The sequence below is a fragment of the Myripristis murdjan genome, chromosome 16, assembly GCF_902150065.1.
Source record: "Myripristis murdjan chromosome 16, fMyrMur1.1, whole genome shotgun sequence".
Taxonomy (NCBI): Eukaryota; Metazoa; Chordata; class Actinopteri; order Holocentriformes; family Holocentridae; genus Myripristis; species Myripristis murdjan.
In genome coordinates, this window is record NC_043995.1 from 21560684 (window position 1) to 21700583 (window position 139900).

Sequence of the window (139900 nt, forward strand, 5' to 3'; positions counted from 1 at the left end):
ACTGAATGAAAGGCCAAACATGTAATTGGTAAAGACAATGGGTGGAGGGGCAGACACAAAGTAAATCAGGGCACATCCGATGGTGGTTATGTTGAGTAATTCCCAAAGCGCTATTGTTAGCAGCGTGGAGAGAGGAGAGGAGAAGAAAGGAGGGCCATTTTCATTCACAGGGGCTGGCCAGGACAGGTGAGGAGAGGGAGGGAGGAAAAAGGAAGAGAAATCCTAGAGGGGCTAGAGTGACAGTTTGAGCAGGGAGCGACAGTTGTACAAGAGCCTCCCAAATGCCAGAGCAAAGGCGGTTGTCTGCTGCACTGTGACACGGACGGGTTTGTGTGCATTTGATAAATTGTGTGTGTGTGTGCACATGTGCGTATGTACGTGTGTGTGCATGCGTACAGATGAATAGCAGGGGATTTCTGAGTGGGGGGAGAAACCTGACACCCAAAAAGAGTCTACACTCCTCTCAGCTCCCCCCTTCCCTGAGGAAGAGGAGACACAAGTGCGCTGCTACAGCTGAGAGGATCTCCAGGGACCTCCTGACTGTGTGAGGGGTCATCTGGAGCGCCCGCCTAGACCCCCCACCCCCCAACACCCCGCCCACCCCCCAGACTCCCCCACTCTCCACATTCCCCTGACAACACTGTGCTCATCAAACAAACCCAAGAGCTCTTCACACACACACACACACACACACACACACACACACACACACACACACACACACACACATCCAAACATACGATCACTTGCACAGACACTCGAGGCATGATAGAATTCATCCAGCATCTAGTTAAACATTTATGAGACTGGTGCTGCCCACCAAAATTAATCTGCTCACTGTGAATGTGCACGTCCCTGCCGTACACTTCAAAATTTTCCAAAACAAGATTTCCACTGCTTGAAAACAAGTGAAAGACACTCTTACAAAATAACTGATAGCACGAAATTAAAACCAATTAAGGACAGCAGGCAACATAGGTTCTTTACAAAATGAAAACACTTAAACAGGCAGGGTGCTCTATAATTAGAGACCTTAAATCATGACTATGAGGTAATGTTTTTTTCTTAAAATTGGTGTACAGTTTCTTCAGCTCCACCACTCATCAGACAGACAGGCATGTCCTGGCAAATTAAACAGGGAACACAGAAGAAGGGCTCTGTTACAGAGAGCACTGTGAAAAGTGAGAGGAGCTGACACAACCTTTTTCCATGCCGAACACCTAAAAAGAGAGCAACGGGGCTGTGACGCCCACCGTGACCCCCACCCAGGAACCTCCCCCTGGGGCAGACGCTAACCCGGCGACCCCTGACACCTCCACTGCTCCCTGAGGCTCCCCAGGGGCCAATCAAATACAACCTACCCCGGGCCTGTGACACCGATACTGACAAAGCACAGACAAGCCTCAGTAAACAGACATAGGAGGAACACAGTGCTACATGTAGAGCTGCGCATGCACTCACATGGATACACACGCAAGCACACACTCACACACACATGCACACACATATACATATACACATACTGTCTCACATACACCAAGCTTCAATTCAACAAAACATTGTATGTACAGATGTACATTAGCTGTGTGAATGGTATAATTTACATGAAGCCATGATACTTAAAAGGTAATAATTAATTGATTATAATATAAAATCAGAATATGCAGTATTTATAATGAAATGTCTGATATGAGTCCTTTGTTTCATGAAATATGTGCATTATGCTGTGTTAATGTCAGGGTATTTAGCAATGACAACTGTGATGCCATGTAAACACAGCTGATACAGAATGAAAGCCCTAAGCTCTCTCTCTAAGTGGTTGTTTTTTTTTTTTTTCTTTTTTTTTTTTTTGCTATGAGTAATTTATTGCATTTATTTTTCCATGTGTCTGTTTGTCATGTTTTGTGATCGCTGAGCATTACCATGGCAAAGTGAACAAAAGGCAAATGCAAAAAAACAAAACACATGCAGAAAAAAAAAAGAAATTAAACAGAATGCTTCATTCATGGCAAATGGAGCTGTGGAAGTCTCCGGGGATTTCCAACAGCCATTGCAAATTTGAGACATTTACTGGTTTCAGACATTCCCAGTGAAAAAGACACTTGGGGAGATGTTTCAGAGGGTAGCATGCTCGGTATGTGGGTTTGCATCAGTTCCCAACATACTGCAAGCTTCGCATACTGGAACTGATCTGTGTTGTCTGAATCCTGCAGCCCACCACAGCTGTCAGACCACGACAGGGGGGCACAGGGTGTGTGTGTGTGTGTGTGTGTGTGTATGTGTGTGTGTGTGTGTGTGTGTGTGTGTTTGTGTTTGTGTTTGTGTGTGTGTATGCGGAACACTTTGATTTCTAATTCAAATTTCTTTTTTGACTTTAAAGTGAAGCTGAAGAGGTGATAAATTCATGCTACATATTCAAAATGACAGGCAATAGATCATCTGTTATCCCTCAAAAAGCAATAGGTGTTCTGAATTTAAAAAGGAAAAAAAGCTACTGAACCCAATACCTTTCTTGAAAATATAAAGACTTTTTTTTTATCCTGCTGAAAACCTTTTTCCTCATACATGAAAGGCCATTGATGTTTCAGGCAACTCCTCTTCCTTTTTCTTTATCTCTCCTTACCTATCACACAAACTGCTCTCTCTTCCTTGCTGACTCATCAGCACTATACAACTTGAACTCCTCTCTCTCTCTCTCTCTCTCTCTCTCTCTCTCTCTCTCTCTCTCTCTCTCTCTCTCTGTTCATCTCTCTCCAAGTGAATTCCTCACAGGATCAGACCTGCTTTTTATGCCCCGCCGGTTTTCACTCAGTAAAGCGAGAACAAGTAGAGAGGGAGGAGGAGGGAGGGGGGAATAGTGACAACAACAGCTAAAACGCTATGGAGAAAGTGAGCGTATTTAGCAAGCATGAAAATATGTAAGAAGGAGTGGGGCAAAGAGAAAGTGAAGTGGCAAAGAAAGGGAAAGGAAGAAAGGGGAATAAAGAAAGGAAATAATACTGAAAAGGTCATAATTTCTGCCAGAGGATTTGCAGTTGCCAGGACAACCAACAAAGCAGAGCCAGTTGGACGATGTGCACAAACAAAAGGGTGAAAAGAAAGGGAACAAAAGACGGAGAATTACTTGGGGATAACTTTTTTGGGGGGGACCTGTTAGTATTCTGCCGCTGCACTTCATGGATAATAATTCTCAAATACCCTTCAACTATTCAACTCTGTATTATCTTTTTTTTTTTTTCCTATCTTGACCCGCAAAGTTGTCTCCCTCTTGGACAACATAACTCTATATGTACAACGACTGTGAAAAACAAAGTTACAAAGAAAACCAAACCTCATCTAATAGACACTATGATGATAGCATCGTGGCTAAAGCCATTACAAGAACAGAGAGACAACTCCGGCTCATGAGGCAGTTATGAAGTGGTTTATATGAAGCCCTAGGACTTGAGGGTAGGAAAGTTTAACCATTAAACAGAGGAGAGAGGGGAGAGAAAATGCCAGGGAGAGAGAGAGCGAGTATGTTTGGGTTTTAACCATGAATTGAAAATGGGAGATAGAATGTTAATGATATGCAGGGAGAGCGAGGCAAGGCGAGATGAAAGTCCAGCTGAAGTCTTTATAGATGCAAAGGGACATGGAGAGAGCAAGGAGGGAGGAAGAGGATGGAGGAGGGGAGGAGAAGGGGCAGTAGAGATGTGAGGGGGGGTTGAGTAGGTGATGGTGGCCTGGGTGGAGCAGAAACAGGCAAAAGGCCGGGGCGGGTTAGACGTTCACAGGGGATTTCGAGAACTGGTGAACTAATAGAGCACATTTATGTAACTGTGTGTACGTGTGTGTGTGTGTGAGTGTGTGTGTTTGTGTATATGTAAATACATGTGGTCCATATGGCATTTTGGTTTTACATACTTTTCTATGAATTCACACAAAGAATGCATGCGGTCCATATCGCATTCTTACATATTTCTCCATGAATATATGGCAGAAATTCAGATCCACTAATGCACAACACACAAGCAGAACTACAGACAACCTCTCTCCTCCACAGACACACACACACACACACACACACACACACATACACACGCACACAGACATACACAAACACACATCTGTTAGTTCTTGAGGGATGACAGATGATCCATTGCCTGTCATCTTGAATACATGACATGAATTCATCTTTTTTCTATACTTGGTTAAAAACAAAAAAGGCATTCATGAGACAATATGTACATACTGTTGACATACATACACAGACACACAAACATACCCACTAGCAGTCTGTCTGGCAGAGTGTGTGTGTGTGTGTTCCTCGTGCCCTGTTTATCCAAGGTGGAGCTCAGAGTTTGCTAATGACCTTTATTGTCCCTCGCTGCTGATTGAGTGCCAGCTAAAGTTTCCCTCTCCTCAGTCAGATGGGCAAGTACTGACACATACTCTGTGTGCTGCACAGCCTCTCTCTGTCTGTGTCTAACCGATACTCATGCATTCTGTTGTTATTCAGTACGCACATATCCCCTACGCAGCCCATACATGTAAGTCCTTTCAGCATTACCTCCTATCTCACTTCTGCCTTTTCCTCGAGGATCCCATTTCCACAGTTCTTAGGTTCCTGGTGCATTGCTGTGTTTTACTGTGAAGCCTTCAATTTCAGTCATTATAGCCTAGGGCAGTAATAGTATACTGTTATCCTGGCAATACTCTGTAATAAAGTTGCCTTTAGAGATAAATAGAAAGGTAGAAGCCTGTAGGTCTACATTAAATGGTCCTGGCCAAGTGCTGAGTGGATCAACAGGAGACAGGTTATGAGCTGCATCTAAAAACTACAAGTTTATATTTTGTCAAATTATGAAGAGGAAATAAATCTGTTAAAAAACAGGAGAGAAACATGTGTTACATGCAAAGGGTTAACAAGGTGAAATAACTGTGCCTCGGCATTATGTATCATGTTCCCCAAATCCCACCGTCCCTGTAACAATGAAACTCCCATTCTCCCTAAAGGCTCTCATTGGATTTCATTGTACAGTGTCGTTCGGGTCACAGGTCCCGCCCACGGAGGGCTCTGATTGGGTGGGCCGCCTGGTAGAATATTCAATCAAGCACCTTGCTCGGAGCTGTGATTGGACACAGCCGGTGCAGTTATGTAAATGAGCACCTGGTGGCGCCTGCTGGCCTGGCTGTAGGCTGAGGTTGGAGCAGCGCAGCCGGGGCTCAGATTCAGAGAGCAGCTGAGGCGCAGGGACCCCCGACGGTCTCTCACCCCTTTTTATTATTTTTCAGTCCCCTCGCTGCTGTGGACAAGTTTTTATTCCGAGGTTGTCAAGTTTACATTGTGCGGTTTGTATATTCTGGCTCGTCGTGCCAAGCAGTTGCGGTGTAATTTGTTTTGCGAGTTTTGTCAGAGGTCGCGCTGAGCGCAACAACTGCTGTGGCACCGTTGGATTGCGGACACTTCACTGGCCGAGCATTTTGAAGGACAGCCGCGGAGCCAAAAGACAGCTATACTTGTGTAACGCAGACTTCTCCTAAAAGTTTTGGTCTGGTGTCAAAGCGCACTTCTCCGTGCCTTTTAGGTAAGTAGCCCACTGACACACATCTTGTATGCTGCCCAGTACACCCACGCGCATTTCTTCTCTAACGCCACGCATTTTACTCCGCAAAAACCACGCGCCGTTACAACATTAGCATTATTACAATGGCTATTTCAGACTGTCTCTGTGTGTACATACATGTCCATGGTGGGTGAATGTCTGTGCCTGCCTGCCTCTCACTCCGGCTTGGCGTCTGTAAGTCTCCGTGTGGCGGTGTTTTGGACGCCGGCCACGGGCTGTTGAGGTGTAACATTGCGTTGATTTGCGCGTTTGTGCTGCTGCTGCTGCTGCTGCTACATCATGGTTGAATTATTGTAACGGTGTAACTTTTCCATCACGGTCTGGACTCACTGCAAACTCTGTGTATAAAATTTAGCGACTCCCTTTACAATAGAGAAAACATCATTCAGAGTCTAGGTGCTGAGAGCAGTGCAGTTTGGTTTGTAACCTACATCCACACAGCTACTGCTAGAGCTTAGGTGCCCATCATATTTTACACATTGGTTGTCACATCGCACAGGTGTTTCTACTGCTTTCTTCCAGCCGTCCCTCCATCGTCCCAAGCTTCATTCAGCCCACGCTGATGCACAGGAAGACCCGTTGTAATATGGAGTCGGTCACGATGTAACAAGTTACCCCTTGAATGCCTTTTAGTGTAGCTTTTCACTTACTTTACTCTGAGGCTGCTCAAGAAAACAAACACAAAAGCCCATTAGGTTAAACACAATAAATTCTTCGAGGGATGCCAAGCCCTAAAACTGTAGCGTCCCAGTGGAGCTTGGAGAGTTAGATGAATGGCTCAGTGAAATGTCCAGTGTCTGGGATGACCTCATGCGCCCAGGTGGCCGCTGTCGCTATTAACCCCGTGACCTCACCGCACGGCAGGTGACTTCGAATACGGTAAAACCAGCCGCTCCAGTTTCATACACCCCTGGTCTTAAATGAGGGGGCTTTTTTTCCTTTGGGAAGCAATCAATCCCCAGAAACAACCCTGAAAGCAGCACAGCAGTGTAGCATGGCACTTGAGAAAAGAACTGTGTGGGTACAGAAAACAGTCTGTCCCTGGGGACTTGCTCACTACAGCTCTGGACTATGAAAAGCAACAAGTAGAGGAAACACACGCTGTGTTTTCTTAAAGGCAGCACAGACCAGAAGGGGGTGGTGATAATGAATCCATCATGCTTTATAATAAATGACTGTCATCCTTTCTGGCGACACGGTGGTGATAAAGTGAAATGTATGCAATGAAACTTTCACAGTGACATTGAACCTGTCAAGCTCTGTGTGTCTGTGTGTGGGAGATAGAGAGAAAGGGACAGAGTGGAGAAAATTTGGGCGTGATTGCGTTTTTTTTTTTTTTTTTAATTATTTGCTTGTGTGGAGGTGCCCTGATGGAGGAGCTCACAGTGGACTTCAGTGAGTGGGTGCACAGGGCAGGGAGGCAGGCACTCTAGCCACTTGATGAAAATGCTGGATGTTGATAGCTGGTGGTAGTAATGACCAGGAGCAGAGAATGCAGTCCAGGGGAGTTGTTGCATTGTTCAAGCATTGGGAGGGGGTTGGCTGGGCTGCCTGTGGTATTTGCCAATAGATAGAGAGGCAATAAAAGGCCATTCTTTCTCCGCATCCCTCCCTCTCTGCCTCTGTAGCAAAAGCAGCCATAAAGTGAGGAGGAGCCCTGTGTGTTGCTAAAAACTCCCTCTCAGGCAGCACAGGTCTGCTGGAGCCCTGTCTAATGGGCAGTTGGATGGTAATTCTCCCACAGTGTCCCGCGAGGACCATTGGCCCTGCCTAACTGTCTTTTTGTCAGCTGTGCACAACAGCCGAGGAGAAGCAGAACATTCATTATAGTTGGATGTAACAGCTAGTATGTGAGTATACTGTGCATGCACACACGCTTGGAGAGCGTTTCTTCTATTGATCAGCCTTTGTCTTGGCAGGCATAGGCAAAATGATATTGATTGTTAGTGATTTGTGTAGCCTTATGCACATAGCGCTATAGATTATCACCTGCCTGATCGTGTCTGAAATTGCCATTTTTTTTAAATTTGTTACACTGCAGCCCCTAAATATCCCAAAAGTCAGCACTAAAGGACTGTATAGCTATTTTATTGATGACTAAAAGGGGGAAAATGAATTGAGGTTTTACTGAATTGTGTTACTGCTGCTGTTCTGTTACGGCAAACACACACACACACTGTATGCATGCCTGCACGCACACAAGTATGTGCACTGTCCGCACAAACAAATAAAGCAGCATGGCCGGCTGTGTTTGGGCTCTACAGTGGGTTTGACTAGTCTGATTAATCATTGACCTTAGTCTCTTGTCCTCAATCTAGGTCATTGTTTTGGTGGAGTCAGGCTCTGTGACTTTGTCTTTGTGTTTCTTTAGTGGTTGTTGACCATTTTGAAAAGACTTCAGCAGGTGGCTTGGACTTCAGCACATGATTTAAACGGAGATGCTACACAATGACTAAATGGCATGATTTGCGCAATTGTTTGATGTTCATAGATTGTACATTCTTGTGGCCATTGTGGTTGGTTGACTGCATGAAACAGCAGCAGTAATGGAGATGGTTTCCCTCTAAACAAAAGCACTGTCTTTGATGTGAGATTTCAGCATCCAAAGAAGCCTTCTCAGGGCATCCATATAGGAGACAATAACTTCACTAGCTTCTTTGTACAGGAGTAATTGGCTCCCAGCAGATGTAACAGGAACCGCCCGGACAGTGGAAGTATCCAGTTAAGTCCAAAGAGACGACACGGTTACTCACTTCCACTCTCAACAAACTTAATTGTCTAGCTTCTCTTACTAAACCAGTTTACCCCAAAGTCTAGACAGCTGGATTTTGAAATTACATTTCCCTCTTGTTTGGCCAGATGCACCGCCGCCCTGTGAGACTGTCAGAGAGGAACAGATAAACGAGTGCATTGTGTAATGGGTGGTGACACTTCAAAGCTGCATCTGGAGAACTCGTGGGCTTTACTTGTTGGGAAGTTCTTAAATCTGAGAAGATTTTTTAACTCTGTTTGATTTCCTTTCTCTCAGTCTTCATCTGCAACATCCCACCCCCTCCTAGGTCAGGCCTCTCCACCCCTCCAGCCTTCCTCCACCCCCATCCGTCCTTCCATCCTTCACTGTTATCTAACATACCTTTGATGCCTTAATTGATCATTCTGGCAATCTGTCTCTACATTTTATATGGAGCACGGGTTCTCTTTCTTCATCTTCTATCACTCCATTCCCTTTGAAGCAGCACTAGATGTCTCATTCATTTCCCACCCCCCACCACTCATCCATCTCATCTTCATCCTGCCCTCTCTTAGTCTCCCTGTGAGCCTGCTCATTTATCTGTTTGCTCTACTTGTTGAGGTTGCCCTGGTTAGATAGTACTGCTGGTGGTGGTGGTATAAACAGACTGTTTGCAGGTATATCAGTCTTTTTCAAGAAGGTCTTCTCAGAGGACCACATACCTTTGCTGTATCACACTTGTACAGAACCTGTTTACATCCCTCTGCTTATACCCTGTAATGAAAAACCATCTGTTTTGGTAGAGTTTGACTACCTGTATATAAGCATTACACACTGGAGTGAGATATTATGCATTATAGATCAAGTTGTGGAAGAGTTTTTAAAAAAATCTAATAGCATGCTAAAGTTAGGAGTTGGCAAGTTACATATCCCTACTGTACAACTTGTCAGCTATAATTCATGTTTTGTTACTCTGAAATAATAATAAGATACTTTCCATAAAGTGTGTGATGTTGGGGAAGTAACTGGTCCAGTAAGAGTGGGACAACGCCTCACTCGAAATACTGAATCCTGTGAGCTGAATCCAAATATGAGTCACACTGCGCTCCATCACGTGTCTCAACAACAACTTGCAAGTTATCGCCTCTGGAAAGAGTTGAAGAACCTTATAAAAGATGGAAACTCTCACAAACTTAAAAGCCAAAAGAGCAGTTCTCTCCCGCTCCCTCTCTTTCTCTCTTCTCTTGCCCTCTTTTCATTTTTTTCATCTTTCCTCAAATCCTCACACTTGGTGGTATTTTCATCCGAGTTGCCAGCACACACTGAGCCTCTTGTGGTTTAGTATACCACCAATAATTACTCATGGCTTCCGGCAAATTAAGTAAGCTTTTGAAACCTTGTTGGAAAATGAAAGAAAACTGTGTTCAACATCAAAGCTTGGCTTTTTTATATATGTCATTTCACCTCGATAAATTGTGGTTGTAATGACATCCATGCTGAGTGGGGTGAACCTCTGTCTTTCCCTTCCAGGGGTTTGGAGGGGCCTGTTAGGATCAGGAAACTGTTGTGTGAAGTGTAATTTAGCCCTTTTTAGGAGGCAGTCTGCTGCTGAGAGGAGGAGGGGGGACTGCAAGTGCGATACAGCTATCAGTCCGTGCCTGAAGGTTTTAACAGTGATGAAGTACGTATGTGTTTGTGTGTGTGGAGTCTGGTATAGAGTTTCAACCAGACCCAGACTTCACATTAATCAGGTCACCACAATCTTGGGAGCTTTGTTTTGTTTCTGTGCGAGTATATATCTGTATGTTTATTTTTGTTTGTCTGCTGCAGTAGTCTAACAATATACAGCTCAGGGATATCTTAAGCCTCTCACTGCTCGGCTGTCATTCGTTAGGAATGAGGAGAAGAAGTCTGTGAGAGGGAGGCAGTCTGTTTTTCTCACTTTGACTCAAAATGCTGAGTCTCACTGAACAAATTCCGGTTTGACCTGATCGCGCACTCTTTCTCTCCGCTCCGTTCTGTTTCTCCCTAAGCCATCCCTCCCTCTCTGTCGTCTCACTCTCCCCCTCTCTGTTTCAATAGCTGCTCACTGGATGAATAATTCTCGCTCTCCTGCTGGCACATAGCTGCTTTTGTCCAGCACATACACAGTCTGTCTGAGTCAACCATTTGATTATTGGAGGGCATTTTCCTATCATGTCATCACTCCAGGTTCCCGTTTCCCTCTCCGTGGCAGTAAGGCAGGCCGTTTTCTTTCTGCCCATTGTGAGAGTAACACTGTGCTGTCACATGCCTCTCCTTTCTCCTTTCACCCCGTCATCCCCTCTGCTTCTCACTTCTGCTTCTCTGACAGGTGGCAATGAGACAGTGCAAATTGAATTCCGGGAATTGGATTGTGGTTTGCCATCACACTGCAGCCCTAAAACAGTCCCCAGACAGCCAATTGGTTGTGTCAAACAAGTAACAGAGATCCACATCAGTGTACATTCATACATTGTTATTGTGGTTGCAGTTTTGAGTGTAACACCGAGACTTTAACAAAGGTCAGTGTCAGTACAAATCCATTTTCAGTGTAGCACTGAGCATTAATTTTCATGCAGCTGACACCTCAGGTTCCTTTCTCAGCAGAAGACAGAAGCCTGCATTATTGACTCAACATCTCTGGAAAGTGAAAGGCATTTCTCTCATTGCAAATGGATTGTACAGAGCGAACGAGCCAGAGAGAGGCTAGACCCGAGGCAGGTCTATCTACATGTACTGACACGTATGAACCTCCGAGCCCTTACAGCCAAAACAAGACCACTGTTGCAGTTGATGAGAGTCAAAACCAGTTTGGGGAAAGCACAAGACGATCTCTAACTCCTCTTGCTGTGCGTGCACAGGCAGAGGGCTCCACTCTTTGATGTACTTGATACAGCCAGGTTCAGTAGTTCATACAAATGCCAGTAAATTTCCATGATTGTCGATATTTGACAGCAGAAACAGATATCCCATTCAGCTAGGGCTGGGCAATATATTGATAATATATCAGTGTCGCGATGTGACTAGATATGGTTTCAGATTTTGGATATTGTAATATCATGATGTGACATAAGTGTTGTGTTGTCGTGGTTTTAAGGGATGCAGCACAGTAAAGAGATAACATTTTCTGTACTTACCAGACTGTTTTAGCTGTTTTGTTATTTTCCTCAGCCTGATTGGTCATCATATCCACACACTCACAAATTTTCAATACCAGTACCAATACCTTGTCTTCGATACTGGGTCCTGAACGATACTTTGATACCAATTTTATAAAAGCTCATTATAAAATCATTTCAAATAATGTCTCTGGGTGTAACATAGTGTTTTTCTGGCATGCCTTCACGTTGTAATGTCAGGGAGCCAATCACCAGCATTATTGGATTGTGGTACGAGCATGCTACATGCTTATTGGTTCAGTGATGGGATTTACTCCTTAGGTAGTGAAATTTGGTACCATGCCATCTTTCAATAATTAATAGTATTTAAGCAATTTGGTCGGTGCCATAAAAGTGTCAAAGTTCAGGACCCAGCCCTAATTACTGATGATTGTTAATAAAAATCTCTTGGAGCATGCTGCATGCTTATTGGTTCATCCGTAATAATCATCACAATATTGATAAAGAGGTATTTGGTGAAACAATAGAGTGATATTTGATTTTGTCCACGTCGCCCAGCCCTATATTCAGCACACACTCCTTTATTTAAAAATGTTGTAGAAGCAGTGTTTTAGCATTCAGGCTATGTTATAATAATAACACTGAGTTACAAGTGCAGGATGAAACAACAAATACAATCTGCTCTCATTTTGTTTCCAGTCCTATTAAGCATGGCTGTAACTTAAAGTAAACCCACAGGATAAGGCTCTGTTAGAATAAGAAAACTGAGCTATTAAGCTGCATAGCAAAGGCACTGATACTGAATCTCCAGCATTGGTGTTGTTTTCGAAACTTACTTGGTATCTAAGTATCGATTCTTGTGACATGGCTTGATGCAGTCAATAGACAGCTCAATCAGTATGGTTCATGTTGATTGCAGAAGATGCTCACAGGGCTTTAGCTTGGTTTGGACATTTGTTCGACTCACTTGAATTTGTTATATCAGAATTCAGTGTGCACAACATCAGAGTGGTTGGTACAGCCTGGCGGCCTATTCCCCTCTGTACTGTGAGTTATTGCTGGTCATGCACTGATAAAGATTATTTCCTTTCAACTGTGCATTCGCCACCACACACATGAATGTACCAATGCCTGGCACAAAATTAGTATTTTAGATATGTATTTAAAATCACATACTTTAGTAAATCCCTCTTGGCAATTACCCTGATGGTAGAGCTATAATTAAAAAAAAAAAGGGTCCAGACTAAATAGTATGTTTATACTGCAGTGTCTCTGTGCTGACAGATAGCTTCATATGGCTGGCGTTGATACCTCCTTCATTTGCCAGAGGCAACCTGTGGTAATCAGTCACCATTTGTCTCTGTCTGCCATGCAGATATGCTGAGCAATGCTGAAACCCATATGGAGCGAGGGGCCAAGTGGACCTGCTTCCAAATATGAAGGAGTTGTATGAATAGGAGGCGTGTGGAGATGAAGATTTCATGTTTTGATTGATTTCAGTCCAGCCAGCTGTATGATAATGAAACAAACTTTATTGCAATCATTTTTTTACTCAATTTGCACTACCTTCAAGCCTAGACCCAGGGATCTTGGTGTGAATTTATTGGGTTAGTTGCTTGTGAATTAGATTTGTTAGGAGCTGTGTAGTTGCACGGCGCTGCTTTATGATGCTGCCATGCTGAATCTCTGCTACCAGGCAGGGATGGGTTGTGAATTGTTCTTTTTGGAGCACAGGAATCTGTCCTAATGAGTCATTTGATGCTCACCAAAGCCAAACTATTCCGGGAAACACCTTTTTTTCCCCCCTTCTACAGCTCCCTCAGCACTCTGTGTTCAGTCTTTCATTGTGATTCACCACTGATCAATCATGTTTCACATGCTATTATATACCTTCACCCTTACTTGTTTCACCCCGTTTTACCTCTAAAGAAAGTGCTGTCTACTTTGCTTTATGGAGACTGCCACTATTACTGTTTTTCCTTCGGGTCTCGTAACCCCGTTTCTGTGACTCATCCATCCTCCTCTCCTGCTTCCTCATCTTTTGGTTTAACTCAGAAAATCAGATTCCTCAGTCGTGACTGGCACTTCCTAGTATAGATGTAGTGTGACACACAGCTTTACAATGGGATGACCACAGAATGAACATCATTATGAGCAATAGTAATGCATAACACCATACTTCATCCACGGCTTCCTGACGTGTCATGGAAATGTCATGTCAGCTGTAGTTTCTCAGCTAGCTAAATATTAAAAGTGTAACTGCTTTGTGGTTTTAATTTTTAGACAATAGACCATACCTCATAGGTCTGAGTAAATGTCCTGTTTGAACAAAGCCTCTCTAGACTCTCCACTTTCCATCGTATTATGTAATGGTGACTAATAGATAACAAGGGGAGTAGCTGTGTTGTTTTCTCACTTAGAGTGGAGGAAATAATTGCTTTTTTAATATTTAACTAAAGAGAGCCAAGGGGAAATTCTTTTAAGGTAAAAAAAAAAAAACATGTTTCTTCCTGAACAGTAGTGCAGCCAAACAACTTTACAACTACCTTTGGAGTGGATCTTCTATGAAAACAAGGAAAGAATGGCTCTCCAGGGAGTAGAACTTCACTAACAACATCCCTGCCCTTTTCTCAGGAAAGCCATTAAATGACCCTGTTTTTCTGGCTGACACTATCTCTTCATTCAAAGTCTTGTGAAGATTAGAGGGTGCTTCCTTCTCTCTAGGACTCAGAGGATAGTGGTGCATACTCCCGCCCCAACTTCCTCAAATTGATGGAAATCCAAAAACAAAGAGCACACACCTCTCTCTTTCCAATAAGCATTTGTCAAGTCTGACTGAGGCAGCGTACTTCCCTGTCTGGCCGTAATCGGAGGCTTCACACATTGAGGACTGCACATGAAACAAGTGATTTACAGCGATGAAGCCAGTCTTATGTCAACTGGACTGACAACTGGACTGGCGTCCTTATAGGGCTGGAAAGAAAAACGTAAGCTTACACTTGGCGCCAACACGAAGGGCACTCTAGAAAAGATGCAAGCCAATGCCAAGACAAGTCCTGCCAGCTTTTCACTAAGGCAATCTAATTATAGAGAGCCTGGCAAACTGTCTTTTGTGATGCAATGGTAACTAGCTTCAAAAAGTCCCCCCCTTTTTCTCTCTTTCTCCTCGACTCTTGCTTGCTGTCAGTTGCCTTTATTTTGTGGGGCAGGAACAGCAGCTGTTCATAACTATTCATTAGTCTTGCTCATGGATTATTCCAGACAAATAGCGAGAGTGTAGATTGGGCTCCACACTGTGCCGACTCCTCCAGAACACAGTGGGCCTTTTTCGCTCTCGCCGAGTTTTAACCACAGCTGTTCAGCACCACTTGACTCTTCGAACAACAATGTTCTTGGATGGCTGTGACCAGTTTTGCTTGTGCTCACAGAAACTTAAAATCAGGCTTGTTTTTCTTCTCCAGCCATAACCTCAGACTGTTTTACTCGTATCCTCTCTCCTTGACTTGCTGAATATGTGTATTTTCCCCATTGCCACCTCAGCCAGAAGGCTGTTATGAGATGCTATCAGGGGATTGTGTTCGTTTACAACACACCACGAGTGTTAGGTTGATTGTGTAGGATTTGTTTCCCCAGTCAACAAACCAGCTGAGACTCTGGTTCTGCCCGCTTAGCGTAGCTGTGGTCCAGCGAGCCACATATTTCATCATGGTGTCATTTGGCGTACTCACACATTTCTCCAAAAAAAAAAACCAAAAAAAAAAACCCCAAAACTGTCAACATCTCTCTCATTTTCACTCTTTCTCCTTCTTTTTCTCTCCCTCCCTCTGCTGGAACACTTGCACTGCGAATCTGTTGTGTAGAGCCTGTCTCTCACTCGGGACAGCTGCACTGGCTGGCTATCCCTGAAATCGCCTCTGTGCCTGGCCTGTCACATATACATGCGTGCCTTGTGTACACACACACTACAAGGAAATAATTCAGCCTTCTCTATGCCACCTCCCTCCTCCCAAACACACACACACACACACACACATGTATCATCGTGGCTCTCGTTCCATCTTATCCACCCAGTTCATTCTTTGCGCCTGTGTTAACTCTACTATTCATTCTTTTTCCATACATCCCCCTCCCTCTCTCCCCCTCCTCCTCTCCCCCATCATCTTGTGTCACTACAGCTGTGTGTCAGCTGTCGGCCTGTCCCGGTCTAGTCAGAGATGAAGCCACAACTCAGAGGGTCTACAGTGAAGCTAGGCCTCTCTCTCTCTCTCTCTCTCTCTCTCTCTCTCTCTCTCTCTCTCTCTCTCTCTCTCTCTCTCTCTCTCTCTCTCTCTCTCCCAGCTGTCACTCCCCCTCCAGACCTCTTACCACAAGGCTTCTTTTCCCCTTTTGTGTCATTGGGAGTCTTCCACTGACACCCTCAAAAGAGGAATAGGCACAAGGGATAGAGTTATGAAATCTGCTAGATTAGTTCATTGTGCATGTAATAAATCAATTTGGTAGAATTACAGCGCTGTTGTCAAACAGAAAAACACATCAAAGTAGGTTTTCAAGGAAAGAGAAAGCATTGACAGCTGTGTATTTCTGAAACACGGTGGTGTTTTGATAGGTTTCATAGAAGTCAGTGAGCATACATTTAAATAACATATCAACTTTCAATCAAGATAAGAAAATGAAAAACACCAAAATTACAGTAATTTTGTTTTGTAAGCGATTCGTACTCTTTATTTTAACCAAGCACAGACTCTTTTTGTGTGTCCATTATCCAAAAGCCTTTAACATCTATTTCTGTGTTTCTCTCGTGTGAGTCTCTCTCGCATCTTTGTGTTCCCTCGTCTCTCATTCCATGCATTAGTTTCTCAAATCTTATGGCTCATCAACTTGTTATTTATTCCACGCAACCAACTCCAAGCAGGTGCATTAAATGTGCTTAGGCCCATCAAGGCAGAGTAGCTTTGTAATCAGTGAGCTGGAGCAGATATGATTGACATTTCAAATACAAAAAGAGCAGAATTCAACAGGAGTAAATGTGACTGTCTAAATTATACCATCTTCAATTACCACGCTGTTTGTAACCTTTTTAAAGCCAGCAAAGCATTATTGTACTGCTCCATGGTGGTGTCAGACAGAAAAACAAATTAGCGTGTGAAAGTGGCCTTTGTTATATGGCTTTGTGCTCCTGTGGTTTAGCTCGTTGCTGAGCTCGGCATGTGAAGTGTTGTGAAACAAATTACTTTGTGAGACATCCTGCGTTGGTCTAAGAGGATTTGATTGAGAGAGTTGAGTTATCGACAGAGAAGGTGAGATTTGTAGCCCCAGGCTACAGCTGTGTGTGTGTGTTGATGGTGGTTGATTTCATTTCAACAGCAACAGACAACATGTGAGTCCCGAGGCAGAGGTAGAGGTGCTGTATCCAGACTATGACCTTGTAAATTCCTCTTCCCTCTCCCTCTCTCTGTCACTCTAACAGGTATGCCTGTGGTCACCAGCGTGTCCCCGGACAGGTAACCAGGTGTGCTGCTGCTGTCATGGCCACGCCAGCCCTGCGGTTGCTGTCTGTCACAGTCCTGGTGGCGCTGGTGTCGTCATCAGAGGACCATGAGTGGCACTTTAACCCAGGTGAGAGGTCAAGGGTCAAACAGCACACAGTGAAAACAACTCAGGATAAACAGTTACCACAATTTTGAATGATTGTTTTCTTTGTTTAACCATGGGGACCCTCCTCCCATAAAAACATGCATACATTTCAGAGAACTTGACAGATTTCAGGTTGTTTTTATGGCTGTAAGATATTTTTTTTTCCGCAAGTTGGTTTGTACCTCAGTTTTGGTTTGTATTATGTTCTGACTTGAAAAAATTTAAAATTGACTGAAAGTTCAACGCTGAAAGTTCTTTCTTTTTAATCTATACCAAACATTTAGTTCAAAAACCTGAATGTGGCTTTTGCCAGTGTTCTGTAAAGCTTGTGCAGCATAGCAAGAGAAAGACTTTACATGCAGCAGCTTGTGGAAAAGTCAGTTATTAGGTGTACCATTATTATTCATAAAAATGTTCTGCATTTTGACAGTGTCTGCTGTAATTTTGCTTAAAAAAATACTTCATGTGAATTGAAGTGGAGAAAAAAAATCAGTTTTTAGTTTTGGCAGAAACTCATTACACCTCCTATTGATTTTTTTATTATTATTTGCATGATTAAACCAAACCAGAGGTTATTGCATTTTTCTCTTTCCAAAGCTGCGCCTCCTCTCCTCTCCTCCTGTCGCTGGCCCCTCGATCACGCTGCTCCTGCATTCTCCTCACATTCTCGGATCAGTAAGGCTCATTCTCCATCCGCTATCAACAGGCTATCCTGTGTCCTCTCCCTGTCTGCCACCCAGTCCTGTGTAATAGGAGAGTGAGATAGCTGGGTGGTACCCTTGGCTCGTCAGGACCGCTAATGTACAGGCAGCTCATGAAACTGTCAGTCAAAATGTTGGCGAGGGGGAAATAAATGTGAGCCAGCCAGGTGTAACGAGAGGCGACTGCTTGCTGCACGGTCAGCCATCTGACTTCAACAATGAATATGACTAGAAATACTAGAAGTACTCTACTAGATGGAGAGCTACAGAGATTGATTAAAAAAGACACCGGAGGATGCATGAATGGGCCTTGACACATCAGGCGCACACACACACACTAGTAGGCACACATTTTATCATGCAAAAAGAATGGAATCAGCCTTAACAGTGCTAGCATAAAGGAGTGTAGGGGCGAGAAAAAGTGCGTTTTATGAAAAATGACGAAGAGAAGATGGAGTGAAGGTTTTTTGAGAGTTTTTTTCTTGCCTGCTGAAGATTAAGTCAGGGGATGTCGTCCTATTTGTTATAAATATGTGGCCATATAAAGCCCTTTGAGACTGTAAACAGTGATATTGGGCTCTAAATAAACCTGAACTTGAACTTGAACTCGAAGAAATGAGAGAAACAAAGGCTGAGACAGGAGACCGACAGAAGTGAAAAGATTGCAGTTGGCGGGGGGTGTTTACCGGCAGCGTGACGACGATGATGATGAAGTAATGAAATGGGCACCTGTCCATGGGGCGACGGGCGTGGGGCAGGGATGAACTCTGTGTGTGCATGTGTGTGTTACCACTGCACCCGAGCCGGTGGGGTTTTTAGGGTTTGTCCTCCAGCCCAACATTCCAGTCCCCTGACTCACTGACTGAAACTGAGTTGGACCCCTACCCCTCCAACACACACACACACACACACACACACACACACACACACACACGTCCCGGCACCCTCATATCACTGACAGTAACTACGTTAGCCTTTCCACTTTATTGCTGCCCAAACCCTCCACCCTCTCTCTTGCTCCACAGCGTCTGTCCCCAGTTCCCCCACACTCACTGACAGATAACACTCCCCACCACCACCACCACCACACACACACACACACACACACACACACACACACACACAGCCCTCAAACCATTTCAACCCCCAACACTGCTGACCTCAGGGTGCACACGCCTTACACCAGCCTGGGACTGTGCTATCTGCACTATTTGATAATGCCTGCTTGAATCGTGTCATGGCAGATATGCGAGCCCGTTCTGTGTTCTTTCATTTGCCCTTCGGATCTCTCCCTGCTTTTGTTCTCATCCTGCAAATCCCCAGCCGGTGGTAAATAGCAGAGGGGCTGTGGGAAGATCATTCAGGATCGCTGAAGCCTTGAGGAGGTGGCTTTGTGTGGGATGGAAAGATTGGTTTGAGGGACAGAGGTAGAACAAGGAGACAAAAAAGACGGGAAGTTGTGAGCGAGAGAAGACAGGTCAGGGTGTCTTGCGGGGGCTGTTGGACGTGCCCACACTTTGCAAAGAGATGAATAAAATGACTACATTTTGATGTAATATTTTTTGACAGAGCACCGTGGAATTGCAGGAATAAGTGATGTGAAGCTCTGCGATGAAGTTTTACATGAATTCATTAGTATTGTCTGTGCCCCTCGAGACTCAGAAATGAATAAGACAAAATGGGGACAGTTTTCTGGAGAGCTTGCTGTGTGTATGTGTGTGTGTATCCCTCTTCCCCTCAGCCTGTCTGGGATATGAAGCATGAAGTCCGGAAGTTGTCTTGGAGATGACATAACAGCAAAATGCTCCATGACCAATGATGGGTGCTGACAGTGTAATGGAAATATTACAGTTCCCCTGGACATCTGCTCCAAACAGACAAGAATGTTGCTAATCTCTCTCTTTCTCTCCGTGTATCTCTATCTCTTTCCCTGCAGCTCAGTGTCGTTACGCCCTGGGGATGGAGGATGGCACCATCCCCGACTCTGACATCACCGCCTCCAGCGCCTGGTCAGACTCCACGGAGGCCAAACATGGAAGGTAGGAGATGCATGTGTGTATGTGTATGTGTGTGTGTGTGTGTGTGTGTGTGTGTGTGTGTGTGTGTGTGTGTGTGTGTGTGTGTGTGTGTGTGTGTGTGTCTGGTTCTGGTAAGCGTTCTTGTCTGCATGCCTTGCCTTAGCTCTGTTGGCACCATGCTAAATTGATTTGTTGGAGGTCTATTAGATTATGATACAAAATGATAGTTTGTGCCTTTGAAAAACCCACTAGATAATGACATTACCACCCTGTCTGTCTGCCACCGAGGTCAGACTCATGAGATCCAAGCTAGGCTCACAACATGTTACAGCCATGTGTACGAGCATTTAGCGTATGTGTGTGTGTGTGTGTGTGTCTGTATTTGTGCGTGTTTTCATATGTCTCCCTTGGACTGTTGGGCTGGGTCTCTTGGCTGAATGTCTAACCATGTGGAAATGATTATTAGCTCCAGCTCCTTTAAGAGACATCAGGGAGAGAGAGCGAGCGAGCGAGAGAGAGAGAGAGAGAGAGGAGAGAGAGAGGATACAGAAAGAACTGGGGGCAAAAAAAGAAAACCAGTGAGGTTGTTCACTGGTACAGCACTGTGCTGAAAGCAGGAGACAAATAAATTTTACAAAGGGTTTGAGGGAATGGTGATGAGGGAGAAAGGGGGATGTTGAAAGAGGGGAGGGGTGAGGCGGAGGGTTGCACAGCGCTGGTGTTAGTCTCAAGGCTACATTTGCCATTCTCATTCAGGGGCAGTTAAATATTAGCATGTTTGATTGGGGGAATGAGCAAGAGACAGGGGAATGAAGCAGAGCGAAATGAAGAATTGGATGGTGTGTAGATAGGAAGCAAATGGACAAAGACAGAAAAGAGAGAAATGAGCTTCTTGGCAGGACAGCAGCCTGTAATGTTAATCCTGCTGGCTGGTGCATGGTGGACTCAACCCTGCCCAGCTGCATTCCTTATTTCTCCCTCCTTCTCCCTCCTCACCCTCTCTCCCTCCATCACAGGACGCCGTTTGGAGCCCTAATGTGTTGATATCATCTTGTGGTTTCCGGCTGTATGATCTCACTGAGAGGAGAATGGGACCGATTAAAATACTAGCGCCACTGTCAGTGTTGCTCGACTTGATATAGTGATTTGTTTTGGCGGTGCGAGCAGCAGCTTTAGTTTTTAGAGAAGCCATGCAGTGGTCAGAGTGTGGTTGTGGCATGGCCCGTGTTCTAAGCTCTTCATGTGAATTGATCCAGCAGCCAGCAGCGTCACAGGCCAAATTGTGGTCTTTATGTGGCCGATGTGTGGTGGTAGTATGGACTGGCCTCTCCGCCTGGGAGGAGATCGAATGAGCACATTCACATTGAGGTCAAGTCTTTTAGTAGTGTGTCTGTGTGTGGTCATGGCAGGCTTTCGGAGCTGTGTTATTGCGGCTGCTGCGCGGTCTTGTCATCCTACAGTGGATCTTGTAGTGAGGTTGAAGAATATAGAATAACCAGTAATTTTCCCTCGGCTCTTTTCAGCTCTTTTCCTCTTTTTATGGGCGGCATGTTCGCTGTATTTTCTGTCATTGTGTGCTGTTTATCTCTATTGCCTACTGCGTTTTAGCCAGTTCTCTGTCTTTCTCCATCTTTCTCTCTCTCTCTCAAACAAACAGAATTGTCCTATTGAAGTGTGAATGTTGGGAGACTGTGGAATCCAAAATGGGGGGAGAAAAGCATCAGGATTTTAGTGGGGAAATCACGACTTGTACGTGTGTGTGCTGACAGTGCCGCAGACTTTTATCGTGTATCTTGTCAGTTGCATGTTGAATCTATGTTTGTTTATAAATGTGTGGGTGTGGCAGTTGATACATTTTGAAGTTACGTTTTAAAAAAAAAAATTGCAGCCATTTTAATTACATTTCCTCTGTTTTGTTGTGAGATGATCAGTCTAATCTGTCTGTGTCTCAGGTTGAGTACTGGAGAGGGGGACGGGGCGTGGTGTCCAGCTGGGGCTGTTTTCCCGAGTGGATCAGAGTACCTTCAGGTCAGATACTCAACTGTGCAAATGGATTATATGAAAATAAACTGCCTAGTCTTGGTCCTCCGTTCTGATTGATCTAAATCACTACACATATAGTAAATCATTAACCACTGCTTTTTGGTGGACTAATAACTTTTAAGTGTCATCATTGTTTAATTATTGTTGCTTAAAAATGAAAGCTGTATTGAACAGATGCATTGTCACCACAATGGTGTCTTCCTGCCTAAGAGCATTAAGCCACTTGAGGTTTAGTGCTTAATGCTTAGACACATTTATAAATGTGATTTGTAAATGCAGTTGATGTTGTTTTTCAACAGTTAGACCTATCTGGATCACAACCTCATCTCTTCACCTGTTTCCGAGGAATTATTTATCTGTGAGGTATCTGAGAAGAGTTTTGATGATGCAATGTCTCTCTTGCAGGTGGACTTGCACACACTCCACTTCCTGTCTCTGGTTGGTACCCAGGGTCGTCATGCCGATGGGCACGGCCAAGAGTTTGCCCGCAGTTACCTGCTGCGCTACTCCCGAGACGGAGTCAAATGGATCACCTGGAAGGACCGCTGGGGCCAGGAAGTAAGGCTGGGTCTTTCCTGTTTTTCTTTTTCTAACAGTGAGCTGGAGCCTGCTGTTTTTTCTCTGATATGCACACTCAAGGCGTAGGCGCAGTTTGAAATGCCAGCCTGGGGGTGCAAACAGCATGAGAGACATATACAGTTGAAGCTAACACTCTGTTATTGATAGGCACTGGCTCACTTTCCTTGTGCTTTAAAATATGAACTTATTATAAAGCTCAGAGGCCTAAATTATTCAAAAGTGCATTTCATTTAATAAAACTGAGGGGAAACAGATTGGCACTGTGCCAGCCAAACACTTTCCAATACATTTGCTTTCCAAATTGCCCAGATCAGACATAAGTGACATTCATTGGCTGAGTTTTTTACACTAAATGCAATGAATGGTTCAGCTAGTGCAAAGGAAGAAAGGAACCCTCGTTTCCTGGCTGGTATAATTTCCACTGTATTCAGCCGGTGACACCCCTGAAATATGTTTTGTTTCACATAATTACAAAATGAGAAAATATCCTCCTTCAACCAGTGTTAGAGAAAAAAAAAAAAACATACATTGCTCGTTTCACCATTGCAGATCTTACTACTGTATAGCACAGTGCCAGATATTACATGTTATATAAAAAATGCAACCCTATATTCACCTTATATTCAAGCCTCTAGCAGGCGCAGTGAGCTCCATGTTTCCCCTGTACAGTTCCTGTGGCTGGAGATCTGACATCTATTGATCTTTAATTTTTATTATTGCGTATTAAAGAGAAACTTCTTGTCACCTTGTTTAAGCTTTTCTGAAATTAATTGAATTTGGAGGCAAAAAGCACACGGCTAGTCAGAGCCCTCAGGCAGGATTCACACTCCCCTGCTGCTAAAAGGGGAGACATGCGGTGTACGATTTAAATATTTGTACCTCCATCGCTGTCTTTCCCTCAGGTTGTGTCGGGGAATGAAAACACCTACGACGTGGTTCTGAAGGACCTGGGCCCTCCCATTGTTGCCCGCATGGTGCGCTTCTACCCTCTAGCAGACCGGGTTATGAGTGTTTGCCTCCGGGTGGAACTCTATGGATGTGTGTGGAATGGTAAGGATTTATGCATGTGTGTGTGGGTGTGTGGGTGTGTGTGTTGTAGAGGTGGGTACAAGAGACTGGTAGTTAGAGGTGGGGCAGCTTTAGAAGGTCAAGGCAAGTCTTTTGTGGATTCTTAGATATTTTGTAGATGTATTCTGAGGCGTGCGTTAAAGACCTTGATAAATCAGATAACATGTGATTTAGCGTAGTTCACTGTTATCCAAGGTTTGTCTGCTTAAGCATGTGTGGGTGGGCTGGGAGGCGTAGCTCAATGATAATGATTATGTGTGTGTGTTTTCTACATACAACCCATGCAAAGATTTGAGTAATTACCTGGGATTTACAGCCGCACAGGGGTTTGCTTAGATAAAAGAAGCCACAAAATGATAAATGGTGCTAGTCTCCATGCTTCCCAAAGCAAAACACTAGCAAACTGAGTATTTATGACTGGTTCACCTCCTGTCCTATCCCTCTTCCTCCCTCAGACAGTATCAGGATGCTATTAAATCAGAGCTGTCACAGAGGCTAAGTGCCCCGGTTCCCCGTCTGTGTCTGGGGAGCCCATCTTCCTAGAATATGCTGTAATGTGGATTTTGAGGCGACACAGCTTTAGTTCAACCGCACACCACAACAGAATGTCGAGCATTACACAAAATCCATTTCTCATCTCATCCCATATCGGATCCGATGGCGACACGGCGCTGTTCCTGTGTTTATTGGACAAAGCTCAGTATGAACTTACTTGACCCTCATGCACTCCCACACATGTAATGTTGCACGTCTGTGTTTAACATAATGACGTATATGTGTTAATAGATGCACTTAAATGCATAGGAGATGTACTTACATATGTATTTAAGTAAGTGCATGCACACACATACATGCAAGTAGTGTAGAGTCATTTGTGTGAAACAGCCACATTCACTAAATCCAGTGTGAAGCAGTGTTTATTATGGGTAGCAGAGCGGTGGGCTGTAGTGAGCGTTGCTGACGTCACCCGTGCGCTCAGGGAGCAGGTTGATTAGCTGAATAGTGTAGCAGAGGGGCTTGGGTTTCACTGGCTAATGGTGGCTGGAGCTGCACAGACCTGAACCGTGGACCTCTCCATTTGTTTTACTGCTTTAAAACCAGCTGTAGCCTCTCCCTGCGGCAGTGATTATGGTTGAATGTGGGCTTAGTGAATGTGTAGCTAATGGGTTGCTCATCAGCAAATCAAGTTAAAGTATTTCACATCCGCTTGTGCCTCTCTGTCTCTCAAAGAGGCACATTTTAGGAGAAAATAACAAAAACTTACTGTGTTTCAGCAATCATATAGCCCATAATCACTGGCATATTTCTTTGTCCTCCTCTGTCTGCCTCTCTCAGATGGTTTGAAGGCTTATACAGCTCCAGTGGGTCATGTCATGCACCTGTCTGGCATGCCTGTCTACCTGAATGACTCCACCTATGACGGGAGCATTGAGCAAGGGTAAGGTATTCACCAGCTCCAGGCTTTTTACCATTTTCATTTTTATGTATGAGTAAGCATCTCATTTCCATACTTTCCATAAACTGCTAGTTTTCATGTAAATTTATGGAAGCACCTTTAGTTTGTAAATTGCAATACTGCTTTGGCAAATATGTCCGCAACAAAGAGCCAAGAGCATTGGGGTCAACAACTTGGAGTGAAATCTGGCACGATCAGCAGAATACCAAAAGCACTGGCTCTCCACACCTCACATCATGTCAGTTAATACTGGACTGGGGCCTGTGTTAGCCAACACTTCTCTCCACAGTTTATTTTGGTGTCCACCTAATCGAAAGAGAATGATATTTGGACACAAAAGCACAGGGCTTTTTTATTTGCTAAGGGAGTTGCTCTGTGTGTCCTGGCCATTTTGGGGTAATCCAGGAACAGGGGGGGTTCCACACCCACATGGTCCTGGTTAATGGGCCTGAAATGTTTTGCTAATGGGTGAGCTAACACTTTTGATACAATCCAGACGTATCTGCAGCAGATGTGAGTGTGATGTGAGACTGAGGGGGCTGGAGGTGACCCTGCTGGTGTTACTTTGTCTGTTTGTGTATGTATGTGTGAGAGTGTAAACGTGTGTGTGTGTGTGTGTGTGCACATTTATGTTTATGTATGTGTCTTACTGTTGTCGCTTGCTGATACATGAGTGAATCTGCTCCAGAGCCAAGTGACAGGCTGTCTGCAGCATCAAGCATTATTTGCATGTTTACGCATACACAGTTTCACGCACCAACCTGTCAACAACTGTGTGTGCAGGATGCAGTTTGGAGGCCTGGGCCAGCTGTGTGATGGTGTCCTGGGAGGGGACGACTTCATACAAACAAAGGAACTAAGGGTGTGGCCCGGGTACGACTACCTGGGCTGGAGCCGAGAAGCCCTTGGGCAAGGCAGTGTGGACATCGAGTTCCATTTTGAGAAGACACGGATCTTCCACACTATGCAGGTAGAGAGAGAAGAGCATGTTTATGCATGTGTGTCACTACATATGTTGTATTTATATAGATTTAGATTTAGATTTATTTGCACAAGAAATTAAAGAAAAAGGAGATAAAAAACAAAAACTAGGTCAAGTGCATAAAAGGACAGAAACATTGACAGGCTTATGAGGCTCCTTGCCCAGAAATTTATCAGATTTTTGCATTCAGTTTCAGCAGAAGAGGCCAAATAACAATAATAAATACAGAAGTAAATACAAATAGGTGAAAATGTATTTAAAAAATCTATCAGAGTATACATTTTTGCATTAGTCAAATAGTGTAGTTCAGTAAAATGTGTGTGTAACTATATATTTAATTTTCTGTCACCATGGTACATAGTATGTGGGACGTGATCTTGTCATTGTGGCATCTTACATTGTGTCTATGTGACGCATTTGGTAATGTTTTACTTTACCTGGCCTCATTCCAGTGTATTGACCTGTGCATTAACCTACCAATGCATAATGCATAATGCATGACGTATTTAGTGTTCTTTCATTTTATTTCGTTGTGTTCTACAATGCTTTTACAGAGGTTAGTACACAGGTCAATACACTGGAAGAAGCCTGTTGTGAAGTAAAGGTGAGCACAGTAACAGAAAAAATGTAATAGAAACTGGAGCTACAAATATTTGTAATCGTTATGACTTATAAGAAGAAATTTTCCAGATTCCTCCAACTTCTCAAATATGAATATTTTCTGGTTTCTTTAGTCCTCTATGACAGCAAACTAAATATTTTTGGCTTGTTGACTGTTGGTTGGGACAAAACAAGACATTTGAGGATGTCACCTTGGACTGTGGCAGATGGTGATCAACATTTTTCACCATTTTGTGACATTTTCTGGACCAAACAAGTAATCAATTAATTGAGAAAACAGTTAACAGATTAATTGAAAATAATCAGCTCTAATAGAAACACAGCAGATGATCTAATTAGATTTTGGACCACCGAGCATACATTTGCATACCACCCATGTGTTATTTGAGGACAAGTAAGATGACAGAGAAATATTCGCTGAGTAACTTTTTAATTTGCTCAGTGAATTACCTTATTAGCACAAGTTCAATATATCATGGTGATTATGGTGGGATATTAGGCAGCTCAAGGGCCGCTTGTTTCTTTTGGCATCCACTGAAATTCCTTCCAGAATCTCTTCCTTTAACCAGTGTAGTTGATGTGGGTGACTGACTTTTAAAATGAACTCCAACAACAGATGCAAGTTTGTCACCTTTTTTTCCCCCCTCACAACAATAACAACGATAGCCTCCAATCACACGAGCTAGTAGGCTGTTGTCTGGAATAGCTCTCCAGCCTTTTAATTAGTTTTAATTTGCAGTTGTTTGTCACTGGGATAGTGTGTCTGTGCTCGGATTTTTGGGTGCCAGCGAGTTGCATCACAGTCTGTTTGTGCGTCTGTGTGGTTTTTGGGGTTAGTCTGTGGAGCAACATGGGGAGATATTAATATGAGGCAACCCAATTTGAATTATGCCTGTGTTGTCTTGTTGGACAGGACAGGAATGTTGGTTTGGGTGGGATGCACCCAATGCATGCGCATATTTAATGGTATGCATTCCCAGTCAGTGTTAGAAAATGATGACAAACCTTTTTTAACCCTGGGTTGGTATGTTGGGTTTTGACTACATTTCAAAATGTTATGTTTTCCAGAGACTTATGGGTTGCCGCGTTTGAGTTATCTTACGCTCTCTAAGCTTTCTTTCCGTAGCTCTTTACATATTAATTATTTTCCTAGTATTTCACCGTTACCTCTTAAAATCATTCCCAGTGGTGTTCTTTGTGTTTTCCTCAGCTTATCCTGTTTGTTCTGCCTTTTCCCCAATGATTTTCCCACACTAATCACTGCTGACATATACTGCTATGCTGGCCCGGTGGGACATATACGTCAGACACACAGGTCAAATAAATAAAGTAATGCTGGCTCTTGTCTCTGCAGGTCAGCGTTCTTTAACCTGTGCCTAATTATTCTCCCATGGGGGAAACAGGCTTTGACCTTTGTCAGTCAAACCTGTACTTCCTACAGGTTCTGTAAGATTGTGCGGCCTGCTGGTTCCACAGGGAACAAACTTTGATCTGCCTCAGAAAAGCCTCAGTTACGTCTGTCCTCCAGGCTTGCAGGCAGAACTTTTTCTTTGTGCTCATGCATCAAACTATAGAGAAGGGGACAAATAAAAGTGATCACAGGGAAGCCATTACTGGAGGATAGATTTGTGGGGAAATAAGCTAAACATAATGAAATCACTGCTGCGCTCTCGAGCTGAGCTTTGTGCAGGTCAGTGGTGTGCATTCCCTGAAGGAGTAGTGCATTACACGAGCTCTGCAGCTGTTTCTCCTGTGTCTCAACTGTGTGTGTGTGTGTGTGTGTGTGTGTGTGTGTGTGTGTGTGTGTGTGTGTGTGTGTGTGTTTCATAGTGGTCTTCCACATGTGGATTGGGTTAGAGAGGCTGGCCCTGCAGTAAGTGTAAGGTTGATAACTAACCTGTCATAGCAGTCCTTACAACAGCCCTTCTCCTGCAGAGGGAAAAAAACACTCCCTTTGACGCGCACACACACACACACACACTTAATTCTCTATCTTTCTAAAGTCTCAAGTGTTGACCTCTTTCCTTCCCATTTAAACACCCTCCATCTTCCTCCCTTGTCCCTCCCTCCTCCCTTCTCTTTCCTCTGGTCCTTCCTCCTGATTCCTCACTCTCTTGCCAGCCACGGGGATGCCTCATATATTATATCAGCTTTTATGGATTTGTCTCTCTTTGGCCTTCCCTTGCTTGTAAAAACAGGGAAGATGTATTCTCTCCTCTCCTTCATCATTCTTCTACCATACACCCGCCTCTCTGCACCTTGTCTTCATCCCTCCTGTGTTCTGATTTTGCTCATTTGTAGTCCTGCTCAGCTCCCAGTTCTGCCAAAGCAATTAAGACTGAGCAGGATGAGAGTGTGTCATTAATTTTGTGTGTTAATTGAATCTCCTCCTGGTTCTTCACGCATTATGAATGATTACACCCCAGATTTAAAGTTCCCAGATGTTTGTGAAGGTGCCAAGCTAATTCTGATATGTAGATAGCGAAAGGATTTTCTAGCTGCTTGGCCCCTTTTTTCTCCCTTTTCTGTCTTTGACCACCCATACCCTTCTCTCTCCTCCCGCTAGGTGCACAGTAACAACCGCCACACCCAGGGCGTGCGAGTCTTCAGCAAGGTGGAGTGTCTTTTTAAGCCTAGCATCCTCCAGCCGTGGTCGTCTCCGGCCCTCACCATGCCTGTACCCCTGGAGGACCTGAAAGATCCTTCCTCGCGGCCCATCTCCCTGCCCCTGGGCGGCAGGCCAGCTCAGATTCTCCGCTGCAAGTTCTTCTTCGCTGACCGCTGGCTGCTCATCAGCGAGATCTCCTTCTTCTCTGGTAGGTAGAGGAAACAAAATTGTAATGCTGCCTTTATACCTCTGTGCCAGCAACAGCTGTGGACTGAGGCATTATTTATCCTGGTTATCAGTTCTTGTGAATGCGATATCTCAGGAATGCCTTGAGGGAATTTCTTTTCTTTTTTTCTTTTTTTTAAAGATTAATTTTTTGGCATTTTCTTCATATTTGGCACAAATGTCCACTCAGACTCAAGGATGAACTGGATATGTTTTGGTGGTGAAGCTCACCGTGACCTCACAAAACACGTCTTTGGACATAACAGAAGAACTCAATGCAAAGTATGACACAGTTTCACACGAATGTCTACTAGGACAAAATGATTAAATAATTTCATTTCATATCCAAAATGTCAAAGGCCATCTTCACTGTGACATCGTAACATTCTGCAAAGCCACTTTTCCGGCCATTATTTACCACATAACTCAGGAACACAAGAGGAGATTGTGACCATATTTCACATTTTGCCTGAAGTGGGGCTGAATTGGTGACTCTTATTTTGGGTGCCCACCTTGAAACTGTGGTGATTGCATAGCATGTCTGTGCTGCCAGTTTGAAGATATTTGTGAGGCATCCGCGTTTTAGAATTTGAAGCTTCTTTGTAGCAGCATTCATATCTGAAGCATTGCCTGCTGTCAAGGCTATAACTTTGTGTTAGAATCAGCTTTATTGGTCAAGAATGTGAAGATGTACAAGGATTTGATTCTCTTTTTGTTTCTCTCACTGAACTTACACACAAACCTATACACACAGACATACAGCAGAACAAGAGCAGCAAAGCTGAGGCAAAGGGAAAGACAGTGAATAACAAGCTAGGCAAAAACAAAAGGAATAGTTATCCAAATACATTTGACTAGGGAGGTTTGCTTACCGCTGAGAAAATGATCTTGTGATGAATGGGCAAAGAGCCAGGGCTGAAATACTGGGGAGGTGATGAGCTGATTGAAGGCAGGTGTTGGATGAGCTTAGTCACTTTGTTCATAGAATGGCACCCAAAATCATATTGAATCACTGTAGTAGGAAGTGGTGACTAGTTGGCAGAGGCATACAACTGCAAGGTGGTAATTCTAGTTTTAAACTATGAGGTATGTTTCCTCAGGTTTTCCATACAAATTATGCTATCAGATGCCTTCCAAGCCCCATTGCAGATAAACTTGATGAAAGCCTTTTGCACAATAATTAAATTGATTTGCATCTCGACAGGATTTACAGCAGTTGCACTTAGATAAAGCCGGCACCAATGAATTCACCTGTATCACAAGAGGATTTACAGCACAAGTACTCTCAGAGCCAACGACACAATAACTAATTCACCAGTTCAGGATTTACATGCTTGGTTAAATCCAACAGCAAATTAACAAACCACTTCCTTTAACCATAAATTTGAAATAAGCTTGTCACCTTTTAATATTTACCAAGAGAGCCTGAAAGAAAATTGACTGCAAGCCATGGTGCAAATCAAATAGCAAACACAGGAATACCCTATAAGCCTAAATTAGTCATAAAACAGTCTTACCTTAGATTAACTGAGGACAGCACTCACTTTGATGGTGCCACAGTGGCACCTTCAAAGTTAATGTTTAAGCTATTTGTTAAATTTCACAATAGGAATTTCAGGGCTTTGTTTTTACTTCAATGACAAATCCATTGGACTGAACAGCAGTAAATGTAGTCAGGTAAATATAGTTTGGTAAAGTTCAAGAAAGAGACTATATGCAGAGTCCCCTGGAGCCCTTGAGCCCCTGGACCTGTGCCCAATATGCCCGTTCAGTAATCCAGCCATGGAGGTCATGAAGGGATACTGGAGACTGGATTCACAAAATAACTACTCGATATAACAAACTGATATAACATAACATGTCAAGAAAAAGAGAGATACCTGAAACAGTTTTTTTTTGGTGCTGGTGTAGGTCAAGTCAGTCGTTTTAAAAGTAATGGGGCTGAGGAGCTCCACTATGGCTGCAAGAGAGTTTAATACTGCACCTGAAACCCCATAAGCATGACATTTAAGATTTATATTCATGGGATCCTCCCCCAACCTCTCTTACTTTCTCTCTCCTCATCCAGAGCCATTTGGGGAGGATGCCACAGAGACCGGTTCATTTCCTCCTTATCTCCCTCCTGCACCCCCGCTTCCCCCAGTTACTACATCTCCTCCTGTCCTCCACACCTCCTCAATTTCCACGTCAAGCTACAACTCCTCCAACACCACCACTGGCCCCTCAGGTGAGTCTCAACTCTTCCTCTCTCCCCCTTTGCCTTCCTCCTCTTCACCCTCCTCTTTTAAACATTCTCTTGTATTCCTATCCTTTCATCCACCTCTTTGTTTGTTGTCCCCTTTCATCAGTCTCCCTTCTCCCTCGTCACTTCTCCAGTCTGCACCTCTCTCTCTCCTCTATCTCTCTCTATCTCTCTGTCACTCTCTCTCTCTCCCCAGCTGTGATGAGTGTGAGCATGTCGACAGTGTGTCTAAGCCATGTGTCTAAAGCTGTGCCAAAGGCAGGCAGTGCCAAAGGAGGCCCATGTCTGACTACTCTCCCCTGTATCACGCGCTCAGAAATCCTTTGGCCTTGAGCCAGGATTCGCTCAGCCCAAGTCACTGCAGGATGCTTATCTCAGGGATTTCATTGTACGAAAAGGGCAAGGCAATCTTGGTTTAAAATTAAAGGTCAAAAGTTTCAGCTTATCATTCATAAGAAATAAATTGTATCTGCTTTTTCTGGCTTTGTAATATAGACAGAGAGAGAGTTCTTGCACACTTGTGAAGTGTGGGATTGTCAGCTACATGTATGAAAAGCTACTCAAAGAAGGATCTTGCTGCTCATGCCTCCTTACCTCGTCACGCTCCTCTGAGACTTCATCAATTTTCTTCTTACCCATACTCTCTCCTCCTCCTCCTCTCCTCCCTCTCCATGCCTCATTCCTCCAGAACCCCCCACCACCACCTTCATGATGGACACCACTGCTAACCACACACTGTCAGGTGAGAGAGAAAATAGAGAGGGGGGGAGGATGAGCTGCTCTGGCTTTCCTCCAGCATCTTAAACTGTCCCACTGCTCAGTACAGAGAATGCAGTATGTTGGATGAGGGCGTATAGGGGCAGGCTTTGGCACTGGGCTCTGTCCCATGGGTTTGGAGATATACAGTCATAGGAAAAATACTAACACAGCTAAAGTACATGATATTCATGTACAATAACAACTCGGCTTCTTGTGGTCTCACAAACTGCATGTTTTTCGGGAATCGGCTCTGCTCTACAAAACTAGACAATAATAGGGTTTTAAAAAGCTGGAAATGGTTTTCTGTGGTGTGTATGCTGCTTTGTCTCTGTTATTGGCTGCGGTTGAGTGTCTTTGTTTGGGTTTATTTAGTACCCACATGGTGTTAGAGTGAGAGAAGGGGGAGAGGGGCATTTCCAGTTGTGACAATGTGGTGTGTAAACTGTTGACTGTCATAAAGTGTGTGTGTGTGTACAAGCTCACATCGTACCTGTGTTTGTGTGTGTGAATGCACCTATTATTATGTTTTTTTTTTTTTTTTTGTGAAGCTGTTTGTTCCAAACCATCATGTATTTCATCGTGAGGTTTTATGAGCTATGAGTTTATGAGCAAAGTTTACACTAAACAGTACTGAGAAAAACTCTTCCATCCCCTATTTAAATGAAACACCACATTTGACCTTCAAGAAGGACTGCAGTTGCCATATTAATCAGAATCATCTAAGGTTGTTGAGTAGCAAAACAGTGTTCACATTCTGTTCTCCAAAGCGCCGGCTTTAATGGACCCTGTGGTATGAGCAGGCATACTGCATGCATACTCACACTGACAATCCCTCATCAGACACGCAGTAAGCCTGATGAAACCATGCGGGTGTGACACCAATGAGTTTGTGACTATGCAGACAGCGCTAATACACACAGACTGAACTGTGCATTAACTCATGCCAGCACTGACAGCTATGCACACATAAACACACAGAAAAACAGGCCAAGTGGCACAGCACTTGATTACACATCACATCATACCCAAAAATAACGGTTAGGCAATTGTGCTATTGTGGAAAGCACCCACGCTCATGCCCATGCACACACACACACACAAACACACATAAACAGCCATATATCTCCATATGTTTCATCCTGTACTTGCCTCTCCAGGGCCAGATTTTGCTGCTGTGACTCCAAGGGCGGGGCTGCCAGTAGCCAAGGATGACAGCAGCAACACTGCTATACTGATTGGCTGCCTGGTGGGCATCATCCTGCTGCTACTGGCTGTCATAGCTGTTATTTTGTGGAGGCAGTATTGGAAAAAGATACTGGGCAAGGTGAGTCAAAGAGGAGACCTTTTCTGCTGAACTGTCAAAGCAGCCAGGCCTAGCACCATATTTCATGTTGGCTGTAAGCACACTGTATGTGCAGGCTGGTAGTGCTGAAGTTTGGCAATCTTAATAAAGTGTAAATCATTGTTAGCAACCTGAGGATAGTGCCAGGCAGTTGGCAAGATACCACCTGAGCTCCGTCTGGCTGTGTGGTGGACATCCTGTCATATATATACCCTGAGTTGCTCCAAAATTAGAAATTAATTCATCATTATCTGCTTAACGGATTCAAATGATGCATTTAAAATACATGCATTTACGCCTGTGCCCATGCCCCTGCCCACCCAGGCCCAGGGGAGTCTGTCCAGCGATGAGCTACGTGTCCACCTGTCCGTCCCCTCAGACAACGTGGTCATCAACAACACACACAGCTACTCCAGCCGCTACCAGCGCATACACACCTTCCCAGACGACCGTGACAGGGAGGGAGAGGGAGAGTACCAGGAGCCCAGCGCTCTGCTCCGGCCACGGGACCACCGAGACAGCACTGGTAGGATGTAAACATACACACATGTGCACACACTCGTTAAATGCCCCCACTGAAGATATTTTCTACCCGCTTCATTGTGTTCTTGCAGATGGCTTTAGTCAAACAATTATGCGTGGCTTCGTTGCGTGAGACGCACTGACATACAATACAGCCTTCCCATAAAACTCCCCATATGTTAAGTAGATGGAAACATAGATTGATTTTAGTCAACCACAGACAGAGGCACAGAGTTGGTGGCGAATACGTTATGAGAACAGTGCAATTCTCAAAATGCACAGAACATCGAATTTACAAAGATTATAGTGGTTTTGCCCCAATTGCTCTTTGTGTGCTTGTGTCAGTACTTTTGTAACCTCACTTCGTTGATCATATCAATAAGCAAACCCATTTAGAAGGGAACAAAGCCGGAGAAGAGAAAAAAAACGTGGCATGCATTTTAAGAAATAGCTGGTACGACAGCGTGTTTCATAACACCAAACAAAATAAAATCAAACCAAACAGCCCACAAGGAAGAGCGCCTCCAAGAAGATGCACCGCACGGAGGGGGCACAAAAGACCTATTGTTCTCAAAAAAAGGCAAGAAAGAAAAAAAAAATGAGGGAGGTGAAAAGGAGGGGGGAAGAAGGGTAAAGAAAGTAAAAGCATTCCTGTAGTTACATTGAACCACAGGAGGTCGGCATGCTGTCTTTACTAGGCGCCTGTGTGAGATTGAAATAACACGAGTAACAGAAACATTATTCCATCCATTGGTTCTTGTTATGTTTGGTCCTTGCCTGAGTTTTGTTAACCTTGCCTGTTCTTGCTATGCTGTTCTGTTCTCTGCTCCATGTGTCAGTGCAACCCCACCATTCTCCCCCACCTCCTCCCTTTCTTTTATAATTGATATGCTAACAGTCCTGCTAATGGTTGCATTACTGTGTTGTGTCCTGTGTGTGTATATTGTGTCATGTGCCGCCGTGAATGCTGTGTGTATGAACCACATCATGGGTGTGCCCTGCCTGGTCCTGTATGTGTGTGTGTGTGTGTGTGTTTGTGAATGTGTGTGTATGTGTCATGTATGTGTGTGCCCTCCCAGCCTTGCTGTTAAACAACCCAGCCTATCACCTGCTCCTGTCAGATCAGAGACAAGGCTCGTGGCCCCTAGCCGTCCCCAGCACCACTCAGGCTCAGGAAAAGAGCCTCAATGTGCCCCAGGGTAAGAAATCTGGCTCAGACTGGGCAAACACAGTCAGGAGGGTTACCCGCCTCCTCGTCCAGGGCTGCGGCGATGGTGTTAGCTGTATATCTCCCTGTGCTGCTTTCAAAATAAATAGTCAAGAAATTGATTTGCGAGGTAGCTTAGTAGTATATTGCATGTGTATGACTTTCATTACAACCCTCCTGTCACTCACTCAGTAACTCATCTCTCATTCACTCACCAATCAAGATGACTCACGCTTTGTTTCAAATTTATATGTAAACAGTTTGTCTGAAAGCAATGCAATATCCTTTCACTCACAATGCAAGCCCAGAGAAAAACAAAGCTGCTTTTTTTGTATAGTCTTTCCTCTCTGAAATTAATTTTTCCATTTCACCTACCCTGTCTGTCTCCCCTCCAGCCTGTGGCTTGGACAGGGACCTAGAGAAAGGTTTCCCTCCTACCCAGGAGGAGCCTCCCCCCTATCCTGGTTCCCCTCCCTACCCCTCCCTGTCTCCCCCTGTGTCTCCCCCACTGCCCCCCAGCGTCCCCCACTATGCCGAGGCAGATATTGTCAGCCTGCAGGGCGTGAGCGGTAACAACACGTACGCTGTGCCTGCCTTGACCTCCTCCAGCCCAGGGGCTGATGCCGCCCCGCTGCCGGAGCTGCCGCGCCAGTGTCTCATCTTCAAGGAGAAACTGGGGGAGGGGCAGTTTGGAGAGGTAGGAAATGTGCGGGAATAGTGTTTGGCGTGTGTGTGTGAGTATGTGAGTCAGCAAATGTCCTAACAGTGGTTGTATTTGTGCTGTGAAAGGTGCACCTGTGTGAAATCGAGAACCCTCAAGACCTTCCCAACCTTGAGTTCCCATTCAACGTGAGGAAAGGCCGCCCCCTCCTGGTCGCAGTCAAGATACTGCGCCCTGACGCCTCCAAGAATGCCAGGTGTGTGACAGAGTTGAGTCTGGCCTCCAGCTTTTGAATAGCTCATACGTTTTTATGTTTTTTCTGTCTACAGCTTGTTTCCTCCCCTGTGTTCACTTTCCCTTGTGTTCAGTTATCTGCAAGCTTCCGGCTGGTCATAAAGTTTCTGGAATATCATCGAGTTTTCCAGACAAGGAAGTCAAGGAATTTGATATCTTTTTTTTTTTTCTTTTTTGGGGGGAGTTGGGCTTTAGTCAGGGAATATCAGGGAATTTTTCTGATGCTTCACTTTTCAGGATTATGCCAGAATGTATTTTACAGCTTGTTTTGCACAGCCGTTGCTTTAAAAGATTTTAAGCTGTTTCTCCACTGTTTAAACAACATTGTTTATCCCCATTGCAAGCCAAGTGGTAGTAGAAATCTGTTTGTTTACCCTTTTAGATAAACATTGACAATGCAGGGGGGAATAACTTTGTGATTCATGGATGCACTCTGACTTAACTAATGGAAAGTCGTGGAAAAGATGAGGACGTCGGGGCCACACTGTCCTACAAACCTTAGAGGCATGAGACCAAGGCAGAATGAAACTAGTTCATTTTCATCTTCATTATCTCCCGTCCTGACAAAAGTATCCTTGTTACAGAAGTAGATAATGTTTAATAGCACCCATGGGGCTAATTATTGTTAAAATGAAGTCTAAATTTGAGTCATGATATTTGGCCTTTGAAAAATAATAATCATGGCTGTGTACCTTTGTGGGAACCTTGTATCTGCATTGTTCACTTGGTAGCCCTCCTTTGCTCTATAATCCCCTAAATCTGGTCATCTTAGCTGCCTCCCCTTCTTTCTGACACACGTCTGATTCTTCCTGCCTCCCGTCTCTCCCCATCAGGAACGACTTCCTCAAAGAGGTGAAGATCCTGTCTCGCCTGAAGGATCCGAATATCATCCGGCTGCTTGGTGTGTGCGTGAGCAGCGACCCTCTCTGCATGGTCACCGAGTACATGGAGTGTGGAGACCTCAACCAGTACCTGTCCCACCGAGTGCTTCTGGACAAGACCGGGCCCTCGCACAACACCCCAACCATCAGGTGACACACTCTCGCATAAGTACACACACACTTGGTCAATTGGATTTTGGTTTAATCAGTGTTATTTCATCTGACATCTTCTCCCTCCTCTAGTTACCCAGCACTCATTTCAATGGCCAGTCAGATTGCATCAGGCATGAAGTTTCTGTCCTCCCTCAACTTTGTCCACCGGGATCTGGCCACACGCAACTGCCTGGTAGGAGGGGAGAGGGATGAGAGCGGAGAGGATCGAGGCGGTGAGCGTCCCATCAAGATAGCTGACTTTGGCATGAGCAGGAATCTGTACGCCGGAGACTACTACAGGATCCAGGGCAGGGCTGTCCTGCCCATACGCTGGATGGCCTGGGAGTGTATACTCATGGTGAGAGGGTGGGAGTGTATGTGTGTGTGTGTGTGTGTGTGTGTGTGTGTGTGTGTGTGTGTGTGTGTGTGTGTGTGTGTGTGTGTGTGTGTGTGTGTGTGTGTGTGTGTGTGTGTGTGTGTGTGTGAGTATTTGTTCATGACGGGGTGCTGTTTTATTGCATCTCCATTAAGTGTAGATGGTTGGTATATTGTAATCAGTGACATTTGTTTGTTAAATCAGGCATCTTTTGTCTTATTTGGATCAAACTCGGAGGCCAGAACCTTAGCCACATTTTGTTTTGTTTTGCAGCATTTCTAGTGTTGTTAGTTATATTCTTTTGCAGACACATGATGAAAGAAAACCTGCTATCCCCTTCTGAATTTGAACAGCTTGCCTCATTAGGGATGATGAAGATGCTGAGGGTAATGATGATGAGGATTATGATGACAGAGGTGTTGTGTGTTGGTGCGTTTCCAGGGCAAGTTCACCACGGCCAGTGATGTGTGGGCATTCGGGGTGACTCTTTGGGAGATGCTGAGTGTTTGTCAGGAGCAGCCGTACTCCAACCTCACAGACGAACAGGTCATCGACAACGCTGGGGAGTTCTTCAGGGACCATGGCAGACAGGTGCACACAAATACACACACACTGCTATAGAGATGTGTATAAGCCCCTTTTCACATTTTGAACATTTAACACATGGTCGAAATGAATATTTAGATATTACAGCACATGCTGAAATTGACAACAGCTAAAACAGGTTGTGGACTAATAAAATCGCTTTCTGCTGTAGGGGCAAAGCACAAAACTCTTAAGGTGCTGCACACTAATGGGTCTTTTCACTTGCGTGCTTTTCAGATTCAAACAATCATGAAGTGACTCTCTGAATTCAAAGCCTTTTAAATGACTTGTCATCTTACCTTGACAGATTGTTTCTCTAGCTGCCCCACCGCTGCTTCCCTACGCTGTTCCTATTATTGCTGTAGCTCACTTCCTCCCCAGTGCCACCCACATATATCTGTTTTATATTCTGTTGAGGGACTGCACATATTCCTGTGAGATCTTTGTAAACCAGTGGTTTCTGAAATCACAAGCCTAATTGCTACTAAAAGCAGCAACCTGGAAGATGAGCACACAGAGCAATAAGAGAGAGAGTAGGTTTCTTTGTCCCTGTCCCAATGAAATCTGAGAGTGGGGGACTATAAAGTAGTGTGTGTGTGCCTGGCTGTTCATCACACAGTGGCATTACTTGCAACGGGATGCTTGGATTTCCACCAAATTTGATTGGAAGTGTGGTCATGGGCTAGTGAGTGTGGCATATCACAAAAATGCTGCTAATTTGAACAGATTCACATATTTTCCCAAAATTTAAATAAGGCATGTTATGGACCACAGAAGACCTTATTTACTTTTCAGGCCGTCCCGTCAGAAGGGGGCATGGCACACCACAAAAAGGCACATACAGATTATTGAAACACCAAAATTTTGGTGCAAGGTTTGTCCTTGGCTAAGGAATAATATATTACCCACCCGCTTCATCCCATGCCACTTTTATTTGCGCATCATTACACTCTCTCTCTCATAGTCCACTAATCCCATTCTACCTCTCCCTCCCTCCCCTCCAGGTATACCTGAGCAAGCCAGCTGTGTGTCCGCAGGGTCTCTATGAACTCATGTTGAGCTGCTGGAACAGAGACTGCAAGCTCCGCCCATCCTTTGCCCACATCCACTCCTTCCTCACTGAGGATGCCATGAACATGGTGTAGTGAGGAAAAAACGAGAAAGAATCAGAGGAAAAGAGGAAGAGCGGCTACGTAGAGCGGCAGAAATGTCTTGTACTTTGTCGTGTCCTTGCTACAGTGGGGCAGTGGCTGAAAGAGCATGGTGGAGGTGGAGGTGCACGGCAGAGGCGGAGGGGAGGGGAGAGCAGGTCGCTTGCTTGTATATTTTATATTTCCCGGGTGGATGGGGCTGAGACACCGCTGGTTCGGTTTTCATTTCCATGTCAGATCCCCACCCCAAAGCCAAAACTAACCCCTGCTTTACCCATTAGATAGACAACAGTCCGAGCTACATTTCATAATGAATGTAACATATTGGTTGGTGGTGGGTGCAGTCTGCATAGGAACTCTCTCTTCTCACATAAACTTACTTAACATATAGGAGGGTTTGCGTGACTAATGATAAATGCTGTAGAGTCAGTGTTGCACGGGCAAAATGAAAGCACATAGTGAACATTGAATAGCAATCATAAAGCCGTGTTTGTGCTGTGATCATGAGCAATGAGTAAATTAACTCATCATCAGATTAACATTTATAAAGCCACAACAGTTTCTGACTCAACATCTCAAACACAACACACAGGGGAATGGGAGGTGTACATGCACTGTCATTTCTATGGCCACACCATATTGGCATATACATATTGGCACACACTTTTCTCTGCACAGTTACATTATCCTTGAGAGATTTCACTGCACACACAGGGGTTTCCTGTCTTAGTATTACAGTACACCTTTTGGCCCCAACTTGAAAGATAAAACCAGCAAAAGAGATATGAAAATATTGATCCAGTCAAAGAGTATGGAAAAAAAAGTCTTCACACTCAGATATACCTGTTAGCTAACATAGCTATCTAGAGCCAAAGTGAGAGGATATCTTCCCTATACATGTGCTAGCTCCTCTGGCAGCCCCATGTCTTTATATTTAATGGAGGCTTGCTCTCCACCAGTGACCCACATCCACAGCTCTAAGTGCAGATGTGGACTAATGTGAAAAGGTGTGGACCAGACAACAGCAGCCCCTTTTCTGCGATGAGATTACAAGACGTTTCTTTCTAAGTCAAGGTAGGACTCCGCCTGACAGCCATTTTGAACTAGAGCACTCCCCACACATCGTCGTGGAGCCTCAGCCCCGTTGTAGTCGATGAGTTCAAGAACTTTGTGAACCCCATCTTTGGGCTGCAGAGAGAACTGACTCCCTGATGCCAAACAGGCCGCTGGGACCTGAGGACAGAGGTGAAGAAGAGAGAGGCCTGCCGCTGTCAGTGAGATGTGACCAGCAGACTGGAATGGCTTTTTTCCAGCAGAGAGACAATACTGCCCTCTGGGGCAGTGGGTGCGACATCTTCAGATGTGCCTGCTCAGATGTTTGAGTCTTGGCAGTGTTTTATCTGGCTATGACCCAGACACAGGGATAGATGTAAAATTCCACTACCAGCTGCACTTTAAATCCTCCATGTGTGTCCCTGGCCATGATGAAACTCTTTGCAAGGGGTCTGACATAATTCCTTTGGATGTAGATTCTAATGCCTTTCAGATATTTGCCAAGGGAGAGAGAATTGAATTCTCTCCCAGATAGCACCAACCCAATGGAGTTTAAAAATAAATCAATAAATAAATAAAATGTGGAAAGGCACCATTTCACTCATTCTCATTGTATGAAACCATAAACTTAATTCAGAGCCAACATATGGCCCATGTGTTGAGATGTGTTTACTCTTATCTAGTAATCTGTATTTGCTCATCTAACTGTATTACTGTATTGAAAAAGAACACTTGTGGCATTTCTCAAACAATACATGCTGGGAGTTCTGATGTTGTGTGAATATCAACATAAACCTCTGCATTATCCATATAGTTCATTAAGCTGACCGTGGTCGAATCGATCTACCTTACTGATTGTATAGAACTGTAAATCAATCCAGCCTGATATTAACAAGATTATCAAGTAATTACATGTTTACTGATTGAATGAGTGTGAATGGTTGTGCCATTGGAATACAGTATGTGCTTCTCAATCATTTTTGATACACTGTAGTTTGGCTAAACCCATATTTTTCTATATACTGTATGTACTTAGACACTCCTTGATGTCTGTGATTTCGTCCTTTGTGTCTTCAAAGCTGAACCTAATGGTGTGTACATATTTTAAGGACAGAATAGTAATTTCCTTCACTAATATATGGAAAATTCTTACATTTGGGGTCTTGTATCTCTGTAGAAAGCTTGCTACCTTGATGCCATTGTAATTCACTGTGTTGTCTATTTTTGTAGATGTTTTAATAAAGTTAACCTTTTTAAAATAAACCAAGGCTCTGCATTGTATCAAATGGGAATTCTACCCATTTACAATGAAACAGAATAAAAATCACAGCGATTCCAGTGAGTAAATAATATTTTATTGTCTAAATGATCTTGTGACATCTCTTTCTAGATACATCTTTAACAATTATAAACTAAAATACAACATTCACACTACTCAATATTACAAATTAGGGACCATGGCGTCTTAAAGGATAGATACATGCGATCAGATATTTGCTTACAAAACTGAATGATTAGTTACAAGAACATACAAAAGAGAACAAGATGAAACTGGATTTGGCTTTCATGAACAGAGAGCCTGTGGCTTGTCATCAGTTATATAGGAAGTTAAACTCCCAGGCACATAGCATAGTGTGTTGATATAGGCTTAACTTGAGAGGGTGTCTCTGACTTCGAGGCTGAGTGATGAGTTTAGCTAAAGCTTGACTTTTCCAGGCACTTGGCGGTAACAAAATGCATAGGCTTAGTAGCTGGGAAACTTTGGACTGTTAGTGAAGACAAAAAGAAAGAGGCAGCTCCTGAGGTCCTGAACAATGGAACAAGACTGTCATTCATGTGAGAGCTAAAATTTGCCAAAATCTATCATGTTCAGTATCATTATCACAGAAAATCAAGACAAAAAAAAAAAAACATAAGGAAAAGCCAAAAACTGCATACTACGTCACTACACACGTTATAAAGTTTCATGCATCTCATGGCTTCAAGCACATCAAAGCAGCAAGCTGGTTAGGTGGTTTGTTGGCGACGTTCATTCGTCTTCGTGACCTATAAAGGATGCAACTCCAGAAACACTGCAGCAAAGTCTTTACCACCACAATAAATTCTCATTGCTCTAAACAGGAAAACCTTAGCTTTCTCCCACCACCCACTTCCTTCCCCTTCACATTGACTTACAGAAAAATCCTTCGACTTGCATTTCAACCAGTATAATTAAGGGCCTCAGTAATGTGAAATGACCTGCAAGGCAATGGCTATTCTAAAGATTAGGAAAATGAATTAGCAGCACACAACTTAGGTCTATCAATAATGTAGTAGTGGACAAAGAGCACATTAACATGCGGCTAAGTTGTACTACATAAATCAGGGACACTAATACAGCGATATGCAGAACTCTAGAAATAAAAGCAGTTATGATATGCTCACACTAAAATTTTAACGGGGCAGTGACATCTATAAAACTCCTCAGCTGACCAACTAAAAAAGGCACAGAGAAAAAAAGTCCTCTGTAATCACAGATACACTTCACCTACATAAAGTTTTGATTAAAATCTTGTAAAAGTTGAACATCTGAAACATGGAACGTGGAACCAGTCCCTATGCAGGCGGAAAATGAGGCTGAATGCAGTAGGAAAATAAAAACATTACTTAGTGAAAATACAGTACAAAGACTTCCTGCTTGGACTGATACTGGCCAAAGGCGCCTGAAGCCTTTGTGTTCTCCATCTGATTTTGCAGAACTGAGAAGGTAACAAAGCAGCCTCTTCAATGTTTCTACTGCTCTGCAGCTTCTGCTATTTCAAAAAAGCAGCATTCAGATTAACAGACAAGGGATGTGATTAGGGACAGGAAAAAAAAATTCACAGGAAAAAAGTAGGAAATTGCTCATACCCTCAGGAAAGGGCTGATAGTTGCTTGTCCACTACCACTGGGAAAAAAAAAAACATCCCTGAAAGATACAAAAGGAGACTAGCAAAGAGACACACACAGCAGAAACACATGCACAAAAAGACAATCAGACAGCCCTATGGTGCTGAGGAGTCAGTTCAGTGGTTATAGGCACTATAAGAGGTGTGGAGCTCCAGGTGTGTATTATGTCACCTCTGCCCCTTCTTCTTCTTAGCGCACGAGGGCGGTCTTTCCAGAAACCTGTACAGTCAAAAGAAGAAACTGTAAGACCATGCAAACTAGTTGCTCTTTCTCAAAAATACACACACAATACATCATGAGTGGAACCCACCTGTGTGATGTCGACCCCGGTGAGTTTCTCCACAGTGGACGGCAGCCTGGTCATGATGTCCAGCACCTCTCCAGTCAGTTTGGCCGCTCCAACCTCTGAGCCGCCACTAGACACCATGGTGATCTTCTGGGTGGCCGACAGGGGCTTGGTGATCTCCTCTGCCATCTGCAGGACAGGAGGAACATTAGAGTTACACATTGAACAGCTATAAGAAGAGTAAAGCATTGCACAGATGCATAATGGAAACAATGAACATAACATGCTGACTTCATCTTCCAGGTCTTTGTCTGCCTTTGTCTTCTTCCCACACACACAGCTATGATCATTATCACTCATCTGCTAAGACTGCTGCTAATAATAATTTTGCTCAAATTCATGGTTATGATTATTAACCACGATTAGGACTAGGTACTGGCACAGACTTCACGATTTGATTCAATACCAATTTTGACTCATTCTCATATTGCTTCAGCAAGGGATATTTCAGTAACAATACCACTTTACAGCTTACAGATAGCTTAGCTTTTGTCATACTCTTCTTTAAAAGCATGGTTTTTAAAACCAAAATGCACCAAAAGATCTGCCTTCAGGCTTGATGCTGACTGCTTCAAACAGGGAGCTACAGCCAGGGTTTGTCCAAAACATGTAATTTGGTCAGCTGCGCTTGCTTTGACTAGTAGTTCAACAGACAATATCTGTAAGAGGCACAATACAAATACCATTTATACCAAATACAAATACCATTTATACCAAAATTTGCACAGATCCACTGAAAATGGATTAATTTACAAGATCAATCTCAGAAAATGGCATATTAATGCAGCCCTAATCATGAGAATTGTGGTAGCTGCACACTAGATGGTATTTACTAAACATAACAGCATGCAAATAAGCAGTGATGCTGTGATGAAAAAAACAATCACAATTGCTAAAGCAAAAAGCTTGGGATTGGTGTAGCCTGAGTATTTATCTATAACCACTTAGCCTGCTAAAATACTATGGTAAAGCACAATTTATAGAAAGCCTGTGATTTCTATATTTATGCGTATTGGATTATAAATGGACAAAATAAAATGGGAACACAAAACAAGTTTCTATACATAAGTAATGTTGCGCTAAGCCTTGGCTCATATGGCTGACCTGACAGCAAAACACACTCAATTGAACAAAAGTGGCTATGCTTTGTTTGCATGTACTGTCAGATTTAGTGATTTGCAGAACAAACTTTTTTAAAGGGAGCTCTTACAAATTATATCATCATCATGACTTTTCACCAACAGTAGACAACCAGGTGAAAGTAAATATTTAAACATTGCTGTTGCACTGCTATTTGTAATTAATTGTTGAATTTAAAAGAGCAAATACACTTTTATACATAGCTTAACTTTGTGGCCTAAACATCTGCAAAAGTAAGAGTCACTGCACCTGCATTCACAAACTGAATAAAGTTGCAGTGGAGCATTACGTTGCAGGTCCTACATTTTCTCTTTACTGTCCATGTTTGACGGACCCAGCAACTGAAAAAGGGATGTACGTACACAGTAGTTAATACTTAGAAGCCCTAACAAATGCTATCCATCGCTCCTATTTTTCAGTGAGAGGTAGACTGACCAGTGGCAGTTTCTCCAGCAGCATGTCCACCATGGCTCCCTCTTTGTACTGGTGGAAGGCCTCAGCCTTCTTGGTCATCTGCTCTGCCTCAGCCCGGCCCTTAGCCTCAACGGCAAATGCCTCCGCCTCACCCCTCATCTGCAAGCACACAAACACCATATGTTTATAACACAGAGCACAGGTTGCAGTAAAAATGTACAGAGAACTGCAGGTATTAGGAGCTGAAAAGAGGAAAGCGGAGGAAACAATTTACATTCTAAGCACCCTGCCTCTAACAAATGAGAGAAATGGTCATACGGAATAACAGATTTTATAGGAAACCGGGAAAAGAGACAATCAATAAATGATCACAGGCAGGGTGCTGTGAAAGAGGGAGGCCAACTTTAATCAGTGTTTGAGAGGAGGACAGAAGGGTGAAATGATACTGAGGGGACAGGACACACGTGGAAGGAGAAATCTATTTCTAGAGGGCGAGAGAAAGACAGCAGGAGTGAGAGGAAAAAAGAATGACTAAGGGGTGGAGGGGGAGAAGTGAACAGGAACAGAATGGATGGAGAGGGAAAGGGAGACAGGGTTAGTGTGGCAGGACTCACTTTAATGGACTCGGCCTCAGCCTCAGCCTCCATGATCAGCTGCAGCCTGCCAGCAGAGAGAAGGTATTGAGCTGAATCGTAAACCTGTGCACTATTGACAAAACAGACTGGCACGTCTTATGTGACAGCTCCTCTTTATTTTTATGTTTCTTTTTCAGTCATTGTCTGTCAAGCTGTGTTTTGTTTGCCTTTAGATCCAATTTAGTTGTCTTTGCTCATCATCTTGATTGTTTTGTTTATTTCTTGCTTGCACAAGCCTCTTGGGTTTGTGTAACTTTCCCTGTACAAATTCAACAGTTTTTTTTTTTTTTAAACTTCTGCCTTTTCTTTTCTTCTTTTTTTCTACATGAAATTTCTAAATAGGTAACTTCAATACTATTCTATCTGCAAAACTTTTCAAAGGCAAGTCACGTGCTTCACAGTCAGTAAAGTAAAAACACAATCATGATGTCGACCATAGAAAGCTTCATGTTTTGGTACAACACCTCTACCCCAAAAAAGATGCTGAAATCTCATCAGTTCATCCTGTCATCTGCATTCAGGACTGTGTAAGGCAGCAGCAGTGTGCTGCAGTACCCACCGCTGTGCCTCAGCCAGCCTCTCCAGGCGGTATTTCTCGGCTTCGGCTGGCTTCTTGACTTTGGCCTCCAGCTCCTTCTCCCTGCGGGTGATCTCCTGCTCCTGCAGCATGATCTGCTGCGATCGCTCCACCACCTGAACCTGCATCTTCTCCTCCTCAATGCGCTGCTTGGTCTTGGCCACCTACCATGGGAGGGCACAGGAGAAAACAGTGAACAGCCTAAAATCTCTCAAAATTAATCCAATACTGATTTGAATCTGGATCTCTTGGTACAAACTCAGTAGGAAACAATCAGAAACTGAAGACCAGGATGGGGTTGCAAAAGCTGTTCTTATGTACTGTAATTTGGATGGTAAAATTCCTATTAAATGTTTAGCAGCCACTATTTAGTTTTTGACTAACTATTAACTAATTTGAGGTGCACAATTAGTTATTAAACAAGATCAGATTAGTTATTAAACAAGATTCAACAAGTCTTAGATCTCTCTATATAAAGTAATGTGCAGTTGCTTCATATTACATCTACCTAGGTTAATCCAATCAGCATTGTGCAAATTTGTAAACAGGAAGTAATAGCGAACAGGCCCAAAACTTCTGTATTCCTAAACCTAAATTTTCAAATTTAATTGGTATAATTAATGAGTAGGACAATATAGTGACATGTTCGCCTTTGTCTAATGTATTTGTAAAAGTATTTTCAAAGTCAATCATCATGAAAGCAGTTGTTGACCCAAGTAATATTTTTTAACATAGCATTGATTTTTCTTTTTAAACTGTCATTAATTTGTACATTGATTGCTCATCCTCATTATACTCTCTCCATTAAAGCTGAGACAGGCATAAATGCCCAAGTTATACCAGTCAAAAGGATGTAGGCAAAAACCAGGATGAGGGCCATCATTTTTAAACAGCTTGTTGATAAAATGAGTCTGCCATTGCAAACCACTATTCCTGGTCAAGAGCTTAGATAAATATTTGGTTACACATGGGATTACGTTTTAACGTTGTTCTGTGGTGCAATGCAGTAATATTTAGCTATGCTTAACCTGTACCTTAGTAACTATTTACAGCAACCAGTGCACCGGCTCCAAGACAGGAATTATTTTCACTTGCCACAAAGACTCATGGACTTCAAACCTACTGGTCATTTTTTCACTTTTGTTATTTTACCAGAAACAACCGTGCAACAGATGGGGGGTTGTTACCAGTCAAACAGGCTGGCCAGGCCAAGTTTTCCAACAGGGCAAAAAGCAAACACCTTTGACTCCAGCCTGCCCCAAGAGAACAAGACAGTTGATATAGAAGAGTACAGTACCTGAAGCTGGTAGGCCATCTCGGACTCAGCCTTCTTGGTGTTCACCTCAACATCATAGGCTGCCTTTTTCAGCTCAAAGTCTCTCTGGGCCTTTGCCATCTCAATCTCATTCCTGTACTGAGCTGACACCTTCTCTTGCATTGCATGTGCCTCCTGTAAACAGACAGTGGAGATGTGGAGGCATTTCAGTATTCAAATGGTGGCTTGTCACTCAGAGAAAAAATGCTGTTAGAGCTGACTCTAACAGACAATCTCACAAGTCCATATGGGTAAACAGAAGTGTTATTAGTCAATGAGCATGATCCAACACAAAAAGAATAATGGGAGAAACAATAAAATCAGCTATTTTACCCTGATGACAGCATCCCGTTTATACTGAGCCTCTCCAATCCTGGCATCCTTTTGCACCTGGGCTGTCCTGGCTTTACCCAGGGAGTGGAGGTAGTCCTGGGACGGGAAGAGAGAGGGGAAACAAGATGGGAAGGAGGCATTTCTGAGATAACCCAGATAGAGCTAAAGGAAAAAAATGGATGTATCTGGCTTCCATAGAGCCACTTAGGCCTAATTCATCACTGAGGATATTGACACTAATGTAGAAGATTGGCTGAGTCAGAGCGAGTGAGTCAATAATGACCACGGATGTGCATTACTGTAACAAAAGAGCATCCGAGGCTAAAAGCTTTTATATAGAAAAAAAGAAAAATGCAGGTACACAGTGACACTGCTTTCCTTCTCCAGCCTCCTACTTTTGCAGTCACTCTGATGCTTTGATCAGACTATAAGTATCAGCATAACAGCATTTACAGTTGAAAAATCCGAACATACATACCTGATCATCATGAACGTCTTTGAGCGTGTAGCTGACAACTCCGATACCCATGTTCACCAGGTCAGAGGACGCCACCTTGAACACCTGCTCTGAGAACTTCTTACGGTCCTGGTAGATCTCCTGCACACACACACACACACACACGCACACACGCACAGGAACCTTCATTACACTGCTGTGCAATATTTCAGCATCAGATAATTTAGCCAAGCACAGTACGAATGAAGCCTCTGAGCAGTCCACTTGGGGTAGAACTGTCATAAATATCCACAAGAAGGAATTTTAGCTCTAAAACAGGTCGTCTTGGATTTTTAAAAGGTTTAAGACAGGTAGGTGTGGGTTTTGGCATGTGTTTCTGCGTGTTAGCACACAAACCTCCACAGTCAAATGGGCAATGATGGCTCTCTGGTGTCCCTCCAGTGTCTCAAGTGCAATCTGGGCAATCTCACCCTCAGACTTGCCCATGAACATCTGACAGGCAGTGGCCAACATCTCCTTGTTTTGGCCCTGGATCTTCACCTGGAGGTGAGAAAAGAGAAAAGTGAGAGGTAAAAACAGTTATACCAGGGTTAACCAGTCAATTTCAGATGCCAACATAGAAAAGAGGCCAGTGAGAACAGGCCTATTTAGGACACTCGAGGAATATGAAACCATACAAATATTTTTTCAAGAAGGATGGACCACTTTTACCACCAAAAAATATAAAGTTTAATCAACTAACTGACTAGCGCAAAAATATGCATGAAAATTTAGTCTTTCACTGCAACAATTCAGTATAAGTTAGAGTTTTTATTACACATATGGCATCACCCAGTGATTAACTCATTATTTTTTCATTGATTTGTTCCTATACGTCACTGCCAGGACACATGCTATTAAACTTCCATTACCATAATGGAAGCCATACCATAATATAGACTGGCTTTGACAACAGAGGGCACCACATGTGCATTTGCAGCCTGTTAGTGGCAGTAAGTGTTGTTTCTAAGCACAAACTGACTCCTTGACCTGACTGATTCTTTGATCAAATAATAATAAATTCCATGTCAACAAAATATTTAAGAAATATGAAACTGCATTTGGTGAAAAATATAAGTTACATCAGCCATCCTGTAGTATACCTGTGCAATGCCTGTGACAGAGATAGGGACACCGTGGCGGGTGTAGACTTTGTCACTCTTCACATTTAAAGTCAGGGTGTTCAGGGTGATTCTGAGACAAATGGAAATAAAAGAGTGTAGGAGTGAGTGTAGGAGGAGTGAGGTGCAATACATACAATCAAGAGCAGGAAGGGAAGGTGAAAAACAGAAGGAAATTAGTTAAAGTCATTCCAAAACCACAAAGACAACAAACCCTAATATAAACCAGAGTATATTTATTGTTCGTTTTCACATTCCACTAGCAACATTAGCTCTCCCCTTCTTTGTACACCAATAAGTGAAAGTAGTCAAATTTGTGGCACGTTTATAAAATAATAGAGTGGAAGAGGACAAAAAAATGGAAAATGTGATCACCTCTGGATCTGCTGAATACAGGGGACGACAAACACTCTCCCTCCTGCAATCATCAGAGGAGGAGAGCGGCAAAAGCCTGGAGAAAAAGAGAAGCGGAAGAGCACATCATTAAAAAAGAAAGTGATTACTACCAGAAACGCATCATTAACATTCAATAACATGTGTTGTCATTCCGATAGTAGCTTAAAAAAAAAAAAAAAAAAAAAAAAAAACATTGACATTGCAACCCCAGCTTGCAGTTCCATTAATGTAAGCAATGCAATCAAGTCACATCAACTACTGTGATGAACACTGAAGCTATTTTGATGAGGCCTGCACATCAGACCTGGATGGAAAATTCTTAGTTCACTCCAATCTGATAGCCAGAGCTGCCTGCCACCTTATCACTTGACAGCTGATGATTAAATCACTCACATGACTCTGTAAACTAAACTCCTTACTTCAGGAGGATGACACATTACATGGTGCAGTGAACTTGTAATGATGTTACAAAATACCACATGGAGGTTTGATTGTTTTATTGCCCAACATGGGACAGTCCAATTTTCTAAACTTCCTGTACAGCTGAGGTAAATAACCATATAATCCCTACATATGGGGAAAAAAGGAAGTCAAGTTTGGTTTAAATAATCACGAGTCTTACCAGACACCACCATGGCTTCATTGGGACCACAAGTGTAGAACATCTTGATTTCTGCCTAGAAGCTGAACACAAATGAAAGAGCTTGTCAGACTTGAAACATAACTGCAATTAACCAAAACAGAGAAGTAATGTGCTCTTAAAAGTGTCACTGGGGTACAAATGGGAACTATGCCTCTTTGAGACGGGTATCTGGGTGCCAATGGAAGTGTTTTTTTTCCCCTCCCTAATATAATGATCATTCCCTGACGCCTCTCAAACACAGAAACAAGATACATATGTTTGCCCTGCCCATTATCAGAATAATGTACAGCTGAATGCGCAACGAAATCATAACAATATAAACCTGAATGATGATTTTCTGGACACTTTCTAATGATCTCGAAATGATGACAATATCATTTGAGCTTTTTCATTGCAAATGCATTTGTCCTTAACATGCAGTGAAACGCCACAACCTAAAACATTTTGTTCCAGATCACCGCGGAACGAAATGTATCGTGCTATTAAAGTATTAAATTCAAAGTAAAATGTACTGTCTTGACGTGAGGCAAGGTAACAGAGACATCAGCTGACACACTTCCATGTCAGACGTCCAGGTTAAAAAGCCTCAATTACGTTACTAGGCTGCGTTTCCATATTAACGCAGCCAGAGCTCGGGACTGACCCCTCCTATCCCACACACACACACACACACACACACACACACACACACAAACACAGGGGCTAGTTTTAATCTTGTTTGTCCACTTTGGGTGCCAACACCGTTTCAACATCACATTAACATTTAATGACTGAAGCTAGCAGTGTATCAGACACCACCGTGTTGTAAGAGCGACGTTAGAAACATAAGTAACGGACAGACTCGTTGACATGTTAGCAGGAAAACTACCGCAGCAAGCTAGCGACGTTAGCTAACAGGCGGCGGGGCAGGGGCGACGCTATCAAGTCCTCACACCCGCCCGTACAACTGGGCGAGTCAACCCAACTAGTCCGATTAACTTACCGACCTCCAGCTGATGAGAAACGGCGCCTTTCTCGCAGGATTTTTATAACTGATATTTAGTTTTAAATCGGGTTCTAGATCGTGCGTGCTTCCCGCTGTAAAGACTTGCGCAATAAACGTTTTCTCCCGGAATGAGAAAAATGTTTCATTTGAGGGACTGGAACACACTGACCACGCCCATTCTCAGAACAATGGGGGCGTTGATCTGTCGCCACCTTGTGGTCAATAGTGACAACTACAACTTCGGTGCTGTAGTAAGACAGCATGTAGAACTGTATCATGTAGTAGTGTTGGATAAGATGATTATACTGCCTAGAGCACACCACAATACAAACATAGTAGCTATAACAGAGATTATGTTTATATAGAAGCAACTGATATAAATTGCCCATGTATTATATTGGTTGACTTAATGTGTTGCCTATACCTCAGTGACTCAGTGCGTTTGTATTAACCCTTCCCTATCAATGTTCAAATAGAAAACAAGCCATTTTCTATTTGATCTGCATATGATCATTAATTTAACTCACTTATTAAGTTATTATATACGTTATTATTATTAGTATACTACTACTACTACTACTACTACTACTAGTAGTAGTAGTAGTAGTAGTAGTAGTAGTAGTAGTAGTAGTAGTATAGTATTTATTTGACTGCATATCTAAATTCCTATTTTAATGCAAAATCTTTTTTCTTACGTTAGTCTTTTTTAACAATGAAATGTATGTTTCTCTTACATTAAATCAGTAATTATAGACCTACACTGGGGTTTTCATTTTTGTCTATATCAAAATCAGAAGCGGAGAGCAGCAAGTTAAAATGAGTCCGGTTTCTGCTGTTGGATACACTTGGATATACTATTTTGAAAGCAACAATGTTATTTGTTTTAAAAAATCTGTGCTTTGGTTTTACTTGAATAATTTTGAAAGTAGTCTATATGCACCTACAACCTGAGTTATGTAGACCCTACTGGTGGAGATGAGTAGCCTACAACAAGACCTTTTGTTGACAATCACTGGTGTTTTCCACTTAGCTGAGAAGAAACACATGCTATGCTTAATATTTCCAAAAAAAAAAAAAAAAAAAAAAGGCTTTCACTGAGGTAAAATGTAAATGTAGTGAAAAAAAAAAATTCCACAACCTTGCATGGGTTTAACAGGTTTTGTGGACAGTAATAAAATAATTATTATTGCACAAATAGGGGCGGTAATACATTCAGTGCATTTAATCCATTCATTTCTGAAGGGACATTTCTAGAAATACATTAGGCCACAGTTTAAAGACAAACTTATAGCACTGAGCTACCCTTAATTTCCAGAGGAAGCACATGCTCTCACTCTGATTCTTGCTTTTTATTCTAATTCCATTTCTACCCCAACATAATACATACATTTTTGGACTCCTTGCACCCGGGACTACCTTAATGAAATCATCTCACTTCACTGGGAGCAGCAGAGTTCAGTTGCAGAGCACACTGGTTTCTTCTAGCCTCACCATGACGAAGCTATAATGAGATCCCTTGTCTTTCTCTCGCATCTCATATTAGCTATACAAAAGGGAGAGGCGTGTGAGCTTGCTGCCTCTCTCCTGTCTGGATGGACCTCCTGTCTCCTCTGAGCAGGCATCAGTCACCCACTCAGGCCCAAAAAATTTGATCTTCATGTCAAGAGCCCTTACAGAGACTCATTTGAGACCTAAGACCCTCATGTAAAGGTTTTATCACAGTGAGCTTCTTCTGAGATTGAGGTTTTTGCAATCAGTCTGTATAGATAAATAGACACTCTCCTATGCAGGCAGTTGTTAGTGAAAGAGGTAGCAGTGAAATTCAAGCACCAGGGTGTTTCTACAGCCCAGCTGGGGTGGCCACTGGCCTATTTAACAAGTAATTTCCTCCACACAGACGCTGGATCAGTGGGCCGCAGCCGGACCCCTCCCCTTGGCTCCGGGTCAGCATCTCCTGAGCCAATCCCAATCTACAACAGCTGGGTCTGGTGCTGGCCCCGCCCCCTCCCCTGCCCCAGCCTCGTTCTGGAAGCGCTCCAGAATTATAAATCCATTGTCCACCAGTCAGGAGGCTGCGGACGGCTCCTCGTGCGGTGCAAGTAGCGTTTCTCCTCCTCATCATAAAACTTTTGTGTCCACAATGAGGGAAATCGTGCATATCCAGGCCGGCCAGTGCGGTAACCAGATTGGTGCCAAGGTAAGAGAAGGAAAATGGATATACTGAAAAAAAATTATCATACATTTTTTTTCCTTTTATTCCATCTGCCTAAACTGCTCATTATGCATATTCATTGAAAAGCTTTCTATAGAAATTCACAGAACACAAAAGCCGTTTTTCTCCTTTCATTCCTAACAAGCAAGTATTTTCCCTTTCTGACAAATTCTATATTAGGTTGTTTAAATACATCGCCTTAATCTGAAAATAAATCAGAGAATAGCGGTTCGAGCTTTTACTTGCGTCCTTTTCTGTCTGGATGTTGTGTCAGCCTGTGCACTGCAGTAACTGGTGGGTGGGTGTGGAGTAGCGGACCGTGATTGTGTTAAAATAACAGTATAACGGGGCTCTGTGTCTCGACGGGTTTTGTTCGCACTCCGGGCGTGTCTGCATCTCGGCAGTGGGGATTCAACTGACCTCAAGACATTGTCTCGCCAGGAGAAAAAAAAAATCTGTCTATTCTTCACTTGTCAGGCCCCTTCGGTGTATGCAATGCTCCCTTGGCCCCTTTGTCTTGCACAGGCAGATATGACTGGTATTTCAGACAATGAGTGGGAACTAGAACGTTGGCCTAGTTTTTTTTCCTTTCTTTCTTTCTTTTCTTTTTTTTGTTTTCCTCAAATGGTTGAGGATCAATAGCCCATATCGATCAGATTCATTTCTGCGGGCTGCAGATGTAGACTGTGAGGCACTGAGCAAGCAGGGGGAGCTGTGGCAAGGGTGTGGCATGCATAATTGTCAAAGAAAAGATTTTTTTCTTTTTTTAAAAAATGAGACACTCTAAGTGCCTTTTGTAAGGGAGGTAAGCTCAATTACTTTATTTTGAATAATCCTCAATGCATTTGACATTATATTATACTTAATGGAGCCCTAAGATCTGTCACGAGGGAGATAATACAACAATACACCACCCACCCACCCAGTCTTACAGTAGCAATTACAGTCTGTTTGAGATGCCATCCTTGGCCATTATCCCATCTTTTTTTCAAACAGCCATTCATTTGCAGCAGACAACATATGGTCAAGCCAGACCTCTCAGAAGCAAATAGTAGTCTGCCCTGGTATTCAAACATCATAGTCATTAGGAACCCACATTAACAAGAGCCTGTATATTACAGGATGCATCGTTATCATGATGTTCTGCTGACAGAGATTTTAATGTCCTATAAAGCCATGCCTGTCTTTTTCTAATCAATCATGTCTTTCCTCTCCCCTCCTAACCAAATTAGGGGTAGGGTGGGGGAGGCACAGAGGAAACAGCTGATGCACAGTGGGTGAAGTCACTGGCCTCTCAACTGACTTAATTTGCAATTACTGGAAATGTCTTGGTAGACTAGTAGTCCTAGGAAAAAAGGCCACCTATTATGATTTTATAGCTTTATATATATAGATATATGTAAATTTTTTTCATATTTCAAAGGTGGCTTGACCTGTGAATGCAGATGTAGTCAATAATCTATATCCCATGACCTGTGAAACTTGAGTCAATGTAGCTTATCCATCTCGTAGTTGAAAGATACCCTTGTTGTCTTTGTGAGAGTGAGTCCAGTACGGAGAAGAAGGACATTACTGGTGGTGTGGTGGAGTTGTCAACATTTGTTGCGGCTCCCCTGGGATTCATTGACTCAGATGGCAAGCGGATATGATTGTCAGAGCTGCAGAAGTGCTACCCAGTGGTGAATTAGGGTCAGGGTGTGGCATTGCTTTGCTGCTTATTGTCCCCATTCTTTCACTACGATTTATTTTCAGTCTTCCCTGATGGCTATCCATCCTATTGCTGTTAACCGTCCATAGTCTTTCTCAGTTTTCACCATCGCTCCTTGTGTCCTTATCAGTTGATGTCATTCCCTTTGTCTCTTTTATGCTGTGATCTCTCTCAGATTAAGGTCACTTGGTCATTTTTGCCTTACATGGTTTTATTAAATGTCTACAGCTGACTCCAATCTCTTAACTACTGAGCTGCAATACAGCCTGCTTATCCAGATTACTGTAAATCCTCCCTTAATGCTGCTGTTAGCAGAAAATCAGAGACACTATGGCAAGCAAATGTCTGATTTGAAAGGTCTCAGAAAAATCTGTGCATGCAAATGGCTGCTTGCACATCAATAGTCACGCCCGCCTATAGGATTTAATGCAAATACAGAAACCCATAAAAGATCCAAGTGTGGACCAATAGTGAACAAGACATGAATACAAATCCCGAGACAATCAGCTTCTTCAGTGTAGTGTGACTGCCTGCAAATGGAGTTCATTTTCAGTTTTGCCCGGAGAGTGATCTGTATGTCCTTTGTGCCTAAATGCTTGAAAGAACCATTCGGCTCAGTCAACAGCTGATGGATATGGAAATACTGCAGCTGTATTGTATTAAAGGATAAATATATGTCTTGGTGAGGGGAAAAATCCAGTCATTCTCAGCAAGATCAAAAAATGCAAACCCACTGCTGTTTTCCTCGTTTAAGTCCCCCTGCCTGTAAACCACACTGCTAATGGGCAGATATTTTCATCGTAAGTAACTGCCATGTGATACCTTCCATTTTGTGTCTGCAGTTCTGGGAAGTGATCAGCGATGAGCATGGCATCGACCCCACAGGGACTTACCATGGAGACAGTGACCTGCAGCTGGACCGGATCAGTGTTTACTACAATGAGGCCACAGGTAGCTCACCACTTAACACCCCCAATTTATGAATATAAAAACATGGAAGACATTATGTTACATATTTGCCATTTTGCTGTTAAATTAGAAAGTAGAATATTGGGCTTGACATTAATTTCACATCTCCTGTCATGCATGTAATTTGATTTTTTTTTTTTCCTTAACCCATCACATTATGTACCTTTTCTAACATCCAGTGGTTTCCTGCATTATATCCAGTGGTTTCATGCATTTCAATATTAAGCTGGTGCGTTCTGTCTCTCTCCTCTTCTTATCTTGTTCTCTTTCCTGTGGAGGAGGTAAATATGTGCCCAGGGCCATTCTTGTGGACTTGGAGCCTGGGACCATGGACTCTGTGAGGTCTGGACCCTTTGGACAGATCTTCAGACCTGACAATTTTGTCTTTGGTGGGTGAAATAAAGAAACTTTTTTTTTTCCCCCTTCACATTGCTATTGAAAGTGAAGCTGTGACTAAAACCTTTGGTTGATTTGGAAGAGAATTACACATCATTGTGAATCATACATGGCTGTATCACTCTTCCTCCCCAGGTCAGAGTGGTGCTGGAAACAACTGGGCCAAAGGTCACTACACAGAGGGAGCTGAGTTGGTGGATTCAGTCCTGGATGTGGTCCGTAAAGAGTCTGAGAGCTGTGACTGCCTCCAGGGCTTCCAGCTCACCCACTCTCTGGGTGGTGGCACCGGCTCTGGTATGGGAACCCTGCTCATCAGCAAAATCCGTGAGGAGTACCCTGACCGTATCATGAACACCTTCAGCGTGGTGCCCTCCCCTAAGGTAAGTTACCCTTGTGATAAAGCATGACACTGTTTCTCTTGCCTCAGGTTTTCTGTTCTGAACATGAGACTGATCTGTCTTGTTTCTGTCTCCAGGTGTCAGATACAGTGGTTGAGCCTTACAATGCCACCCTTTCAGTCCACCAACTTGTAGAGAACACAGATGAAACCTACTGTATTGATAACGAGGCCCTCTACGACATCTGCTTCCGCACGCTCAAACTGACCACACCCACTTACGGAGACCTCAACCATCTGGTGTCCGCCACCATGAGTGGAGTGACCACCTGCCTCCGCTTCCCTGGCCAGCTCAATGCTGACCTCCGCAAACTGGCTGTCAACATGGTGCCTTTCCCTCGTTTGCACTTCTTTATGCCAGGCTTTGCACCTCTGACCAGCAGGGGTAGCCAGCAGTACCGCGCCCTCACAGTGCCTGAGCTCACCCAGCAGGTGTTCGACGCCAAGAACATGATGGCCGCCTGTGACCCACGTCACGGCCGCTATCTGACCGTTGCTGCTGTTTTCCGTGGCCGCATGTCCATGAAGGAGGTTGACGAGCAGATGCTGAATGTGCAGAACAAGAACAGCAGTTACTTTGTCGAATGGATCCCCAACAACGTCAAGACCGCTGTCTGCGACATTCCACCCCGTGGCCTCAAGATGGCTGTCACTTTCATCGGCAACAGCACAGCCATCCAGGAGCTGTTCAAGCGCATCTCAGAGCAGTTCACAGCTATGTTCCGTCGCAAGGCCTTCTTGCACTGGTACACCGGCGAAGGTATGGATGAGATGGAGTTCACTGAGGCTGAGAGCAACATGAATGACCTGGTGTCTGAGTACCAGCAGTACCAGGATGCCACTGCTGAGGAAGAGGGTGAATTTGAGGACGATGCTGAAGAGGATGCTTGAAGAATAAGACGTCAGTGCCAAAATGGATAAAAAAAGAATCAGTGAAACAACCACAAAAGTAACAAAGGAACAAAAATAGTGTCAAGAGCAGTGTTAGAATCAACTTTAGAGCACATTAGATACCCCTTGTCAATCAATGCAAATAAAGTTGGCAAATTAAAATTAGTTTCCCTCTCTTTATTGCTCATGAGTCTTAAATGTCCAGTATTACATGAAATACACTACACCCATTTCCTTTTTTTGTGATCACTTTGCAAACCAGTGTAAGCATAAAGGCAAGATATCAGGGGGTTCCCAGAGGTAACAGATTTTGATGAGTCATGTAGACTCTGTTGGAGCCGGCAGTGTCTAAAAAGTCACTTACTCAAGTGGATTTTTTAAAAACATTTGCTTCGTAAAATGCATTTTGAATGGAAAATATTATACTTTTTTATATATAACAAATGGCATATTTATTTAGGCATATTGCTGCTTTTTGCTCAGTTCAATATCGTGCCCCTCCCATGCTGCATTAACAGTGAGCTGATAGGCCTACATGTTATGGTCAGTCTGAAGTACAAGTCAATTAAATGTTCATGGGAAGCACCAGCATGTTAATGGCACTGTAGCTGGCATGATAGAATCTGACCTGGTTTCTACCTCTCTCACACATTCTCAACACACACATTGACACACACACATATATTTCAAGCACATGGATACACTTCCAACCATAGACCATGAAGCTGCCATAAGCATGTACAGCTGATGTACCGAGGCAGCTGCCCTGGCTCTTTTTGTCTTAGGTGCCCATTTCATATCAAAACAGTGCTAACAGTTGCTAACAGTGATAACACTTGTGGAATTACAGGCTAAATGGACAGATAACCAGCCTGAAGGGCATTTATACTGCAGTGCTGCACCTTTCTTCAACAGCTCACATGGGTCTGCAGTGAGCCCCCAAGGCCACATGAATGTTTTTTCAGCCTTTCAGATTTTTAATTCACCTCATCCACAAGAAACCTAGAGCCACTTCTGATGAAAAAAAACTGCCAAAAATGTTTTTAAATTTATTTTTCAAAAATGGAAAGAGAATACATCTTACAAAACAAAGAAACTACTTGGTGGGGTCTCATTTAATATTTAACATTTACTCAATTTGATATTGCAGGCATTTGTTTTTTTATAACTAATTGTAAGACTGGATTATGTTAAGGTAATCAGTGAAAGGAAAGAAAGGCATTTTCTGAATGTGCTCTTACATAAAGCCATGGATTGGAGTGGTGAATTATATAGATTATAATTGTAGTCAGTCAATGCAAGCAGGTCTCTTGGAAACTTCCATATTTACACATACTCATCGAGGCATAACAACCCTCATAATGTTAAATATTTAATCATTTAGATGAAACATTTGATAACTGACAAACGCTTAGCACCTGTTTTATATTTAAATAATAACACGTGGTATCTTGTGAAGGGCTCAGTCCATGTGTGGAATATGGTCTCAATAAAAAATGTAAATTGCAAGTTTCCTCCAAAAAAATCTAAGGCACACTGTTGTGTTTGTGCTAAATTAAAAATTGTGCATTTTAATTTTAGACTTAATTTACATGGCAATATTTATTTAAAATACAAGCTGTCATGTCAAGCAAAGGTATTTTAATTTTGTTGTATTTATTCATGTAAAATGTTGCCAAATGACAAAATGGTGGATATTCTCTTTACTACTGTTTACAAACAATGGAAAAAGCAAACCAGCACACACTTTTACAGAAAAATGATCATGTACAGGCCTTTGACAACAAATAATTCTGGAAAAAAGCTTTCCAAAAGCTGAAAACATGAAGGCAATTCCAGAATAAAATGACTTTAGCATGCAGACAGAGCATTGCATAGACCTGCAATCTGTCAGTGACTTCTTACTCTCTGTAAGAAGGCTATTGTTTTTCAGGATAGAGTCTGGTAATTTGAAGCAAACTGTTTATTTAGTTAATTATTTATTTCTTTTCTAGATTTATTTCTGATTAAATATTTTACTGGTAACGCCTAAGATTAGGCCTTTCTTGCATAAACAGTTAGGTCCATAACCATTTGGACAGTGACACAATTTTCATAATTTTGCCCTTGTACTCAACCACAGCGGATTTGAAATGGAGTAATCAAGACGTGACTGAAGTGCAGACTTTCAGCTTTAAGACATTCAAAAGTAATTGGACACTTGACTAAAAAGCAGTTTCATGGCCGGGTGTGGCCTTTTCCCTCATTATTCCAAATGAGGGAAATTAAGAAATTAAAAGGTCTGGAGTTCATTCCAATTGTTTGCACTTGCATTTGGTTGTTGTTTATCAGAACCCTCAACATGCAGTCCAAAGTGGTGTGTATGCAGGTGAAGGAGGCCATCCTTAGGCTCAAAAAGCAAAGAAAATGTATCAGACAGATAGCAAAAAACTTTAGGAGCAGCCAAATCACCAGTTTGGTATATCCAGAAAAAGAAGGAATTCACTGGTGAGCTCAGCAACACCAAAAGGCCTGGAAGACCACAGAAGACATTTAAAGTGGATGACCAGAGAATTGTTTCCCTGGTGAAGAAAAACCCATTCACAAAGTCTAGGCAAGCCAAAAAGACTCTGGAGGAGGGAGGCGTGTCATTATCCAAATCTACAGTCATGAGATGTTTGTGAGAAACGAAATACAGAGGGTATACAGCAAGGTGCCACACCACTGGTGTCACTCACGCACAGGAAGGCCAGATCAGACTTTGCCCAAAGCAGAGCACATCATGTGTCCAGCATGATGGAGGCAGTGTTATGGCATGGGCATGTATGGCTGCCAGTGGAACTGGGTCACCAGTGTTTATTGATGATGTGACTGCTGGTGGAAGTAGCAGATGAATTCTGATGTTTATAAGGCTATTACTATCTGCTCACATTCAGCCAAATGCAACAAAACTGGTAGGGCGGCGCTTCACAGTGCAGATGGACAAGGACCGAAAACATACTGCGAAAGCAACCCAAGAGTTACTCAAATCAAAAGGTGGAATACTCTTCAAAGACCAAGTCGGTCCCCAGCTCCTTTAAGAGACGGAGTAACATCGCGCGAAATAGTAAAAAAAAAAAAAAAAAAAAAAAAAAAAAAAAAAAAAAGGTTACGCGCCGCTCCCTTTTTGGCCCAATCAGACTCGTTTTAAACTTGATGGAACACGGACTGTCCAATAACAACAGCTCTTAGTGTGACTTCTTAGTGTGTCATTGGCCAATCGTCTGCGGGCATCTTGTAGCGTGTATTACCTCCAGGAAGGGGAAAGTATTGTTTACCATCCTGTGCGAGGCATGCGAGGTAGGTGCTGGAAAAATATAGCAACATATTACATTTTGATGTACGTGAAGACAGATGCACTATGCGCGCGGACTGCAAATGATAAAATACATGCCGTATTGATCAGTTTTGCGGCAGGTGGCTGTACTGTGAACGAAACGCTCGTTTATCGCGTAATAATAACACGTTCTGCAAACGATAGCTATTATCGTTTATTCGACACAGGCTATCATGTTAATCGTTATGGTATTGTCATGTCATAAGAAATTAAAGTTGAGGCTATGATAAACCCCATGAGGAAATTATTTTTGCTGCAAAGGTTAATAATATGATAACAGCAATGGAAAACGGGGTGTATTAGAAAAGACCAGGTGGGAGGAAGACGGTGAGACCAACTAAGAAATGAACGTACAGTGCAACACTAGAAAATATAAAAACACTGACCTGAAAAATATGGAAAGCAGATTGATTTACAATGTGCATTCAAGGTGTGACAGCATAATATTCTTGGAGAGAGAAAATTAGGGGGACATCAGAGGAAAAAGTTATATTTGAAAGCCATCATGTGTACTTATAGCTGTTTGGAGTACATGCTGTATGTTGATGTTTGAACTATGTTTTTTTTTTTATTCTTTCCTGCTGTTATTTTGATTGATAACCGGAAGTGGAACCAATATCTTGACAACGGCGTCCGCTCGAAGTTGCACGTCACAGTTTACTAGTGTTTGGATATGATTGTGCAAAATATATGATTTTTGTCCATGATCAGCGTTAACATCACAACCAAGACATCATTCACAACGTAGGTTACAGGCCAGCTGTGTGAAATTGCGTTCAGCTTGTTTTTTTTGGCTGAGGTTATTTAGGTTAGCTGACGAAGCGGTCAAGCTAACAGTTGTCAGGTTTGATAAAATTGTCTTCACTCAGCCATTGTGGTTTGTCCGTGTTGTTGTAGGTAGAGCAGCCTTCCTGTGTTATTGTGCGTGAGGGATGGATGCCACCCAGCTGATCGATGACTCCATAGTGGAGTCAGAGGAGGAAGAGACTGAGGAGGAGGAGAGTGAAAACAAGAAGAGAGAGCCGCTGGCTAAACTGCAGCTGTTAAAGAATACTTACCTTCCTGAGACAGGTGAGCGGCTCACTGCTGCTGTAACTCTCCCCACCACCTCCACACACCGCCTAAGTCAGTGGTCAAGGACCCCCAATTTAATACACATCAGTCAGTGAACCTGTATTTTCGATAAGGTGTAGTCTCCAGGATCCCCGTCTGATAAAACTGAGTTATTCCATAGCTGTTTAATTGTGAAGATTGTGAAACATATGAACTGAATAGTCATTCTCACACAGTCTCTCACTGGGCTAACTTCTAGTCAATGAAATAGTAATGAAATTAAAATACTACCCATTTTACTGGTCGACCCCCTCAAGGACCCCCGGGGATCTTGGTGTCCCAGGTTGAGAGCCACTGGTCTAAGTAACTGGAAGTGAAAGGCTTTGTCTCTGTTTTACTCATGATTGCTTCTCTCTGTCACCCAGAGCTGCCCCTCTATTTGGGAGATAATGTGCTGGGCCGTGACCCCAACTTGTGCACCCTGCCCCTCTCAGCGCCCTCAGTGTCCAAGCGGCACACTGTTATCAGCATCTCTGTGTATCCCAGAGGTGGGCGCCACGGTGCAGCTGATATGGAGGCGCTGGTGTGGGACCTGGGCAGCATGAATGGCACCCGCAGGGGCCGCTTGAGACTGACTCCGCATGTCCGCTACGCCCTGAGCGAGGGAGACAGGTTAGAGGTGGCGGACATCCCCTGCCAGTATTTCAGCTGTGCTGCGGACAAGAAGTCTGGTCAGGGGGATATGAGGTCTCCTGTGAACAGAAATTCAGGGGAGAGCGCGAGGCGGACTGATCCACTGATGGAAAAGAGATGTGACACAAGCACAGACAGTGCAAAATGTGTCAACGGAGGTCCAGAGGCATCAACTATGGTGTCATCACCGGATCAGCAAAATACAATGAAGACTCCTGCTAGAACAAGGTGCCTGTCCTTTGAACAAACTCCAAATGAGCCACAGTGCACCCTCGTCCCAGAATCAGACTGTGACTCAGATGGAGAAAAAGGGGGAGGCAGAGGCAGACAGGAAAAGGCTGTGGGTATGTGAATTATGTAAATATGAACAGAAATGCAGCACTATTTTGTGTGCATCTCCAAGGCTTTTTAGATCTTTACAAGTTTCTCTTTGCTTTCTATTCTAGTTTCTGATTCTGACTCCTGTATATCCAGCCCCACCTGCTCTACATTCTTGAGTCCCACAAACAAAATAATTCCTGAGAGGTATATTAACAGCATCTCCTGTCCAATCTTCAATTTCTTGTTTTGTTTTCTGATTGTTTATTTATTACACAGGCATAACTAATAAATAGAGTGTTCTTCTTTACATTTAATGCATTACTTTCTCTTCTGATATAACTTGCCATCATGTTTTTTTTATGATTTTACAGTGAGGACGAGAGTCCCATCACACCCTCCTCCACTAAAAATAGACCTAACAAAAGTGTCAGCTTTAGCAAGGAGGAGAAAGACGTGGATGTGGGTCGACAGCTGAAGAAAAAAAAGGCACAGGTGATTGTGTCTGACAGTGATGAGGAGGAAGGAAGGGAGGAAGAAAGAGCAGCAACAGGAGAGAGACAGCCTGAGGAAAGTGGACAAGATGTGCCTGTGAAATGGGAAAACAATGTCAGTCTCTCAGGAGGAGATGGATTGCCTGTGTCTACACCGGCAGTCTCTACGGACGCCATGCCTGTTTTTAACATGGACAGTGACACTGATGTGGAGGGAGAGGAGGAGGAGGCAGTGGCGGTCTCTGCCATTCCTGTGACCTCGAATGCAACATCGAAAGCTGATCATTCCTCAAAACAAGTCCAGTTTCACATGGATAGTGATACGGATGTGGATGAGGAAGATGATGCCTTAGCAAAAGTGTCCAATTCAGTGCCTGCTTCTATGGACAGTACCAAACCTGCTGATTCTGTTCCAGTTGTCCAAGCAATAGGCGTCATGCTAGACAGTGACACTGATGTGGACGATGACGCTGACGCTTCTGTGTCAAATGCTGCCGCCAAAGCAGCACCCACATCACATCAGGTTGCACACACAGCTGACTCTGCCCCTTCAGCAGAACAAAAAGATTTCCACCTGGACAGTGACACAGATGTCGATGAGGAAGAAGAAAATGACTCCAGCAAAGTGGATGAAACTCCCTCCAGATTAGAATTAAAGGACAGCAGAGTTGAGTCTGCCTCTGCTGCTCCACAAATCATGCATCTAGACAGTGACACAGATGATGAAGTGATCCCTGCTCCTGCCACCGGGAAACCCCCGGTGGTGGTTGCTGACACAGAGCCACCCACTATTGCAGACACAGGAGCTGATTTGGATATTTTATCAAACAGTGACACAGATCTGGAGGAGGATGCACCTCTGCTCCCACCAGTTGTCATGGCAAGAAATGCTGTACCATCAACTGCCAAAGACGAGTCAGTCTCCCTGTCAGCTGCTGCTCTTACCACGTCAACAGCTCTTCAGTCAGATTATGATGGGGATACAGATTTAGATGAGCCCAGTGTGCCCCCTACTGGAGAAACGGCTGAAAAATCCGAGTTCAGAATGGACAGTGATACAGATGTGGAGGATAAGGAGGTTGATGGAGAGGTGGGTGAAGGTCAGATGTCAGGCCTGTCCAGAGAAACGCGTTCAAGGTTACCAACACCTTCAGTTCCTCCCCTGCAGAAGTGCTCTACTCCTCTAGAATTGTCAGGTAATTTATTATTACTTATGCATTATTTTGTACTGGGTGGAAGGGTGGCCTAGTCTTTAGGGGGACTGACCAGGGTTTTCATGGGTTGTTTTAATTTCCAGTATGTCCACTGAGTCCCTGCCGGGTGCTGTTGTTGTGTTTCATAGCCTCTTGTGGGGCGAAGCAAGTCATTTCTTTGGTGTTATTTTTATTTCACTAGCTGTCAATTTGAGAATTACTAGAGAATTACTAGAGCTGTTTACAGAAATATTATCAAAGTCTTGAAGGTGAGACAGGGGCACTTAAGAAAATTGTTTTGATGTTGTGTTCACTTTGGGATCGGTTCAGAAGGGGTAATAGAGGAAATAGAGGGAGGGAGATACAGGGAAAATCAAGCCTCCCTCAGTCACACAGTGTTACTCAAGCATAATAATGTTATTGTACATCAGCATTAATACACTTTTATCTTCCTACACAGATACCCAGGAGGACCAGGACTTTGTGATAGCTGAGACCCAGTCCTTTGTCCTGGAAAACAGAGACCATCAGGGCAGCCATTCATATGACCCCACACTGGACTCCACCCAAGCTTTTGGCCTAGAGATCTCCTCTGGTGATGAGAAAGATGGGCAGTCTAGCAGAGGAGGCTCTTTCCAGCTGGGTTTGTCTGATAGCAGCCACCTGCTGCCCCAGGCCCAGGCTTTAGCCATGGAGAACACCCAAGCTTTTATCCCCGTGGCTGGGAATGTGGATATGGAAGACACCCAAAAGTATGAAGCCATCTCATCCCTAGAAAGGACCTCTGTGGGGAAGGATTCAGACTTGGAGGCCACCCAGGCCTATGGAGGGGACGAGGAACCTGCCAGATGTTCAGCAAAGAAGGAAAGTCGGGTAGATTTTGCCCTGGAAGCAACTCAGGCATATATCCCAGAGACCCAGAGTGATACAGAGGCTGGCGCAGAGGAAGAGGACAAAATAAATATTGTAACTGCTGAGACTCAGCCTGTAGACTTTCCTACCACACTTCTTTCCGTGGCTGAAACCCAACCAATGTCTGCTTTTGAGGAAGAGGATAATCAAGTAAAAGACAGACCTTGTTCCTCGGTTTGTCAGGGAAAACGCATAAAACAGAATGAAAGACAAGAAAAGGGGGATGATGAGGAGGCAACTCAACGACAGGAGATGCCAATAGTTTCCACAGCTGAAACTCAGCCCCTGGCTACTGTTGAAAATGAGGAAAGTGAGGATCTCATTCCAGCTCCCCGCAAAAGAAAAGCAAAGGCACTGCAACTTGAAGACGAGGAGACTCAACCCATGACCAGTTCTGAGCTCTCTGCTGCTGAAACTCTGCCCATGGCCACATGTGAAGATGAGGAAAGTGAGGACCTCATTCCAGTCCCACGCAAAAGAAAAGCAAAGGCACTGCAGCTTGAAGAGACTCAACCCATGACCAGTTCTGAGCTCTCTGCTGCTGAAACTCTGCCCATGGCCACATGTGAAGATGAGGAAAGTGAGGACCTCATTCCAGTCCTGCGCAAAAGAAAAGCAAAGGCTCTACAACTTGAAGAGACTCAACCCATGACCAGTTCTGAGCTCTCTTCTTCTGAAACTCAGCCCATGGCCACATGTGAAGATGAGGAAAGTGAGGACCTCATTCCAGTCCCGCGCAAAAGAAAAGCAAAGGCTCTACAACTTGAAGAGACTCAACCCATGACCAGTTCTGAGCTCTCTTCTTCTGAAACTCAGCCCATGGCCACATGTGAAGATGAGGAAAGTGAAGACTTAATTCCAGCTCCACGCAAAAGACGAGCAAAGCCATTGCAACTTGAGGAGACTCAACCCATGAGCAGTTCTGAGCTCTCTGCTGCTGAAACCCAACCCGTGCATGATGGTAATAGTAACAGTGAAGAAGATGAAAAAGTAGCTAAATTGCCACCTCCTACCAATGCCAGATCAGTGCCTAAAAATCAAAAAGTTTTAACCAGCACACTTACAACAAACTCTGAAACTCAGCCTATAGACACCTGTGCCATGGATGAGGAAGAGGACCATGAGGAGGCAGACAAAAAAGTTGAACTACAGAAAACAACAAAACAACCTCAGAGAGGGAAACGACAAGAATCTGAGGCTGGGACCAGTAGCATCAGTAGTGCAAGTAAAAGAGGGGGCAGGGCTGTAATAGCAGAAGAGAAGCTGGAGTATGCAGATCCTCCAAGGAGACAGACAAGAGGGAATGGTAAAGCTCTTTCAACCACCAGAGGAAGAGGACGAAAAGTACCTGAAGAGGACTATGAGAGTGAGGAAACGCAGGCTGTTGAGCAGTCAAAGCTGAGTAGAGGGAGAAGAACCAGGAGGCATCAGAAAGATAACAGCATGGAGGAAGAAAGAAAAGAGGAAGTGGAAAAGGACAGGCTGCTGAAGGAACAAGAGGAGAAGGAAAGGATAGAAAGAGAGCAGAGACAAGAGAAAGAGAGATTGGAGAGGGAAAGGAGGGCAGAGCAAGAAAGGTTAGAGAGGGAAAGAAAAGAAAAGGAACAACAAGAAAGATTAGAGCATGAAAGGGCTGAAAGAGAAGAAAAGGAGAGATTAGAGAAAGAGGAAAATGCCAGACTAGAGAGAGAAGAAAATGCCAGATTAGAGAGGGAACGAAAGGAACAAGAGGAAAAAGAAAGATATCGGATACAGAAGGAAAAAGAAGAACAAGAAAGGTTAGAGATGGAACGAAAGAAGAAGGAAGAACAAGAAAGATTAGAGCGTGAAAGAGCTGAAAGAGAAGAGCAGGACAGATTACAGAGAGAAGAAAAAGCAAGAATAGAGAGAGAAAGAAAGGAACAAGAAGAAAATGAAAGATTAGAGCACGAAAGGGCCAAAACAGAAGAAAAGGAGAGATTAGAGAGAGAACAAAAAGCAAGAATAGACAGAGAAAGAAAGGAACAAGAAGAAAAAGAAAGATTTCAGCATGAAAAGGCAGAAGAAGAGAAAAGGAGATCAGAGAGAGAAAAACAAGGAAGAGAACAGCTAGGAGAGGAGGCCAAAGAAAAACTAATTAAAGAGCAACATGAAAATAAGGATGAAGAAAACAAGCTCAAATCGGCCACAAGGGGTCGAAGAGCGGTCAGAAGAACGATTGCTGACCCATCCACAGCACAAGTGGAACAGGACCAAGGCATCTCAACCAGTGAAGACGGCCCAGCGAGGAGAACCAGGTCTCGCTCCAACTCTTCCGACTCGGTCAGCTCAGTTATGTCTGCCGCCAGTGTTACCACCCAGGAAAGCAAGGGGAGAGGCCGAGGCCGAGGCCGAGGCCGAGGAGCAAAGAAAACTACAAACATCACTAGAGACAGCAGGAGGAGGACAGTGGCTGGAGAGCCATCTGCTGAGAGACAGGCCGCAGAGCAGGCTGGTGATGATACTCCCCCTCTAGGAGTCCTTTCTAGGTCTAACTCCATCAACTCCCTTAACTCAGAGGTATCCAGCTGCAGCGTCAGCTCTCAGAACAGAGGAAGAGGAGGCAGAGGGCGAGGAAGAGGGAGGAAGACACAGCCAGAGACAGATTCCATACCTCCTCTCAACAGCCAGAGTGACCAGAGCTCAGCTCCCAAAGCTACAGCTAGAGGTAGAAAGAGCAGGAAAACAGAGGGCTCCTTCAGTGATGTTTCTGAAATAGATGGTGAAGAGAAGGCAGACTCTATGCAGTCCAGTACCACAAGGGGGCAAAAGCGAGCCAGTGAAAACTCTGAACCTCCAGCTGTACATGGAGATGACCAGTCAAGTCAGGAGGAAGAAAATGTAGGTGAAGAATCTCTTGTGCCTAAAAGGAATGTCAGGGATAAAGGCCAAAAAGAAATTTTAACAACTCTAATAGCTGCTGCTGTCAACGATGGAGATAAAATAAAAGAGAAAGGGAGAGGAAAAGGCAGAAAGAGAGAACTGGAGGAGGAGGCAGAGGAGGATGAAGGCAGTGTGTCCAAAGAGAAGGGGAAAGCCCAAGGAGGGAGAGGAATAGAAGCAGCAAAAGAGGAAAAGGAGGAAACGCATGAGGAGAACCCTGCTCCTATCCCAGCTAAGAAACAGGGCAGAGCTTCCACTGCTCAGGGGAAGAAGAATACACAAGAGTCACTTCCTAAAGTGGAGGTGAAAGAAGAGAGTAAGAAAATAGAGGAGATTGCTGATAAAAAACGCAAAGGCAGGCAGTCTGTGGCCCACAAAAAGAAAGAAGAGAAGCAGGAAGAAGATGGGACATCGGCCCAGAGTTCCATGAATCAGGATGCAAGTGCTGAAACACCAGAGGTAATCATCTGGATAGGAAATGTTTCTTTCTGAGAGGTACTTACAATGAACATTTACTGGATTGTTTTGATATTTCAATGAAACTAAATGAAGCATAAACCTAAACTAAGCTAAACCAAAGGAGAGGCATAGCTCAGTTATCAACTGCACAAGTAAGCAGTGTACAGGAACTTCTCTCCTTGAAAATGACGCTTTTACCTTGGCCAGAGGCCATGGTGCATTTCCCCCTCTGAGTCAGCCTTTCCACGTTCATAATGTGCATCAATTAACATCACTAGCAGTCCAGGTCCCTTTCAGCTATGTGAGTGGTCTGACCCTCTGCATCACCATTACCACATTAATGAATTAAGTGGTTTACCTGTTGTGCGGTCACTCCCTGCTCTTGTGGGTCATGACTCTTGCCTCTCTTCCTTCACTCACCACATCTCTTCCTTGTCTCTTTCACTTTGCTTTCTTTTCATTCTGTCTATTTTGCAACTCTTGTGGTCCCCACCACCACCACCACTTTCTTTTATTTGTCCTAGACACCCACCAGTAGTGCATCCCGGAGGCGAGTGGCTCCCGCGGACTCTTCTCCTATGGCAAAGACTCCTCGCTCCTCCTCTGCCTCCCCAGTGGTTGCTGCTCAATCACGACCTGCCAGCCAGGTCTACAAGGTCTGTGTTTGTCTCTGTTGGTGTTGCTGTTTGTTAGAAATATACGTGCAGGCAACAAAACCACATTGATCAACGTGGTCTAACATTTTGCCCTGCTCAAATTCCCTGACACCACTCCACACCCACTCCAAAAAAAGGAAAAATATTTTCCAGTAGGGTGTGCTCAGACGTGCAGCATGGCACTCATTCACACACTCACCTCTCTGACCATAGAGTCTATGCAGTATTGACCACTGGTAGCTGTCACTATGGCAACACGAGGCGGATTAAAGTATAGATGAGAAACAGAAGCATGTATTACATTCCAAAACATTCCCAGTCTGTAGATCCTCCATTGGCAATCTTCCAACCTTTTGTGTTTTTAATGTCTTTTAACTGCTTTTGTTAACTGCATTGCTGTGTGACAGACAACTGGAGTTTGCTAGCTGAATACGTTTTTCAAATATTAACTGAGTTTACCAAGACTGGTTTCCACATCGAAAGAAATAGCTACACTAGCGTTCACAGGCTTTGAAAATGAAGAGGATTAAACTCTAATTCACCAGATTGGATTAAACTCAACACTGGTGTCATTTGTGGTATGAAAAGCAATTAAATAATGTTACAGTTGGTTATAGTTGAGCACCAATAAACTGATGCACTCCAACAACTGGAGGAGAGGCGCCACCTGAAATGAATATAGGATCCATGGAGAATGAGACACCATACTCTCTCTGTTAAAATGCCACCTTTATTACTAAAACTTTGATGCAACAAAAGTGTCATGTTTTACTAAAATGTCTCAAATGGAGGAGTCTATTGAGGTCTGTTGTTGAGCTCTCTTCTTCTGAAACTCAGCCCATGGCCACATGTGAAGATGAGGAAAGTGAAGACTTAATTCCAGCTCCACGCAAAAGACGAGCAAAGCCATTGCAACTTGAAGAGACTCAACCCATGACCAGTTCTGAGCTCTCTGCTGCTGAAACCCAACCCGCTAACACTAAAAAACATTTTGTGTATATTTGGCATTCACAAGTAAAATATATACATAGGATTATAGACTAAAAAGGTCTTATGATTAGGATGCAGCATTTTTTAATGCACCAAACCAATGCTGATATCACTGGCAACCCCATCAAGTGCTCTGTGGCAGCCATTTTAAAGTGCTATGACCACTGGAGAGTTGTGATTTGATAATGCATGGCCATGCTGTTGATTCCACTTCTGTGGTTGAATGACTTGACTTGGTATCACCCCACCTATCCACTTCCAAATTTAAAGCTTATGGGAAGTCAAAACTCTGTTCGATAAATGATCAGCCTGCGTGTCCATGTGACTTTTGCATACAGGTGCTGGTTCACTTGTAATTAGGCAATGTGTGAGAAAAGATCATGGACATTTTTCTGCCTCTCTTTCAGGTGTTGTTCACAGGGGTGGTGGATGAAGCCGGGGAGAAGGTGGTGGCTCGTCTGGGAGGCGGCTTGGCCAAAGGTGTGGCAGACGTGACCTGCCTGGTGACTGATAAGGTGCGCAGGACTGTCAAGTTTCTCTGTGCCGTGGCTAAAGGGGTCCCCATTGTCACCCCCAGCTGGTTAGAAAAGGTGAGTTGCTGTAGCAGGTAATACTCTCCAGAGTCCTTTTTTCCCCCTCTCTGACACATTCATGTGGATGATTATACGCAAATACGACTACAGCTACTCATCTAAAATGTGCTTGATTAGGAGTAAAGGTTACTATGTGAGAGAACTGCTCAAGAAAGAATAAAAGAGTATTCAGCAAAAAAAAAACAAAACAAAAAAAAACACTTTGAGTTGTGAATACTAGTTGCATTTTTAGTTTGGTCTGTTTTCACACCATGTGATAGTAGTGATGGCAATTTTTACTTTTTTTTTTTATTTGTCTTGTTTTCTTGTTGAGCATCATTAAATTAAGATACTTTAACACAAGATGAAACACATGTCCAAAATTTTGATATGTAACTTGTTTTTGTTCAACATTGCCATCACGCCGGTTTGATTTTCAACGACACCACCATCGGTTCTTATGTTAAGCTCATTCTTCAGCTTCCCTTGATGTGCTTGCGTAGGTTGGATGATGGGTTTTTAAACGCTGACATTTCTGTGGTTTTTGGCCAGGCACAGGCGGCACTTCATAATGTAACTGTTTCCCTTTTTGCAAAACATTTGAAAAGGTGGATCTAAGTGCAGCCAGCAGTTGCTCTCATGCGGCCTCTAATTCAGCCGTTTGACCTTCCATTGCCACTCGCTACCTGACCAGCTTGAGTTGAAATTGAAAGGGTCACTGACTACAGCACTTCTTTAATCACTTGCTCTGTGGCGCTGACGGTGCAGCAGCAGAGCAATGTGTGTCTGTCAGCTCACTGCGTGAAACCAACCAACCAACCAACCAACCAACCAACTCAACCTATTTGGTGAAATGTGACAAAGAAAGGAGTAGATTGCTGCTTTAAAAAATGACTTGATTAAGAGAAATAAGTACAGCCCACAAAATTGTACTCCTTTACTCATTTGTGTTAACACGCTGTGTTTGTGTAACACATTACTACCCACCGCTGATACACATGCACACACACACACACACACACACACAAACACACTCGAATAGATAACTTACTGTTCTTGCTCTCTACTTCCCCTCCCCCCGTTTGCCTCTCCCCCTCCCTCTGTTTCAGAGTGGTAAGGCTGGGAGCTTCCTGTCTCCTAATGCTTTCATTGTGAAGGATGCAGAGCAGGAAAAGAAGTTTAATTTCTGCCTGCAGGAATCTCTGAGGACTGCCTGCAGTCAGCCTCTCTTACAGGTACACTCACTGACTCAGCCATCCCCATATGGCCCCTTCATCTCTGCTTTTGAAGCGTTCTTGTCTTTTCTTTGTATGATAGAGTGGTAGGTGGTGTGTTAGTTGGCTAATTAATGACTAATCAGTGTAATGACATGCACACTGCTAAGAGTTCATTGATGGTAAACAATAGGGTCGTGGGGGAATCCAGAATTTGGTATGTAAGAATCAGCTGCATGCCTCAGTGATGACTTTACGTCTGAGCTGAGACGGACCCAGGACCAGCGTTAATAGATTGGGTCGCTGAACTTCTGTGTCATGGTTCAGTGAAAATTTTAATTGCTTTAAAAAGACATTTTCTCTGCAGTTTTACTTTGTTTAAACTAGTTTTGCGATGCACTTTACTTATGTGGTGACTCACATCTCAGCCTGTCGACAAAGCAGAGTTTTGATTTTTTTTTTCTTACCGCTAAACTGCGGGAAAGCATTTCACGGCAGCTGTAATGTACTGATTATCAATTACAGGCACTTCACTTAGGGAAGCAGGCAATTATCTTTTTAATGCTATCGCACTGTTTTTCGCTTTCTTAATAGCAGCAAAGGGATAGTTGTGGTAATTCACTGATTCACGCATGTCATGCTGATACTAATGTCAGGAATCAAATTTAAAACAATCCTTGTGTAGCATGTCAGTGACCAAAGTACAGCTTCTTGATTTTTAGCCTCCTCCTCAGTTAGATGTATGTCAGAAACCTGATTATTTTATGCTACATCTCAGTGACTTCCAAGTTACAGGTGTAGATTCATGCATACATGTGCAAATCTACATTACTCTATTGTAAACCTGTTCTATACTGCATCTGTTATCTAACCCCCATTTGTCTCTTTCTCTTCGTCTTTCTCTCAGGGATATGAGATCCATGTAACAAAGTCGGTGAAGCCAGAGCCAGTACAGATGAAGGACATCATTTTGTGCTGTGGAGCGAGCTTTCTTCCCAGGATGCCCTCTTCTCACAAGGTACCAGTTCACCACAGGCCCTGTCTTAAGGCTGGAACCTGATTCTCCATCTGCATGTCAGAGAACATGAACGGGTGTCATTTGGAGACGTTCGTGTGGTTGTTTTCTTTTTATACTTTTATGATCATCACTTGTCCACTTCGAGGAAATGTCACTTTTAGTAAACCCCAAAATAGTGATAATACAGAAGACACTGGGAAACAGAAATCAGTTTTCACCTCCAGTGAAAAGAAATTGCACTGTTGAATTGGTAATTTAAAACCAAATATGCAAGGTCCTCTTCTATTTTCTCCATATTAATTCAACTTTTTCTTCCCATTCTGATCCTGCCTCCCGACCAAAAGTAGGACAGTTCAACCAGTCATCTTGTTTGACGTGCAGGGTGCATGACCACCCTTGTGTGTCGCTTCACAGGCATTTACATGTATGTTCACAGTAGTATAATTCGAGCTGTAGTCAGTTCTCGCATAACTTAACATCGAATGGTTGTGGTAAACATGGTGGTAAATTGAAATTACAAATCTCAGTTCTTCTCTATATGTCTCCCCTCACTATCCCCCTCCTCCCTCCCTCTCACCCATCCCCCTCTCAGGCCCAGACCGTAGTGATTTCCTGTGAGGAGGACTGGTCGCTGTGCGGCGCGGCTCTTGCTGCCTCTCTCCCAGTCGTCACCGCTGAGTTCATCCTAACAGGGATTCTTCAGCAGAAAGTCGACTTGGAGGCTCACGCCCTGCCAGCCCCTACACAACCTGCAGGAGGCAGAGGGAGAGGCAGGAAGAAGACATAGCATCAACAGGGTATGCTATTGATCCGCACACAAAGCTCCGACTGCATGGTGGGACATCCGTGTTAGTGGTTTACACGCCCATACAGCACTTCCAGGTGTCCATCCAAACCATAGAGACCGGCAGCATCACTAGTGAGTCAACAGGATCCATCGAGGATCTTGGATCTATCGTGTATACAACTGTATGAAATCCTTGAGAATGTATTTTATCCTCCACATTTGCAATATGCCACGAAATGAATGTCACTTGCATGTATTAAAACCACAGTTTGGGAGAAAGTGTCACTGGAAGCATACATGGCATTCCGATTTGCTATCCATCAAACATTAAAATCTCTTTGTATGTCAAAAGATCAAGAATGAAAATGTGACTTGTGATTCCGCTGGAAAGCAAACAAATGGATGACTTTCACAAGATTGCTGTTTGCAAAGTTGCCAGTAGAATCTTTCTAGGTTTGAAAAGAGTCTGCAACATTTGTTTATGTTGCACAAACCCACTTAAAGACTCATTTCATGATAGTGCATTCTTTTTCTGTGTACTTGTGAGACAAATATAGCTGTTTTAACTTTACTAAAGGTGTGTGTGGTGTTGCTGCTATGCAGGGAGGAAAATAATTACCCATTAGCTGCCCGTGGCCTACATTTCCCTTTCCCCCCTGTACAGATATAACAATCAGCAGAAATACTGTTTTTGGTCAGTTTTCCCATTCTACAGCCTTGCTCGTGGGCAACCAACCGTAATTTAGTCATTTGCTCTGTTTCAAACATCATGTCTAACTGTCATGTTTGACTGGTACAATTGTGAAAATAACAGATGAGTTTTGAAATCAGCTACAGGGGCCAGTTGATGAAAAGGTTTGTTTCCTGTTCCAATAACAAGTACGTAGTGCCTACTGGGCTAATCATGACTTTACCTGTGTGCCTGTTGTCACTGTGTTAACTATTAAGCTGCACCCGCAGCAGTGAGGCTTTACTCCTGTGTGTTACCTCAAGAGATGAGACATGATATAGACACTTGAGTGGAGGTCTGTGCTAGTGCTGCGTGTACCACAAGATCTGATCATGTTTGGCCTATAATCATATTAGTATCTGTGTTCACATGGAAAATAAACCTTTTGTATACAGTCTTTGTTGTGTGATTCATATTCAATAATCCCAGTGTGTGTGTGTGTGTGTAGATAGATAGATAGATAAAACCTCACACACAACACATCCATAAACCTCTTCAGATCTTTCCATGCATATCATGGCATGTCATGACCGCTGTGTTGAAGGAAGACACAAAGACAATAAATGAATATTTTCTAAGGAGTTCAGGTTATCTAAAGACCTGGCAGCTGGTGACTAACTTCCCTATTCTATAACTACAGCAGATTCTTATAACTAAATGTTCTAAATCTACTTACCATAAAATCCTTTTCTGTATCACCAACAAACAGTTTTTTGTTGATATCTTTTTCCCCACCTAAAAGAGTATAGCCTTTGATTCTGTACACTTTACAAGCCAGCTGTGTCAGTATTGTTTTAGTTTCAATTTGATGTTCTGCTTATAATGCTTAACTATTAGGTGGACGTTCAAACCTCCAGTGTTATTTGCATGTAAATTTACACTGTTATGATTACAGAGAGTTTGTCTGTTTCTGTAAGGCTGATCAAACCTGAACAGTCAGCAGTACAAAGGGATTTTTAAAGGCATTACCATTCTCTTGTGTTTTGCATTCCTGACATAACAGTTTTACAGGTACAAATATAATTGAAAGTGTATCTTTGATCTCACTATCAAACGGTCAGTTGTCAGTTTTTCACTATATAACACTTTGTGGAGTCTTAACATTAGCTATGCCCTCAATTTGTCAAATATCTGCAGAGTAAAGAAACATGCATCCACATAGAATAGGATTATTTTAAAAATACTTTTATTGGATCCTGGCTCTCATAATCCTAAAAAAAAGGCCCTTGCAACGTTGTGTCTGTTTTGCACTAAATGTGGCCTTTAACTGTTGATCCCGCTGAACTCGTCCTTAACCCTCTACTGCACAGCGTAAAGTTTTCTTAAGCCCTGTGACCGATGTATGTCGCTTTAAATAATTGCAGCCAGCTAGAATGACAGAAAAAGTATCAAATAATAGTCCAGTAAAGTTTGGAATTCTCTATCAAGCATCATTTGAGGATGGGACTTCCTTTTCTGACTCATGCGCACATGGTGTGCGAAGAAGGTAAGATTATTTGCTTTTTTAATCTTATTTAAAATGACAAAAACTGTAAATAAAAATATGTGTGTGTGTGCATGAAGGTGTAGAGAAGGCTTTTGTCAGGTTTTATGAAGTTTTTTTTATTTAGCTTGTTCAGAATATGAATTTTTCTTAACGATGCCCCAGGGCGAGGTTGTGCGATAAGGGGTAGGCTACTTTTCAATAGATGTCTTTGCTAACTATGTATTTGGATGTAATTACATCCCACTTGCACAGTATGAGATCTAATATGTCTTAAATTTTACTTCTTTTAACACAGGAAGAAAAGAACAGGATCGGCATGTTAGGCAAAAGTAGTTCTTCCAAGACACCTTGATGGAAAACATGTCACACCACTGTTTCTACAGTACAGTCTTAATGGTTACACATCCCTTCTTCTGCCAATGAAATTCTGTCTTCATACCAATATTTCAAAGGTCTTCTCTCTGATGACCTCTTGGAACTTATTGTTGATGAGTCAAACCTGTACAGCATCCAATGCAATGCTGCCAAGCCACTCAACCTTACTGTTCAAGAACCTGAACAGTTCTTTGGCACTGTGCTCCATATGTCATTAGGCTATATGGTCTCCCAGCCATCCGCATGTTTTGGAGCAACAGTAGCCGCATTTCACATGTTGCTGATGTAATGCCTCTTGCACGCTGGGAAGCCATCAAAAAATTTCTTCTGGAGAATTTCATGTGGCACAAAACATACATGAAATGATGATACATGAAACCTACGGCTGTATCAAATGAAATAGGCTATGTCAGTATGTTTCAATTGTTTTTGTTTTTTTTGTTTTGTTTTTTTTAGTTATTTGTTGACATTTCAAAAAGATTTTTTGGTGTTGTATTGTTCTCTAAGCATTGTTTTACAACAAATGAGTTCACAGTTTTCTCTGTGATTTTGTACCATTGTTGCACGAAAAAATATTTTGGAATGAGGGGGTCATAAAAAAAATAAATAGTTTTATCAATAAAGTGTCCCAAAATGAACCAAGAAATAATGTGGAATCATTTTTATCACGTACCATCAAATTGTGTGCAGTAGAGGGTTAAGCTTAAAAACTAAACATTAAGTCATTTCACTGAATGCATGGTTTTGGACATTGCTTATGTGCTAAAGTCAGATTGCCTCTGGGCCTGTGTGGGTTCACAATATCTGCAAAAATAAATCCAGTCTAGCAGGAGCATATTGTTTTTTGTTTTTTGTTTTTTTTTCCTCAGCAACACACCGCACCAGTTGAATCATTTTATTTTGCGGAGATTTCTAAAAGGCTATCAAGGGAAATGATGCTGGCTGTCATGGTGTCCCTGCAGAGAGATGGGACACATTAGCACAGGCGCACATTTGCCCACTTTTTATTTTTTATTCTAATTGTAATAACAGGCTCCTTCATTGGGATGTCATGAAAATACCAGGCCTGTAGCCCCCAGTGGAATTAACCTCGTCTTATTGGTCTGATCTGTGTAAATGCATATTTTGTGCTCTTTGGCCCTGTTGGCTGCATCGCCGCACCGGCTTTAACGAAGATGCGCGGTGTTGCGTAAATCCCCTCACTCCGGGATGAGGAAAGGTGCCTTTGGGGCAAGCGTGGGTGGGTAGGGGGGCGCGGTGTTTCCCGATATGAGTCGAGTGTCTCCGAGAGTGAGCAGAGCCCGACATATTCTGAACATCTTCCAAATGTTTAGCCCTAGTCGTCAAGTGCTGCTCTTGGGGGGGCGAGGTTGAAAGAGAGGAAGACGACGAGAGAGAGACGGGCAGCGTTCACGCAGATTTTCACCTCTGCGTTCATCCCCGCATCTCCACTGAATGAATGCACAAGTCAAACTGGATAATAAGGTGAGTGAAGTGAGAGGGATAATTTGTCCCACGCATGCATGTGCGGACGAACGGATATGTGTGTCTTAAATCTGCCTGGTGTGTGACGGGTTAAATTCTGCAGTTTTTTGGTAGATACGCTGATCGGCTATCCCAGCCCGGAGGTGTCTGATCGGACTAGGCGGCTAGGTGTTTTATGTTTACCTACTGGGCATCACCGGCTTCATCACAAAATCAGAGATGATCGGACATTTCTTGCTTTATTTATTTCTCAGTGTCTCGTAAAGACTGGCCCATAATTGGTTGTGTATTTTCATGCAGATGCAGTTTGCGGTCTAATGCACATAAAGGACACATGTGGAGGATGATGTTTTTTTTTTTTCTTCTTTCAAATATCACATTTAAGTTGCTTAAAATATAGGCTACTTGTAGGTCACTGTAATGGTCAGTTAGTCCAAAAGAATCAGGACAGTCATCTTCACTATTATTATAATTATTGTTATGATTACTATAATTATCCCCCTCTCCAATAGACCATCTACATTATTTGTTGGGGAAGTTAATTTTTACGCGACCAGCAAGGCTGTTACTGAATATAGAGCCAGGTTACTATCATGTAGGCTATAGGCTGCTCCTCTGTACAGTAATATTGTTTATTATCATCGCCTATAGCATCCATGACGTGAGACGATGCGCTCCAGCCTGCCAGTGCAGGCTCTGTCGCCCCCGCCTGCAGTATGCTGATGACAGACTGTGACCAAAGCTGCATGAAGGCCTCAAGACAGGAGAGCAATGTGCTCTGGCCGTCAGCTGATCTGAATCTGTCTGCACAATTATCTCATCTTTAGGATGAACTAATTCCCCATCTTCTGTAGCCTTATTGCCTTGTTCCCTTATTGCCTTAGTCCTGGTTTGTTTGTCAATAGTCCACATAGCTTCAGCTTCAGCTCCGCCACCCCCTTCCCTTCCGCTCCCATCTTCTGCCACGTCCACTGATTTTAATAAATCTGACATGTGCAGGCAATATGGTGAAAACCTGTCTTATCCTTTAGTTCACTGCAGCCTGCTTAGCTCTGAAGGAAAATAGGCTGTGAAATAAAAAAATAAAAATAAAAATCCAAGTCATCTGCTACAGGCTGTGTCTGAGGGATGAACCTTAGCTGATATCCATTTGAACTGTCCAGACTTTCAGGTTGTCTAGATTATCAGATTGGTGGAGCCTGTTGTCCTTGTACGCCTCCCTCTGCTGCACCGATCTGAAACATGAGATGTGTTGAAGTGATGCAAAGGGTACCTGTTTGGACTTTCATGCATCAAGATTTGGACAGCTGGGTAGAGCATGTGGGGTGGATGCTGGTTTTGAATTTTGGAGAGTACACCTTATTTCAAATGGAGAATGTACAATTTTCTCAAAGTAGTTGTGCACCTCATGTAGCCTTAACACTCAGCCAGTCATAGAAGTGTGTCCTGCTCTCCCGATGGAGTGATCCTTTATGTTTTTACTGTTTTTTTTTTTTTTTTACCCTCATGATTTATAAATGCGGTAGCACTGTGAGGAGAGGGTATGCATGGGTGTGCAAGCATGTAAGTGTGTGCCTTGCTTCCAACATCCATCTTTGTTGTGAAGGGGACTTTGCCTGAGGTACAGTCATTTCTCCTCACCACTGTGTTTATCGAAGAAAAGAGGAAAGTGAGAGTGAAAGAGAAATGATGAAGGGTAGGACACAGAGGTAGCTTTGTAGGATCCCCACATCTGCAGTCATTGAAGGCTTTTCCGCCTCTTTAAAGAGCTGGACAAAGACTTGTCTGTCCTCCCAGCAAGCAGGGAGTCTGGAGGTAGAAGGAACACAGGCACAGGCTTTGATTTCAGAGTGGGATGCACTGGCTTGGATTATATAAGATAAGGAGGAGGAGAGGATGAAAGGGACATGATAGAAAGAGAGAGAGAGAAAGAGGGAGAAATGCAATGAAAAAGGGAAAACAGAGAGAGATGCCATGAGAGATTGGGGTCAAGAGGAGTGATATTGGGAACACAGAATATGGGGGAGAGAAAGGAAGTGATGATACAGAGCAAGTGAGGGAAGACTGAGAGAGGACGAGGAGGACAAGTGGACATAAACAGAGGCACGATGGCAGTAGAAATTTGCACTTGAAGACTTGAGAATGGCGACAGAAACGCGAAAATGGAGGAGAGACAGTGAGGGAAGAGGCAGAGTGCAGGATTCAGTAGGGTGGAAAAACAGGCTAAGCGAAGGCAGAAAGAGGGAGAGTGAGTGAAGGATAGCAGATGGCATATTTGTCTGTGTCCGGCAGCCCATGGTTAACAGCCCAAAGGACAGTGGAGATGCGTGTGAATGAGCATGTGCATGTGTGTGTGCGTCTGTGAGTGCACACGCACGGCTACGTGTACGTTTTCATGTACTGGCGTGTGTGTGCTCAGCCAGGCAGGCTGTATTGTGTGTTTTGTTTTTTGTTTTTTTTTTTTTGGCCTCTAATGGTTGAAAATGCTGGAATGAAGGAGAATGTCTTTGAATCATTGCTTCACAGGTCTCGTGCACCAATACCAGATTGGTCATGTTGATTCCATGTGGACTTGCTGCTGAGACAAACAGATGGACATGGTTCACTTATCTGTTTCCTCAGCCAGCTAATTCCGCATCACAGATCACTGTATTAATTAAATGTTGATGACTGCGAAGGTGGACCGTCAGGTTTTGTTTTGTGTGTGTGTGTGTGTGTGTGTGTGTGTAATGGAAGTAATGATCCATGCAAAATGTATTGGTGTCAAACAAGGGTTGAAACAAAGACAAGAAGGCAACAATACCCAAAATAAAGATGTAGATGCTGTTTGGACATTACAGTGTTATTTGAGCCATACAGATGACTACAGCAAAGGACACTGAATTTGTTGACCAAGAGAAAGCTCTGTTCTATATTTTGTTTCAAATTCAATAAAATTAGTGGGCTTTTAGGCTCTCTGCCCAGTGTGTGGTGAGAGGATGAAGCAGGCATAGTGCAGAGGGTTGGCCAAGACCTTCTGGTAAACAACAAGTGTGACTGTCATATTATGACACTGTGAAATATTAATTATTCCCATTAAATGTTGCCAGACAAAGGCCTTCCTGCTGGAGCCTGTGAAGATGGTCTGCATTAACACACAGACACAAACACAGATAGGTGGCAGATACACACAGATAGTGCACACACACACACACACACACACACACAATGCACAAATGTGCAAGGACAGTTAAATGACTTGTTTCAGGCAGAGATAAGATGTGTTATTATGACATCTGCAGTGTTTCAGTGAGACATTTTAATCTTGAGTGCATGTTTAGTAGCTGCTGCAAGTCTGACTGTGAGCACTGCAGGTGTTCCCTCCTTGTCTGCTCCTGGGCTTTGTAAAGGAAAACCACAGCAAAATTTCTATTGCACAAATCCCTTGATGCATTGCCTGTGATGTCTCAGTGCAGCAGAAGGCAGTTCAGATCATCGTAATCCCCTCAGTGTTGCAATTAATCAGGATTCTTCTCAGAGACCTTCACAGGCTCCTGTAGAAATGGTGGCTATCCTGTTCCTCTCCTAAGTTCTGGGCCGTTTTTATTCGAAACACAGCCAAGTAATTCCTCACACCCCCGCAATTCCAATTATCTTGAGATCCATTAATTATTCTGAGCTTTAATTTAGGCATCTCCAGGGGCGCATAATCAATAGACAACCCTTGACACTGATCCAAAGCCAGGTGGCTCTGGTGAACGTGCAGATACTCTACTGTGCTATTTAGAAAGGGTAAGACTTATATAAGACATGCATGGCTCTTGGTATGTCCCCCATGTCTTTAAGCAGCACCTAAAGCATCTGAGGTATAAATCAGCTCATGACCTCGACTTTAAATTAAACCGAGACACGCTATTAGGTCACAATGGCACTCTCATTGGCTTTCTCAACAACAGTTGCTCCACAGGCTATTTTTTGTTTCTAAGTTCAGCAATAACCACAAGGCACTGGGAGATAAATTGAATTTACAGCGACTGCAAGATTTTCTGCAGATAGAATCACTTCTGGGAGGTTTTTAGATCGAGAGATTAGATAGCCTAATTTGATTCTTAGTACAACTTCAAGTACAAAGACCAGAAAGAAAGACAAGAGGAAGGAAAGAAAGAAAGAAAGAAAAGACTAAGAAATAAGTAGTAATTATTTATTAATTCATTTGTTTATTTGGATTAAAATGCTGTTTGCTTCCTGAGTAGATTACTAATGCAATGTATCTGAAGAGGAGTTGGATTTTTAAAAAAAATAAAACCTGGAAAAATCAGAGGGAAGCCTGAAATGTTCAAAAGACAGCGAGCTACATGCAATTAGTGAAGGAGTGAAGTGCACACAGCCCACTTTAATGTAATTATATTCCCATTCAGATGCAAATGCAGTTGTGAAGAAATAAATCTTGACTGTATGTTTATGAGCCGCTGCCAAGTCTGAATGTGCGCACTGCAGGTGTTTCCTCCTGGTCCACTCGTGGGCTTTGTAAATGAAAACCACAGCAAAAATTCTAATGCACAAATCCCTTGATGTGTTGCCTGTGATGTCTCGATGCAGCAGACGGCAGTTCAGATCATCATAGTCGTGTCAGTTTTGCAATTAATCAGGGTCCTGTCACAGGCTGCCGGGGAAATGGTGGCTTGCGCTGTTCCTCTTCTAAGTCCTGAACTTTTGTTGTTTGAAATCCAGCCAAGCAATTATAGTAACACAGCCGGGTCATTCAATGCTGATCCCCAGCGCCCAACTGTAACCTGACCCGTTGTTAAACCAAACACCAACCTTACCCCTAACCCTAAAATGAGCCCTCGCCCAGACACTGAACATTTATATGCTACATTTCACACAATAATCAGGGTCACTTGAAACTCAGTAGACCATTTAGTGAACTGTTAAAGCCACTATCAGTATTGGACTATCCATATAAAGTGGCTGCAGTTACTTATTTTTTATTTATTTATTTATTTATTTTTGACAAGAGTCTGTGTCAAGAAGCCAGCCTTAAACCACCATTTCCTGCTAAGAAGCTCCATTATAGAGATGGATCACCTCAGCACTTTCTCCCAATAAATTCCTGTCTTGAACTTTATGCAAGAACTGCTCGGGAAACATTATGCTAAAGAGATTCATGCCCACCTTGAATCTTCTTGGAAAGAAAATTATTTTACAGCATAGATTCTAGACAGTGATATGGACTCGATGCATAGAATACTGTCTTACATCTGCTTATTGGCTGCTGCCGGCCTTTAATTAACCATTGCTGATTATGCTTGCCAATTTTTGATAACATACTGAACATATGCCCTTTATTTTTTGCTTCTGTCAAGGAGATTGTGGTTTTTGGCTCTTTAAGGTAGTTTGTCTCTCTGTTACCTGCATATCTCGAAATCTTAAGAACAGACCTCCATGCAATTTGCTGGATAGATCAATTGTTCCTAGGCGTTGGGCCAAGGAACAATTGATTCAATTTTGGTGGTGATCCACATCTGAAATTTCTGCTATTAGATGATCATGTTTTTTAAACTAAGTAAGATGTACACTTTATTTAAATTTTTAACAGCAAATTTGCATTTACATATAGTCATTTAATTTTAAAATGAATGGAATTATGTCTTTGGGTGTAACAGCAAGGTAAAGGATTCTTCTGTGAGGTTTGTTCTCTCTGAGTGCCTTGTAATTGTAAAATATGTAAATGTAATCTGCTCCTCCATATCCCTTCAGATTAAAGATGACTGTCTGCACTTGAGGTGTATTATTTAAAATGCAAGAAAGTGAAAGGAATGCACAAAATCTAACGAGGCAACACTAAAGCCTGGTTTCACTGTCCCAGACTGTTTGGAGTTCAGACTACATGTCACAGTGGCGGCATCTTCATCAAAGGGTGATATCACCCAGAGATGATGTCACGCACCACGCTCGCACTGTGAATCAGCAACAGAGTCAAGCAATATCTGTCATCTGCATGTCCTCCAGTAACCTATCCCTACACCTTAAAAAAGTTAAGGGAAAATAAAAAAAGGAGGAGGCTAATACATAAAGAGGACAAGATGGACACTGAGGCTCTAAAATAATTTTCCCTATATGTTTCTTCTCTATCTAGACGCAAGATAATCAGTCAAGATGATTACAGTCAGTGTGATCACGTTCACCTTTCTGCTCAGCACAGGTATGCTATGTTATATAAATGGTGATTATTAGTGATGATGGAAAAGTGATACTGATACTGCTTTCGGTATGGGTGCTGATATAATATCTGACTAATATCTGATTGTGAAAGCCATGAGTAACATGTCAGAAAAAAGGCAAACTTTCTCCATTTTTGGCATATTGAGGCTTGTGTTTCTTAAATGGTAAGAAAAAAAGGATTTTATATCAACTATTATTTTGAATCTAAATTGATGGTCCAAGCAGTTGTATTCAGTGAGAGTTCTGGATTGGATCAGTGATGCTCAGTATAAGTTAATACGTAAAATTTGGTGCTTTATTATACCTGTATCATCATTGAAGAAGAGGTATCAGTGCATCCTTAGAAACTGTGTCTTTTGCCACTTTTGCTAGAGTGTGTTTTTCCTTTGCTAATAAGCTGAAAGCATAGTTTTGTTTATTTGGGCAGCAGTGGTGCTTTTAGTGGTTTGGGGCCAGTTTGTCTGTTTGCAGTCAGCTCTGGAAATCCACAAGGAGGTGTAAGAGACAGCAATATGCACACCTAAATGTTGATTTATGTAGAAAGAGAATAAACAGACAGTGACACACTGCTTTATCTTTTGCTGATGTTAAGAGAGCAACCATTAAGTGGGGCTGATCATTTGGGAATGGGCTGAAACACATTTTTAATTCATGTTTTCTTTCATATTTGTTTTTAGCTCTTTCTGCTCCTGTGAACGGTAAGATTTATCATCTCACTTCACCTGTGCACTATTTCTGCAGTACAATTTGGGGATAACACCTGATAAATACTGAATCATCAACTTTTGCTCTTTTTCTGTCTCCCTTCCTCATTCTTCTCCTTGTACTTTCCTAATCTCCCCAATCAAAGAGACGGTCGTTAAGTTCCATGGGGAGGATTTCCACCTTTTACTGCCCTCTCTGGGGGTGGAGGTCACCTTCCATCCCAGGTATAATCCTGATAAAAGACCTGATGTGGTCCTTATGCGGGGGGGCAAAGTGATCGGCTCCAGGGCCAAGCTCAACCACCTCAGCCACCTCATCTTGGAATCTGTGAAGGAGAAGGACGAGGGCACGTACACGGTGACAAACCCTGAGAAGCCAGACGACATCCGGATCACTACTCTCATCGTCCGAGGTACTGGGTGACCCTAGGAGAACTAATGTGTCTTTATGCTACATGTCACAATCTCATACAGCAGCCTTGGTCCACAATGCAGCATTTTCACCAAGCAGTGAGCCCATTGTTAAGTAGAAGAGCCTCCGAGTCTGAGAGGAAGCAAAAATCTTTACAAGAGAAACTTCATCTGGGGGATTTAACGATTCATTAAATCTACTGAAAGAAAGTAATAGCCTGTATCGCTTTGACTTTGGCTTGAAATGATAAGATAGACTTTTCTTTGAATCATCCACGATTCTTAAAAAAAAGTAAGACTTAACATTGTGTTGATTCACCAGAATAAATGCAACTTTTCCTTGCAACTTGTTTGATTACCTGTTTAAAATCTGAATTTGTAATTGCCCAGAGGACTGAAATTCAGTAAATATATTAGTTCCTGTTTTTGTTGTTGTTGTTGTTGTTGTTGTTGTTGTTGTTGTTGTTTTTAGTTACCTTGCATCCAAAATGCATGATTTTGAATGGTTCTTCCAGGTTCTATAGTGTAGTTTACCCCTTCAATACAATCATCGTTGCATCCAAAATATCACCATCGAAAAGCTTTTTTTTTTTTTTTGATTCAACAATACCTCACACTTGGGTTTTTTTCAGTGAGATCAGTTGATCTGTCCCTTTCCCTGCTTTAATCATGCAGTCACCCCTGTGGGCAGCCTGAAAGCCTCACAGCTACGCATCCTGTTTGTCCTGGGATTGTTACAAGTTTCAACAGTTTTGCCTGTATACTGACTAGTGCTTTGTTGCCTGAAATGGTTCTCAGCATCTGAAAGCAATGAGATGAGACACACACAAACACACACACACACACACATACACACACACACACACACACTATGCTGAGGAAAGAGTGGGCTCAACTCAGCATGGATAAAGATGACTGTAGTGTAGCAATATGCTGAAGCTGTGCCATACGGAGCCAGTAATGTGTAGTGAAGTGACGAGGATGTGTGTGTGTGTGTGTGTGTGTGTGTGCAACCATATGTCTATGTGTTCAGAGTGTGGAGGAGCATGCAAGAGATGCCAGGCAGTAATTATGCAGCTCTTTAACCACCAGCCCACCTCCCCATTCTTCTCTCCCCACTGTTTTCCCATCTTGCCTTTTCTCCCCATTCCTCTATTTTGGTTTTATCCCTACCCCCTTATTGTAGCTACTCTGATATTTGTGGATCAGCCTTCCCTTTCATTCTCTGCAGTGTGTTTCCTCCTCTCTACATCTGTCAAGCCGCTTCTTTTTCTCCCGCTCATTTTCATTCCCCTGCCCCTCTCTCTCCCTCTGAAACTCTATTCTCATCCATAGTAATTACTCTTTTTGCCTTCTTTCAGTGAATAATCTCTCTTTCCATCCCCGTTTCACGCCTTTTTTCTCCTTTACTGTCAGTCGATTCCTATTCAGTGCAATTAATACTTGTATCTTCCCTATCTTTGAGCAAACGCCATACCAACCTTCTATTGTTTTCTAGATTGCACCAACGAGCAGAACATTAAGTATGGCGACAATTTCCACATCCAGCTGTTTGGGGTAATCACTCCCATCACCCTGGAGTTCAGAACCAGTGCTGCGGAGGCCAACGAGACGCATAGGTAGTCAAAAAAATTTTTTTTAAATAATGCTATATAATCATACAAAAATACACACAGTGTTGGGAAGGTTGCTTTAGAAATGTAATAAGTTACAGATTACTTGTTACCCTGTTAAAAATGTACTTAGTAATGTAACTATTTTAATCACGTCATCAAAGTAATCTAACTTTTTACCTTTGATTGTTTTTTGCTTACTTTTCTAACAAATGTTTTGAACTGGACAATGGCGCTAAAAAGTCCTGAAAGTATACAGTAAATTTAAACTAGGCAATGTAAACCTCACAACAGTAACGGTAACACTGACGGTCAAACTTTTATTAAAAGTTCTTCAGTGTAACTTGAATTAAGATCAGAAGATTTAGATTTTTAAGCACAACCACCAAAATAAATCACAAGTATGTAGATCACAAACAGCCAACCACCTTGACGTGGCTGGCTGGTTACAGGCCTGGCAGACTGGCTGCTCAGAGCAATTGCCACTGATTTAATTGCCAGACGAGAGGCGGTGCAAATTAAAACAAGAGAACCAATCAAAAACAACACTCACATTTGAGCACGTACTGCCAAATGAATGGAGCCTGTCTAAATGTAGAGACAGGTCCTTGTAATCAGTCATATCCTTGATGGTGTTGCACTCAAATTTGGCCCAGCAGCTTGGCTGACTCGTGCTGCCTGGAAATATACTGAAGGAAGGTATTCCTGCTTAGCGATAAGATGCAAAGCCACTGAATGAATGATATAGACTTTCCTACATATAAGCTTTTCCCCCCAAAATAATATATTCAGATGAAACCTCTTTGTAATTAGCAACATTTCGATTGGCAACTGTAATTTAATTACATTTTTTTCTCAGTAACTATAACAGATTACAGTAACATTTATTTTGTAATTTAATTACATGTGACCAATAATATGAAACTAGTTACTTCCCAACACTGCAAATACATTAAAACAGAAATTGCTACACCATATCTTATTTCCCAGTGGTGTCCCATCCATTATCTGAAAATATTGTTTACAATTCAATGGTCAGAGTGATATTGATTGCATAACCCAAGGAAATCATTAACTGTACTTTCCACCATAATGTACTGTACTGTACTGTGCAATTAAAAAAAGTTGACATAAATGAAATTCTACCGTAAATGTCCCAGAAAGTTCATCCTCTCCCCCGTCCCTCTGTCCAGGCCTGGTTTGGTGCTGCTAACCAGTGCAGGAGTGCCCACCGGTGGCTACGAGGGCCGGATCAGCATCACAGAGCGCCACGTCACGCTGAGCGCCGTCACCGGTGCTGATGAGGGAAGCTACACTGTCAGTGATACTAAAGGCAAGATCGAAAGAAAAGTGTGTCTCAATGTCAAAGGTAAGGCACAATATATGATTTCTTTTTTTTTTTTTTTTTTTTTTTTTTTTTATCAGTATCTACCCTGTTTAATAGGACCAGCTCATTCCATCAGGATTTTTGTGGTCTCGTTATTCCCATCCTCCTGCCTGCCATAATGGCTTTTTAAAGACCCAAACCTTAATGGGCTCCAACAGACTAATGCATTTTAGACGATCCTGTGGGGCTGTAAACAGAGCCGTGACGTATTTATTCCCCTCCTTCTTCTCTGCCCATGTCCTAGGGCACCAGAACTTTGTGCAGGTGCCTTATGGTGGGAGACTGAAGGTCAACCTGATCCTCAACAGCTCCTTGGTGCAGCTCTACTACTCCCGCAACAATGACAACATACAGCGCCTGCTGATGGATAAAGGAGAACTCATCAGTGTAAGTGCAGCTTCTTACTCCCTTTCAGTCCTACAACAGCTGGGATTATTTTCACTGCATTGCAAACATGAATACAAGGTTTCCACATCTAAACATGTGTTTAATGTAAGCCATGTTATTTTTTTCTCTTACGATTCTAGGCCCAAATTGCTGAGCTTGGATTTGAGGAGCGTCTCTCTGTTGAAGGATCTGTGGTTATTCTGGACCAGGTCAAGAGCGCAGATGCAGGACAGTTCAAAATTACTGACATGCAGGGCTTCACTGTGTCAAATGTCTACCTGGAAGTGCAGCGTAAGGATGGGGGATGGGGATGAGAGAACTGACTAAAAACTGAGCTGAAGGATAACATTGTAGTTGCACTACAGTGACCAATAGTTTGGTCAAAATAATTGCTGAATAGTTCAGTGACGTACAAGTAGAATCCAAAAAAGAAAGAAAAATTCCTGTCTTTTATTCAGTGTGTTCATGCACTGGAATTTCAACAAGACAATTAAAGGTCAGTTGAATATTTTACTCTCCCACTCCTGTTCTTTCTCTCCGTTCTGTCCCTTTTCCCTTCCTGTCTCCACCCAGCCTACAGACTTCCGCCAGTATATGTGGCGGTCATTGCTCTGTTGGGCCTTCTGGTGTTTCTACTGCTGGTGTGCCTCCTGTCCTGCCTGATCAAGGTAAAGAAGAGGGCCAAGAGGGCGGCTGCGTTGGAGAAGCTTGCCCAGAATGCTGGCAAGGAGGATGAGGGAGATGCATTCAGACAGGTTGGTGGGAAAATGTGAAGATGACGTGTACGGTGGATATATGAATGATATTAAATCATTAGGTCATAAGAGAATGTATGTATGTGTGTGTGTGTGCTGACAGGTGGTCAAGAACATCACCAAACTTAATGAGGAGTCAAAGCATTCCCAGGCTGACACTACAGAGAAATCTCAAAGCACTGAGGTGGACATTAAAGTAAGAACAGGGACTGTTTTACATAAGAATTAGCCACTGATCATCATGTTGTTATGGAGAAATGTATCTTCCATCTTCCTGTCCTCTCTGTCTGTCTACAGGGTCTAGAGGTTTCCTCCAAGGAAGTTGGAGTGGGTAACCTTGAGACCAGTGATTCAGGGGTGGGATTTAACACCACTGCCCTCCCACTTGACACTGACACTGATGCCCCTGATCACATCCCAGACTCTGAGGCTGTCAGCATCTCAATTGCCCCTGAAACCCAGCCAAGCCAGCCCGCTGCTGCTGAGGTCAAGCCAAGTGCTCCACCAGCAATAGAGATTAAGCCTAGTCCAGTAACACCTGAGACCAAGAAAACCCCTGATCAGCCCGCTGAAGTAAAGCTGGATGTGCTCATGCCTGCAGAAGATAAACTAAGCCCAGCCCAGAGCCCTGAATCCAAGCTTGTGTCTAAGCCGAGCCCCAGTGATGGTCTAGATACCAAAACGTCTGAACCAAAGCCTGCCCCCAGCCCAAGCCCAGAGCCGAAGACATCCTCTCCTAAAGCCCCAACTCCGCCAGCTGAAAGCAAGAGCGCCCTGACTCCCACACCGGAGCCCCCAAAGCCGACCACACCAGAACCCATCACCAATGGTACACCTGAGCCAGCCCCAGAGTCCAATCTGAGCCCAGACCCCGCTGATCTGATCGGAGGATCTGCTCCGAAAGTAGCTCCCACTAAAACCCCCGAGGTGGAGCTGAACTCTAGTAGTCCGATACTAGAGGCCAGCAAAGATGGCGCCATGGCTGAGGACTCCACCACCACCACCTGAGAACAGCCCCTGCACAAACCCAAGGGAAGCCCCGCAGATATTCTCCATCTACAACCACTGTAGACAATCGAACACCCCCTACCAAATAATGAAGAAAACCACAGTCATTGGGGCGGGGACTTAGATTTAACACTTTTAATGCCTGAACATAATAGTACCTAGATTATGATATCTCATTTGTCTGTAACTAACACTTAACCATCAAGACTTTTTGACCTACAGAAACAGTTCACATTACTAAATAATAGAAGCAGCTCCTTGATTGTGAAATGTTTCCGTTGTTGACCCCTTTCAACTTAAATTTTAGGCTGTACACTCAATTTAGCATTTGGTAACTTCACATAACTGCCAGGCTGCAAATTAAATCCTTTGCAGAGTTTACAGATGAATTGTTAACTCCACATAAGGTCTTTTCTAATGCGTTAAGGCGGACAGAAAGGTTTACAACACTTCATTTAATTCAGTAATGGACTGACAAGTGAACATGGCACCATCTACAGAATCACTGTTACTAAAATTCCTCGTTTGAACTAAAATAACCATCATCAGCCATCTAGATGCTTGCTCTTCTTTCAGCATGTGGATAAAACACATAAAAAGCATGACGTTTTTCAACCCATCTCACAGTCGTACACAGTGAAACTACTGGCTTCTTAAAATTTCTAATGCATGTGATGACACATCATCAAACAGGGATGGAAAGCCCTTTTTAAGCCTTTTTTTTCTTGCCTTTTTTCTTCTATTGTAGCTCCAAGTAAGGAACAGAAGGCATTTTTTCATATAGCATGAAGGTGAAATGTGGACATGTGCACCAGTGCTAATCCTCTGGTCCCATACAGATCGACACCATTCAGTCACATACAAAAAATTGACCATAACAAAAATATTCTTACCATACTAAAACCACCATTTATGGCCTCTGAGGTTGAGATTTTGACTCCCAGTGGATATCCTCCATGATTAAAATATGTTTCACAGACTAATCCCTCAAGTCCGGATCAACCACTTACTGTCTTGGATCTGGATTTCCCTGTGGCTCTATGAAATCCCATTATACTTATAATTCAATAGGAAAGTCATCGGAGCCCGTAGAAACTCCAGGCACTGGGACCAGCATGTGACCCGGTGTGCTGTTTGCTCTGCTGGGCTTTATATTGCTGAAAGATTGAATGAAAGGGTGTGGTGAGTTCAAACGCTCAGAATGTCTTTCTTTCTGTCTTTTTCTTTTTCTTTCTTTCTTTCTTTCTTTCTTTCTTTCTTTCTTTCTTTCTTTCTTTCTTTCACGCTTCCTTCCTACCTTGTGCCTTCACTTCCTCTTTTCTTCTAGCTTTTCCTATATCAAACATTCTTTCTTTCTTTCTTTCTTTCTTTCTTTCTTTCTTTCCAACGTTTGTGGTAACCGTGGGCATTATTTCGAACCTAATGCAGTTGTACATGACTAATGACAGACCTTAGTTCTTATATCGAATCATTCTCTTACGTTTATTTTAAATATATATTTACTCTAATCTATTAAGCTTAATTTACTTTTAAAGTAACTAGTTCCTGTATCATTACTTTCTGTGGCCCTGTAAGTTTAAAAAGCTCAAATGTTGATGCTTGATAATTAGGTCTGAGTGATAACAACTTAAGAGCTATTTGTATCTTTAGCCGTTCCAAAATACTCCTCTGAGGCCTTTATCAAACACATCGTCTCTGCAGAAATGTGTTACATTCATTTGTAAAGTTGGAGGTAGCCTATGTGGAATTTAATCCTTATTAAAACTCCAGGGGAGGTGTGCAAATGCATTTTTGACAAAAGGCATGTCTCTACCTCATATTTTATCTGACCACTGATGAAACAATTAGCATAACAGTTTGGTGCATTAAAATCAACAACAACAAAAGAAAAAAAACATTTTGGATTACTGATAGAAGCACAAAATAATAGCCATGAAATGGCAATCAAATTTATCAGTGAAAATGTAAAAAAGTAAGTAGCTCCATCTTCAACCAACTGAGTCAATGGCCTTTCTTGCTAACTTTTGGGACTTCAAGAGTTTTCTTACAATGAAATAATACAAGATGATGTGACAGCATCTTCAAAAGCCATATGATAACATAGATTTAGATGTCAGATTTGATACTATGATCAATTAATATAGTATAGAGCAAAACCTAACAAAAACAAGTATTAAAAAATCAAGGTGCCTAAATGTTTAACAGAATTACAGTAACAGATGGTCATATGTGCTGAAAAAGGGATGAAGGCATTTTAATGAATATTGGTCTTCGACCTAACGCAAAACATTAGACATGCCTCACTTCTAGCCAGGCTCAAAAACTCATTTTGGCAATACTAAAAGCAGTGTTTACACACACACACACACACACACACACACACACACACACACACACACACATACACAAACACACACACACACACACACACACACACACACACACACACTCACACAGAATAAATCCCTTGTCACCCCGCTGACTTTGTCCAGCCTTGTAAATATTGCATGTCAGCCAGTTTAAAGTCTCCCCGCCAAGGTTGAATGTTTGTAGTGTATAGAATGGTTGTTGTATTATACTGAATAACATAAAAAAACTAATCTAAATTTCTCACAAAGCTTAAATCCAGAATATAGAATATATACACATACTATATACTATATACTATATACACTAATATTCACTAACTTCTTGACCTAATTTATGAACCAAATATTGAAAAATCCATTGAGACTATATTAGATCTCGTCAGATCACTTTATCTTATATTATTGCCATTCCAACCAGATGGTACTCACAGCATAACCCTCACAATATTTACATATTGTATTAGAATGATTAACCTATGTCACTTTAAGATGAAGCATTGACTGCAGCATGCCCGTGAGACGTCCTCGAAAACAGGCTTTTATTGTTCTGTAAAAAGGTTGTGTCTGTGTGTGTGAACAGAGGAGTGATATTCAGTGTTGCCATCATCACGCGTTGAAGAATTGTGTGTGCGTGTGTCTAAGGAAGTGATGTACGGTTGCATGTGTGTGTCTGTCTTCAATCATTTATAGCCATGTGCGTGTGTTTGTGTGCGTGTGTGTGCGTCGGTCCTATGCATAGGCAGTTTGTACAGAATGAAACTCCCGTATCCTACGTGTGCATCTCCATCTATTGTGAGTAAGGTCTTCATGTGCCTGCTTATATTGTCTTGCAATGTGAAGAAAAAAAAAAAGTGCTGTGTTTAGTCATGAGTGTGAATGTGTTAAAAGCCACAAAAAAATGGTCAAAGATATTGTAATTTTGAGGTGCTTTGAGTGATTCTCGTCTTTGTTTTAGTGCCTAAAATATTCATTGGCTGGTTGGCCTGTATTCTATTCTTAGCCGACACTCCTAATGACACCTTTTTCTTACACTTTAGGCAGGGTACTTACAGACTGGTCAAGTGTAGAAGGCTAGTTGAACCCTTGACTGATTATACTGTCGGTTTCCTGTACCACTGACTGATCTATTAAGATGTATTACCGTAATGTGTAGAAAATATGTGATATACAGTATTAAAAAAGATGGGTTAGGAAGCACTTGGAAACACCTTAGCTCTACTTGATAATGAAAGACAAATGTTATGCACTTGATACTGGATGAGTCTGATCGTCTTGCTTTTCAGATGACTGACAAAAGGAATGACACAGTGAGAGTGTTCTGTGTGTAAGTGAGGGTGATTTCCACGTCGCTAGTCTGAGAGGCGCAGCTTGAGTATGTGAGTTCACAAAACAGAGGGATGGCAAAGCTTTGCGTCGGTAACCCTCGAGGGGTTATGGAGTGTACGTTAAAAACTGCATTTGAACGTATGCCACCACTGTGTTGTAACCAGTGACTGTAATACCAAGCCATTTGGAGTGTGTGTGTGTGTGTGTGTGTGGGAGGGCAGATGGTGTGCAGTTGGCAAAAGAGGCCTTTGGTTTGCACATTACCAGCATCTTGAAGAGGAAGGTCAGGCTGGAATCAGTGTAGGGTTGCTGGTTTGATAGCCACCTCAGATAACCCACTAAGGAAACCTCTACTGTTATTACCACTGGCACTCTCCTTGCACTATGTGAGCCGTTTCTGCCCTGATCCTCTGTGTTTACTTCAGCTGTTCTGGCCTGGGTGTGATGTTCGACATGTTCTCTCTGTACTCCCTTTTTGCACAACACTACACACACACAGACGTTTTGTAAAGAAAATAGTTTCTTTCTTTATTTCATGTCTAAAGGGATACTAAGAATAAACGGAAGATTATGACATTTGCTGTCCTGTCATTGTTTCCTGTGTTATAAGTCACAAATCAGGGTAATAAACTTGAACCGGGACAATTTTGTCTTTGAGTGACAAAACTGTCTCTTAGCCTTAGTCACTCGTCTCACTCAGTGTCACCCATCATTTGTGCTCTGAGTGTCACTCTGCACTTTATCAACCAGTCAGGCCCTGGGTCCCTTTAATCCTACTTCCTTCTTGTCTCGTGCACAGCTCCCATAGCCACGCCTGGACGTGTCAAAGCAGAGCAGGCACAAAAGGGGTATTTATAGATAGGCCAAAGGTAACGTAATGGAGTTAACACCTGCTGTGGACCTCTGAAGCAGCAGGCTGTCCACATAGCTGTCCCGTGACACTGTATACTTGAACAGCCTTCTCCATGCGTTGTTTTTCTGCGCTCTTTCACTCATAACACTGCAGACGGATTCATGCGTCAGTTTCAAAATTTGCTCCAATCATCCCATTCTTCTCTCCAAAGTCCAAATTTAATGCAGTATTTTTATTCACATATAAGGCATGCAAATAAACTCACAGTAAAGATTAGACAGAGGATGTACACTAAAAATACAGGTCAAATCAACTGTGGTTACAATAACTGTTGTGTTTTTTTGGCGAGAACACTTACTCTAGAACCTCACTTTCGGCTACAAAATAGTCAGTCAATATAAAATGAACAAGTTAATCAATAATGAATCGGTAATCACTACTGACCAACAATATTCAAGCAGGTGAGAGGAGTTCATCATCATAGCGAGGGGTTAAAAATTTTAATCGGCCCAGCGTTCTTCCCATCATCTGCATCACATGGGTTATAGAAGGGGAACAGAGGAACCAAGACCGTATCCATGCTGAAAGTGAAGAGCGGCGCCATGGTAACAGCATTATAGAAGGACACTTCCTCTTTGTCACAGTCTAAGAAGACTCCAATGCGAACAAGGTTGGTAGACACATTGATCCTGGTGGGCTTTGGGTCAGTGCAGGCCATGATGGCCCCTTTCTTCAGCGCCAGGGTCCAGAGGCCATTAGATGTGCCAGAGGAAGCCATCTCCCCTCTGTGGACGTCGTCTCGTACAACGCCCAGCCTCCATGCTGTCTTTCGGCCCACCTCCACCTCCCAGTAATGTCGCCCTGTGGTGAAGCCCTGGTGCCCCATCACACAGTAATAGTAGTGAAACCTTCGTGGGTTGGGCTGGCACGCCCCTACTTCTTTGTCCTCTTCAAACCAGACCGAGGTGCAGGAGGGCGACAGGGTGAGGTTAGGGTGGGCTGTGTCAGGGTCAAAAGTCACTGATGTTATATCTGTAAATGGACAGTAAGGAGTATAGTGAGGTTTCTTGTTGTGATGCATTTGTTGTATCGGCTGACATATATGAGCATACTTGGGTAGAGGCAGCTTTTCATGTGTTTCCAAATCCTGTACTGGATGGGGCCCACAAACTTGCCAGAGCGCACCTCTGTGTCCACCTCTGCCGGGAGGACGAAGCTGACCTGAGACCTGCGTGGGCAGAGGGGACAGTGCAGATAGGGGAGGAGTGTAATGATGGATAGCAGAAGGATAAGACCTGGTGGATATGCCAGGGGAAGGATTATGGAGATAGATTGATGTGCAGAAATGGGAGGAAATGCCAGACATGCATATTGATGATTGATGAGTTAGGGGGAAAATAGGGAAGACAGCAAAATACAGTTAGTTTGTGAAAAAAAAAAAAAAAAAACTAGAAAAAAAACCTGCCTCTTTATGAGATCTTGAATTTCCTGCAATGAAAGAAGGAATTGGGAAAATAAGTTGCCATTTTGATGGTTAAAAAAAACATTTTACTTTAAAATAAGTTAACATATGCACGCAAAACTAGAAACAAATGTTTATTTCGTTATTTATTTTTAAAATCATAATCATTAAGTTTTAGTTTGGACTTTATCTGCCCAGTCCATTCTTAAGTGTCAACTGTCTCGTGTTGTTGCCTGAGAAAACTGTTTAGGCTCTGAGTGTCTGTAATTGATCAAATCACTGCCAACAGAGAGCAACAGAACAGCTAACAGGATTGCTTTGCAAGCCTGGACTTGTGTCTCTCTGCGATAAAGCTGCAGTGCCACCCTCAGCTGCCAGCAGAACTGAGCCCAAAGGGTCCGAGCAAAAGGACCAATTATAGACAGTTATTTTCACGAGTCACAAGTGAGGCAAGGGAAGTTTTGTCCTGCGCCCAGGGAATACTGACTTTGACCCTGGATAAACCCACATGTTGCTGTTGTGCAAACAAGTGTCCAGTATGTTCTATGGAGAGACTCCAAACCATTCCCTGTCACCTTTTTTTCTTCTCGCTCATCTCAGCTGTCTGAGCTCAGCCTAACTCCACATTTACAGCACCTGAGCTTTAGGATGACTGTATTCAAGCTGAAAGCAATCTGATTTTACATCTGTTGTGTGTTAACATTTCTTTTTCAGCGATTACAACAAAAGCTGGCTCACTTTGAGCAGTTTAGGGCTGTCGTCCTCAGTCAGTTTGCTGTTGAGCACAGAGATGGCTCTCTCCAGGTCTCTGCCCTGCTCTGCAATCTTCTTCTCCCTCTCCTTCAGCAGCTTCACTTGTTTCTGCCTTTCTTTCTTCAGTCGTTCCAGGTCCATACACTCCTCCTCGTCCAGGAAGCGATGGAGGTTCTGGAACTCGGCTCTGATTTCTCGCTCCAGATCCTCAAACCTGCTCTGAAAGATTGGAGATAAACAACATATAAAATTGTCAACTTTGTTTGGTTGTTTGTCAAATTATGTAGTATGTAAATATGTGCACATGTTGCAATTACAGAATTTTTCTAATTGACTTTCAACAGAATACTTATGAATATATACTCAAACATTTATTACCAAAACAAGCCCATATTAAGTTTCTATGGAAAATGAAAATGGTTAATAAAGCAAGTACCTCTACTTCAAGTGACTCTGTGTATGTCTCTCTCTCCGCCTCCCTGCACTCATCTAACTCATGCTTGATTCTTTTAATAGCCTGGATAAGCTTCTCCTGTAATGTACACACACACACACACACACACACAGATATACACACACGCACACATAAAACATACATGACCGATAAGACACAGGAAAAGTGGAAAACGAATACAAAGAAAGAAATTTAACATAGTGCAAACTGAATTTCTTTGCCTGTGACCTATAATCTTGACTGGAATGTCAAATCAAACCGTGAGAGAAAACGTGCTTCACCTCATGGTGTGTCAGCTCCTGTTTTTGCCTCAGGCACGACTCGTACAAGGTGGAAACCATAAAACGTGACGCTTACCTTTTGATCAGCGAGACGGCTTTTATTGCAGTTGTTGTTGTTGGTATCTTGTATGTGATTTTTGTACATTCCACTTTTTCCTAACATGATAAGAAAGAAACAGAGGACTTAGGATGAAGTGCAATAAATAAAGTAAGGAGTTAAAAGGAGGGACGAAGGGTAGGACATTTAAGAGAGAGAGAGAGAGAGAGAGAGAGAGAGGGAGAGAGAGAGAGAGAGAGAGAGAGAGAGAGAGAGAGAGAGAGAGAGTACACACCAGCACACATGCCAGGCCAGCACTATCAAAGCAACAGAGAGACCCAAACGTACATCCAAGCAGAAAATTATCCAGAAAAAAATATGTTGACAAGTGCAGGTCACTGCCCACTGCTTGGCTGGAGAATATATGGATTCATTAGCAGACGGAGAAGAGACGCAGAGAGGTGGAGGGCTGTGGCTGCCAGGGGGGCTGGCTGGCAGCAGCGATTTATGGCAGCAGACACAGAAGAGTCTATTTCTGTCTGCCAGTGTCTTTGGAAACAAAGACGAATCTGGCAGGGGAGAGAAACAGCCAGTCAGTCAGATATTGTGTTTCATATGGGATTGTTCTGCCTGGAAGGAATGCAGAGCTGTTTATTTTTGTAAAAATAGTTTATTAATGTCTCAAGCCTGGGAGGATGCAGGGCAGCGGCTATGAGATATTACAATGCTTTGGTAATTACATTAAAGGATGCTGTTTGGCTGGCTGCATCCCGCTGTGTCTTACATTATCTCCAGAGTGGAGGTCTGGCCTGAAACGTACAGTCAGCATTTTTCCTCTCGCCGTGGCTAAAAGTACATGAAGTCCTACCCCTTGCTACTGTCCAACCACATGAGACTTAATTCTTTCTGTTTTTCTCTTCAGATTTGTTTCTATTCTGTGCCCTGCACACACACACATGCACACGGTCTGGCAAATGGTTGCAGCATTACTCATCTCTGAGAATGTTCCTCATCTATAATTCATGGCGCAGGGTCCTGGCAAGTGACTGCACTCTGCGCAGGTTGGGCTGCAAACTCAGTGCACTACAGAAGGCTCTGCGGTGGGTGGATAGGACACTTAAAGGAGGATGCATAAATCAGCCATACTGATTGAAAACACTGTAGCCTTTTGCCACAGGCAGACATTCCTGCCACCAATAATAATTCATAGCAGTGATTTACAACCCCAGCTCTCTATTTCCCTCTATCAAATGTTGCTTTCGAGTCAAAGATTTCATTCTCAGACCTGAATAACTTCCATGTTCAAAACCCCATTATTTACAGTTTTCGCTGTATTCTCTATGTGCCCCACCCCATGGTCCACTGATCTATTATACACTCATACAGGCGACAATACAAGCACATTTTTATTATAGATCACACACACACACACACACACACACACACACACACACACACACACACACACTTATTCCCCCCTTCCTCCCCCTCCCCAGCTCACGTGCCATCACGATCCACCCACCGCGACGCATGAAAATGACGTCACCGACGTAAACAACATCATGTCGCACAGGCAGACCCAAGCAAGAGGTACATTAATGTTTACTCACTTAATGCAAAGAGTTTTAAAACCATAAATGCCTATTATAATTCACAGCAACTTGTTGAACCCTGACTGGAAAACAGTGCAGCTCCGGCGTGCCCTGCGTCGTTGCTATGCGGATGTGTGTCGCTAACGTCCGGCTAACAGCGTTAGCTAATATTTCAAATGAAATTCAATGAGGTCGACCAACTATAACTCACATAATCAGTTTGCAGTCCGTATCATGGCATATTCAACCTTCGCTGTCAAAATGTATCTCGTCGACTGCTTACACTCTAATTTTAAATAACTTTAGCGTCGTTTATCAGTAAATTTGACGTACAACGGTTTACTTTCTCCTGTGTTGCATTTCAGAAATGAACGGCCAAGCGGACGTAGAGGTCGACTACAAGCGGAAATACAAAAACCTCAAACGAAAATTAAAATTTCTGGTCTACGTAAGTAAAATTCTGTTGTTCGAGTGTTTTACAATAACGACGTGGCTCTTGTTTAATCTATATTGAAGTGAGTGTGTGTCTTTTCGTTCAGGAGCAGGAGTGTTTCCAGGAGGAGCTCAGAAGGGCGCAGAGGAAACTGCTCAAAGTCTCCAGGGACAAAAGGTAGACAAGCTGAGCAGGATCACACAGGCTGCCTCCAACATCATCCACTCCCCCACACCCAGTCTGTCAGACATGAAGGACAGGGCCATCACATGCTCACACACACACACACACACACACACACGCACACATTCTCAATAATAAATGACTCCAATCACCCCCTCAGCCCACATTGTACAATACTGCCACCAGGCCGTAGAGCAGGGTTGCCAGATCTGTGAGACAAAAGCAGCGAAACAGCAACTCAAAACCAGCCCAAAACCCGCCCAAACTGGTATAAAAAGGCCCCAAAAATCAGCCCAATACCAGAACTCAAAATATGCCCATAAAAATCCATATATGTTGCTTTTAAAGTCCAATAGCGTTGCTATAATTGCATAAACATTAAAGGCGAAACAGTTCTTTCACCTCTTTATTTTACAGTATATCAGAACTTAAAATATAATATGGGATACCATACTTCAGCTGACAGGCACTGGGCACGAGTGGTGCTGATGATGTGATTGGACATGTGCTGAGTGGCCTCACACAGCATTGGCATATTATTTGTCTGTGGAGCATGTGACATATGTGGATAGTTTATATGCTGATCTGGCCCGGAGTCAGTTTGACAAGATTTGGGCATAAACATTGCTCATTCAAAATATGAATCTTTATTCATGTCTGCCCAAGCCCAACCCGCGGACAAAATTTGTTACGCGCGGCAACACTTAAAAAGTAGCCCAATTTGGCGGAAAAATCGCGGACTTGGCAACCCTGCCGTAGAGACAGGACTATAAGATGGAGAAAACCTCGCTGACCCAGTGTGGACCCAGGCTTATATATATGTGTGTGTGTGTGTGTGTGTGTGTGTGTGTGTGTGTGTGTGTGTGTGTGTGTGTGTGTGTCATACGTGCTTATGTGTTGGGACATGAGGAGGATTGAAGGTTATTTGCTTATGTATCTCTATGTATATCTGTATGTTACAGTATGGCTATGCCTCTGTGTTTTGTACAGGCTATGAAAACAAATTTTCTGCGGAACAATAATGACTATATCTAAATATTTAATCATTATATTATGCAAGCTAGAGTGAATAACAAATATACTCACTTCTTTTCCAGCTTCCTCCTGGACAGACTGTTACAGTATGAGAGGGTAGACGAAGACTCATCAGGTAGTTATTCATTCAAAAACACTTTTTTTGTCCCAAGGTGCAGTGTGGAACAAAACAACAAAACAGTCACATTCATCATACATGTTCATCATAGACAACTAGACAAATGAGTGAAAAAAAAAAAAAAATCCAAAACAAATCTAATAGTTTTTATCTTATTACCAGTGACTAAAAGGAAATACTGTTTACTTTTTACCAATTATGGCATCTCATCCTTTAGGCACTTTTAATAAGTGCAGAAATTTCATTGCTTTACTAATTACTTTGGCATGTGTATGTTTCTTAAGAAATGTGTAGTCACTGAAGTGTCAAAGCCTGTCTACTTTATTATCAGACTAGTATTCCTTGTCCTCTGTCCCAGATTCAGATGCAACAGCTTCCTCAGAAAACAGTGAAGGAGAAGGCCCCAGGGAGAGGGAGAGGGAAAGAGAAAGAGAAAGAGACGGAGGAAAGAAGTAAGTTGGACATTTCATCACAATAATACAGAGGATAGGCCCAACAATAAACACTGCCCTCTAGCCCAGGCGTAGGATAGTTCAGTAATTTCATCAGTTCCTGTCCTGGTTGGGCTTCAAGGTTTGAGGATTTTCATTTTATTTGACCCAGAATTTCAAGAGATTCAAGAGAGTTTTATTGGCATGCGTACCATAAATCAGATGGTCATACTGTACAAAGAAATTCTTATTTTGCTGCTCCCCCTTCCATGCAAAAGATTTAAAGTAAAAATAAAATTAGAAAACCAACCGGGTCAGAGATATGGGGGAAAAAAAAAAAAACAAATTTGTAATGATAGAAGCTCAACACTTCTGTCATTAAAGAAGCGCAATACTTTTAGGCCCAGATTTCTTTAAACCTTTAAGGTGTACAAAAACCTCAGCATTGTTCAATATCATCAGCAATTTGTTTGACTAATCTTGAATTTATTCCCTTGATTTTGCACATGCTGAAAGTTTTTGCACCCAAGAAAGGCTTTCATAAGATGTTTTGTGTGTCATATCAGGCGAAGGAGTAGTCCTGGTGCGAGCCTTCCTTCATCATCATCATCCCCACATCTCTCTCTGCTGCCCCGTCCTGGTGTAAACCCCCTGCAGTCATCAGGCTCTGGGCCGTACCTCAACACAGTGAGTAGTCGTCCTCCTTTATAGGATGTCCAGAAACAGTAACATTGTTGCCATTATCATCTCCCCATCAGCACACATAATCCCTGTTTTAAGTTGGCATTATTTATATGATTCGATTATTTTGTCATTTTATTCACAAGTCTTTTTTTTCTCTTCCTTTGTTTTCTTTCTTTTGTTGGTTACAATGGCTTCATTGTCCTTGCACTGTCTTTGTACATTCTTGTGTGTATGTTTGTGTGATTTTGTGTTTGTGTGTGTATGTCTTTGTGAAAATTGCCTATGCCTGTGTGCATGTGTGTTTGCGTGGACAATTGGCAACTGGGGCCTGTGTGCGTGTTGGGCAGATGCCCTTCCCACCAGAGTATTTGGCTCCTTCTGCTGAACGAGTGAAGAGAGAGAGAAAAACAAAGAACCCTAAAAACAAGAAAGAGCCATCGGGGAAGGTGAGAGAGGAAGAGGGGAGAAAGACGCTTAGTGAATAGAATATGTTGCACAGTCTTACACACACACCCCTTTCTTAAAACCTGTATGTGGATATGCCATGTACGTTTAATAGATAGTTGTATACTACAGTCACCATATACATGCCAGGATCACAGTGAATTGATTCAGTACACATAGTCCTTGTGGTAAATAGTGAAGTGTTGATAATGTGTTGTTTGTTACTGAAGGCATGCAGGCAAAAAAATGTCGTAATATCATAAATTCATCATACTGCAAACCAAACGTTTATGCTTATTTTAATACACCTCTTTCTGGACAGTGTTTTAGTGATTTTTTGCAATCTACCCCAGAGTAATGGCATTTCCAATACACTGATGTTGCAAAAAAAATGTCCACTAAGTCATTTGAAATTCACTAGTAAGCAAGTCCTTCAGTTAATGGACATGCCGCATGCTCTAGCTTGACTTACTGGGCAGATCTATGTTGCAACCACTGACCTGTACCCTTCTTTCTCCATCATGTTTTTGTCCTCCCTTTCTTTCCTAACTTCTCTGTCTTGCTTCGCACAGGTTGTGGCCCCAATGACAACTAATTACCCATCAACCCCTGCAACCACCCCGGCAGCCAGCGGCCCATTCAGCTGGGTTCCCAGACAGATGCTCAGTGGAGACGCTGCTGAGGAGGAGGGGGAGAGCGACGGAGACAGCGACAGAGGGGATGAAGACAGGGGGGAGGGAGATGAGGCTGAGTTAGTCATTGATATCCCCAATGAGTGATCCGAGTGTTCGTGTTCAGATGTATTTATGTGTGGCGCTGCGGTATTTGTGTCCGTGTATTTGTGAGCAAAAATACGTGATTGTATGTGTTTTTGTGTTCAGTGACCCATTCCATAATTTAAAAAGCAAAGCCAAGCTCCCCCCTGTGGACTGTTGCTTAACTGCAATGTCACTTCCAAAACAATATCCCAGAGAAATAGGGCATTTCATAATTATGTTGATAATTTGTTTAGCAGCAAAATACTATTTGTCAGGTTGTTAGGAAAGCACTGTTTCTGTAAGATATTTGAATATTTTGGCAGTCACAGTTTTCCAGGTACCTGCTAATTGTCTTTTTGGCTTAGCTATGCACAAACTGTGTGACTCGAACAATGCATGTCCATCTTGAAGAGAATTTGATTACGTGTTTTCCTTTGGTGTCTAACTTCCATGCCAGATTTAGTACTGAAGAAATATTAGTGAAGGACTGTTCTGGTATAGAGATGTCCTGAAGGTTAAAATCTTACCTGTACTTTCCTTTGACGATTTAGGAGATATGGCTGTCATTTGGAATTATGTTGGTGTTTTTTTGGTTGTTTTTTTAATAATTGCTGAAATCAATACTTTTTAAAACAGTTATTTTATTTGTACTCACAAAGAAGCAAATTAAAATTCAACATTTCAGCTGACTAAGCTTATTCTTGTTTAAAGCTTAAAAGGGATGTTTTTACATATACAGGTACATTATGTATATACATGCTGCAGAAGTCATTATAACAATTGTTTCTAGGGTTCTTGTGCATTTGTCTTTTATATTGCAGTTTTTGGTTCTCAAACAACAGTGGGAATGCTTGAAAGCAGTTTATAGTGTGAGATTTGTTCACAGCCACACCCAGAGCATCACACCCTGAAGCTCTCATACCAAAGCCACACTCAGTCACCGAGGTATGCTCTACTCTGTGTGTGTCTGCCTACTGCAAATATGCAGTGTGTAATAAGAACATGTACTAATATAAACATTTGAAAGAGAAAAGTCACAAAAGGCATTTGTGGTTGTTATAGAATAAAATTGATCTTTATTGTCCACCTGGATGATAAAGAAATATGGAAATTTGAAATTTGTCACCAAGCACAAGTAGCAACAACATTATGACCGGCAAGCATACACGACTTGATTTGTGCATGACTTTCTTGGTTTATGCCTCTTCATACCATCATACCATCCTTGACAGAGAGCCCAGAAGCACACTTGGCTCATGTTGGCCATAAGTCTTAAGCAACATGAAGGCAGCCTGGCTGGATTCCACCACTTTCAAAGGTCAAAAAGAGAGAAGTTTTTTTTTTTTTCCTCTGGTGCTTTCACAGACAAGCCTTTGAGATTTGATGCCAATTTCTCTTTCTGTTTCATAACGATTTTGAAAATAACTCTCCAGTGCAAGACTTCATGTCCCAACAGGCATATTTGTGATACTTAAGAAGACAGCCGCACTCCTCAGACCATGAAAGGGATTGCTTTTTGCCTAGGACGTTACGTTTCAAGATCCACTGCTCTCCAGGGTGAGACTATGACCCATGACTTTGACATTACAAGGATTAAACTTTAATGAGGGTTTCATGAAGAGACTCCTATATTTTGACCACATCATTACATTTAGAGGTCAGTTGCCACATACAACAAGCCCATTCTGCACCAGGTTAATATTTGTGAGAAGCCGCATGATTTCAGCTGGATTAAATGCTTCCATGCAAATACTTGACTTGATATAATACTAAGTCAGCACTTAAAGAGAAGGAGTGTGCCCTAACAGGAATAATGAAACACTGAGGTTGTCAATCAAATGATAACCCATGCTGAAAGGGCATTGTTTGGGAATGCAGACTTACAGGTAATTGGCAGCTCTTAATGGATATGGGTTTGGCTTGTGTACCTAACAGCAAAGGGCGTTAAAGGTGTAACTACAGAAACACAGAGAGGGAGGGGTAACGTTGAGGCACAGCCAGAGGCAGAGTGAAAGAGGGAGGGACTGACAGAGGGGGTGAGGTTGTCAGGGAAAGGGAAATGAAGGAACAAGAAAGATTGTGCCTGCAACCCACATTCACTCCTTCAGATTGGAGTTGACATTAAAAGAAGACAGGCATGACTGGAGACATATTGGGACAGAGATCAAGAAGCGAGTGAGAAAGACAACAAACCATCAGCAGAGCTTGCCAACCTGGGCCACCATTATCTTTTCCATCTAAATACGGAAACCTCTGGATAATTTATAAGCCTCTACCTCTCGCTGGGCGTGTGTGCTGGAGACAGTGAGAGGGGGGAGTTGCTGAGCTCACCACCACCATGCTGTGTCCTGCTGCTGTCAATGCAGCTGCTGTGGCCGGCTGGCTGCTGGCAGTGCTGGGCCTCGGCCTGTCTCTTCCAGCTGAGGACAACTCAGAGCCAGGCTTCTCCCTCTGCAGCCACTGCTTCTACAGACAGACGCCCCCTCGGGGAGCCTCTGCAGGGCCACTGCTGCGGCCGCTCTGCCACAGTCTGCCCGGGGGACAGGCGCTTGCCACTCTGTACAGTCCGACCTGTGACACAGCTGTCTACTCTGCCTTCCATCTTAGCCATGGATGGACACAGAGAGGGGGAGAGGAGGGAGAGGAGCTCGTGGTAAGAACACATCTATCATGCTGTTAAAAACTGGTTATTATCTGCAGAGGGATGATGTGATGTGCCATCAGATGTAACCTCACAGACTGGGGTTACAGAGCTTATGCAGCTTGAGTGTAGGTCTGCAGTGCAAGCAGCAAACATTGTAAACAATCAGTGCTGGTAGCTGACCAAAAACCCCTATATTTGAAATTGTAATATATACAGAATAAAAGCAAAGATGGGTAAGATTTTATTTGAACCTGTGCTCATAAGACACTCATGTCACACAGTCATAAGTGTGACATAAACATTAATGAATATTTTTTGCAAAGTCAGCTTTGAAGCGAAGGTGACATTTGACTGAATGACACTTAATGACAATCATCAAAAATATCCGTTCATGTTCGTGACAGCTATGATGCCATGCTTGTGACAGTGTTATGTCACAATGTATAATGATAATATATAATCATTTTATTTGTAGAGCATTTTTCAAGCAATAAACACAAAGTGTTTAGCAAGGTGAGAGATTTCAAAACAACCGCAAGCAGAAAAAAAGTCTAAAAAAAAATATTCAAAAGCAGCTGCAAGAGCTAAACTTACACAAATATACACATGTTAAAAACATAAGCAACATGAAACAAGACTTTAAAAAACAAGACTGTACAATAGTCAACAAACCATGAGACGGCTGGAAATTGTTGCTCAAGACTCGACCTTTAGCAAAACTCCTGCACTCCCTTACATAAATATGAAAGACTGGTGGTTTCATAATTTTGGTGAAATAAGGCTAGTATAGTTTGCACAAATTGCCATCAGCCTAAATATATTGTGTAATGTATGGAAACCTTTGTAATGAGCTAGGAACTTGTCTGCTTAAGCAATGACAATGCAGTATTAAGTATTTAAAATGATTGCTAAACAACCAATAAGTTAATACAGTTTGGTGTAGCTGTTTTGATTTAGATTTTTGTGTTTGAACAATCTGTTTTTTTGTCTCTGCTTTTCTTCCAGACAGTGAAAGAAGAAGATGGCTTTCAAGTTCTGGTGCCAGCTCTACTCAGAGGAAGTGGAAGTGCCTCTGAGCTCGTCTCCCCTGCAGACTCCCCTCTGCACCTCTGGGACTCAACAGTCACAACGCTGGTCTCGTCAAACATCATTCCACAGTGCAGCGCTGCGGGGGGTGATCTCTATATCCTGACCGGGACGGCAGGACTCGGGCCTGCAGGAGATGGAGAGGAGGAATGCGAGTCAAAGTTGCTGTGGTCTGCAGTGTGCTGTGCTGTCTCAGAGGGGGAGGGCGGCTTCAGTGTGGGGTTAATCAAAGAGACAGGGGAAGAGGAGAGGGAGGTTAGTGTGAACGAGCTGGAGGAGATGCTTGGAGCGACAGAGCTGTTCTCTGGGGGCTGTGGAGCAGCAGGCGGCAAGACTGAGGGAGGCGTAACGGGGCCTCTTAGTGACGAATTCTCTGGAAATTTAGTAAAGGTGGATTCAGACACTACAGCTCCAGACACAGCAGGGGAACAGGTGGGTTCAGATACCACCAGTCAGAATTCAGATGACAATGCTGAGGAGAGCAGGGAGGCGTCAGTCGCTGCCGAGCGGGTATCCAGCCTGGATGCTCAGCCAGAGGAGGCTCAAGTTGCCGATGTCACACAGGAGACTTCAGCACAGGAAGTGACATCAGAGTACCCTCAGTCATCAGATGGCTATGAGACTGCGGCTGCTCTGGAGTCAGACACAAACTCCAGCAGCATCGTGGTCTACATCATCTCCACCACCTTCTCCCTCCTCACGGCTCCACTCTGCCCCGTGGTCAACACCATCACGCAGTTACCTGGACAGGTGATGCTGGTCAAATCCTTTGTTTTGAGTTTTATTTTTAAGCAATGCAACAACAAGGACACCGCTTAAAGCAATTAAAACAAGCACAAAAAAATACGCCAACATTGAGTGAGGTCATTTTGCTGAAAGAAACAGCTTTATGTGTGTCTGTGACTGTCTTTGATTGAGTCCTTGAGTCTTTATTTCAGTCACTAGGATGACAAGTGACCGTGGGAGGCTTTAAATCTGAAGTACAATGCATTCCCTGTCTGTTGTTTTATTATAATCATCCCTTTTGTCTCTCCTGTCATTTTGCTTCAGGTGACATATGTACTTCAGGAGGACCTGGGAGTTCTCTGTGCGCTACCTGGGGACACCTTCTCCCTGCTCCACCTCATGACCTCTGACCTGGTGTCTTGGGCCGGCTCCGCTGTGGACATGCTGCTGGGCATTGGGGACACCTGCTTCTCTGGCATGTACCACTGCACCTCCTCCATGCTGGGAGCCCTGATGGCCAGCTGCCAAACTGGTGTCACTGGTGTGGGAACCCTGGCCAGTGACACAGTGGGGATATTTGGTGGTGCAGCAGATAATGCTTGGTGGGTGACCAAACTGTTTGGAGGGAGGCTGTGGGAGCATAGTGAGGGCTATGTAGGCACAGTGGTGTCTGAAATTGGGGGTCAGGCGCAAGCTGTGGGTGGAGGGTTGGGAAAGCTGGTGTGGAGAAGTGGAAATGGGGTGGGGAATGTATTTAGAATGGGAGGGGGGTTTGTAATGGGGACCATTGAGATGCTTATTGGTGCAGTGAGGGAGGCTTTTGGCCACGAGTCAGACTGATTGGGGCAAGAATCCAGATTTGATGGGACTTTTGCACATTATTCCTGGTTTTCTTTTGCAAACTTCTTCACTAAATGGGATTGAGAAGATGAAAGAAAAACAATTATGAATTTGATAGACACTACTGACATGATGCCTTAGCTGTTGTCTAGAGAGATTACTGCTTTTTCTTTGAAACCGAGTGAATCACATCATTCACACCTTTGTGAAAAGTAGCTTAGGCTTTTTTTTTTTTTTTTTTTTTTTTTTTTTTTAAATTTTTGACACAAGGAACCCGACTGTAAATTGAAAACAGTGTGCTTAAGTTCAGTTTTCTCATACAAGGTTTTTGGGAGAGCAACTGCTCTTGTATAATGAATGTTTGCCTCTGTATGTTTCATTAAAAGAGAACGCTGGCTTGTGTACATTTCGTCTTTTGTGTTTTGTTTGTCCTATGGAAATGTTTTTCCTAATTAAATCAAGACCATTTTTACAGTCTCTTTTGTTGGACTGTCTTAGATTAATTTACCGAGGTTAAACATAAGATAGATAGATAGATAGATAGATAGATAGATAGATAGGATAGGATAGATAGATAGGTATACTTTATTGATCCCAGACTGGGAAATTCACACGTTGCAGCAGCATCATCAATAAAAACAAAAAAATAAAATTAAAAATTAAAATTAAAAGTATATACAGTAGATAATAAAAAATGGCAATTACTATTACTACTACTGTTATTATTATTATTATTATTATTATTATTGTTTTTAATCGTAATTTTTGGGACTTCCTCGGTGTGGCGGAAGCACCACATCAGCGGATCCCTGAAACCGGAACACGTTGCCTCCGTTGCGTCAGACGGCGGAGTGGCGGAGTGGACTCATGTGGGTCTTCCTTGTATGCTAGCACAAGCTGACGTCTCTTTCTGTTTCATTCAAAGGTACGGCAAGCTTTTTTTTTTTTTTTACAAAACGCTGCAGTAAGAAGTGCTGTATTCCGCCGAGATTATTACGAGAGTTGCATTAACGAGGTGAACGGCTGCGGGCGGGTGAGCCGAAGCGCCTCATTCATTTAGCTAACGCGGCTAGCAGCAACTCGTCAAAGTTTGGACTTGTGCGAATAATCAGCTCAGCTTGTTTGCCTCGTCCTCCTGTCAGCTTGCAGTGCTTTGACAGGTGCTAGACAGCAATTTTAAAGGGTAAAGAGCCACCTTGCTAGCCAGCTAACACAGCTCTCTACAGCCGCATTCACAGCACACACTTACTTTGGTGATACTTATAATTATAGCCGTAACTGCTATTTTTATTTTGTAAGTATAGCTCGCTCTTCTCCAGTAGTCCGTTTTCACAGCAGCCATTTTTTTGACATGAAATGGTAGTGTACAGCTGTCAGGTTATGAAAGCCTCTCCTTTGTCTGTGGTCCTTTTCAATATTTCTTCCATTTTTTCCCTGTTGCACCTGAGTTTTTTTTTTTTTTGTGTGTGTGCTTTTACTTGCAAGCCGTGAGGATTAAGTCAGGGGGCTGTCGTCCTCTTTGTTTGTTGTAAACCTGTGGGCATGTAAAGCCCTTTGAGACTGCAAAATTAAACTTGAACTTGAATTTGAACATGTAGTCCAGTCATTTTATGAAAAAACCTAGGACAAATTGCAAGAGAAGCAAACTCAACTGATTTTGTATCCTCGGTTTGTCCTGAGTGAGGGGAAAAAAGTCTCAAGAAATCCCATTGGTGGACAGTTTTGAAAATCACCTATTTATGACCACATATTAACAAAAAACACTGTTTTTAACACACAGGGGAAAGGGGTTCAACATTTTACTTTCAGATATCACTATAAAAATTCACAAGTTGATTACACACACAAAGACAAGAAAAAAAGTCAATGACAAGTTCTTTGAATTATTTTGTTTACACATGCATATCACACATTATCTGATTTGATATGCGCTAATGTGTGATATGCATGTGTAAACATAATAATCCAAAGAACTTGTCATTGACTTTTTTTCTTGTCTTTGTGTGTGTAATCAACTTGTGAATTTTTATAGTGATATCTGAAAGTAAAATGTTGAACCCATTTCCCCTGTGTGTTAAAAACAGTGTTTTTTGGTATTATATGGTCATAAATAGGTGATTGTCAAAACTTTCCACCAATTGGATTCTTTGGGACTTTTTTCCCTCACTCAGGACAAACTGAGGATACAAAATCAGTTGAGTTTGCTTCTCTTGCAATTTGTCCTAGGTTGACCCCAATTTTGGCCTAAAATGACTGGACTAATGGGGCAAACACAGCTGTTACTGATAACATTAATTAAAGTTCAGGTTGCTTTAGGTTTAACAGAGCTAGGGCAGTATTACATACAGCAGTCGGGTTCATTTTGTGCAGGAATACTATTTATCTGTTTTTGCATATAATATGTTCACCAGTAAAAGCAAGGTTACACAAAAAGCATATACACTCGCCAGTATCCCCACCCTAACATTGTCTCTAACCTTAACCATGTTCTGAACAGTGACTATGTGCACATACCGTCAAACTGGAGATACAGGTTTCCACATTTTAAATAGGGTCAGAATGAAATACTTGTTGTTGTGTCAGTCAGTCCTAAAGTTAAATGAGGACTGCAATCCCAGATCAAATTTACGCTGAAGTACCTTGGTATCGAGCACGGAGGATTGTCCTCAGCGACTGTAATGCCATGTAAATCATCATCAATCATTCAATCAGTTATTGTTCTCCACCAGGGATGGCCTCTCTCTTCGTGTCCCCTCACCCTGATGACTTCAGGAGCCTTCTAGCTCTCATAGCTGCTGAGTTTTGCCCCACGTCCCGTCCCCGGACCGTCACAGAGGACCCCCCCGCGTCACTGAATGCCCGCTCCAGACCCACCCTGCTGCTGGGCACTCGGGATGGTGACAGTGTCCTGAGTGGGGCCAACGCTGTGGCCTGGTATTTGGCGTCACAGGGAAAGAGGGCTGGTGTGGATGCCAAGCAGCAGAGCCAGGTGTGGCAGTGGCTCAGCTTTGCAGACAATGAGCTCACCCCTGTGTGCTGCGCCGTGGTCTTCCCACTGATGGGGATGATGGGGGTGGATAAGAAGGTGAGGGAGGGGAAGCCAAATGCACACATCTAAACGCATCTCATTTATTCTCGCTGGGTTTCATTCTGTGACACTGTTTGCTGTGCTTCCTCACTCAGCTCCAGCAGAGTTCTCGTGTGGAAATGATGCGTGTTCTGAAGGTTCTTGACCAGGCTCTTGAACCTAGAACCTTCCTGGTGGGAGAGAGCGTTACCCTGGCTGATATGGCTGTAGCAATGGCTGTCCTCCTGCCATTTAAATATGTACGTATTGGTTCACTTTGTTTTTGTACGTCTTCTTGTCATACCTGTTTGTCGACGTAGTTGATTTTTATCTCTGAGTCTTTTACCTCAGCTTACCTCAACAATGCAGAACTGCGTTGTCTTGAGCAGTCTTTGCTGCACGTCAGCCTTTGACTGTGCTTTTTTTCCTTACGTTTGTTACTCTTTTTCTTGTTAGGCATTGGAACCACCCGATAGAAAGGTCTTGACCAACGTCACCAGGTGGTTCACAACCTGCATCAACCAGCCGCAGTTCCTCAAGGTCCTGGGGAAGACCACCTTGTGTGAGAAGATGGTGCCTGTTACACCGAGGGCAAACGCTGCTAATGCCAATGCTGCTAATGCCAATGCTGCTAATGCCAATGCTGCTAATGCCAGTCCTGCTGCTGATGCCGCCGCCAACGGTCAGATTCTCATTTATGGACGTCACCGTTCAGGAGTGTTACGTTTTTGAGTAAATATTGAGTGTCTACAGTATCGTCATTTTGGGGATCTTTTCTCATTCAGGCCCACCAAAGACAGAAGCCCAGCTGAAGAAGGAGGCAAAGAAGAGAGAAAAGATGGAAAAATTCCAGCAGAAGAAGGAAATGGAGGAGATGAAAAAGAAGCAGGGACCAACAGAGGTAAAGTTACTAGGCTTCAGTAGCCTATTTTTTTTTTTTTTTTATGAGATTTTGGTGCAACTTAAAAAAATATATTAGTGGTACAGATACCAGCACTGTTGCCTTTTAGCTATAGATTTTAGTCTATTTTCCTTCCTGTTGTGCTGGCTCAACAGGTATGTTCTGTTCTTTATCTCAGAAAAAAGCCAAACCTGAGAAGAAGGAGCTGGGAGTGATCACATACAGCATCCCTACCCCGCCCGGGGACAAAAAAGGTGCTTAATTAGTGTGGTTGGAAGTTTGTGTTACCTCCTTTGTAACATGGGTAAACACTTTATGATTACAAGTTTAGCCTTGGCCTTTTTTATGTTTAGGGTGTTTCTGTTCATCTGTTTGTCTCCTTATTTTGGTGTCAGATGTCATCAGCCCGCTTCCTGACTCCTACAGTCCCCAGTATGTAGAGGCTGCCTGGTATCCATGGTGGGAGAAGCAGGGATTCTTCAAACCCGAGTATGGGGTATGGCAGTTCTGTTGTATCAACTCACTGGAAAATGTCATATTTTCAGTTGTTCAGTACAGTCAGCAATAATATGTTAATCTGGCTCCATGCCCTATGTTTTGCAGAGGAAGAGTATCAGTGAGCCGAACCCTCGTGGCATCTTCATGATGTGTATCCCTCCACCTAATGTGACTGGATCTCTTCACTTGGGTCATGCTCTCACCAATGCTATTCAGGATTGTCTGACCAGATGGTAATTAAAATTGGACTGATTGTAATAACCTGAAATTCCTATTTTTTAGTAAGACTCAACACATAGGATTTCAGTCCATCCCTTTATTCAAGGTCTGGAAGTTTTATGTTTTCTTCTGTCTGTCTAGGCATAGGATGCGAGGTGAGACCACACTGTGGAACCCTGGCTGTGACCACGCCGGTATCGCCACCCAGGTGGTAGTGGAGAAAAAGCTGATGAGGGAGAGGGGTATGAGCCGCCACGACCTGGGCAGGGAAAACTTCATCCAGGAAGTCTGGAAGTGGAAGAATGAGTGAGTGGGGGAAGTTAAGTGGAGAAGTGATGTGAAAAATGAAAAATCAGAGGGAAGAACTGGAATAAAGACGCAGTCGTAACATAGCTCATTTGTTTTTCAGGAAGGGAGACCGTATCTACCACCAGCTGAAGAAGCTTGGGTCCTCATTGGACTGGGACAGAGCCTGCTTCACCATGGACCCTGTGAGGATCTGAACTCTCTGAATTCTATCTCTATTTGAACAAAGTCTGAATATATATATTTGTTGTTCTCATGACTATATGTTTTTTCTATCCAGAAACTTTCCTATGCAGTCCAAGAGGCCTTTATCCGTATGCATGATGAGGGAGTGATTTACAGGAGCAAGAGGCTGGTCAACTGGTCCTGCACCCTCAACTCCGCCATCTCTGATATCGAGGTTAGTGTATTCTACATTCATGCATAGACCACTGATAACCCTGTGATAAGTTTATAAGTTTAATACACCTAATTTGCCACTGATAGATGAGTCTTTACTGTTGTTTGGTTTCCAGGTGGATAAGAAGGAGCTGACTGGCAGGACTCTGTTGCCTGTGCCTGGATACAAGGAGAAAGTGGAGTTTGGTGTGCTGGTGTCTTTTGCCTACAAGATAGATGGATCAGGTAATTGAATGCAAGGACAGAATACAAATGTTCTCAGGAACTATCCCTTTGGGCCACTTGCGTAATAATTTCTTCACATTACCCGCACTCACACACTTAACCCTGTAAGATGGAGATTAGGTCGGTAATGAATGATGCTGCCTGTCTGATGATCCTGTAGATTTATAATGCCCTAATGTCTTCTATAGTCACCAGTTGTGGGTTGGAACATTATTCCCCTGACATCTGTATTGGGATTCTACATCAATCCACACCTTTGACAATAATAATAATAATATATAATAAACCTTTTTTATATAGCACTTTTCTATTACAGGGTTTACAAAGTGCCTCTTAGACAAAAAACCTAAAACAACCTAACAAAACCAGAACAGAGGAGGATACATGAATGAAGTATTTAATAAAATAGGGGGAAATAGCGGAACAGTAAAAACAGTCAGAGACATTATAAAAGGCAAGCCTATAAAAGTGATTCAGCGAACCTGATGATCTCAGCTGATGTATTTCAATGTTTAGGGGCCCCAACAGTCAAGGCACAGTCACCCTTGTTTTATAGCCTCGACCTTTTGAACAAGCAGCACAGCAGCATCTGAGGATTTTAACGAGTGAGATGGTATATATGGAGTGAAAAAAATCACAAATGTAACTGGTTGCCAAACGCGTTAGAGCTTTAAATGTAATCTAAGATCTTAAAATCATCTCTAAAAGTTAACAGATAACCAGTAGAGCGATGCCACCATCAGTGAAATATGCTTCCACTTTTGAGCGCCCGTTAGAAGCCTGGCAGCTGCATTTTGTACAAGCTGAAGGTAGGCAGGGGACTTTAAACTCAATCCTTGTGAACAGGGAATTACAGTAATCTAGGCCAGTGGTAATGCAGGCATGAATAACAGTTTCCATATTTTTGATGGAGGGGAATGCTTTGATCTCTTAAAATTATATGGCTCGTGGGAGCACAACATTAAATTTGGAATATTGATAACACATTTTTCTGTCTTTTAGATGAGGAGGTGATCGTGGCCACAACTCGTATCGAGACCATGCTGGGAGACACTGCTGTAGCGGTTCACCCTGAGGACCCCAGGTATCAGCACCTGAAGGGAAAAACAGTGCTGCACCCCTTCTGTGATCGCAAGATGCCAATTGTCTTCGACGACTTTGTGGACATGAATTTTGGAACAGGTAGGCACGGATGCAGGAGAGGATGAGCTGCTTATGTTGGTGCTTTTAGACCAGTGTGCTGAGAGTGAGTAATGATCATAACAAGTCGTTAAGCCAGGCCACTGCCCTCATTACTGCTGTTCTTATTTCCTCATCCCTCTCCACCACCTCTTGTTCAGGTGCTGTCAAGATAACCCCAGCCCATGACCATAATGACTATGAGGTTGGAGTGAGACACAATCTAGCCTTCATCAACATCCTGGATGAGAATGGCTTGCTCATTAACGTGCCTCCTCCCTTCCTGGTATAGTGTCTCATAATCATCTGTCCCCCTGCAGTGTGTGCATTTGTACTCTGACACCAAAAGTCATGCTTCTTCGTAATAAGCGCTGCAAAATGATTTTTTTTCCTTAATCCTTCACTGTTGTTTCCGTGCCCCCTAGGGTATGAAACGCTTTGAGGCCAGGAAGGCAGTGCTGCAGGCTCTAAAGGACAGAGGCCAGTTCAAAGAGATCAAAGACAATCCCATGGTGGTGCCAGTCTGCAGGTGGGTTGTGTTTGTGCTTGAGTAGTGGAGCGCAAGTTATTTTTGTTTGAAATCTTCTCTGTAAGATGCTCATTTAAGCTCCTGTTTGTGTTTACCCCATCAGTCGCTCCAAGGACATTGTGGAGCCCCTGCTGAAGCCTCAGTGGTATGTGAACTGCACAGACATGGGCAAGGAGGCTGCAGATGCTGTGAGGGAAGGAAGGCTCAAAATCATCCCGGATCACCACCTGAAGACCTGGTTCAACTGGATGGACAATATCAGGTGATTAACTCCTCATTTCTAATTGATGGTAATTCCTGTATGCCTGAGTCAGGCATGAGCTGAACAGTAGTGGTTAAAATGACAGTGCCTATTATTTTCCTAGAGGCTGTGATCACAGTCATTACTCTATGATTCAAAATTATTCAAACCTTGGCTTGTTGTATCAATATTTTGACAGATTTAAAATACAGTAAGCATTTTTAAATTAGATGTCTCATTATTGACGATATGCCAGTATTCTACTATTACTAACTGTGGAAACTAAACTTGGGAGAGAGTATTCTGCACATTTAATTGTGCGGCCCCATTTTATAATTTGTCCGTCTGTCTGCTGCTCTATTCCAGGGATTGGTGCATCTCTCGGCAGCTGTGGTGGGGTCACCGAATCCCTGCTTACTTCATCACTGTCAACGACCCCTCTGTGCAACCAGGAGAAGTAAGATGGCACACACATAAAACCTCTTGACATTCTCATTATGCATTCCTCAGTCTCTTTGCTTAAAGTTTTTCTTTCCTTCAGGATGTGGATGGTCATTACTGGGTGAGTGGGAGGACAGAGGAAGAGGCCAGGCAGAAGGCAGCAAAACGCTTTAATGTGTCTGCTGACAAAATTTCACTCAGACAGGGTAAGATCTGGCAGCTTATTCGTTTTTACAGTTCCATTACTTCCACTGTAGTAAAGGTTATCTAATCAGTGAATTTTGCCGCTTTCTGCTCTGCTGCTGTTTTTGTTAGGTCTTGCTTGAAAAAGAAATTTCAGATCTCATTTGGATCTTTCTGGTTAAATAAAACTTAAAAATTGAAATGAAAAATTAGATGCCATGCCACCATCCATAGTCACACAAATGTATTCATTTTCATAATTCTGTGTTGCTGTGTTTCAGATGAGGATGTTCTGGACACTTGGTTCTCCTCTGGTATTTTCCCCTTCTCCATCTTCGGTTGGCCTAATGAGGTAAGACATTAAGAGAGATCAGCCAGCTTCATGGTGACATACAGTGAACTTCTCTATAAATAGATCTGATGCCTTATGAAAATCAGTTTCAACAGAAACACTATTCAAACATTTCTAAGTTTGGTGATCATTGTCTTACAGGAATATGCCCAACATGTCCTGATGAAATTAAAAATTTTCTAAACGCACTTTCAGTGTCTCATTTGCATATTAACATCTGTTAAAACTTCATTGCTGTAACCTTTTTACACTTTTTATGTATAATACATGATGTCTTTTGTCTCTTATTAGACACAAGACTTGAGTGTGTTCTACCCTGGCACCCTGCTGGAGACAGGTCATGACATCCTGTTCTTCTGGGTTGCCCGCATGGTGATGATGGGGCTCAAACTGACTGGCAAACTGCCTTTCAGAGAGGTGAGGCCTGTGAAACTGCCAAGAGGACAATGGAATACAGTATGATAACATATATTAGTTTTAACAGCCCGACGGAGCTAAGTGGTGATGTTTTATTACAGGTGTATTTGCATGCGGTGGTGAGGGATGCCCATGGAAGGAAGATGAGTAAATCTCTGGGCAACGTCATTGACCCCCTGGATGTCATCACAGGCATCTCTCTAGAGGTAATGTATGACCATGCTTAGACACATGCCCAGTCACTCAGACATGTGCAGTACCCACACACTCTTTCCCTCTGTCCCCTTTGGGTTGTCTTTTACACGGTCACCACATGCACATTGCTCCCTTGAGGCCCATAGTCTTATGTAAGCTTTATTAAGCACCTTTTTCTGCCTCCTACAAGCTTTTATTGAGCCCATCAATCTCTTCACCAGTTTGGGAGGAGCTGCTCAGTCAAACGGAGCAGACTTGCCCTCTAGAGGGCACTGAAGGTCTTGTATTGAGCTGCAGCTCCTTCTTAACAAGTGTTTTAGAGAGCTTTGACCAGGCAGTCCAATTAATACATCAAAAAGAAGTTGAAAGTTGAAAAGACAGTTGTTAAACACGCTTAACATCTTTGTCTTTCACTCATGAACATCCCTCCTCCTGCTTTCGCTACCCTTGCACCTTCCCTTCCTCCCCCCAGGGTCTTCATGCTCAGTTGAAGGACAGTAACCTGGATCCATTGGAGGTGGAGAAGGCAAAGCAGGGCCAGAAGTCAGACTACCCCACCGGCATCCCAGAGTGTGGCACAGACGCTCTCCGGTTTGCCCTGTGTGCCTACACCAGCCAAGGTGAAACTCATTTATCTTTTGCTTTTCTTTTTCATACTTTCTCCCAGTTCTGCCTCCACTGGCCAGTGGCCTTGGCAAATGCCTTCATCCCGACCTTGACTTCAGTAGATATGCCAAAGTGCTGCGGTTAGTCAGCCATACTGGAAAATGAGAATTAGAACACTCATAGGACACTATATAGGACACTACAAGAAAGTTAAATGTTGCAATGCCAATTTAGTGTATAATTTACAAAACTATTGCATCTATTGTATGCCTTTCTGTGAATGCTGTCTGTTGCAATGTGTGCTGTTTTTGTTTGTTGTTTGTGTTTTTTGTCTTGCTTTTAAGCTACTGTCTTGTCCTTTTAAATTGTCCCTTGGGGACAAATAAAGTAATTTGAATTTGAATTCCTTAAAACAGTAGTGACTTGATTATCCCTTTCTGTCTCTCCCAGGCAGGGATATCAACCTGGATGTCAACCGAATCTTGGGTTACCGTCACTTCTGCAACAAACTGTGGAATGCTGTGAAGTTTGCCATGAAGACACTGGGAGACAACTTTGTGCCATCAGAGAAAGCCCAGGTGAGTCCAGGGTAAAAGGCTGAGGGATAGTGGAAGGGAGCACAGTGATTTGGCCATATTTATATTCATCCAGTGACATCCCCACCATATTTTGACTGAGCAAACTTCTGTTGTTGTTGTTTTTTAACCTTTTATTGATCTCAACATTTGCTTTTCTCATATGCTGCCTGACAGAATTGTCCTGCTTTGTATTCATATAGTGGCACAGTCACACCTGCGAGCTGGCCAACCCAACCAGTCTTTCCTGGTGGGGTTTAAATGCCATGCTCAAGGGCATGTCAGTGCCCTGCTCAGATTACTAACAGATATTTTTTTTTACAATTCTCAACACCACCTCATTCTCCTCTTCGATCCTCCCAGCTGTGTGGAGAGGAGAGTGTGTCAGACAGGTGGATTCTGTCCAGGCTAAGTGCGGCTGTGGCTCTCTGCGGTGCTGGCTTCCAGGCCTATGACTTTCCAGCCATCACCACGGCCATCTACAACTTCTGGCTGTACGAGCTCTGTGACGTCTACTTGGTGAGAAAATGGTGTGATCAGCCTGTGTGCATTAATCTTGAATGGATTTTCTGAGCTCATGGTTTTGCAGATGAGGAAAAACTTCAATGAAATCTTGTGATATTGACTTGTGATATTGACTCATTATCTAACACATTCCACATTCTGCAGGAGAGTGTGAAACCAGTGTTCAGCAAAGCTGAGGAAGACAGTGCCAGCCAGAGACAGGCCCTGGTGTGCAGACAGACCCTTTACACGTGTCTGGAGGTTGGCCTCCGCCTTCTGGCTCCCATAATGCCTTTTGTCACTGAGGAACTCTTCCAGAGATTACCACGGCGACGACCCCAGGACAATCCCCCCAGCATCTCTGTGACACCCTACCCAGAAACCGATGAGGTGAGAAGAGGGAAGCATAAAAGAGGGTGGCAAATTCTCACTTACATGCAAATGATGAAACAGATGCATTTTTTGCCCCAAGTGGGAAATTGTGAAAACATCACTTATTTTGGATGTCAGATGTTTTCCAGTTGGGTTTTTGGTGATGTTGTTCCTCCATCTTTTTTTTTTCATGTTGTCATAGTTCTGCTGGCACAGCGAGGAGGTGGACCATCAGATGGAGCTCGTAATGACTGTGGTCAAGACGATCCGTTCACTCAGGGCCGATTACAACCTGACCAAGACTCGTGCTGACTGTAAGATGACACAAAATAATCCATGGAGGTTATGGAAAAAAGAAAACATGACCCTGATCTCTGTCTGACCATACATGATCTAGGGCTGGGTGATATGGACAAAATCATATATCACATGTTTGAACAAATGCCTCAGTATGGATACTGTAGGAATGACTACTGGTGCTTGTGTCATTATATTTACACACAAGAGGAGATTTTGATAAACAATTATTAGTAATGAGGAAATTCTGACCAAGAAGGTAGAGGAAAATAACAGCTAGAACAGCCTAATGAGTTCAGAAAATTGCATCCCTTTACTGTAATCACTGTGTCTGTCAACTTGTATTAACATCAGGCCTTGAGTTATTACAGTTTTAAATTCAGATAGCTGTTTCTGGATTCTGTTTCCTGGATATATTACCAAAGTAGTAAGCTAACAGCTAGTTAACAGTGGACCATATTCCTACCTAAAACTGATAAAACAGCAATGCTGAGTTGAATAATAAAAGATGACTTGTCTAAAAATCAGTCTTATGTTAAATAAAAAAAAAAAAAGTTAAAAATGGTCTTAAAAAGCATTATTCTCTGATACCTGTAGACCATCTGGTAATACAGCCTTTAAAACCAGGAAAAAGTAACACTGTTGCCATATCATATTTCAGTATACAAAATCCCAGGGGATATCTCATTTAATCATGATATCAATATAATATTGTTATATTGCCCAGCCCTAACATGATCTCATTTACAGCCTTCCACTTAAACACACTGTTTTCATGCCAAGAAGCCTTTATCACTTCGGTGCCAGACACAAATTCTAGTAATGTGCCTTGTCATTAAGGTCTTTTTATAGCACCTAACCTCCAATATCCCGTTTCCCCCCCAGGCTACCTCCAGTGTATAGACTCAGAGACAGTGGCCCTGGTGCAGAAGTACAATCTGCAGATCCAGACCTTGTCTTACTCTCAGGCCGTCATACCTCTGACAGCCAGCCAGCCTGTCCCAGAAGGCTGTGCTGTGGCCATTGCCTCTGACAGATGTACTGTCAACCTTATGCTCAAGGTGAGAGTCAACAATCTGCTCTGCTTTCTATGGATCCTGCTGTCTGTCCACTCCAGACCTGTGACTAATACTGTGTGCATGGAGTTAAATTTGCCACATAAACCATCGACATTGGGTGCTAAACTTCAGACAATCAAAGTTCAATATTTACACTTCCCATGCACAGCCACTGTTTACAATCAGGTGCAAGCCTTATCTTAGGTTAAGCTAACCACTGCGCACTGAAATAACTTTACTGTAAGTTATGAGGAAGCAATACATTTCACCCATTCGCTCAACCTGAGGAAGCAACGGGCAAAACGTGTTGTACGCTCCCAATAAAGTTACAGTAGTTATTTCAGTGTGCGGTGGTTATTTATTTATTTATTTGTATTTTTTTTTCATTCAATATTTACATATCAGTTTATTATACCTTACTATGACTGACAGCTTACCTGATACTATCTGAGTAGTCTAACTATATTAATGCCTGACCCATCTGGTACTTCAGAAAACAGTCAGGGCCTAGTAGTTATTTTCAAAATGCTATTTGACCCAAGTCTACTCCAGTCCTTGAGTTTTATTTCGTTTCTTTCCCCCCTCTTGCCTTTTTTTTTTTTTTTTTTTTTTTTACCTGACTGGAAATAGCAAGATGTAATGTGAGTTACGACTGTTCAGCCTCCATCCGCCTCATCTGCCATTTTCTCATTCACATTTTATTTCTCCAGGGTCTCATTGATGTGGAGAAGGAGGTGACTAAGCTGATGACAAAGAAAGGAGACTTGGAGAAACAGATTGAGAAAGTGACAGAGAAGATGGCAAAGAATGACTACAAGGAAAAGGTGCCAGTCAAGGTGCAGGAGCTGGATGCTGAGAAGGTAGGAAGAAGAAAAAAACGTATTTGCAGGTTTTCCCCAAGTGTTAGACACAATTTTACACAGTAATTATTTCCCTTTCTCTACAGCTGCGCCAGAGCCAGATTGAACTGGAGAAGGCAAAAGAAGCCATAGAAAACTTCAAGAAAATGATGTAACTTTCCCCATAATTATGTAATGTTAGGATTTCTTAATATATCCATCTGTTTTCCTTTTTTTGTCAATGTATTGTTAATTTTCATATTAATTTTCAGAGTGGCTCTTAGCAGGGAAGGACTTGAATAAAGCTCTTATTATAGACAGTTGTCTCCGGCAAGGATTTGTTCCAGTGCAATCTATTCATCCTGGTATATTGTGTCTGTGTGCAATTTGTTAAGCACTGCAATCAAGACCATGACTTCAGTCCCTTATTTCCAACATTTTATTCAGCATATTTAATATAACATTTAAGAGCATCAGTTTTTATGATACAGTTTTGTTCATAAAGATGGTGTTCACAGAAGAGGGAAAAAAGCTTCAGGGCTTTGGCTGCATTGGTAAAAAGGATATAAATTCCTCTCAACTCGCCGATGAGTTCAGAGATTACCTCTGACCTGACACCATTAAGCTTATTTCCTATTCCTGAAATTGTGGATTGCTGGAATAGTGGTACACTGGCTACTGACAATTACATTTTTTTTTTTTTTACTAATACAGCCAAAGGAGGAGAAAAAAAATAGAAACAGAAAGAGATGGCTTGTGCATTCAGTTAAAATGCATCCATTTGTCCATGTTTGTAGAAGGGGCAAACACTTAAAAGTATGACTATACACTAACCTCAAAAGAAAGGATGTATTTTGTGGCTGTGAGGCAACAAAACAGTGGGACAGATCTTTTCAGATGCCTCCACAGCATCGGCATACATGACAACACATCTGTCTTGGAACACTTCTGAAACAAAATCACAGTATTACATTCACACCATGCCGGGAACGTGCTCTGACCATAGGCCATCCGAATCCTCTCTGCTGCTGCTGTTCACTTCGTCTCTTCCATCTCTCTAAAGTCTCCAGGGTGTGTGGAACTCGGAGAAGGGGAGAGGAGTGCAGTGTGTCGTTTCAAAGTTGTGCATGTACTTCCGTGCCTTGGGGAGAAAAAGACGGGGAGGGGATGGAAGAGGAATGGAGAATGAGAGGTGTAGGAGGGCAATGAACTAAAAGTGCAGAACTTGATTATATTAGGCTCACTCTGTCTGGCTCTGTGCCTTACAAACCTCTCCCATCTCCTTAGTGTTTACATTGAGGTGAATAAAGTCTAATTCGGAAGGCATTACCCAGGGAGGAAAAGCATAGCATTAGCTGTAATTGATGGCACTCCTCTTGTTTGATGTTAAATGACTTCAATAAGCCCAGCTCGGTGAAATATATTACACCAGTCAACCTGAGAGCACAGGTGAGCTGGTTACTATGGCAACCAGAAAAGTGTTCCTCGGCAGTAATGATGTCTGAATAGCTGTGATTTGGAAGTGAAAGAACGGAGGAGGGGGAAGGTAAGCCAACCTTAAACAAGAAAATGGGGGTTATTGGAGAACAGGAAAATTTACCTTTGTGCAACTGAATGGATGGATAAGAAAAATATGGAGAGATTAGATAAAGACAACAGGTGGCTATCCTTTGAACCCAAAAGTAAAAACAACTCTAGTGACTGAGATGATTGCATGAGCAATAAAAGAAATGTATTTTTTATTACCAGGAAGAGAGCCAGCTGCCGCCTCCCCTCTAGTGTCATATCCTCACCTGGAAACACGAGAGACTGTCACACCATGTACAGATGCTGTGAGGAGACATTATATATAGCGCACACATGGTTTATTTGCCCAATTAATGTGAAAAAAAGCTGTCTCACCAACACTCCATGGGAAAAATACATCTCTGTCTGTCTGATAGGACTGCAGCACAGACACACACCAGTCGTCATCCACCTCATACCCGCTGTACACAGACGCTGCAGACAAACACAAGACGGTTGTAAAGTTGTAAAGCTGAGACAAACACCACATTAAAGTATGATTTATATATGACTACAGTTTACAAAAGCTCAGCATGGTGTGCTTTAAGGATTTAACAAGGCATCAGCGATGAGTCATACACAAAATGTATTTATTGATTTAGACATATAATGTATTGATTTAGATAATCATCTTAGTAAGTTATCAAGTAAAAATACAGACATTTGCTTGTTACAGCTTTACTGAGATGCTAGGATTTTTATACTTGGCTCATATAAAATTTATGCCTTGGTAGGAAGCAATTTTACAACATTGGGCTCTAGGTTATGAGAAGCATTTGTTATTAGCATTTTGACACTTTATATACTAAATGATTAATTTAAAAAAAGCAAATCAACAGATTAATTTATAATGAAAATAAGTCAAAGTCTGTGTGTTCACTCACCTTCCTCTATGTGGTTGGAGGCTCCCAGCCACTGTCTTACCACCCTGACCCCTTCATCTGTCATGACCTTGGGGTACCTGGGTGTGAAAGTGACATCACATTTATTACGCTGCATTCATCAGGTTCTGACACACTGATCCCAGCCAACAGAGAGAATGCTGATGAGGTTTTTGAGCACAGACCTGAACTGTAGCAGTTTGAGCAGGAGGTCGTTGCCTCTGTTGGACATGATGTCCTCTGGACCCCTGTGGTACAGCACACAACACAACATCACAGGGTGGCCGCAGCTCAGAGGTTAGCAAAGCTTTTGTGTGACCAGAATGTGGCTGTCTGGGAGAGTGCACTTAAAATGCTCTCCCCTTGCCTCAACATTTACCATCTGCTGTAGATGCCTTTGAGCAAGGCACCTAAACCTCACATATTCTAGTAGAGAGTGGCCAGCTGTAAAGCAGCACAGTAGTACTGAGAGCCTCCCATGTGTGAATGTGTGAAACTATGCAACTGCAAAACAGGAAAACAGCATGAATTCTGTCAACCTTCAGATTCACCTTATAAGCTGAAGGTATAACCTATTTAACAAAAAATGCCAAAAATGCAACAGTTTGTACTTTATAATGCTTATCTAAAAATCTAATTTCTTTTACTTATCGGAAAACTTCGTGTATCAATAGGCATAAATAAAAATTCCCACCAGTGATGATGCACTTTGAGTTTCTGAATAACTCCCCACCTCCACGGCATGAAACTGGCCACGTCACAACATTCAAATGGCAACATGGATCATCAGTTCATTGTTGCGTGTTCAAACTGAGCATCCTGTTTCCTTTACAATCTGGAATTTGTTAAAGCTCAAAATTGTACAAAAAAGCTTTGTCCTGTTTGAGCCAAGCTTATTATTAACAAAAACTAACGAAATAATGAAAACTAGGTGTGAAAAAGTTGAGGTGGCTTACGTTGTGGTGATGATCTCATCTTTGGTTCTCCTGATCAGCAGCACTGGTCCCTGGTATCTGGGAGAAGAACAGGAGCTGCATCAATCACCAGCCCAGTTGCTACGACGTATCGCAATAGGAATTCTAGCTCCAAAACTACAGGATGAGTACACTGTGCAATGTTCAGGACTGCTGCCTGGCCTGTGACTTTTATTACTTGTGTCGCCGTGAGTTCAGATTGTTCCACTCACTTGCAAAGCTGCTCTGCATTGTTGAGGTTCATGTACTGCCTGACTGTGTGTTGTACCAACGGTCCTTAATAAAAACCAAGACAAAGACAGATGGTGAAACAAAAAAGCCTGACACAGCCATCACACTGTATAATATAGGCTACGACCTTTGAGCCCCTGGACTCACTCCAGCTGTCGGGCATGACCTTGAGGGCCAGAGGCAGCAGGTCGTCGAAGGAGGCGTCCAACACCACCGCCTGGATCTCTGGGTATGACATCACTGCCCAACTGGCTGAGAAAGGAAATGCAGAGAAACAGAGAAAAACAAGCAAAGAGGGATAAGCACAGTCAGAAATGTGGCACAGAAATAACAACAATGGCTGTTTATTTGCCACGGTCTGTACCTGTGAATCCTCCTATAGACCAGGCATATATGATAATGTCGCTGAGCTGGAAGCCCAGTTTGTGCACTGCAAACTGGATCACTACATCTATGGCATTAGCCTCATTCTGGGGGAACGGCACTCCCTGGGAGAAAGATATGAATAAAAAAAAATTTAAAAAAAAAGCAACATTTATTTATTATGATTATACATAACAGTGACATTTGACACCATACAAAACCATGCACTTCCAAAAGGAGAAAAGATTTGCACTGTTCCATCACACCGATGATAACAACTCTGGGAGTGTACTTGCGCAATGCTGCCCTGTTCTGACAGTGGAACTAGAATTTCTACATGTCATTGTCTGTCGCTGCCCTATTTAGAGGCACTACAGTAAGTGCAGGGAAAACACTGGAGGTTAATACAGGGGTTTCCAAAGTTTTACATGTTCCCTACCCCAAGCTGACTTTTATTTAGCTGTGGACTCCCATTTGAAGAGATTTTGCTCTATAATAAGTACCCTGATATGAAAAGATATTGAATTATTTATGTCATAATTAAACACTGACAAATAGCTTCCAAAAAAAAGGCAATGTTATAGAAATCATTCATGCATTTTTTTAATGTAACATTCTAATGGATTAGATTATAGGAATACTAAATTATTGCTCATTTTGCTAAATCAGACAGGAGACTGGTTTCTGTTTGAAAGCCTCTGGGTTAATACTTTGGATTATGGTTCACATATAGCTCTACAGGACAATACTGCTTACCGTGCTGCCTCCAAAGCCCGGGTGGTTCCAGCCCAGTACAGAGTAGCCACCTACAGTGCACATCAACACAAAGCTTAACATGAACTCAAATACAACAGCATCTGTTCTGTATTTGCAACAAAAATCCATATCCATATCCCTATAAGATCAAAGGCCTTGTTCAGACTGCATGCAAATCAGATTCAAATCAGATCTCAAAGAAAGACTGTCTGCACTGTTATTTGCAAGTGATCGGATCAGATTTGTGCGCCTGTAATTACCAACCTATCTGCTCGGGTTGCTATGGTGACGATGTAGGCGTCAGTAACTACATACACCAGTGATGTGACTTTTCAATGCGGAAGCAGGAGAATTGTAAAAGAAGCCTCCCCCCAAAGTGCCAGCAGACAATTTATTTCAGCGTCTGTTGTTCTCTGTGTTGTGCTCCATACTGCTCTGCTTGTAGCGGCATGATTTCTATGCAGCACTCTGGAAACTACATTGTCTATATTATGTTGTGTTGCAAGTGACGTAAATGACAGTTTGAAATCCTATTTGAGCATCCAGACTGAGATGCATATGTAGAAATTTGACTGGAATCACATTTCCAACCACCTCCAAAAGTGGTTTGGATCTGATTTGCAACAACTGCATATCATGTGTTTTTTTTTTTTTTTTTTTTTCTGTCCAGACTTTGTAAAATCAATCTCGATATGCCAATAAACAGATTTGGGCAGGCAGTCTCAACAAGGCCCGGGTGCTTTTCTGAAGATTGCTCACCTTCCAATGGAGTGTTCATACAGCCCACCTCGTAGAAGCCTGCATTGCCTTCGCAGCAGATGACCTATTGTAGAGGTCATAAAACATGAAGCTCCATGGGTGCTATGATTCATATGACAATGTATTCAATCAGGCCTTAGGTTACACTGAAGGCACGAAACAACAAACCAGATTAGACATTACCAGAGTCTTGCCATTCCGGCCCCCATCTCTCCTCCGGTCCACAAACATGGTGTCAATCTCATTCCCGTCACAGGCCACCAGCTTGTTCCTTGTGCCATCAAACTACATCAAAACAGACAAAAACATGTACTGAGGATAATTAGCATTTCTCAAAGTGTGTACAGTGTCGGGCTGAGGGAGTGAGTGATAATGCAAGTGTGTTCTTCACCTCTTCGATGAGCCTGGCCTGGCCCTGCTGGAGCATGGGCTTCATGGCTTTCTGCAGTAAACCCACAGAGCCGGGGTACAGCATCCTCCTCCCGAACGAGTGGGCAATCAGAAAACTGGAGAGAGAGAGAAAGAAAGAAAGAGAGAGAAAGAGAGAGAAAGAGAGAGAGAGACAATGAGGTAAATCTGAAAGAATGCTATGTCTATTTTAAACAATGTGGAGAGAGGAGATAGAGGAGGGGTGAAATAAGAGGTCTTGAAGCTTACCACCACAACATACCGTATGCATCCCATTACTGTGCTGCTCATATTAAGCCTGCACTGTGGTCTAAGAGGTTATGAAAAGCCTTTTGTATCGTGTTGCATATAATGTATTTACCTGATGATGTGGCATGGCAGAGTGCGTACAGAGTTGAGGACGCTGTCTGCTGCTCCTCTTAGTCTGGGCTCAGGCTTCAACAGAGAAACACCAGCCTTGGAGAGCTTCCTGCCATACACACAGTCAAAGGCTTACAATGACACAGAGAGACGCCACAAAAACACGATACTTTCAGTGGTTGCTTTTATCCAAAGTGCCACGACTACATGCATTTTTAAAAGCAGCTGGCCCCAGGAGAGTAAGAATTCCTATCCCTGGCAAAGCAAGTGACATGGACACACGTGGCACTTTAGAAATGGCAGAGGAACATAAGAACTAAACTTACGGATTGTCGACTTCGGTCCAGCTGAAGTCTGCTGGCCAATATGAGAAGTCAAAGTCATACCACCTCAGTTTGTTCTACAGGGCAAAAAACATACTCGGATCAGTAACAGTACTGTTCCCTAATCCCCCAGCTGCCAAAAAGTATCTATCAGAGATGAGATTTAAGACCTAAATTGCAATTTTTGTTTTTTCTCTGATTTTCGAAAACATGATAATAGCATTACCAAACTCAGTCCTGTTGCACAGTCTTTGTCTTAGCTGGCCTCACCTTGTTTGCAGGAGTATGATTCTTCCTGGTCTCCTCAAGGATGGAGATGAACTGAAGGTACTCAGAGTTCTTCCATCTCCCCCAACCTTGGGAGAGAGGGAGACGATAGAGAGTGTGTGTGAGAGAAAGAGAGAGAGAGAGAGAGAGAGAGAGAGCAAGTGTAAAGCACAGGAGACACAGTTAGAAACATCCATTCTGCTGCAGAGCCTCAAGGGTGTATTTAGTATGCTTACTCGGTGTAGACCTTGTGCAACTGTCTCAATGTTAATGAAATCCTATTGGCATGCAGCGGCATATGCAGCATACAAGTACATGTTGATATCTAGAGATGAGTTGAATTAGTCAGAGCGTCCGCATCAGTGGGAGCTCACAGCCTCACCTCTAAGACAGGCCACTCCGAGAAGACACACCAGGACTGTTCCGATGTACTGACTAACTGGAACCAACTTGCTGCTGCAGATGTAGCCTGGAAAACACTGACAATTATTAATAGCTAACTAATAACTATCTTACAAGAATGTGCATGAATCAATATCAGACGCCCAATTACACACAGAAGAGTAGCAGGCAACCTCAAGCAATTAATTTCCATTGACTAACAGTCTTGCTGGACAATTCAGCTGATTAATTTCATATTAGACATCCAAGCAGTGGGATAGAGCAACAAGCGCTAATAATTGCTGTTGATCCTTAATACAAAGATCAATGTCATGAAAAAGACACATCCTGACAGTCAAAGGAAAGGCTTCTAAAGAAATGCATCAAACTTGCCTTTAAAAAATAAAGTTGTACCGTGCACTAAAAAAGAAAAACAATGGCTTCAGTCTGTTATGGGATTTGCCAGTCTCTTTTTACAGGGGACACACTCTCCTTTGGGACAATCATCGCTGTCCCACAGAAGCCTGTGTGAACTGCCGGGGTACCGACTTGCATCAACTCAGCTGATTAACTTCACAACACAGAGAGCTCACACACACACACACAGACACGCACACACACACACACAGAGAGAGAGAGAGAGAGAGAGAGAACGTACCTTTCCTGTAGAGATAGCAGAGTAGAAGAGGGGAACTGTAGTAGGACAGAGACCACAGTGCTGAAGCCTGTAGGAGAAGCACACGCACACACACACGCACACGCACGCACACACACACACACACACACACACACACACACACACACACACACACACACACACACACACACACATTACTTGACAGAATCATTCCACTTGTTATAACATTATCAATCAAATACAACCATACTGACCCAACCAAGGATGCTATCAGTGTGTTTTTCCAGACTCCTGGGTTGGTAGCTCCATCCCTGGCAACAGAGCAATAAGTGGTTACTTCTTAAGACTTGACTGCACTCTGGTCAAACAGATAAAACACATGAAACATTTGACTTTACCTAGCTAGTGGCACCGCCTGTAGCCATATCAGTCTTGCTACAGAGACACAGACTAAACTTATACGGCCCAGCAGCACATTCTCCTTTCTTTGACTGGGCTATTACTGTAATTCCTTCCTATCTTCTGTTTTCTTGCCCACAGTAAGTCTATTTTGGGCTTCACTAAGTAGAACAACTGCGCTAACGTCATGGAGCAAAACAGCCCCTAAAGCTAATCTGTCGCTATAAGCAGTGGCCGGGGGAAAGACTTCTGATTTTTTCCTGAGATAATAAAACCATACGAAAGCATGCCACAACTGAGCTTTTGAATGTGGAATCGATATGTACACACACTAGGACATCGGTTGTGCGACCCCCCGACAACAGGACTTCAAAAACACAGTTGACACTTCCGGGCCGCAGCCCGAGCTACACCGCTGCTAATTCATTTGATTTTTTGCTCAGTTCTCGCTGTCGGTTGTGGTCAGACAGACACAAAACACTGAAAACAGCCATACCCTCCTCCCCGCCCTGCCTTCGGGCCGAGACTGCTCCGGTGCACGGTGAACTCGCTGCAGATGAGGCCCTAAAAGACAACGGAGCCACATCCAACCGGCCATTCTTCCACTACGAAACGACTACGGAAGCCGGCACTAGCCAAACGTTGTAAAAGGCGAAAGCGCTAAGAGCATGATGTACTTTTAAGTGTACACAGGCACCTTTCCAGAAAACGATATTAATAAGCACGGGGATGTTATTAACTAAACAAATGTCAAGTGTCACAACACATTCAGAAAATCAAAAACGAGCCAAAATAAAACCAGCCAGAGCATCTATGGAGTGCAATTCACTAACACCGGCAACTGCTGCCCTTATTATAAAGCTCATTCCTTGTCAGCAGTGTTTGTATCCCCAAAGTGTGTCATGAAAGCATCCCAAATTACCTTGAAGTCATTGCAATACTTTATTTTCTGACAGGGGTAATGTGGCTCGCAGATAAGGTTTTAAATTACACTGACACAGACCATAAAGCACAATATACAAGGCAAGACAGCGACAATATATCAGTGGTAGTTACAAAGAGTTATAGTAACGTAAAACTACGACAATAGAAAACATATCATACGAACATCCAGTAGCATTTCCCTGAAGCACAGAACTTTTTCTTAACTATGACATGACATTCAGTTGTTAGTTTTCTTTATAAAGGCCCTCTGCTGCAGCTGGGAACTGAGTGGATGTGACAGTTGGATGAGGATGAGATGTGGGTAGGTGATCAGCCCTGACACTGCTCGTATCTGAAAAGAGAACACAAAGGCAAACTTGCACAAATTCAGCCATCCTCCAGTCTCTTTTATTCTTCCTTAAACACAAACATAGACATCCCACGCAACAAACAACACACAGGCGAAGTGCTGTCAGTGCAAAGCGTGATATTGTGCCACAGTGTCAGAGTGATGTTCAGGCCAGCGTGATTGGTGAGTGTGAGAAGACTGTGAAGGGCAGATGAGTGACAGCGCGTATACACACACTCCCACACACACACACACACACACACACATGCACGCACACACACATGGACACGTTATAGTACCTACATACAACACAGGTTGACCCAAGGCTGTTTGCTTACCGCTCCAGTTCCTTATAGACATCATCCTCTCCTCTTGGCTTCAAATCCTGGCAAAGAGAAGAGAGAAGGGGGAAGGGAGGCAGGGGGAAGATTGGGAGAGAGGGCAGTGAAGAGGAGGATGAGGAAAGAGATCCATGGTGGAAAGGCTAGATTTATGTCTGTCCAATGTGTAATGCGATTGATTTGTTAATATCTCTAATGTAAGGGTGACAGGTGAGAAGCAACGGGTTTATCTGCGAGAGGGCTGACGGATTGGTTGAGGGAACTGGGAGTGTAAGGAAAGACATATCTGCTGACAGCTTAGGGAGAGAGAGAGCAAGAGATGAATAGAGAGACAGAGAGACAGAGAGAGAGAGAGAGAGAGAGAGAGAGGGAGAATTTGTGTGTATTGGTGGATGTGAGCATTGCGGATCTTCACACGCTCGCCACGCTTGTGTGTCTGCGCGGGGGACAACACAATAACTCACCATGTAGACCGAACCCTGGGGAGAAGTCTGCAGGGAAGCAAGGAGAACAGAGAAAATGGATTTAATGAACAGCTAATGACAGACAGGGAGGGACAGTGGGAATGGGAGGAAAAACAGAAACGGAGGTGGAAAGCAATAAAAAACAAAACTGTGTAATGGAGACAGGGGAAAGACAGAGAAGAGGCGGGTGGATAAGATTGAAAGGGAAAGATAAAGAGGGTTGCATACCAGAGGGGAAGAGTGGGAGTGGAGGTGAATTGAAGCTAGGGCAGATGAGAGGGGAAATTCATCAGAGGATATTGAGATACTGAGAACGTGGGAATTCATCACCTGTCTGATGTCCTCAGGATTCTCATAGATGTTCTCTGCTTCGCCCGAGTAGTGAGAGAGAGACTGCTCAATACCTGTGCTCAGAGAGAGAGAGAGAGTCACACACACACACACACACACACGCACAGACAGACAGTGAGGGGGGCCAGATTCATTACATCGACCTCAGAGGATGTCATGGCCCAGATCATTCACTCGCAGCTGACAGGGGCCGAGGATGGACTGAACACAAAGGACTGTCAAAAAAGAAAACGCCGGAAGACTCACCGCGACCAGAAATGTGTCCCTGTCTCCATAGCAACACACCGACAGCCGCAGCAACCAGGGGCACCAGGAGTAATAAAGCAAAGAGAGAAGGGTGCAGGGGGGTGGTAGTGACACTCACAATCCCTACAAAAGGAAAAAGTGTGTGTGAGAGAGGGAAATAGACGAAGAGAGAAAGAGAGAGGGGGGGGGGGGGGAGAGAGAGAGAGAGAGAGAGAGAGAGAGAGAGAGAGAGAAACAGAATTGTTCTCAAGACCAGTGCTTAAATAAAACTCAAGCAGATTGCATGGAGTGTATAGTTGAATTGAATCAGCTATGCGAGGAAGTTATTTGCCGTCTTCTCCTCCTAAAGACAAAAGGGGGCAATGCTGCTTTACATGAGCGCTTGACGGAGCTGGGACACGGCGCCATTCAAATTCCCTCAACATGTTACATGCATTTGCATCATGCTGCTGTCATTCGTAGACAATAGGTGCAGTACAAGAGAGTGAGGAAATCCAGGCATCATCAGACAGAAAAGAAAGAGTAGCCTGTGATGTACAGCGGCTCAGTGTACATCAGTCTGACAGACACTCGGCTCGGACAGTAAGTGCTGTCAATATGTCTGGCTGGGTAGAAGAAAAGCACCAGTATCAAGGAGTCCAAGGCAATGAATAACCGCTATTAGATCCTTCCAGCAAACACTGGCAGGTCATTGCGGGTTGCTGCTTCCGTAGGCAGTCATCACATCCAGGGTTGTACACCTCCTAATTATACTGAATATTTCATATTTAGAGTAAATGCGCAGTGGCTGCAGGGAAACAAGGAGTTTCACATTGCACTACCTTGACATCTGATCCGTGCAACCAAATGCCTTAAGGCGAACTGAAAAACCTGACCATGTAAATTACATTCTTTTGAGCCAAACCCTATGAATGGAGCACATGAAAACAGGGGGGGGCAGATATGGAGACGTGATTATGATGCAGGCATTACATAACCAAACCATTAGCTCACTGTAGTAATAGTCAAATTTGGTGGGAAGAGCAGCACACATGATCACACTTGTCAGGTTTGTTTGCATAATGAGGATGACATCAGTCTTGCAAAAACACAGCCACTGGGCGACACATGAGCCGGGAGGGGAGGTGCTAGTTTCCACAGAGACTGCTGTAATTTAGTGTACCTGAACAAGTGTTCTGCTGCTGCTGCCAATGCACAGTGCGCCGAGCACAAAGCAATCAGATCTGCCAGAAATGCTGGGGAAAAAGAGGAGTCTGATGTTTTATTACTACTTTGCAAATCACAAAACAGACTGTTTATGATTATCATTATTTAAACACGTGGGATATAATTGCCAGGGATGTGAAGTTGCTCGATGGACAGAAACCTGGAGAGAGGCCAGTCCAGGAAAACTTCTCATCAGCTTTCCACAACTTTTGTTTGTAGAGGGACTGGCCTTCAGACTTCACCTTAGCCCCGGTGTCACGGCTTCCAGCTAGCTTTAAAATAATCAATCGTTACGTGCTGTGTGAGAAGTAATTGATTGGTGTGAGCCTGTGTGTGTGTGTGTGTGTGTGTGTAGAGTCTGCTAATGGAATATTGTGGTGAGATCTGACCCCAGGACTGACCTGCACTGTTCTCCATGCCAGCTTTAACGCATGAATTATGGTAATTGAGTGCAGTGAAGTGAGGCATAAATACCCTCACTCTCTCTCTCTCTACTGCCCCCTCCCCCTCTGTCTTTCATCTCCCCCTATCTCCCTTCTTCCTTTCCTCTATTGGCACTTCCTTCCTACCTCGTCTATTTCATCTCAAATGAGGTAGGGGGTGATTTATATCAGTGTGATTGTAGGGGAGGGCAGCTGATGGAAGGCAGGCCAAAGAACTGCTCAAATGCTTTGCAAATCATAGGCCATCTCAGGATAGCAAATGATTGCAAAACATCCCTGACATTTGAAATATTTTGTGCACTGCAGAACAGAATGATTGCTTCAATTTTGCATTTTTCCTAACTGTGTCATCGGCGACTGAAATTCTATTATGTAGTTTTGTTTCAGCGTGTATGACTTGTGTAGCTCTACAAGGCTTCACTCTCATATTTGGCTTACCATACATAACATATACTACTGTTTTGATAGTTTTATTGAAGCAAGCAGCAGCCAAAACCCATGTTGGTTCAGCTCTCTCTTCACATAACCCACCCTCCTAGGACTCACCTTCTGCAGTATCCCATAATCTCTGAGGAAAAAAAGTACTATTCAACATCTGATCAAGCCTCTGCAATGAGACCAATCCTTTTCCTTTCTCTGCCTCTCTCCACCTCTCTTTTCCCTATGTACATTACTCTTATTCCGGTATCATCAGTGTGCATCATGATGAGCTCTGGGCTCCTCAGCACAAGTGATGTATTGGGGTGTGGGGACTGAGCTCATCACTGCTAAGAGATCCATTCAACTGTCACTGCCATGCTGCACTCCTGCACAGCCACCAATACAATAAACTTGAATAATTTACTATTCGTGGCCAGCTATGTCCTGAGGTCCTCTCTCTTTATATCCACATACTATGATGAGAAAAATACTTTATAGAGATAATATTGTATAATTTATAGAAACAGAAGTCAAGTAGGACTGTGGTGTTTTTTTTTTTTTATGAAAGATATGACCTTGACTTGTGAACCAAGTTGTTCCTGTGTTGGTTTCCTGCAAACAGCAAACCTTTCGGTCACACAGTGTTCTTGACCTGCAATCTGTTTAACAACATTAAGAAAACATGACATATGGCATCTGTCAGGAGCTTTCCCTACTCTGTAAACTGTTGAGACTTTATGTCTGCAAACGCGGTGGAGGCAGCCTGGCAGATAGCTTGACCTGGAGCTGGCTTGAATGCACAGCAGAACGCTTCACGGAGCACATATCCAAGAGAATCACCCACATTCATGGTTCACATCTCCACAGAGCTGACAGGGAGTCTGCCAGGACTCGCGTGTTAGTCATATTCTACGGCCACAGAAAAATGTACAAAACAAGCTAGTCATTGCGACCCTGAATATCTCTCCCACCTTCGGGGGGCAGTGTGACAGTGTGTGTGGCCCAGATGGTCTGCCCGTTAGTCAGCTGCAGGGTGCAGGTGTAGTTGCCAGCTGTGTCGGAGGTGATGGGCAGGGGCAGGGTGGTGGTGATGATGCCAGGGCTGTGTGAGAAGCTCTGCAGCTTGCGACTCTGGTTTTGGTAGGTCCAACCAGCACGTTTCACCTGAGACCTCTCCGAGTACTGGCACAACAACTCCAGCTTCGAAGCAGATAGAGTTGACCTGACTGCAAAGATAAGATAAGAGCAGAGGCATGGCAGGGAAAGTTTTGGACAGAGAAAAAACAGTGAGACACGGTGACAAAGTGTGTTGAAGGGCAGTGTGTGAATACAGAAAAGGCCAAGGACAGATAGAGGGTAAGAAAGGAAAGAGGAGAGTGATATGAAAAACAATGAACATTTCAGAGAGGGGTCAAAATAATATATATTCATTAACATGATTTGCTGCTAATGCCTTGGTTGACTGTGACTGATGCTTAGTGTCTCATCAAACTGAAATGAGAATCCATCTGGGTGTAATCAAGCACCACAGGCGCACCCACCCACCCACACACACCCACCCACACACGCACACTCGCACATACACACACACACACACACACACACACACACACACACACACACACACACACACAAATACAACCACACTCACACTCTCTCACACACATACATACATTTCAGCCTTGATTAGAGTGATCAGTGTGGGCCACCTACAGCCTTGGTGGGAGGGCAGCAGGTATAATCATACATAATGATACTTATAATGAGGTGGGGTAAAAATATATGCATCACATGATTGGTGTGTGTGCGTGTGTGTGTGTGCAAGAGATGCAGATGTGTGAAGCAAGGTGACAGTGACAGATCGGCTGGTCATGTCTGGGCAGCTGTGATGGATGCTGGTGGGACTGTGATTAGTAAAGCCTTCCAAGGCCGCTGTGACGGGACGACGTGTGTGTGCAGGGCTGAGTGTGTGTGTGTGTGTGTGTGTGTATGTGTGTGAGTGAGTGACGAGACATGCATTCTGTGTGTTTTTGCACAACAACTGAGACTTCCCTATAGTTCATTCATAAAATCGACAGGTGTCCTGCTCAGTTTTATCGCCCTGAGATCTATTGAAATGGGCAAATGTTCATTTTCACAAGTATTATTTTAAATATAGAACTTTGGATTAACAAGATTCAAGATTTAAGATTCAATTTGATTCATGATTCACTAGCTGGTAATCCATCCAACTACCCACCTTGATTTGAGTTTAGGAAGCATAATGTGCGTCAATGTTTTGACTCAGAACTTTTAGCAATGAAATAAACATAATGAAACACTATCCTTTTTCTTCTGAAATGTGAAAAAAATATATATTATTGATAAAAAAAAAAGTTGGTATGGTATTCTGTAAGATAAAAACAATGATCTGCCTTTTCTCTTAATAATTGAGAAAGATTGGATTCACGGCAGTTCTTATCAATTCAGGCTGAAGTTACAGCAATTCAGCCTTTGTCTTTATGTTTTTAGCACATCGGTGCAGCTGAAAGAGGAAATCGATATGTTGAGGCAAGCAATAGATCATTACTCCCCTACTATAAATGTATTATTGTAATATTGCAATGTTTTATTGATGCTTTTAGGAAATTCTCTTTGCAGTCAGTCTTTGCAGACTGCAGTCAGGCTGCATGTTAAGCTACAGAGCGGCACAAGGAGCTGCCAGGCACTCAGTTTCTTGCTCAAGGACACTTCAGCCCGATGGACTGAACTAAGGACCCTCTACTTTCTGCATCGCCATGCTGCCTCTGCGCTTATTTTGCTACTAATTTGCATTTTGTAATGATTGCATAAACTATGTGTCAAGTGAGAACATGCATCATGAATTTGTTATGAAAGGAAACATACAGAATGGCTTTTGAACAGGTGTGTTACTTTGTACTGTATTTTGGATGTGAGACTATGAAAGATAACCCCAAATTTAAAAGACTGTCATTTCATTGCTATTATTTGGCAGAAAGCCTGTCCTTCAAACTTGCATTTTTTTTTTTTTATCTCCTTCTCTTTATCCTACCCACCCTCCTGATCCATACCTTTCAGCACAGTGAGGACAGTCCTCTGGCTGAGGATGTTGTCATTGAGGAAAACCTTACAGATATAGTGACCACCATCTTTGATTCCAGGGGTGAGCAGAAAGGAGAAGCTTCCCTCCTGGGCGTTGTAGGGGGGGCCTGCCAGCTGGATCTTCGGGCCTCGCT

At 43.0% G+C, this 139900-nt stretch overlaps 11 protein-coding genes across 20 annotated transcripts in view; 7 read left to right on the forward strand and 4 right to left on the reverse strand.

Annotated features, from left to right (window-relative positions):
• The first annotated feature begins 5187 nt into the window (after positions 1 to 5187).
• Positions 5188 to 41904, forward strand: ddr1 (discoidin domain receptor tyrosine kinase 1). Of its 3 annotated transcripts, none has more exons than XM_030072984.1 (20): positions 5188 to 5570; positions 16948 to 17096; positions 19752 to 19854; positions 21786 to 21861; positions 22282 to 22434; positions 23358 to 23505; positions 24859 to 24961; positions 25763 to 25949; positions 29149 to 29398; positions 31484 to 31642; positions 32346 to 32399; positions 33574 to 33740; positions 34083 to 34284; positions 35360 to 35479; positions 35883 to 36184; positions 36277 to 36404; positions 37276 to 37473; positions 37567 to 37834; positions 38294 to 38443; positions 39442 to 41904. In XM_030072984.1, the coding sequence occupies exons 2-20, from the start codon at positions 17006 to 17008 to the stop codon at positions 39580 to 39582; spliced, it is 3000 nt and encodes a 999-aa protein (XP_029928844.1). In that variant the 5' UTR covers positions 5188 to 5570; positions 16948 to 17005; the 3' UTR covers positions 39583 to 41904. The 3 variants fall into 3 exon arrangements, with proteins under 3 accessions (XP_029928844.1, XP_029928845.1, XP_029928846.1); XM_030072985.1 differs by having other exon boundaries at positions 35402 to 35479; positions 39442 to 39582; XM_030072986.1 differs by lacking the exon at positions 32346 to 32399 and having other exon boundaries at positions 39442 to 39582.
• A 70-nt stretch (positions 41905 to 41974) lies between these two features.
• Positions 41975 to 52121, reverse strand: flot1b (flotillin 1b). 2 transcript variants are annotated; one of them, XM_030073073.1, is made up of 13 exons: positions 51972 to 52121; positions 50965 to 51026; positions 50322 to 50397; positions 49929 to 50019; positions 49183 to 49326; positions 48808 to 48927; positions 48330 to 48425; positions 47979 to 48131; positions 46664 to 46845; positions 46084 to 46129; positions 45491 to 45628; positions 43880 to 44044; positions 41975 to 43788 (listed from the first exon to the last, which is right to left on the reverse strand). In XM_030073073.1, exons 2-13 carry the CDS (start codon positions 51005 to 51007, stop codon positions 43759 to 43761), a joined length of 1284 nt encoding a protein of 427 aa, XP_029928933.1. In that variant the 5' UTR covers positions 51008 to 51026; positions 51972 to 52121; the 3' UTR covers positions 41975 to 43758. The 2 variants fall into 2 exon arrangements, with proteins under 2 accessions (XP_029928933.1, XP_029928932.1); XM_030073072.1 differs by having other exon boundaries at positions 51968 to 52121.
• Positions 52122 to 54009: 1888 nt separating this feature from the next.
• Positions 54010 to 58708, forward strand: tubb5 (tubulin, beta 5). Of its 2 annotated transcripts, none has more exons than XM_030073066.1 (5): positions 54010 to 54167; positions 56733 to 56841; positions 57138 to 57248; positions 57391 to 57635; positions 57731 to 58708. In XM_030073066.1, exons 1-5 carry the CDS (start codon positions 54111 to 54113, stop codon positions 58541 to 58543), a joined length of 1335 nt encoding a protein of 444 aa, XP_029928926.1. In that variant the 5' UTR covers positions 54010 to 54110; the 3' UTR covers positions 58544 to 58708. The 2 variants fall into 2 exon arrangements, with proteins under 2 accessions (XP_029928926.1, XP_029928927.1); XM_030073067.1 differs by having other exon boundaries at positions 57141 to 57248.
• Positions 58709 to 61795: 3087 nt separating this feature from the next.
• On the forward strand, positions 61796 to 76282 carry mdc1 (mediator of DNA damage checkpoint 1). Of its 2 annotated transcripts, none has more exons than XM_030072961.1 (11): positions 61796 to 61861; positions 62796 to 62969; positions 63377 to 63988; positions 64091 to 64169; positions 64337 to 65652; positions 66110 to 69921; positions 70446 to 70577; positions 71975 to 72157; positions 73249 to 73374; positions 74261 to 74371; positions 74964 to 76282. In XM_030072961.1, the coding sequence occupies exons 2-11, from the start codon at positions 62831 to 62833 to the stop codon at positions 75156 to 75158; spliced, it is 6705 nt and encodes a 2234-aa protein (XP_029928821.1). In that variant the 5' UTR covers positions 61796 to 61861; positions 62796 to 62830; the 3' UTR covers positions 75159 to 76282. The 2 variants fall into 2 exon arrangements, with proteins under 2 accessions (XP_029928821.1, XP_029928822.1); XM_030072962.1 differs by lacking the exon at positions 61796 to 61861 and adding an exon at positions 62622 to 62642.
• Positions 76283 to 79030: 2748 nt separating this feature from the next.
• On the forward strand, positions 79031 to 95974 carry LOC115374212 (uncharacterized). The gene is made up of 11 exons (XM_030073019.1): positions 79031 to 79234; positions 85353 to 85418; positions 86116 to 86136; positions 86289 to 86555; positions 88052 to 88172; positions 89360 to 89535; positions 89798 to 89940; positions 90081 to 90231; positions 90514 to 90695; positions 90799 to 90891; positions 90993 to 95974. Exons 2-11 carry the CDS (start codon positions 85373 to 85375, stop codon positions 91701 to 91703), a joined length of 1911 nt encoding a protein of 636 aa, XP_029928879.1. The 5' UTR covers positions 79031 to 79234; positions 85353 to 85372; the 3' UTR covers positions 91704 to 95974.
• Positions 95975 to 96148: 174 nt separating this feature from the next.
• Positions 96149 to 101192, reverse strand: LOC115374248 (zinc-binding protein A33). Of its 2 annotated transcripts, none has more exons than XM_030073084.1 (7): positions 101042 to 101192; positions 99278 to 99357; positions 98903 to 98998; positions 98452 to 98685; positions 97717 to 97739; positions 97364 to 97479; positions 96149 to 97283 (listed from the first exon to the last, which is right to left on the reverse strand). In XM_030073084.1, exons 2-7 carry the CDS (start codon positions 99344 to 99346, stop codon positions 96730 to 96732), a joined length of 1092 nt encoding a protein of 363 aa, XP_029928944.1. In that variant the 5' UTR covers positions 99347 to 99357; positions 101042 to 101192; the 3' UTR covers positions 96149 to 96729. The 2 variants fall into 2 exon arrangements, with proteins under 2 accessions (XP_029928944.1, XP_029928945.1); XM_030073085.1 differs by lacking the exon at positions 101042 to 101192 and adding an exon at positions 99587 to 99649.
• On the forward strand, positions 99494 to 110618 carry LOC115374220 (uncharacterized). The gene is made up of 4 exons (XM_030073038.1): positions 99494 to 99525; positions 107228 to 107569; positions 108566 to 109396; positions 109697 to 110618. Exons 2-4 carry the CDS (start codon positions 107255 to 107257, stop codon positions 110210 to 110212), a joined length of 1662 nt encoding a protein of 553 aa, XP_029928898.1. The 5' UTR covers positions 99494 to 99525; positions 107228 to 107254; the 3' UTR covers positions 110213 to 110618.
• On the forward strand, positions 100750 to 105606 carry ino80e (INO80 complex subunit E). Of its 3 annotated transcripts, none has more exons than XM_030073098.1 (8): positions 100750 to 100828; positions 101196 to 101278; positions 101370 to 101440; positions 102544 to 102596; positions 102958 to 103051; positions 103597 to 103717; positions 103978 to 104160; positions 104731 to 105606. In XM_030073098.1, the coding sequence occupies exons 1-8, from the start codon at positions 100801 to 100803 to the stop codon at positions 104935 to 104937; spliced, it is 840 nt and encodes a 279-aa protein (XP_029928958.1). In that variant the 5' UTR covers positions 100750 to 100800; the 3' UTR covers positions 104938 to 105606. The 3 variants fall into 3 exon arrangements, with proteins under 3 accessions (XP_029928958.1, XP_029928959.1, XP_029928960.1); XM_030073099.1 differs by having other exon boundaries at positions 104032 to 104160; XM_030073100.1 differs by having other exon boundaries at positions 104062 to 104160.
• Positions 110619 to 111000: 382 nt separating the features above from the next.
• On the forward strand, positions 111001 to 123935 carry vars1 (valyl-tRNA synthetase 1). Of its 2 annotated transcripts, XM_030072971.1 has the most exons (29): positions 111001 to 111137; positions 112942 to 113297; positions 113396 to 113539; positions 113736 to 113961; positions 114065 to 114180; positions 114359 to 114434; positions 114576 to 114676; positions 114784 to 114911; positions 115039 to 115203; positions 115307 to 115388; positions 115484 to 115603; positions 115719 to 115827; positions 116830 to 117009; positions 117168 to 117292; positions 117432 to 117535; positions 117639 to 117797; positions 118143 to 118233; positions 118318 to 118423; positions 118682 to 118752; positions 119044 to 119169; positions 119271 to 119375; positions 119837 to 119984; positions 120421 to 120548; positions 120909 to 121064; positions 121215 to 121439; positions 121624 to 121735; positions 122604 to 122779; positions 123487 to 123636; positions 123723 to 123935. In XM_030072971.1, exons 2-29 carry the CDS (start codon positions 112944 to 112946, stop codon positions 123789 to 123791), a joined length of 3852 nt encoding a protein of 1283 aa, XP_029928831.1. In that variant the 5' UTR covers positions 111001 to 111137; positions 112942 to 112943; the 3' UTR covers positions 123792 to 123935. The 2 variants fall into 2 exon arrangements, with proteins under 2 accessions (XP_029928831.1, XP_029928832.1); XM_030072972.1 differs by lacking the exons at positions 111001 to 111137; positions 112942 to 113297; positions 113396 to 113539; positions 113736 to 113961 and having other exon boundaries at positions 114070 to 114185.
• Positions 123936 to 124031: 96 nt separating this feature from the next.
• abhd16a (abhydrolase domain containing 16A, phospholipase) lies at positions 124032 to 132556 on the reverse strand. Its single transcript, XM_030073039.1, has 20 exons — positions 132417 to 132556; positions 131776 to 131832; positions 131543 to 131609; positions 130886 to 130972; positions 130507 to 130592; positions 130240 to 130313; positions 129915 to 130022; positions 129537 to 129651; positions 129329 to 129430; positions 129146 to 129209; positions 128387 to 128436; positions 127632 to 127755; positions 127415 to 127519; positions 127249 to 127312; positions 127019 to 127075; positions 126248 to 126310; positions 126066 to 126142; positions 125518 to 125616; positions 125362 to 125408; positions 124032 to 124756 (listed from the first exon to the last, which is right to left on the reverse strand). Exons 1-20 carry the CDS (start codon positions 132516 to 132518, stop codon positions 124673 to 124675), a joined length of 1632 nt encoding a protein of 543 aa, XP_029928899.1. The 5' UTR covers positions 132519 to 132556; the 3' UTR covers positions 124032 to 124672.
• Positions 132557 to 132881: 325 nt separating this feature from the next.
• Positions 132882 to 139900, reverse strand: part of g6fl (g6f-like) — a 9153-nt gene continuing 2134 nt past the window's right edge. The window contains exons 6-12 of the mRNA XM_030072132.1: positions 139736 to 139900; positions 137636 to 137890; positions 134596 to 134718; positions 134329 to 134402; positions 133999 to 134025; positions 133532 to 133578; positions 132882 to 133196 (exon numbers count right to left, since the gene is read on the reverse strand). The exon at positions 139736 to 139900 is cut by the window's right edge and continues 168 nt beyond it. Of these exons, the coding sequence (XP_029927992.1) occupies positions 133175 to 133196; positions 133532 to 133578; positions 133999 to 134025; positions 134329 to 134402; positions 134596 to 134718; positions 137636 to 137890; positions 139736 to 139900 (713 nt within the window). The 3' untranslated portion in view covers positions 132882 to 133174. The remainder of the gene's footprint in view (positions 133197 to 133531; positions 133579 to 133998; positions 134026 to 134328; positions 134403 to 134595; positions 134719 to 137635; positions 137891 to 139735) is intronic.

Bases quoted from the DNA above. Each gene is read 5' to 3' on its own strand.
- ino80e (XM_030073098.1), top strand. From the start codon at position 100,801: ATGTCGCACAGGCAGACCCAAGCAAGAG. The intron at 101,279-101,369 runs GTAAGTAAAATT...CTTTTCGTTCAG, and splicing joins AATTAAAATTTCTGGTCTAC to GAGCAGGAGTGTTTCCAGGA. The intron at 103,718-103,977 runs GTGAGTAGTCGT...TTGTGTGTGTAT, and splicing joins CTGGGCCGTACCTCAACACA to GTCTTTGTGAAAATTGCCTA.
- LOC115374220 (XM_030073038.1), top strand. From the start codon at position 107,255: ATGCTGTGTCCTGCTGCTGTCAATGCAGCTGCTGTGGCCGGCTGGCTG. The intron at 107,570-108,565 runs GTAAGAACACAT...CTTTTCTTCCAG, and splicing joins AGGAGGGAGAGGAGCTCGTG to ACAGTGAAAGAAGAAGATGG. The intron at 109,397-109,696 runs GTGATGCTGGTC...ATTTTGCTTCAG, and splicing joins TCACGCAGTTACCTGGACAG to GTGACATATGTACTTCAGGA.
- flot1b (XM_030073073.1), bottom strand. From the start codon at position 51,007: ATGTTCTACACTTGTGGTCCCAATGAAGCCATGGTGGTGTCTG. The intron at 46,846-47,978 runs GTACTGTACTCT...CTCCCATGGTAG, and splicing joins AGATGGCCTACCAGCTTCAG to GTGGCCAAGACCAAGCAGCG. The intron at 43,789-43,879 runs GTGGGTTCCACT...TTGACTGTACAG, and splicing joins CCGGGGTCGACATCACACAG to GTTTCTGGAAAGACCGCCCT.
- tubb5 (XM_030073066.1), top strand. From the start codon at position 54,111: ATGAGGGAAATCGTGCATATCCAGGCCGGCCAGTGCGGTAACCAGATT. The intron at 56,842-57,137 runs GTAGCTCACCAC...TTTCCTGTGGAG, and splicing joins TTACTACAATGAGGCCACAG to GAGGTAAATATGTGCCCAGG. The intron at 57,249-57,390 runs GTGGGTGAAATA...CTTCCTCCCCAG, and splicing joins ACCTGACAATTTTGTCTTTG to GTCAGAGTGGTGCTGGAAAC.
- vars1 (XM_030072971.1), top strand. From the start codon at position 112,944: ATGGCCTCTCTCTTCGTGTCCCCTCACCCTGATGACTTCAGGAGCCTT. The intron at 119,985-120,420 runs GTGAAACTCATT...TGTCTCTCCCAG, and splicing joins GTGTGCCTACACCAGCCAAG to GCAGGGATATCAACCTGGAT. The intron at 121,440-121,623 runs GTGAGAAGAGGG...ATGTTGTCATAG, and splicing joins CCTACCCAGAAACCGATGAG to TTCTGCTGGCACAGCGAGGA.
- mdc1 (XM_030072961.1), top strand. From the start codon at position 62,831: ATGGATGCCACCCAGCTGATCGATGACTCCATAGTGGAGTCAGAGGAG. The intron at 63,989-64,090 runs GTATGTGAATTA...TTTCTATTCTAG, and splicing joins CAGACAGGAAAAGGCTGTGG to TTTCTGATTCTGACTCCTGT. The intron at 74,372-74,963 runs GTACCAGTTCAC...TCCCCCTCTCAG, and splicing joins GGATGCCCTCTTCTCACAAG to GCCCAGACCGTAGTGATTTC.
- LOC115374212 (XM_030073019.1), top strand. From the start codon at position 85,373: ATGATTACAGTCAGTGTGATCACGTTCACCTTTCTGCTCAGCACAG. The intron at 89,536-89,797 runs GTAAGGCACAAT...CCCATGTCCTAG, and splicing joins AGTGTGTCTCAATGTCAAAG to GGCACCAGAACTTTGTGCAG. The intron at 90,696-90,798 runs GTTGGTGGGAAA...GTGTGCTGACAG, and splicing joins AGGGAGATGCATTCAGACAG to GTGGTCAAGAACATCACCAA.
- abhd16a (XM_030073039.1), bottom strand. From the start codon at position 132,518: ATGGCCGGTTGGATGTGGCTCCGTTGTCTTTTAGGGCCTCATCTGCAG. The intron at 127,756-128,386 runs GTAAGCAGTATT...TCTTTCTCCCAG, and splicing joins CGGGCTTTGGAGGCAGCACG to GGAGTGCCGTTCCCCCAGAA. The intron at 124,757-125,361 runs GTAATAAAAAAT...TTTCTCCCCAAG, and splicing joins GGCAGCTGGCTCTCTTCCTG to GCACGGAAGTACATGCACAA.
- LOC115374248 (XM_030073084.1), bottom strand. From the start codon at position 99,346: ATGTACAAAAATCACATACAAGATACCAACAACAACAACTGCAATAAA. The intron at 97,740-98,451 runs GTGAGCCAGCTT...CTTTCATTGCAG, and splicing joins ACAGCCCTAAACTGCTCAAA to GAAATTCAAGATCTCATAAA. The intron at 97,284-97,363 runs GTATGCTCATAT...GTCCATTTACAG, and splicing joins GAAAAGCTGCCTCTACCCAA to ATATAACATCAGTGACTTTT.
- ddr1 (XM_030072984.1), top strand. From the start codon at position 17,006: ATGGCCACGCCAGCCCTGCGGTTGCTGTCTGTCACAGTCCTGGTGGCG. The intron at 25,950-29,148 runs GTAGAGAGAGAA...TCCTCCCGCTAG, and splicing joins GGATCTTCCACACTATGCAG to GTGCACAGTAACAACCGCCA. The intron at 35,480-35,882 runs GTAAGAAATCTG...TCTCCCCTCCAG, and splicing joins GAGCCTCAATGTGCCCCAGG to CCTGTGGCTTGGACAGGGAC.